At 36.2% G+C, this 144,179-nt stretch overlaps 10 protein-coding genes and 1 long non-coding RNA gene across 13 annotated transcripts; 6 read left to right on the top strand and 5 right to left on the bottom strand.

The window, feature by feature from the left end:
• Window positions 1-30,566: 30,566 nt before the first annotated feature.
• LOC132047726 (uncharacterized) lies at window positions 30,567-31,798 on the bottom strand. The gene is made up of 2 exons (XM_059438730.1): window positions 31,698-31,798; window positions 30,567-31,008 (listed from the first exon to the last, which is right to left on the bottom strand). Exons 1-2 carry the CDS (start codon window positions 31,796-31,798, stop codon window positions 30,567-30,569), a joined length of 543 nt encoding a protein of 180 aa, XP_059294713.1.
• A 12,593-nt stretch (window positions 31,799-44,391) lies between these two features.
• On the top strand, window positions 44,392-45,098 carry LOC132048170 (uncharacterized). Its single transcript, XR_009412923.1, has 2 exons — window positions 44,392-44,494; window positions 44,585-45,098. It is a non-coding gene; the product is annotated as an uncharacterized LOC132048170 (long non-coding RNA).
• Window positions 45,099-46,356: 1,258 nt separating this feature from the next.
• LOC132043977 (receptor kinase-like protein Xa21) lies at window positions 46,357-55,506 on the top strand. The gene is made up of 3 exons (XM_059434457.1): window positions 46,357-47,263; window positions 50,946-51,163; window positions 55,262-55,506. The coding sequence occupies exons 1-2, from the start codon at window positions 46,357-46,359 to the stop codon at window positions 51,119-51,121; spliced, it is 1,083 nt and encodes a 360-aa protein (XP_059290440.1). The 3' UTR covers window positions 51,122-51,163; window positions 55,262-55,506.
• Window positions 55,507-56,069: 563 nt separating this feature from the next.
• LOC132047727 (putative leucine-rich repeat receptor-like serine/threonine-protein kinase At2g24130) lies at window positions 56,070-56,631 on the top strand. The gene is made up of 2 exons (XM_059438731.1): window positions 56,070-56,346; window positions 56,519-56,631. Exons 1-2 carry the CDS (start codon window positions 56,070-56,072, stop codon window positions 56,629-56,631), a joined length of 390 nt encoding a protein of 129 aa, XP_059294714.1.
• Window positions 56,632-56,791: 160 nt separating this feature from the next.
• Window positions 56,792-63,129, top strand: LOC132048171 (probable LRR receptor-like serine/threonine-protein kinase At3g47570). Of its 2 annotated transcripts, none has more exons than XM_059439081.1 (2): window positions 56,792-57,205; window positions 62,156-63,129. In XM_059439081.1, exons 1-2 carry the CDS (start codon window positions 56,935-56,937, stop codon window positions 62,497-62,499), a joined length of 615 nt encoding a protein of 204 aa, XP_059295064.1. In that variant the 5' UTR covers window positions 56,792-56,934; the 3' UTR covers window positions 62,500-63,129. The 2 variants fall into 2 exon arrangements, with proteins under 2 accessions (XP_059295064.1, XP_059295065.1); XM_059439082.1 differs by lacking the exon at window positions 56,792-57,205 and adding an exon at window positions 61,390-61,834.
• A 1,096-nt stretch (window positions 63,130-64,225) lies between these two features.
• On the top strand, window positions 64,226-67,971 carry LOC132043985 (O-fucosyltransferase 8). Of its 2 annotated transcripts, none has more exons than XM_059434469.1 (10): window positions 64,226-64,825; window positions 64,981-65,067; window positions 65,183-65,276; window positions 65,425-65,507; window positions 65,638-65,726; window positions 66,218-66,338; window positions 66,426-66,569; window positions 66,719-67,059; window positions 67,150-67,390; window positions 67,479-67,971. In XM_059434469.1, exons 1-10 carry the CDS (start codon window positions 64,436-64,438, stop codon window positions 67,782-67,784), a joined length of 1,896 nt encoding a protein of 631 aa, XP_059290452.1. In that variant the 5' UTR covers window positions 64,226-64,435; the 3' UTR covers window positions 67,785-67,971. The 2 variants fall into 2 exon arrangements, with proteins under 2 accessions (XP_059290452.1, XP_059290458.1); XM_059434475.1 differs by having other exon boundaries at window positions 65,437-65,507.
• An 88-nt stretch (window positions 67,972-68,059) lies between these two features.
• LOC132043999 (nucleobase-ascorbate transporter 2) lies at window positions 68,060-72,302 on the bottom strand. The gene is made up of 14 exons (XM_059434481.1): window positions 72,133-72,302; window positions 71,918-72,015; window positions 71,148-71,324; window positions 70,667-70,767; window positions 70,491-70,566; window positions 70,308-70,367; window positions 69,887-70,071; window positions 69,672-69,768; window positions 69,492-69,578; window positions 69,245-69,303; window positions 69,073-69,164; window positions 68,907-68,984; window positions 68,648-68,808; window positions 68,060-68,554 (listed from the first exon to the last, which is right to left on the bottom strand). Exons 1-14 carry the CDS (start codon window positions 72,224-72,226, stop codon window positions 68,342-68,344), a joined length of 1,578 nt encoding a protein of 525 aa, XP_059290464.1. The 5' UTR covers window positions 72,227-72,302; the 3' UTR covers window positions 68,060-68,341.
• A 5,742-nt stretch (window positions 72,303-78,044) lies between these two features.
• LOC132044006 (uncharacterized) lies at window positions 78,045-86,324 on the bottom strand. Its single transcript, XM_059434485.1, has 8 exons — window positions 85,787-86,324; window positions 84,956-85,016; window positions 83,955-84,193; window positions 80,551-80,752; window positions 79,588-79,719; window positions 79,425-79,483; window positions 79,245-79,339; window positions 78,045-78,629 (listed from the first exon to the last, which is right to left on the bottom strand). The coding sequence occupies exons 1-8, from the start codon at window positions 86,177-86,179 to the stop codon at window positions 78,563-78,565; spliced, it is 1,248 nt and encodes a 415-aa protein (XP_059290468.1). The 5' UTR covers window positions 86,180-86,324; the 3' UTR covers window positions 78,045-78,562.
• A 7,915-nt stretch (window positions 86,325-94,239) lies between these two features.
• On the bottom strand, window positions 94,240-98,251 carry LOC132044019 (calmodulin-binding receptor kinase CaMRLK). The gene is made up of 2 exons (XM_059434494.1): window positions 96,628-98,251; window positions 94,240-95,158 (listed from the first exon to the last, which is right to left on the bottom strand). Exons 1-2 carry the CDS (start codon window positions 97,967-97,969, stop codon window positions 94,551-94,553), a joined length of 1,950 nt encoding a protein of 649 aa, XP_059290477.1. The 5' UTR covers window positions 97,970-98,251; the 3' UTR covers window positions 94,240-94,550.
• Window positions 98,252-128,175: 29,924 nt separating this feature from the next.
• Window positions 128,176-130,301, top strand: LOC132044030 (CBL-interacting serine/threonine-protein kinase 12-like). The gene has a single exon (XM_059434504.1). It carries the CDS (start codon window positions 128,647-128,649, stop codon window positions 130,075-130,077), a length of 1,431 nt encoding a protein of 476 aa, XP_059290487.1. The 5' UTR covers window positions 128,176-128,646; the 3' UTR covers window positions 130,078-130,301.
• Window positions 130,302-137,886: 7,585 nt separating this feature from the next.
• On the bottom strand, window positions 137,887-140,292 carry LOC132044035 (CBL-interacting serine/threonine-protein kinase 20). Its single transcript, XM_059434510.1, has 2 exons — window positions 139,383-140,292; window positions 137,887-139,148 (listed from the first exon to the last, which is right to left on the bottom strand). Exons 1-2 carry the CDS (start codon window positions 139,825-139,827, stop codon window positions 138,208-138,210), a joined length of 1,386 nt encoding a protein of 461 aa, XP_059290493.1. The 5' UTR covers window positions 139,828-140,292; the 3' UTR covers window positions 137,887-138,207.
• Window positions 140,293-144,179: the final 3,887 nt, after the last annotated feature.

The following is a 144,179-nucleotide window of genomic DNA, read 5'->3' on the forward strand; positions in this document are numbered from 1 at the left end:
CATGCCTTGGAATCATAGACTTCTAACTTTTGAAAACAAAGAAGTTATGGAAGCATTTATGAAATCGTAACATAGGAATCATGCCTTTGAAAGAAAGGGACGAGCCTTAACATACATGTTCAGCCTCCAATTATCTACACTTATTCATCCGAGCTCGCAAGTCTACATTTAAGAGGATTCACACAATCATTAGACTCATCGTAGTATATTTGTGCTAAGGTCTCAAGTCAAACTATTTTATATCCTGCTGAAAATCGGGCAGCATCTCCCCTGTTTATATGCCTAGCTCGAAATCTCCATTCAGCAACAAACAACAACAACAACAATACCAACATCAATAACATCATTTCCAACTCCAATGTGTACCATAAAATAGCCCACACGCAGTTTCCCAACTTCCATAACTAATCAACTTACTATACCATTATTTAACGACTTTATCTCCGTAATTAAGTCTTAAATAATACCAAAAGAGAAAGATTCATACCTTCTTTCTTCTTAATACCGCAATATCCTCAATATCCACGCTAAAATTCACCACAAAACAACACTGGAATCACAACCATGCGTTATCCGGGCCTAAACTACTACTCCGCTATGTGAAAATTGCTCACTTTTTGTTTTCCTCACTCTCTCTCTTCAATATCTGGAATTTTCTAGCAAAATCTGATGGAGAAAGGGGGTTATTACCCTTTATATAGGGGTCAAATTCGGGTCAGGTCACTGTAGCATTTTACTGTAGCAGGTCGGTTACTGTAGCCGTACTGTAGCACGCGTTTCTGCTCTGTCAGCCGAACTTGTAACGTCCATAATTCTCTACTCCGATGTCCTATCGATGAGCGATTTATTGCTTTAAAAACTAGACTCGACGAAATTCATTTTAGGCTTTTGTTTCACTTCAAAACACTTCATATGCTAAGATATTCGTCCCGCAAGTTGGACCAAAATTTTTACACAAAACATTACCCATCCTTTCTCCAAAGTCGTACTACTCCATTTCTTCCACTCATTTCCTTATAAAACCTTCCGGTATACCTTATATACATCCTTCACTCATGAAATATACTTAATAATGCTTGCTCTTTTATATTCCAAAGTGGTTTTACTTAACCCTAACTCAACGTACTTATGTTTCAAATTTGATAAGTGCCTCTTCGAAGATACGGGGTGTAACATAATGTTCCCTCAGTGGCATCCGTATGTTCCAGGTTGATTCTTACCCTTACATCTCCTCATTTATGCTTCATATACGTTCTTCTTTCCTTACATACTCAACACTTCTATTCGTAGTGACGTGACCTTGCCGGGGACGCTGCGTTTCATGCCCACAGGTCTAGATGTACAAATTGACAGACCTCTGCAGTAGGTTTCCCAGCTAAGCGGTTGGTTAGCGTGCTCCATTCTTTCAAATTTGCCCTTTGGAGTCGATATGCTAGTGTACATATATTTGGGGCATGAGGGGCCCTTTCCCAACCTTATGGATGTCATAGGACTCCTAGAGGCTTGTAGACATGTATCACGTGTATAGTAGTGTTGTGCGGCCTTGTCAGCCTACGTGTGGATGTACAATTTTCCATGGCGGCCTCATCGGCCCTTATATACATATCTTATGAATTTTTGACTGGTGTTGAGCCCTTTTTGTCATTCAGTTGTCATGTAACACCCTTGTCGGCCTATGTGTTGTGTAAGTTAGATTGATAGGTAAAGTATGTTGGTGTTCGGCAAGAGAGGTCAGGATGCCAGTCTCACCTCTCTGATTGGGGTGTGAAAAACTTGGTATCAGAACTAGGTTTTTCCTAGGGACATACAAGTCATGTCTAGCAGTGTCCAATTTATGGGTGTGTCATGCACCACACTTATAAACAGAAGGCTACGAGTCATTTAGGATTGTCACATTTCTTTCTCATTCTAGATCGTGCGATAGAAATGAGTCATAAGAATTCAATTCCTGATCTTCAATGTTTGTAATATAGCAGTACCTACGACTAGAAAGAAGACGGCTAGTAAGAAATTCGATATGGCTATAGGAGAACCAAGTTATAGGGATCGATTTTAATTAATACTTATAATAAGTAAATGTAAGGTCTCCATCAGATCCTGTGTGCACCAGATGTGTAAGTACGATGTTAGAATGTTAAAGCGTGCTCTTTTATCTCATCTGTGCAGGAAAAAGGTCACTAGGGCATCAGAAGTAAAGTATGAAATTCAAAAAGCAAAGAGGTAGGGTGAAGGAGGCACGAGGCACCAATTAGAGAAGATTGTAAGGTACGTGGAGTTCAGAGTGAGAAACACAAGCATTATGATCTCAGTTTCAATAGTAATAGAAGAATAGTTAGTAGCACTCATCCCAAGTTATGACCTATAGGCTTCAACAGACATAGCGTTAGAAAGAAGTGGGATTTCAGGATCTAGTTAGGGTTAGGGTAGCCCTTACTGTTGGACGTATTTCAGGATCGAACAACATTACTAAAGAGTATTATGAGCATGTCTATAGTCCTTCTTTAGACCATATGTACATGTGGCGTGCCTAGCAATTGTACAGTTAAGTACGACTTCTTAAGTGTTCAGAAGATTCAGGGGAGGTATTCGAATCTTTAAGCGAAGGATAAGTATTCACTTCCATCTAACTTCTATTTCCAGTAAAGAAGAAACATTAAACAACCAAAGGATAAGCCCGATTGAGGAGGGGAGAAACTAGAAGCGAAAGAACGTCTCGCTGGAGTTCTCCAAAATAAGATAAGGTGGTAAGGCTAGCATGAAATAGGAAGAATAAGTTTAGGATCAGGAATATATATGAGGAACGATTATATGTCATAAGCGAAGTAATGTAATGACCCATTCTGTCGTTACGGTGACTTTTGAAATATTCGTGACACCGACTCCCGAAGACATGCTTGAGCTTTCCCTTGCAACTTGGGGACCATCAACTTGATCGAGAAATTATATGAGTTGTGCAAAAAGAATGAGATCGGGGCCCACGAGCCTAGCTATGACCGCTTCAGCGGCATGCACATCGCCCCAGCGGTGCCGCAGTAGCGGCTTGTATGCCGTAAAAGCGGCTGGGCAGAGAATTCCATTCGACCACCCCAGCGCCACCTTTGATGCCGAAGCGGTACCGCCGAAGCGGTGACGAGACTGCCCCAGCAGTCCCGAGCATTGAATCCACCTATTTAAGTGACATTTCAGGAATTGGCTTCATTTCTCAAAACCCTAGAGGGTCCAGCCGTCTTTAGAGTCATTTTGGAGCAAAAAATGATACTTGGGAAAGATTATTCCCCTAACCTCTTCCATCTATTCCCCCAACATGGATTCTCATTAAGGATCTTTGTCTAGAATCACAAATGGGTAACTCAAATCTCTTGAATTCCAAAATGATAAACCCTTGTCCTTCTTGATATAAAAGTCCTTGGAATATTTTCCTATTCTCATCATCCTAACATGATTCCCAAACTAATCCTTCACCCATCCCATTAAAATGCTTATGGGTCTCTATTTTTTTTAATCTTGGAAATGGGTTTCTTGAAATAAGCCTAGAATGGCAATTTGACCAAACTAGTAACTTGAATATGGTCCGGAATGTCCTAAATGAAGGTTGATTGATCAACTAGCATTGTGATAGTGAATTTTTAGGTAGGATAAAATTCCATATCTACCTTAGCAATTTTGAAGTCCTTGGGAAGGGCCCTAATGGTGAATTCTACTCTTGGGTCTCATGGTTGTCTCCAAGCTTTTCATATGGTTTACGCGGTGGTGATTAATTGAGGCGTCATTGGATGTTCGTGGCACCCACTCGGCCTTGAGGTAGGTTATGGCTTCCTTTCGATAGACTCCGGTTAGTTTTCCGTATTGTTATGCAAAAGAAACGGATAATGCATGTATAGGAATTGGAGATATGGATGGAATCGTAGGATGGTACTGCTATGTGTGCCTTTTTTGTTTGGGCTTGTGGCCTGTAGACCCCTTAGGTAATATAGCCTTGTTGATTATCGGTGGATTTATGTCACTTGGGAGCAGTGGACGGATTCTAATTATACCTATCGATGAAATTATTGTGGTGAATCTAAGCGTTTGCATGGAATATAAAATGAATCATGGTAGTGAATGATATCCTAGTTAAATAGTGACGAGTGATTCGAGTGTAGAGTGAGAATCTTATCCTAAGCGAATATGTTGATTAGGGAAATGGTAATACTGTATGTTAAATGATTGACTTGATGTGTGTTGGGACTAGCCACCCCGTTATATGTGTTGGTTGTCTAATTGTGTTGGTTTGATGCCATGTGTAGTTGTTAGATAGAGAATGTCTCTTGTCGTCCTGATTTGGATAGGATTGACATACCCGTTGTTGGTTTTTGAGTTATTGATATCTGTTGGTATACCCACTGTAGTATTGTGATGTGATACGTTATCGGCGTACCCCGTTGAGGTACTTGTGATATTGAGCTTGCTTGTTGTTAATGATTGACATACGCATTGCACGCATTCTCTCATATTATCATGCATGGCCGATATCCGGTGATGATCCTATATCGTTGATTGAGCGAAACTGATATTTGATAAACTCTTTTACTTGAGTGATTATGAAAAAGGCCGATGTCCGAAGATCCATTTCAGAATCGTTGTTTATATGAAACAGATACTGGATAAACTCTTTTACTTGAGTGATTGTGAGGAGGCCAATGTCCAAGGTTCAATTTCGGAATCGTTGATTTATGAAACTGATATTTGACAACTCTTTTGAGTGATTGTGAGGAGGCCGATGTCCGATGGTTATATTCGGGCATCGTTTTGCATGGTCGTTTCCGATGTTATCCCGGATTTGATTGTAGTGCATGGGCTCCGCGAGTCCCCCAGAGTGGTGCCGGGGAGACTCCCCCTGTGAGCAATTAGCCAAGGTCCCGTCTGTCTGTTTGGTAAGGATCCAGGATGGGTGGCACTCAGACTTCGCGAGTCACACTGGGTTGTCTTTGCCGAGACGTCGATACTTCCGTCGGAGTACATGTGTACATCTCATTTGCATAGCATGGCATGGCATGGCATCACTTTCATACCATTATTGCATTGCATTACATTATGACTTGAGTGAGATGTCGTGATGACTGTATTGTGACGATTGTGTTGTTGATTCTATTGTGTTGATTTTTTTAGGATTAGATATACTTAGACTTATCATATGGGGTTTAGATGCTACGCATAGGTAATGATGAACAATTGGACTCGACTCTTGTGACTTATATTGCTGACTTGTGCCTGTTAAACAAACCTAAAACTAGTAGTGTATCGTGTTGAGCGAGGTTGGACATGAAGGAGTCGTAACAATGAGTTCGCTCCTAAGACACGGACGAGCGACCTGGGAATGATAAAGATGTTGAGAATTTGTTTATGTGTTTAGCCAACTTATGATTTATGATAGATTTGTTGTGACTTAAGTTAGATTGACGTTGTGATGTATTTCTTCGGGATATGTGACTTGACTTAGTGACTATCATCATTGATTCGTGAATTCTTTACCAATATGTGTTACTAACCATTGTCAGCCTATGATACCTACTCAGTACGTGTGGTTGTACTGATATTGCACTTGCTACACCCTTTTTGGGTGTAGATTGTTTCAGGTGATTGATTGAAGTATATACGGAAATTGTGCGGTGCTTATCTGGAAGGCCTCCTCCCATTTCATTCCGGGATTGGAGGCTGAGTCTTAGATTATGATGTCACTATGAAATGTACTTAGCCGCTCTTGTATTAGTCTAGACCAGGTCATGGGAAATTGTATCGAATCTGCAAAAAGGTATTGTCAAATTATGTAACATTCGAGTTTGTATTTATAAATGAAATTTCGCTGTTTTTTCTTAATTTCCAAATGCTCTTATTAGGACTGTTATGTGATTGAAGCGTTATATAAACAGGAGGGTTCGCCTACCAAGGTGGGAAGGTAGGTGCCCACACGATCCCAAAATGGGTCGTGACAAGTTGGTATCAAAGCCTAGGTTACCGGTCTACTAGGTACATGAGCAATGTCTAGTAGAGTCTCGTGGAATGGTACGTAGACTTCCGTACCCATCCACGGGAGGCTATAGGGCATCTAGAAAAAATTTCCTTCTTTCTTTCAAATCGTGCTACTTCGATCAGATTGGTATCTCGGTGAGCCCAATTGGTATCTAGGCAATTCCAATTGGTATCTACTCGCGTAAAGCAAGTTGTATTTGAAATCAGGTCTGATATGTGTTGAATTGGTCGAGTTAATATTCTAGTCGTGAACGATCCAATTTAGCATAATATGGCCGCTGTGTATTATGCCCCGCCGGTCGAAGATACCGTCGTAGCGTTACCGCAGCGCGACGGGCGATCCACCGCTGAGGCGGCTCCTTTCATTTTCTCCTCGACCGCTTCTGTTGCCAATTTACCGCCGAAGGGGGACCGCTGTAGCGGTCTGAGTGACTGCCGAAGCGATAACACCAGAATCAGAGACCTGGACTCTTCCCCGGTTTCCAATTGATTCCCCCCTGTTTCAGTCAATTAACAGACTGGATAAATAGCAGCAACAATCCAAACACCAGTTATGTCACAACAAGCACGACAAGCGCAATTATCATTCGAGTCACTACTACGAAAACGATTACCATTACCAAAACAAGGGAACTAAGCAGTCAACATCACAAAACAATTAACCAAACATGAGCCATAAACCAGGCTGGCCGAAAACCAAAAACAACATCATCCAAACAAGGGAAACAAAATAAACCAAAGAAAAAGGAAAGATTGTCTGAAACTGCAGAACCCAAACATGGGCAACTATATCATCACAAAAAGGGAAAGGGGGAGAGGGGTCTCTAATCATCCATCTTGCTCATGGCTTCATCATCATCGGAGAGCCGATCGCCTCTCCACCTCGCCCGCACCACCCGGCCCTCACCGGCATCTCCGAGGAAGGAATACCTGTCAGAGTCGTCCTCGTCGCCCACGGGAATCGGCACACCAGGGCGCATGGTGTCCTATATGGCCTTGCTTCCTCTCCAGTTATAGATGAACACTTTATCTCGGGATCTGTTCCTGGCAACCTCAGCATCAAAGTCCTCCCGCAGTTTTCTGTAGTCCGTGACCAAGGTGGAATAGACTATCTGCATGGAGGTAAGCAAATCTCCCATAGTCTTCTGGGTATTGAAATAACCCGTCATCTCATCCCTGGTAACAAAAGTGGTAGCATCCCCCGATGAACTGGAACCATTAGCTAGCATGGGCATCGCCAGCAACGTGGCCTCTATCTCATCAAAGAGCGTCTCTATGCGCTCAAAAGGACCCTGAAGGCGAGAGGCCCTAGTCCCAGTCCCCTGACCGCCCTCATCACTGGCCTCGTCATCAGCCCCAGCCCCATTGCCTCCCTCTTGGGCATCACTGACCTTCCTCCTCTTCCTACTCTCCATGATAACCACGGCAGTACCCCAACCCTTCACTAGAAGTGGGTGAAATAAATTATCACTAGGCACCCACTCATCCGTCGCATTTTTTCTTGGCACCTTAAACCTCTTGCAAAGCGAAGTGATCAAGGAGAGGAACATCAAGCTTGCACCCCCGACCCTCAGGAAGTCCGTCCACTCTGCAACCACCTGAGAGCCGACATTAATTGGTATGTCCGCAAAGACACAGGCAACAACCAAAGCATGAGGGAAAGTCACATCCCGGACATTCTTCGATGGTCACAGCCTCCGAGCGACAATATACAACCACCGCTATGCCTCCGCAGTAAAACAATCACTAGAGATCGCAACCCTACCATCAGCCCAAATGGCATACCTCATCTCACTCTCATGAACTAACACCGAAGCCAACCACCTCGAAACCTGCTCCGCCACCTTAGCTGCAAAATGCTCCTCCGGATGATTGTCAAGTTTGTACGGCCTATTGATGGCCTTGGGCCCCACTTTCACCCTAGTACCCTGGATAACAATTTCTGGGCTAGGAGAATCCCAGTCCACCATAGGCAATATAGCGTAAAACTCCCTCACCCAGTTTTGGTTGCAACGACTGGGGTCCTCGACCAAACGGTTCCACTTGATTCAATTTAATCGGGCAAGAAAGTCCGGTGCTCATTTTTTCACGTTGGTCATATCGAAGCCCTGCTCTAATAGTAAGGACATGGGTAGCTGCTGCAAGTGCAACTGGTAGCTATCGGGTGTTGGAAATTTCTTGTAGGTAGGAACCTCTTCCTCACCTTGAACTAGTTAAACTTCTTCTGGATTCTGTGCCATTTTACCTGCCAAGGATTTTGGATGAAGTTAGTTTCACATCATAGCAATTCTGTATCAGTCTAGAAGGGAACAACTTGAAACGAACGAAATCCCCCCCCCACACAATCGCGAATACGGTCTGCGAGAATTCTGCGATTGCAGCCGGTACGAATCGCTTCAACGGTCTTTCTTATTACGGTAAACGAAAGCGTGTACAATTTCCCACTAACCACTAAAGCGGTAGGACGATCGCTTCAGCGGTACAGCTACAGCGGTAATCCAACTGCCGAAGCGGTATCGTCGTCCCCAACAGACCCATCGCGAAATTTCAGTTCCCGACCCCAAATTTCGACCCAAACATCATTTTCCAGCATGGATCTAACCAAAAATCAAGGTGCATGAAGTCTAAGCCCATTAAGGGACTGTTCTAACAACAAACCAACATAGATTTTGGGATTATCCGAATAAAATCTTGAGTAAAATTTCTTTACTATGTTTGAGTTTTTAGGTCAAAATTTGTTCATCAACTACACAGTACTCGATGTTTAGACAATCCTAACGCTAATTTAGTTGTAAAATTCAGCCTATCAACACCCCGTGAACCCATCAACCAAAAACCCAAAAACCCTAACTTTGACAGTTAATAAACCCATTAATCAAGGCATAAGGACTTACAAATCATGCTTACTTATTCTAATACAAGTAGTGGGAGAAATTTCTTAGCTTGAGGGCTGAAAATTCGGGTATGATTGGAGATGATTGTGAATGACCTTGGAAACCCTCTTTTCCTTCCTCTTGGGGAAAAATTTGTTGAAGTTTAAGTTGGGATTAAGGTGTAGGTTGAATGTATGGGTATTTGAGAGGATTTTATGGGGTTGGAGGGGAGTTAAAAGGTTGTGTTGGATTTGGAGTTTGGGGAGTAGCCGTATGTGAAGGGAGGAGTATGTGTGGGAATGGGAAGAGATGGGAAGAGGTGGGAAGAGGGAGAGGCTTATATTTTTTTTTACGGTTTACGTAAGCGCTCCGGCGGGATTACGGCCAGAAGCGGTACGGCGAGCGGCGACCCTTACCCCGAAACGGTAAACAGTGGCAAGGTCCCACCAGCTTACTAACTATGACCCGCGATTAAGTCTCGCCCATGTATTTTCCCGTGGACCTAGGTGTAAAACTTATCCGAGCTTACCTAAGTCGTTGCCCTCGATACGCCTTTGCCGTTCGGGGACGAACAATTGTTTAATTGGTATCTGATGTAACGACCCATTCCGTCATTACGGTGACTTTCAAAATATTCGTAACACCGACTCCCGAAGACATGCTTGAGCCTTCCCTTGCAACTTGGGGACCGTCAACTTGATCAAGAAATTATATGAGTTGCACGTAAAGAATGAGATAGTGGCCCATGAGCCCAGCTATGACAGCTTCAGCGGCATGCACGTCGCCCCAGCGGTGCCGCAGTAGCGGCTTGTATGCCCCAAAAGCGGCTGGGCGGAGAATTCCATTCGATCGCCCTAGCGCCACCTTTGATGCCGAAGGTGTACCGCCGAAGTGGTGACGAGACTGCCCCAGCAGTCAAGAGCAGTGAATCCTCTTATTTAAGTGTTATTTCGAGAATTGGCTTCATTTCTCAATACCCTAGAGGGTCCAGCCGTCTTTAGAGTCATTTTGGAGCAAAAAATGATACTTCCTTGGGAAAGATTATCCCCCTAATCTCTTCCATCCATTCTACCAACATGGATTCTCATTAAGGATCTTTGTCTAAAATCACAAATGGGTAGCTCAAATCTCTTGAATTCTAAAATGATAAAACCTTGTCCTTCTTGATACAAAAGTCGTTGGAATATTTTCCTATGCTCATCATCCTAACATGATTCCCAAACTAATCCTTCACCCATCCCATTAAAATACTTATGGGTCTCTATTTTTTTTTTTATCTTGGAAATGGGTTTCTTGAAATAAGCCTAGAATGGCAATTTGACCAAACTAGTAACTTGAATATGGTCCGGAATGTCCTAAATGAAGCTTGATTGATCAACTAGCGTTGTGATAGTTAATTTTTTGGTAGGATAAAAATTCCATATCTACCTTAGCAATTTCGAAGTCCTTAGGAAGGGCCCTAATGGTGAATTCTACTCTTCGGTCTCATGGTTGTCTCCAAGCTTTTCATATGGTTTACGCGGTGGTGATTAATTGAGGTGTCATTGGATCTTCGTGGCACCCGCTCAGCCCTGAGGGGTAGACTCCGATTAGTTTTCGTATTGTTATGTAGATGAAACGGAGAATGCATGTATAGGAATTGGAGATATGGATGGAATCGTAGTATGGTACTGTTATGTGTGACTTGTTTGTTCGGGCTTGTGGCCTGTACACCCCTTAGGTATTGATATAGCCTTGTTGATTATCGGTGGATTTATGTGACTTGGGAGCAGTGGACGGAATTTAATTATACCTATCCATGAAATTATTGTGGTTATTTAAGCGTTGGGCAGGGAATATAAAATGAATCACGGTAGTGAATGATATCCTAGTTAAATGGTGATGAGTGATTCGAGTGTAGAGTGAGAATCCTATCCTAAGTGAATATCTTTGATTAGGGAAATGGTAATACTGTATGTTAAATTATTGATTTATGTGTGTTAGGACTAGCCACCCCGTTATATGTGTTTGGTTGTCTAATTGTGTTGGTTTGATGCCATGTGTAGTTGGTAGATAGCGAATGTCGCTTGTCATCCTGATTTGGATAGGATTGACATACCCGTTGTTGGTATTTGAGTTATTGATGTCTGTTGGTATACCCACTGTAGTATTGTGATGTGATACGTTGTCGGCGTACCCCGTCGAGGTACTTGTGATTTTGAGCTTGCTTGTTGTTAATGATTGACATAGACATTGCACGCATTCTCTCATATTATCATGCATGGCCGATATCTAGTGATGATCTAGTATTGTTGATTGAGCGAAACTTATATTTGATAAACTCTTTTACTCGAGTAATTATGAAAAAGGCCGATGTCCGAAGATCCATTTCAGAATCGTTGTTTATATGAAAGCGTCTTTTGGATAAACTCTTTTACTTGAGTGATTGTGAGGAGGCCGATGTCCGAGTTTCAATTTCGGAATCGTTGATTTACGAACCTGATATTTGACAACTCTTTTGAGTGATTGTGAGAAGGCCTATGTCGGATGGTTATATTCGGGCATCGTTTTGCATGGTCGTTTCCGATGTTATCCCGGATTTGATTGTAGTGCATGGGCTCCGCGAGTCCCCCAGAGTGGTGCCGGGGAGAATCCCGCGAGATTAGCCAAGGTCCCGTACCGTCCGTTTGGTAAGGATCCAGGATGGGTGGCACTCAGACTTCGCGAGTCCTTGTTGGGTTGTCTTTGTCGAGACGTCGATATTTATGTCGGGAGTACATGTGTTCATCTCATTTGCATAGCATAGCATGGCATGGCATCACATTCATACCATTATGGTATTGCATTGCATTATGACTTGAGTTAGATGTCGTGATAACTGTATTTTGACGAGTGTGTGGTTGATTCTATTGTGTTGATTGTTTTAGGATTAGATATACTTAGACTTATCATATGAGGTTTAGATGCTACGCATAGGTAATGATGAACAATTGGACTCAACTCTTGTGACTTATATTGTTGACTTGTGCCTGTTAAACAAACCTAAAACTAGTAGTGTATCGTGTTGAACGAGGTTCGACATGAAGGTGTCGTAACAATGAGTTTGCTCCTAAGACACGGACGAGCGACCTGGGAATGATAAAGATGTTGAGAATTTGTTTATATGTTTAGCCAACCTATGATTTATGATAGATTTGTTGTGACTTAAGTTAGATTGACATTGTGATCTATTGTTTCGGGATATGTGACTTGACTTAGTGATTATCATCATTGATTCGTGAATTCTTTACCAATATATGTTACTAGCCATTTTCGGCCTATGATACCTACTCAGTACGTGTGGTTGTACTGATATTGCACTTGCTACACCCTTTTTGGGTGTAGATTGTTTCAGGTGATTGATTGAAGTATATACGGAAATTGCGCGGTGCTTATCTGGCAGGCCTCCTCCCATTTTATTCCGGGATTAGAGGCTGAGTCTTAGACTATGATGTCACTATGAAATGTACTTAGCCACTCTTGTATTAGTCTAGACCAGGTCATGGAAAATTGTATCAAGTCTGTAAAAAGGTATTGTCAAATTATGTAACATTCAAGTTTGTATTTATAAATGAAATGCCGCTGTTTTTTCTTAATTTCCAAATGCTTTTGAAAGGACTGTTATGTGATTGAAACGTTGTTTAAACGAGAGGGTTCGCCTACCAAGGTGGGAAGGTAGGTGCCCACACTAGCCCAAAATGGGTCGTGACAAGTAAGGAGGTGCGACAAGATTCTTGATCAAATATAAGAAAAGGCAAGAAGAAGCAAGTGCTGAGATAATTAAAGGGTATAAGTCATAGGACTATGTCTTCATTATGAAAGGCAAAATGGACAGCCCAATAAAAGTTATCAGTAGATCGATTTAGCTCCCCGGCTTAGGAGATACTAGTAATTGTTAACTTAAACTGAATGTGAATTAGAACCTCAAGAGACTTCTGTAATATCGGGCATTGCAACATTTTCAAGTGAGCGATTAGGCAGCGAAAGGGTGAACGACAAAGAGAAACCTTGTGAGTCATTAAAAGGTGGTCACCCTAAGAAAAGCGTTATGAGTAGAAGTTAAAGTTCATCAAGATCGAGCATGCTAGTTGTGAATAAGTGGCACTCTATTCGTGTAGGTGATTTAGTTATCCCCAGGTAGAGAAGATTATAGTAAGGTGGTTGATAAGTTTTCAGAAGCATGAAGAGTTGGAAAATGGGAAAAGGTAACAATTTGATTTTATAGGAATGAAATCTTTAAGCGTGATATATTAACCATTTTTCTAGGGTGGGTGGGGGGAAGGGCAGAGGAGATAATAGGGTAAAGCATCGACGTAGAATCATGTTCTCGCTTAATGACAGGGAGGCAAGAAGGATTATGGCAAAGGGTTGGGAACGAATGAGACAGGTTTGATTGAAACTCTACAAATGTGTTGCAACTCTAAAATGATACGTAAGTACAAATGCTAGAAAGGAGATGGTAACAACTACCTGGCCCGAGGTGCCAACTAATAATAAGCATAGTCTGGCATTTAAGACTTAGAAATTTAGTATGAGGTAAGTGAAGACGGAAGGGTATAGCCATAAGAGGTATTCCGAATTAACATATGGAAGATAGTTCGATCCGAACAATCGGTAAAAGACTTGTGAAGGGCCTAGGTGTAGCGAGACAAGAAGTCACAGACGAGTCACTACATTATACAGAAATACATAAGGCATTCAGGTGTATGAAGTTTCAGTTTCAAAAAACACAATTGTGACCCTCAGAGAGTATTTCAAACTAAAGCAATAGCAGATAAAGTTCAGTATAAGAATTTTCAAAGTACAAAGGAGACCATTGAGCCTAGGATACGAGGCAAGTGTTTAAAAGTTATGTTTGAAGGTAACACTATTAGAATAAGGCTGGGGGTGGAAGTAATCAGGGGTGACTACGGGCAGTTGAAAAAATCTCCTAAGATTCCACAAGGATATATGACGCAATGAGTTCCTGATTTTTATTGTGAATAAGAGAGTCCTTTCTAAGTATAATTATAAGGGAATTTAACTATAATAAGAGGAAGGAAGTTTCCTTCCAGGTATAGTTATCTAAGTTGGGATTATGGAAAAGTTGTCTTGTAACGTCAATTCTTCAGTTTTTTCTAAGTGTCCAGTGAGGAGGTATGCTAATAACTCATCTATTATATCCATTGAAAGGAGAATTGGGGTTAAGAGTAATGTTAGGAATTAGGTATATAGCAATTTTTAGGTTATGTGGGAACTAAGATAAATTGACGCATCAGTGTTGCAAGTGTCAAACAGACGAAGAGAAGATATTGTTATGCTTTGAACCAGCGGAGAAAGCACAAAAAGAAATACCCGACCATTGATCTAGAATTAGCAGGGGTTGTATACGCGCGAGATATAGTGACACTACTTATATAGTGCTCATATAAACAACTTTATCGGTCATAAGAGTATTTTGTATAGCTGTAAGTAGAAGGAATGAAATTGTGAGACAGAGGAGAGGACTCGAGTTATTAACGGATTACGATATTAATATCCTATACCGTCCAAAAAAGGCTAATGTAAAAGTCGATGCCCTCAGTCTTAGGTCAACGAGCAGCCAAGCATACTCGAGATCTAGAAGAAAGAGTTAGCTCTAGAGTATATCAACTAGCACCGACTGCTTGACTCAAATGACGAAGGAGTTATCATTCAGAATACAGCAACATCATCTACAGTAATTGAAGTAAAGGAGTGGCAGTATGAAGATCCTATTCGTTTGCAACTTCAAGAGAAGGACCAACAAAATGAAGTAGTAGCCTTTGAGGTAGAAGGATATAGAGTCTCAAGGTAACGAAGCCCATTATGCGTTTCTAGTGTAGCGGGACTATGGCATCGAATTATGGTAGAGGTACATTACTCCCATTATTCTATTCATCCAGAGTCGACAAGATTTACCATGACATCAGGAAAATAAATCCTGTAGATAGTCTTCAGATGATTGTTTTTGGGTATACTTAAGATGAAATTTATGGCTGGTGTGATTGTTAAAGGGATATAGAGAATGTGTAGGTAGCATTCATATTATTATTATTGGGTTGTAGAACATCCCTTAAGATGAATTTTATCGACATAAACAAACATAGTCTTTCTCGAGGGTAAGACGAATGCCGGAGGACTAGAGTACAAGTTGGAAGATACCAAATGAGGAACCTAGAATAGTACGTGCAAGCGTCCTTATGTGTGAATATTGACAAGCCACAAAGTGAGGCTAAAGGGGTTATAGTTCTTTGCCTAAATGATCACATCTTAGAACAACTTTTCATCCACAGACAAACGGCTAAACAGAACGCAAGATTATGATGTTTGAGGGTATGTTATGGGTGTAAGTCTGCAAATAATAACAACTATATTCCAGTATCAGAATGGCTCCCTAGGAAGACTTGTACCAGCGGAAGTGTAAAATCCCCGCGGGGAGCAAGAACACCTAAGAGATAGAGTCTAAATGCCCCAGTTTGTTCCAAACCGGAGGTGATACCCAAGTTAAGGTAGTGTGACAAAGACATAATTACTTACAAACTGTAACGACCCGTTTGGTCATTTAGGCCTTTTGACCCTTTTACCTATGTTGACCCTTCCCCTAGCTGTCACGACCCAATTTGGCTAAGCCGTGCGGGTACTTACCTTTTCCACCTCGGTAAGCGAACCCTGAACCCAACAAAAATAAAGACATAAATAAATAAATCAATTAAGCGCAAGAGAATAATCACGTAAGTCTTACGATAATAATATAGAAGAAAGTGCGGAAATAAGAAATACTTCCAAGGTCTGGTCTAATCCATACAGGAGCATCCAAATGAAAATATATAAGTCTGGAATATAATAATACATCAAGTCTGGCTATGTCTCAGAATGGAAAAGTAAGACATAATAAGAGGAGTCTTCAATGCAGCAAACGTTTCATGCTCACCCTGTAAACTCGAAGCAGTCCTGATAGCGACTATCGCCCCACGGGAGATGGAAGAAGACCTAACCTAGAACTCTGCACTCATAAAAGAATGTAGCAAGTACAGGTCAAGAAAAAACCACAGTACTGGTAGGTATCATAGGCCGACTAAGTATAGCTAATATAATCCAGACAATAAAGCAAGATAGGCAGATAAATCAACGAGTATAAGTCAAACATAATCGAAATCAAGTACACGTCATTGCCTAAGTAAAGCATCTAATCCCAATTGTGTGAAGTCTCAATATGTCCAATCTGAAACCAATATCACAAGTAAAGCACCAGATCATCACAATATAAGCCATGACGCAATGTAATGCAATAATGTATGAATACAAATGCATTGCCATGCAATGCTGTGTATACATGTACTCCGGACGGAATACCTCCACGTCTCGGTAGCACAACCTAAGGTGACTCGCGAAGTCTAGGTGCTACTCGTCATATAAAACTCTATCCTCGTATCAACATCAACAAGTAAGGCACTATAATCTCACAGCCAAGATGGAACAACAGTTCCCAATATCTACTATCAACACGCGGCATCAAGCCAACACAATAGAACAAGAAAGTCACAACACAACGGGGGGCTAGCCCCAATCACACAATAGGGCCCAACCTAAGGCAATATCCAACCCAACTTCATACCCGAAGGTTTACATGCTGTCGCCTACAATATCATCTAAATATATGCTTCGCTACATGAAATCTCACCAAGGGTAAGCCATAACCTACCTGGATGGCCAAAGAGCAATACACTAATAATCACTTTTTAGCCTTGCCCTTCCGCTGAGCCACAAGATCAAGAAAGTCTAGGCATATTCGAAACCTAGATTAGAACTCATGAAGACTGATACCTATATTGTTGTCATTCAAATTAGGTCAAAACCAACCTTAGAATTTGGGAAAATGGGGCCTCCAAGGTCAAAACAAAAAATTCGGGGGTAAAATATCCAATTAAACATTAGGTGATCAAAACCCATCAATTAATTCCTACATTAACTCAAGGATTCATCCAAATTTGAAATTCAAGCAAAACTCCCAATTTTAGGTATAAACCGTAACTCTTACATTCAAGGATTCATCAACACTAATAAGGGAAGATATATGATTAACAACCTTAGATACAGCATACTCTAGCATAAATCCAATCAATTTCATCATTAATAAGCCTAGATAGAATATCCATTAAATCTACTTTTTATCTTCCATTACTAAGGAACTAACAAGGAAAGAGGGATTCAAGATGATTAAGAATAAGGAATTAGTAAGGAGATTAGCAGAACTTACCACCAAGAATCTTCTAGAATAGTTCCCAAGAGCTCAAATTTCGTAATGGTAATAAATGATAGACTAAGGGCTTTTAATACACACTTAATGAAAATAACAGGCCCGATATCACTACGGCGACCATCGGACCACCCATGGCGCCGCCCCCGACGTCCACGGATCGTCGGGACGGTCGGGACAAAACCGTCGCTTGCCGGCCATCCCCCGGCGGCACAGCGTAGTCACCGGGACCAGACGGTGCCGCCCCCGGCACACCGGTTACCGTAAATCCCAAATATTTTTCAAGTCTCAATCGAAATCCCGACCAACTCCCTAGGTCATCTGGTCGCAAACCACCTACGTACCCACATAAAAACACGCTACAAAAGCACTCGTGGCCTCGAAATTTCCGATGGAGGTCTAGTTGACTGAGTCAACCCTCGATACCTCATTTCCAACTTTCCAACCCAAGTCTCAAAATGCATCCGAGTGCATTGGGAACCGAACCAGATATACACACAGGTTCTGAACGACCATCTGGACCTCTCGGAATAAACGAATTTCCGAAAAAGGTCTGTTTACCCAAAAGTCAACTTTGAGTCAACTTTTTTTCGCTTAGAGCCAAAATTTGACAAAAGCTAGCCCGAATCAAGTCTAGACACCTCGGAAAGCGTGTCAACGGGTACCCTCAGGTCAAAAGTGAGCTAAGCAAGCTCAGAAAGGGGCGAAAGTGCTGGAAAGACTATAATGACCAAACGAATCGTTACACTAGCTTCGTTAGAGCGTTATTGACTTGTGGGGATAGGTGGAATGATTCCCGAGGTAGTCGGGGAAGTCTTAGTAAAAATTTGTGGAAACTAGAGGCTTAAAGTGAAAAACCTTTGACCAATAGTTGACTTTTTGATCAGCAAACCTTTTTGGGAATTTTGTTAATTCCATGATGTTTGGAGAGTCATTTATAATTTGGTAGGGTGATTGGTTCGATTCCCGACTCACTCGAGAGCATTTTGACCACTTTGTTGGAAATTTATTTTAGGGTTTTGGGGATTGAACGGGTCAAGATGACCTCTATTGGAAATTCTGATGGCACGGGTGAGTTTGTAGCGTATTTTTACATTGGAATGCATGTTTGGTTTGTCTCCGGGAGGTCTCAGATGAATGTCGAGTTTTGGGTTGAACTTGGTGAAAACCAAATTTTTGCTGATTCTAGTGTGCCACTTCTGTGATGGCTTGGCCATATTTGTGAGCTCGCCTCCACCCGGCTTGGTCCATAGATACGAAGGATCTTGTGTTGAACAGATGCGCACCTGCGGCGTCTTCTCCGCTGGCACAGAACTGCTTATGCGGATGTTGTTCTGCATCTGCAAATTTTTTACATGTTAAATGAGTTCGCATCTACGGACAACTCTCTGCGGATGCCAGGTCGTGTCTGCGGGATGGGGACCTGCAATTACAAGAATTGTTGTTCAGAACCTTATATTCCCAAGTTCAAACCATGTTGACACTAATAAAAACTATAATCGAACCTCTCTGCGGATGCCAGTTCGAACCTGCAATTACACTTTTCCTTTCAATATCAAGGTCATATTCTTTGGACACTTTACACATAAAGAAAAGATTAACTACTTAAGGAACAAAAATGAGTGGAAAGGGAGTTTAAAGTCACTTTTTGCTAAGATTCATGAGCTAGTATTCAAAACTGCCTTGTTTGGAGAAGTAGACATGTTAAACTTCCAGAGAAAACAACAACTGAAAATTAGGCATCCAAAGTACAAGAACAACCTAAAGGTAGGCAGACACAAAGAAAGATTTTGGATATAGCACAAATTCTGGAATGAATAAAAGCTACTAATCAACATGAGCAACAATTTTAAAAGCCCTAGAAATAAGATAAAGTGCCAAAGTAAATGTAGCACAGAAACTAGGAAAAATGAAAGATTGAGAGGAAGAGGATAATTCCTTTTAACTATTTAGCCAAATACATAAACAACATGTGTTCAAGAGATAATTTGGCCTCAACAAGGCCTTAGGGAGAAGACAATCAGTTTATTTGGAACATTTAATCAAGACAATAGAGTTATAAGCTAAACACAGATTTGGTGGGGGAAGTAAAGGAACAACAGTGAAAACAACTAATGGTTGAAGAAATAATTAATCTCAGGATCTCCACTAAACTATGTAGGTAGACAGCCTATTGATCAATTTAATAAAAAAGTTATTTCAGTAATTAAGCCATTCAGGCAAAGAAAGGGGAGTGCCTCAAACCATATCAACTCCAAAGGATCACACTTGATTAAACAGAGCTGCTTTTAGTGGAATATATCTCAACTAAGTCACATTCTGATTCTTAAGCTAACAAATGATTCTGAAAATACACAAGTTGTATTTCTAACTATAAATACAAGCATACATCAATAGTGGTCTATTCCCTTGAACTATCATGTAAACTATGTTCGTACTCACTTTAACAACACATGAGCAGTTAAATAGAGGGAGAAACATAAATGAAAACTCATCACATGGTTCAATGAAGGATGAGATCATGCAAGAAAACGGGGAAGATGATACACTTAAACTGAGACCACCATTCTCTTTTAAAAAAAAGTCCAATTGACACATAATTCTGCCAGAACTTACTGTGAGAGAAAATGAGAAAGCAGGATCTATTCTTATTCAATATAAAGTCATTACTTGACTGCACTTCACATTTCGAAGGCTAAAAGGTTCAAGCCTCTTTGAAAAAATATTTTCACCATAAACTAATAGACTCACTAGAATACTGGAGAGCCGGATTAACCAAATTGTGAAATTTAGCTAGATGTCGAAAAATACATAGACTTGCACATTTGATAGGAACTGTTTTGATAGCAAGGAGGAAAACATACTACGTTATACTCATAAGTCAACCAATGTGAAATAGCTTTTGGACTTTTAGAAATTAACACTAAAGATTTAAAGGGATTTTGAAACATATCATATTTTAGACATTTTGGAAAAAAAAAAAAAAAAAAAGACAAGTCTCAAAGGTTTCAGGTAACGAATCAAACTAGAAAGAGACGTTAACATTAAGCTATCTCATCCCCTAACAAGATTTTACTCATGCTATTCAGATAACAATTCAAAACTAGCAGCTATATTATCGATCTAACTACAGACCAACTTTAGAGAAATATACTTCTAACTGCTAAAAAGGGAACTTAAACTTACTCATGCTCTTTTTCAGAAATCTTTAATACTCAAGGTAATCACATTACTTCAAAGATAGAGGTATGTTTCAATGACAAGCAGGAATCTAAACACCAGTCCTTTAGATATTCGCTACATGAAACGAGAAGAGGAAACTTACTAGACTAATGACTTCATTCGTTTAATATTAAAACTGAAACATGATGATGAGAGTACTCATCAGAACATGCTTTGCACACAACATTGAAGAAAAAGAATCGCATAACTGACTGAACCAAAACAGCAACACATTAACGAATATTACACTGCAAATTAAATAACTAACATACTAACTTAAACTAAACTAAACTATTCACAGATTTTAAATATGCCAAAAAATAAACATAAATACAAAGAAGGAAAATTACCATTTGTTGATGCAGCGACAGGGCGACGGGAGTTGATGAGCCACCCTTCACCCGAATCGATTTTCGACGAACGGAAATGACTTCCAAAAATTAAAATATGAGCGAGAACTTCCTCGAGTCTCATGGCTTAGCCGGGTTTATGAGTGTTCTTGCTCTTGGGGTTGTGAAAAAACCACCGTTGGTGTAAAAACCAATTTTTGGATCTCTAAACCTCTGAAAATCTCTCTAAAAAATGAAGAGAAGGGTTTCTATTTATAGAACCCAAATGAAAATATGACCGTTCCAAAATTGAACATTCAAATCCCAGACTTACAAGAGAAGGTAAGCAAAATATGTTGTCAATTGAAAGGAAGAATTACAGTTACCATTGAAACCCAGCTGGTGGTGTACATTTTCAGAGGGTCGTAGGGTTCTGCCCGTTTTGTGGTTGTTCCTCTTTTTTTTTTTTTTTTTTTTTTTTTTTTTTTTTGACTGAAGTAAGGGAGAGGGGATTAAATGAAGGGGGATGGGCCGGGTCAGCCCCTTTTGGGCTGGACCCGGCCAAATTAAGAATAGGGCCCAAATTTTGCATATGTGCCCATATATACGTAGTGTATATCATCAGTGTATACATGCGTATATATGTGGTGTATATACGATATTTTAAGAAGCTTTTAAATATCACAAGTGTGAAAATAAAAGTATTTTCATTTGTCTCAAATTATTTTAATTAAACTATGCTATATTCCCCAAAACATAATTAAACTCTATTTTAACACTTAATTTATCCAAAATAAACTGCTTATTCAAATCCCTCGGTAGCGAGTCATATTTTTTCCTATTCGTATTTGTACTTGCCTTATTAAAAAGGAAAGTGTCCCGAGGAAGTACGGTTGTCAATCGTTCAGGAAAAAGGAAAAAATATACTTCTACGTGGATGGTGCTCTAAATGGACTTATTTTAGAGTCGCCACCTAATTTTTAGGAAATTAGAAAAATCAATTCGAAAAGGGTTCATTCAAAACGGTTAAATTTGAAAGAATCCTAATCTAACCAAAGTATGGGTAAGGGTTCTGGTGATCCCCCGGGGAAGGTGTTAGGCATCCCGGTATTAAGGATCCGTAAAATACAGTTGGCCTACGGGTTCTAATAGTATGCCTTTGTAGATATAAATTGTTTATGATAAAAATATTGTTTCCGCTTATATTTTCGCAACAAAAGATTTTAGCCATTCATGCGAAATATAGCATGTTTCAAGAAAACAAAAGTGGAAAAATTTGGCCCAAAATTGGGCGTTTAGGGTGTCGGACAAGAACACTTAAGCTAATACCCGAAGGCTCTTAACCTAAGTAGGACTCTACATAAGTCCACCCAAAATAGTTTTAAAAAAAAAATTAGTATGGAAAATAGTTTCAGGCATACTATTACAGTCCGTATTCTAATCGTATTTTTTTTTATATATATATTTCGCAATCCTTTAGTCCAATATCATTCCAAGGTCATTTTGTGTCCATTTTGTTCAAATTGTCCATAGATACAGTCCCAATTGTTTTTGTCTTGTAAGTCCATAAAATTTATCAAGTCATTTTTTTGTCCAAAATCATGATTTGCATTCAAAGAAGATCCATTTTTTATCCGTAAGGCAGTCTTAGTCTCCAAAAATCATTTACACGTTTAGCATTTATCGAAAATTAACTTTTTATAACTTAAAAACGGTTTTGGCAACTCTAGATTCCATGACCATTTTTTAAAGGTTCCAACAAACACATTTCATCAATTTTCTACGTAAATAATACAAGGTAAAAAGGGTTGGGCCTACCAAGCCCAACAGAAATAAATACAATTTTAAACTTATCCGCTCCAAATCTGCTCCAATTGCTCAGCCCGTCCATAATGAGGTTGACTCGATCTAAGTGAGTTGGTGGGCCTTGTAGGATCCACCAACGAATGGGGAGGTTTAGAAATAAAGGGTAGAAATACATTAATATCTAATCTTAAGGACATACATTAAATTTACAAGGCCAAAATTTAAATTACAACACAACTGGGCTAAGCCAATAACTAAATAAGCTGAGAAGGGACAGACATGCGAAAAGAGAAAAAAAAAAAACTGAACCCGTGTATGGGCCCAATTGGCCCAACTCTTGAAATCATGTGGGAAATTTTCTAAGTGTTGAACCATGATATACATAGTATACTAGGTGATATACTCACATATAGAGAGCAAAATCCCTTAAAGGGACATACCCCCCTATATACACTATATACTCCTCCCCCAAATACCACATTTAACTACTTATGAAATCCTTAATCTCCCCAGCAAATGCCAAAGTATTTTAAAAGTTTATACTACTCAAGATTCGACTAACAATTAAGGCAAATACACAGTCAAGGTCACAATTTCTAGAACAAATTCAAGTAGGAGCATCAAGAGGCTGTCCAACCAATACGAGAGGGGAGAAACAATCAATTTCAAACCAACATAAGTTACTCATGAACTAGTTCCAAAACACTAATGCAAAGAGTAATCTTTGAAGTCAAAACATGATCAATTAGACTAGAGTAGGACAATATCAATACAGTTTTTGACAGACTTTCTCTTCTCCATTTCTTTTTTAAAGAAAACTTGTAATCACAGGTCTTTACTAGTCTCACTTAGACAATAACCAAACCACAAGCAAAGTTTACAAGCTGAATTCAATTATCAACACATCTTTCAGGTATTCAGGGATACCAGGGGCTCAACAATGGTGCACACAAAGTCTCTAGGCACAGATCAGGCCAGGCTAAAACAAACCAAAGTGACTAGTTTTGCAAGGCATACACAGATTATGAAAAGAAAAAAAAAGCAATCTTAAATCTCAATCTGTTTCAACACCAGCTTGTAGAGCCAATGAAGGCCATTGTCAACTACACACATAATTTTAGAGCTTAGCCAAGTAAAAACACCTACACAAATTCCAAGTCATAACACAATCCCCAATCTTTAAGTCAAACAGGTTTGTTTCTTACAATTTTAGTCTTGTTTAGCAAATAGCAAATTCAGTTTTTCTCTAGAACAGCCAAATGGATTCAAGACAGTGCCAAGCTTCAAGATAGCACATAGCAACAATTTATCACTTCAGGGTCAAAAATAGGTTCCTTTTAATCTCTACATGACTTAGATGATTCAAAACAGGAATAAGTGTCAAATAAAAGGGAACTTCTAATCTTTTGTTATTTCAACTCTTACGACTTCAACTAGGCATACATAAGCATTTAAGAACTGATTAGGCTCTATTTTAACAAAACATCTTCCCATTTTAACTCCTATATTAACAATTTGTAATCTCAGAGTCCTACAAGTTATATTCTAAATCATTTTAGCACTATTGGAATACTCAGTCAAGCTTGATAGGTCATAAAATTCATTCAGTTCCTACTTTCAAAGACAGTAATGACACTTCAGCAATTTTCAGAATTTCAAATTACAAATTAGCTTTCAACATGACTTAAGGCCATCTTCACAAAGAACTGTAAATACATTAACCATAAACCAAGTTGTAAAGGACTTAGTACTAGTTTTATATCATATTTTTAGCAGTCTAGATAATAGAGGGATGACATGACATGATCTTCAAACCCAAAGTAAACTCAAAATAACCAATGTCAGAGGGTGCAGCTTTACCATAATCCCCCTTTAGGTCTCTATATCTTAGTTTAAACTCATTCAAAGGTCATAAAGGCTCAGCTAATTACAAAAATTTGCCTCAGCACACAAGCAGTCTTGTAGAAAACATTAAGAGGGGGCCTTAAACTATTATTCTCACTTCTTTACTTCAGGACTTAAACAGACAGATTCAATCCCAAATACAAAATCAAAATAGAGTCCAACTAAGATATAAAAGATAGTCAAGTCCTAACCAGCAAATCCACAAGAAGGAGGGAATATAAGACTATCCCTAGGAATGAACATGAGTCAAGTAGGGTCAAAGCAAATCACAAGTGATGGAGAACTCACATTGAAACAATTACAAGTCTCAAAGGAGCTCCATGCCACTGTCCTAGGTCACAAAGTGATATACTCAAGAGTATTACAGTCAACAGGATAGCATATGTAAGTTGCAGGATCAGCCATAAGAAAATAAAGAAGGGAAGTCATGAAACTATCACTATGCTCAGTTTCCAGAATCCTATTTTTTGAGGTTAAATTATAGTTTTTATTAGTGTCAACATGGTTTGGAAAGCAAGAAGGATATTTAGAACTTATCTAGCCAAGGCAAACTCACAGAATATATCAGCAATGATTCAAATGAAGGATTGATACACACACAAAACCTAAGAGACTCAAATCATTCTGGTGGACTAACTAGACAAGTCATAGACTTATCCAGTTCCTACTCTTAGACAAATTCTTCTATTTTTTAGAGCCTTTAATCCATATTTAACCATTCTAGTGTTCCTCAAACAAGTATACAAGATCATTTCCACCTCTCAGATGTCTAGTCAAATTAAAAGTGGCAAATGCATATCAAATAAGGCAAATAGTCATAAAGATAAGCAAGAAGTCCCTTTCTTATGATCTTAACATGTCACTTAAGTCAAGTAAAGGAGAATCAGGGATTGAGAAGTCATTCTTTCAGATTTGGAAAGAAAATAATCCCAAAGGAATGAAAACAAGTTCTAGCACACATAATACCAAACAAGCAAAAGTTCAAATGTCTTTCAAGTTCAAATATACATGAATAAAGGTATAAGCATCATATTCTGAGGTTTTAAAGTTATTTTCTCCACTTAAACAATCCTAGAAGATCATTGAAATTAACACACAAGGCAGATTCAGACAAAAACCAGAGGTGTACATGAACAAGTCATTTTTTCCAAAAGAGAATAAAGCCTTAAGTTTATTTTTTGAAGCCAGTTCTTATTTGATGATCACTTAACCATTTCAGAGATGTTCATATCACTTCAAGATACCATTTAGACTAGAACTTAACTACTAATTAATGAACACAAGAAACAGGCTTACTTTAAGACTCTAAGCAGTTTTTAGATGATAAACATATGGCAAACATCTATAAAACAAACCAGGTGATCCACACTTTATTAAAGACCATCCAACAACTAGAAGGTGAACTAAATAACCATAACAGGACCAAAGGTACGCAGGAACTATAGAAACAGCAACCAAATGGTCTCAAAAATGAAAAATACTCTTCCAGCCTTTTAAGACTAGCAAATGAGGCAGTAAACAAGATCCAAAGCAAACAACTAACTCATTTTAACCTAGTAAACCTTAATACTCAATAGTTAATTACTAAAAATCTTTTCTTTTCTTTTTGAACTTCATTATATCCACATTATATCATGACAAACCTTAAAGTTTTAATGAAACAGTAACTAAACAAGGCTTGTATCAAAATAGACTTAAAACCACATATGAATAGATACAGATACTAAGTTCCTCAAATGGAATCTTAAATTAGCTTTGAAATCACACATAGGAAGACAATACAATAAACAGGTTGAAATAGGAAATATAGAAAAGCTAGAATAGGATAATACCTTTTTATGGGGCAACCAAAAGATCAAAATAAGAGAGATTGGATCACAACTTCAGCACCAACACCCAAGGTTCTTTAAAGCAGCCTTTGTTTTGAATTTTCTTATATTGTGGTAGTATATTTTGACTAGTATATATATAAAAGTGTATATCAGTATTGTTCTCTTTTGATTATAGTGATATATTAGCAGGTTTTTCTTTTATATAGGCAGTATATCTAGGAGTATATAAGGGATGAAAGATATATATGATTCTCTACCATTTAGGATTTTATCTTTTTTCCCAAAAAAAAAGGGAACCCCTCTTTAATGGATCTCTTTCTATTTATAGGAGTAGCCAAATAGGTTTTTAGGGAAAAATCCTGGAAAAAAACCCATCCCAACAGATTCCCCCCCCCCCCCCCCCATTTTAACCTAATTCAAAAACACATTCAAATTGTCAATAATAACTCAGCAAATTCCTCAACAAGTTGTACTGATTGTACTACCACCAATCATAAAACAGCACATATCACAAAATATAACAAATTTATATCCTAAAATCCGAATAAAAATCAAATGAATCAACAAAATACTAGGATAGTACACTTAGTCACCAATAGGACAAAAAACCAGTACATCCAACGTATAAATTGTACATATAAGATAGAAATCCTAAAATAGTACCCGAATGGTACACAATCTTTTGGAAAATTACCCTAGGTCCTCTGTTTATAGTACGTGGTGCAAAAGTTGGCTAGGAACTCTTGGTTCCGCCTATGGCAACCACGTACTCAGAGAATCTGAGCAAAATCCCCATTAATCGACTTAATTCGAGCCCAACTAATCACAAAATTAAACCTGGAAATGATGATAAGACAAGACAAAGGGTAAAAACCCTCAAAAATCCGGTGAGAATCAGCCATGAAATGTTGCAGATTTTGACCGCTAAACAAACCCTAGGAATTGCCATTATCGCCTGAGAAGGATGAAGGGGAATCTAGGTGGGGAAAATGACATTGGGGGGGGGGGGGGGGGGGGAATTTTTATTTTAATAAACTTCCACCCCTATTTTTTTAAAAGCCCCCCCCCCCCCCGCTTTAGTTTTTAAAAGGTTTAATTCAACCCCCCCTCCATTTTAAATCAAAAAATAAAAACTAAGTACTAAAATCTGCATATAACATAAATGAAAATAGTTATTTAGGCCGATTAAAATTTAAAACTCGTAGATTTAAAATTTTAGCTTTGAAGCAAGCCTCATATTGCTATAGTTCCGGAGAATATTTAAGAATGTGAAAAATAAGCCGTAATTCATACGTCGTCTTAATTAACAATCTTTCCGAGCTAGACGGAGCGGGATACGTATTTTCCTTTCTGAATTATATTTACTCGTAATTTCTTGTAATTGTTAATTTTTTAGGAAAATAATAATTAAACGTCAATTTTTGCAATTTTCTCGGGATTTTTAAATTTTTTAAGGGCATCCTTACTCCGTCTTGGACTCGAGAAAATTTGAAAATTAAAATACGCGTTTTATGAGGTGAAAATTAGGTGTCAACAATTGCCCCTTCAGAGTTCAAGGATGGCAAGGCCATCCTTGAGCTATGAATTTGACAAACCTATTTTTTACCGAATAATTGAAATTACAGCCCTTCCTGCGCAATACTTTGAAAGTTTGGTCGGACCCCGATTTTGGGCTTCCTACATATCTCAGGCTAAATGAGAATTCAGGCCGTTTGTAGTTTTGACTCTATGAGGACATGAAATAAAGAGTTTTCTTTAAATTATCTCGAGGTGTCTCAAGGTAATTATAGGACTATGGCCGATCTTCGAAACTTGAGTAGCCTACATATCCCTGGCTTTGGGAATCAGGACAATTGTAGTTCGACTCGATAGTCCAAAAAGGAATATCCCTTTGTGTGGGAATCCCTTTGGCTATTTCGGGTTGAAAAATCCGAACCGGAGGCGGTTTTTGGAAAGGACTTATTAGTATTGATGCTTGAAGTGATCTCCAATCCCTAGTGTAGAAAGCTTGATTCTTGTACACGATTTTTGACCGGATGCCCAAGAAAAGTTTCACGTATGCTCCGTATGTTTTGAATCCGGCTTTTGCTTCCATCTTTGGTAGCTTCTAGCTCGTTTCCAAATGCCGAGTCCTGCATGTTAGTCTTTTGAAAATTTTGATTTTAATGTAGTCATACCTGAGTGTCACTTTGCCATTTTGTTGACATTAAAGTCATCCTCCAATATTATGTCCGTCTCTTCGCAAATGCTTGTCCTTCTTCTTTCTTTTCTCCGGTAAGTGTGTGTTTTCCGTGTATCTTTTGAAAAAAAATGATCTACTCTGGATAATAATCATGATACTTTGACCAGCTTTTTTTTCGTCATTTTCAGATGTTTTTATTGTTTAATGATAACTTCCGTTGGGATCTGGGTCGGGCTATACCGCATGTTTTCAAGTGCAGGGTCATTTTTATTTCTTATGACATCCGCCACCCCTAAAAATTTGGACTCACATCATTTTCACATACTACGGTGACTATCACAAATCTGGTGTCGACTGCATCGTTATCCTCATACGAAGCTTGCGGTATACCAGTTCGGGACTACATCACTTATAGTCAAAAATACCCAAATGTAGACTGCACATCAGAGTGCAATATCATATTCCTCTGATGATGACTACTAACCTCTATGTCCAGAATTATAAGATTTAGTCAGAATATTCAAGTTAACTACTGCATATTCAAGTGCAGAGCCTTTTCTCATGACTACCACTATCCCTAAACCATGATTATGTTAACTTGTAATAAACTGCAGTAATGACCGCAAATCTTGATGTAGGAATGACATTCGTATTTCAACGATTGTGGACATCAACCTCGAAATTATGCTACCTATTTTTTGCTATATCTATGGATGACGACTCAATCCCTTCGGCACGTAGTCATTTAATCCATAGCGTCATTTTAAGGAATGAAGCTTACCTCGGTGGCAAGACTGACACCTTCCTTTTATGACTCCGGGGAAGAATACCCGTCGGTCGACAGGGTTCACATCTTCTAAAAGGACTAGACTTGATTGTGAATACGGCATTTTGATACCGATATCAATGCGTCGTTTTAAATTTTTAGATTTTTATGACGTCCATTCAGTCAATGTATCAAGGCAAGCCATGCGACGTCTAGGCCGGGGTCTCAATACCTTGACACAATACTGTTTAGTGGAGACCGTATCGTGATTATATCTTTTAGTAGTCTTTAAAAAAAATTTGTTAAAAAATCTTCGTGCTCTGTAAATCGAACAAACATATCAGCGTAAAGCAAACTTTACTTAGGGAGGGCTTCGTTACCCTTTCGTATACTCTTTTGCGCCGCTATTCCTTGAAGCTTCTTCTTCACTTGGCTTGTTGTCGTTGCCCTGTTTTAAACATTCTAGAAAACGAGTTAGTGCAAAACATCCATGCTTGTTTGTTCCTGCATCCACAAAAAAAATTTCAGTTTCCTATATGGTCGACCGCTCTTCCTGTGCATGGACTTCTTCCGTTCACATTTTGGCAGGAAAAGATGCTCATTTTCCTTAAAATCATTTATTTTTCTAGCAGAGCTGAAAAGTTTTTGGGCGACGATTTTTAGAAAATATATGTATTTTGGTATGTTATATATGTTTCGAAAATGATATATTTTACACACGGCCTTTTAATGTCATGACATTAGTTACTCAAACAAGGCTCCCGTCTATTTTTTCCGCTACTTGTCAATTCTTGATTTTACCGTGCTTGAGGAATTTTTGAGGTCCTTCTCAAAAATTTTGCCCAGTGTAGAAGTTTTAATCAGTCCGTTCCTTTGAATTGATATATTTAAAGAATTTTTGAGGTCCTCTCAAAAATTCGCCTACTTTTGTAGGGTTACCTTTATCTTTCTCTTGCTAAAATATTTCTGAGGTTTCCTAAGGTTTATTGGGAATTTTGTTTGGAATGACCGAGCTCGGGAGAGCGCCTACGTATCCCATTTCGGGAATCAGGTCGAAACGTAGTTCGGGGTAAACATATTGAAATTTTTCTGGTGAGACCGAACTCGAAAGAGCGCCTACGTATCCCAAAATGAGAATCAGGTCATAACGTAGTTCAAAATACATAATTTTGGATTTTTGGTTAAAGAGACTGAGCTTGGAAAAGCACCTACGTATCCCCTCATAAGTATAGGGAATCAGGTCCTCGCGTAGTTCGTACATGGTTTTGGATTTGTTTTTTTCTAAGTTGCAAAGTTACAAGCAAAGGAAACGTAATTAAAGCAACATAAACCATAAAAACTCTGAATCTTTGCAGTCGTCTTCTTCTTCACACGTAGTATCTCTTGATGGAATCTGAATTTATTGCTCTTGACCACTCTTGACTATCCATTTCCGCAAGTACCACAACTCCTCCTGATAGTACCTTTCGCACCATATAGGGGCCTTGCCAGTTTGGTGCAAACTGTCCTTTGTATTCTTCTTGATTAGGGAATATTCGTTTGAGCACCAATTGCCCGATTTGAAAAACCCTAGTTCTCACATGCTTGTTAAAAGCTCGCGCCATTCTTTGTTGGTATAATTGACCATGACAAACAGCAATCATTCGCTTTTCATCTATCAAAGCGTGTTGCTGATACCTCTTGCGGATCCATTCTGCATCGTCCAACTCAGCTTCTTGTATTATTCGAAGTGAAGGGATTTCTACTTCGACTGGTATTACTTCTTCAGTGCCATACACCAACAGGTGTGGAGTGGCCTCAGTTGAAGTTCTAGCCGTAGTGCGATATCACAATAATGCATAAGGCAGTTGTTCATGCCAGTCTTTGTAGTTATCGATCATTTTTCTGTGGATCTTCTTGATGTTTTTATTGGTGGCTTCCATAGCTCCATTCATTTGTGGCCGATATGCAGTTAAATTTTGGTGAGTGATTCGAAACTGCGCACACATTTCTTTCATCAAGTGGTTATTGAGATTAGCTCCATTGTCTATTATGATTGATTCTGGGATACCAAATCGGCATATGATGTTGTTGCGCACAAAATCGGTGACTACTTTCTTTGTTACTGATGAATAAGATGCTGCTTCCACCTACTTGGTGAAGTAGTCTATAGCGACCAAAAAAATGAAGGGGTGTTGGTTTGACGCAGCTAGCTCAATTGGTCCTATGACATCCATGCCCCAAGCGGCGAATGGCCAAGGTTACGTCATAACATTCAGTTCTGTCAGAGGAACCTTTATCAAGTCTCCATGAATCTGATACTTGTGGCATTTCTAGACGAACTTGCTACAATCATTCTCCATGGTCATCCAGTAATACCCAGTTCTTAGATTCTTCTCTGCTAGCATGAACCCATTCATATGAGGCCGCAGGTTCCAGCATGTACTTCTTCAATCAATCTTGTAGCTTTGACAGAGTCAACACATCTAAGCAATCCCAAATCTGGAGTTCTTTTTTACAGGACATTCTTGTTGAGAAAGAAACCATTTGCCAACTTCCTGATAGTCTTCTTCTGATTTAAGGTGATTCCTTCAGGATATTCTCCTTTCTCCACGAACATTTAATGTCAACGTACCAAGGTTTTTCATCGATCCTCGCCTCACAAAAGCACGATGAGCTGTCGATCTCTCGATTTCAACTTTGACGGATTAATGTACCCTCTTGTCGAGGATCTTTGAATCATGGATGCTATTGTTACCAATGCATCAGCAAACTCATTCTGGGTTCTTGGTATATGCTTGAACTCGACTTCTTGGAACCGATCTGCCAATCTTTCTTTGAATTATGGATGCTTGGTCCATTCTTGAGATCAAATGAGTCATGTACGCAACCATCTAATGTCTCAACTTCTGAGACACCTAAGTCAGAGCACAACACGTTATCTGGATTCGCAGGGTGTGAACTTCTTACTGATGTAATAGATGGCTCTCTCTTTCTTGCCTGTTTCGTCATTTTGTGCCAACATGTATCCAAAAGCATTTTCTAATACTGACATGTACAACAGCAAAGGACTTCCTTGCCTCAGCGGGACCAAAACGGGTGGATTTGATAGGTATCTTTTAATTATGTCAAAGGCTTTCTGATAGTCTTCTGTCCATTTAGTTGGAGCATCTTTCTTGAGGAGTTTAAGGATTGGTTCTATGATTACTGTGGACTGGGCGATGAAGCGTCCAATGTAATTCAACCTTCCTAAGAAACCCATGACCTCTTTCTTCGTTCTTAGCGGTGGGAGTTCTTGAATTTCTTTGATCTTTGTGGGATCTAACTCAATAACACGATGACTGACTACGAATCCTAGTAATTTTCTAGCAGGCACTCCAAATGCGCATTTTGCAGGATTCAACTTCAAATCGTACTTGCGGAGTCTGTCAAAAATATCTTCTTAAATGTTCAAGGTGGTTCTCACCTACTCGGGATTTGATGACAATGTCATCCACATACACCTCAATCTCTCTATACATCATATCATGAAAGATGGCGGTCATCACCTTCATGTAAGTAGCGCCGACATTCTTGAGCCCAAAAGGCATTACCCGGTAATGATATACTCCCCACGGTGTGATGAACGTTGTCTTTTTAGCATCTTATTCATCTATCAATATCTGATGATAGCCCTCTTAACAATCCACAAAAGTCTGCACCTCATGCTTGGCGCAGTTATCAATGAGTATGTGAATGTTCGGGAGTGGGAAATTATCCTCTGGGCTAGCGCGGTTAAGATCACAGTAGTCCACACAAATCCTTATTTTCCCATCTTTCATTGGTACCGAGACTATGTTGGCTGACCATTTGGGTACGGTGTCACCTCAATAACTCTTGACTAAATCTGTTTTTCTACTACTTCTTTAATTCGGAAGTTGACATTAGGCTTAGGCTGCCTGATTTTCTATTTTACCAGGGCGAATCCTTCTATGATTGGCAACCTATGGGCAATAATGTTCGTACTCAAACCCGGCATATTGGCGTATGACTAAGCGAAAACATCTTCATATTCTTTCACAAAGAACTCCCATACCCTTCTTTCTCGGTTTCGTCAAATGCACACTTATTCTAGTTTCCGAACCAACTCTTCATTTCATAGATTAACCGCTATCTATTTCCTCTAGGTTTGGCGTTGTGCATTCTCGTATTCTCTTCAACATCTATCAACCCTTCTAGTTCAGTTATCTCTTCTTCTTGATCGTCGTTTTGTTCGTCGTCGTTATTACTTGTTTCATAACATGTCATGACATTGTTTGTGGCCTCCCTATTATTACTGCAAAATAAAATAACACGGTTATTAATCATGTAAAAGCAATTTTAATTGCGTATTTATATATAATTATATGTATATATTATAATTATATATATACTTATATAAGTGAAGTAAAACAATTTTGTCTTATTGTACACTCTGAGGCGTTTTCATTGAAATTTTAAAAGGAGCGGTACAAACTATGGTTCTAACTCGAAATGGAACATTGAGCCATTTTTGTAACGACCCTTCCGGCCGTTATGAATAATGTAGAGTCACCCCACCTACCTTCCAAAGGGTAGAACGAGTTAGTAAGAACTCAATTTTGTAAGCTTAAGAGGTGAAATTTGACTTGCTTGTGATTGTTGTTTATTGTATTGAGTCCGCCGGGGGTGACGTAGAAAATTAGAACTCCGTTGGGAATTTCGAGGCCATGGGTGGATTCGTATGGTGTTTTTATGTCTGTGTATATTTTTCGTTTGTGTTTGTGAGGCCTCGGATGAAATGTGAAATGAAAGGGGAAAAACTGGACAAAAAGTCGAGCTCACTACCCAAAAGACATCACTGTGGCGGTACCGCTATAGCGGTGGGCTAGCCGCTCCCAGCGGCCAGCCATTTCTCTTGGGGCCGCTGTGGCTGTCTATGGACCGCTACAGCGATACCGCTCTTGCGGTGAGCGGATTCTCTTTGGGTCCGCTATAGCATTCACTTGGCCGCTATAGTGGGACCACTACAACGGTGAAACGACGGCCGCCGCGGTCGACGGGGGGACAGAACCTGTGCTTTAAAGACTTAGTCTCTATTTTTATTCATAAAATCCAACACAGTTCCCCACAAGCACCTAAGGTGATTTTTTAAGCTAGGGTAAGAAAACTCTTGAGAGACAAGTTTCATTTATTCCTTACAACTATTCCTTATCATCTTCATGATTATCATCACTCTTGTGGGTCTTCAATGGTGGAATTGTAATAGAAACCCTAGAAATTGTTAAAGCTTCTAAACTTGATGGGTTGCAGTTATTATCACTTATCTATCATCTAAAGGCTTGGGTTAATTTCTTTTAATCATGAATTGAATTCTTAGAGCCATACACTAAGTGAATTGAGACCTAGGGTTCTATAAAAATGTTATCTTAACCATGAAAACTGCTTGTAGTGGGAATGTTATTATAATATCGGTATAATTTGATGATTCATGATTACTAAGGCCCTTGTTAGGTTGTTTTACACCTAGAAAATCATCCACCCATTGGAATGGGATAAAGGGAAGGGTAATGTTGCGTTGGTACTTGTGATTTGAGATATTGTGACTCATTGAGCCTCCTATTTCTAGACTTTGAGCGTTCTGAGGTTGTAAGGAAAGGAAAAGTTGTAGCAGAGTGACTTGCGTTGTTCCAGCTCTACGTTTGAGGTAGGTTACGATCTACTTGAATTAGACATTGGTTAGTTAATTGTATGTTTTGTGAATTCTTTAGGAGAAAGCATGTCTAGTTTTCATGCATGATATTGTGTGGTTGAATTCCTATGTGAATGTGATTGAGTGATTGTGCAGGCTTCGTGCCACTATTCCTGTGTGTTAAATCTGCAGTGGATGTGTTTATGATGAGAAGCTAATATAATCTTCTTGGTGATAGTGTGATATGAAATGGTGACTTAAGCATTGATAATGAGAAGCTAAGAAACACTGTCCTGTTAAGAGGTATGGAAAGGCACACATGTGACCTAGATTATGGGCTCGTGGTCCGAGGTTAGTTCCAAAAATGAGAGGAACATTGATATGGCCCGCGTCCGAGGTTCATTCCGGAGTGGAGGTTTATGGTCGGGTCCGCGGAGTGAATCCAGAACGAGTGGTACATGGACACCATGGTTCCCCTGCAGGTCATGACTACTGAGCTATGACATGAGTTAGCATGTATGTATAGTGATGTGGTTATTGTGATAAACTTATTTCCGTTGTGGTTTCCGTTGATTGTGATTCTTGATATCTTGGTGATTGATTGTGATTATCCTTGGTTGACTTATTGTGGTTTGTTGATATTCGATTCCGTTGGCTGGCTTGTTTATTCTATTGATTTTATGAGATATGCATGATACTAATCTTAGTCGGCCTATGATATCTACTGGTACATAGTGTTTGTAGTGATACTACCTTGCTGCATTCTTTTGAGTGCAGATTGTGATACAGAGGCTGCTACCCGCCCTCACATCTAGCGTTGAAGACGTTTGCTGATGGATTTACGGTGAGCTTCTATCCATGCTAGGCCGCCCGAAGATCCTCTTCTTATGATGTTTTTTATTATTCCGTACATTATGCATATTTATTACGTAGATTTCTTTCTTTAGACATGTTTTAGATTAGAGTCCCGGAACGATGACTTTCGGATTTTGCGGATTTTGTAATAGATTGACTTCCGCACTTATTTCAGTATTTTATGGCATGACTGATTTTGTTTATATGATGCTTGAATGAGTAATAACTGACTGACTTGATTAATATAAAATCGGACTGAATGAATAGATGAGCTGTGTGTTGGATCGCCCACTAGGAGTTAGTATAGGTGCCAGTCATGGCGGGTTGGGTCGTGGAAGAGTTGGTATCAGAGCTTAGGTTCGTCGATCTCGTCGTACCAGGACATGTCTAGTAGAGTCTTGCAGATCGGTATAGAGACGTCTGTACTTATCTTCGAGAGGCTACCGGGCACTAGAAAAACTCTCTTTTCTTTCTTTCTTTCGTGCTACTTGATTCCAATTGGTATCTGCTGATTCAAATTGGTATCTGATACGCTAAAATTACACTTATTAATAGTATAACGTGGACGTTGTCAAATATAATAACCCAACTAGGTTGGGGTCGAATCCCACAAGGAATATGGTGTGAAAAGGTTACTAAACTCATAGAATGCTTAATTTAGGTCTAATGTCTTAATTCGATGATTTTTGTAAAAGTTGGTTTTCTATGACTAATTGCTAACTAATTGCTTTGGGTTGTGATTTATGGCAAAAGAAACCAAGGTTGTGTCCCCGTTAGATAAGGTGTATGATCATGGTTATTGATCTTGATATACTTCTAATGGATCATTATATGAATGTACTTAACCTCTATATGAATCTTTACTATTTCCCAATAAATAAAGATTATCTCTTTTTATGATTTTCCCAAATATAAGAAAGTAACTATAAAGAACGGTTAATTAGGACAAGTAAATTCTTCTTATTCCTAAGTGAATTTATTAAACAAAGTTTAAAGCTTTGAGTCCTTGTTATTTATTCTTACCAACCTTAATTATTTTCCCAAATAAATCAAGGTTTATGGCTTTAATCAATGTTTGCAACAATTAATTATGAATGAAGAATGAAGAATAAATAAACTCTAATAATTCATTATGTGTATATTAATCACAAAACACCCATCTTTGGGTTCACAACCCTAGTAAGGGTATTTAGCTACTCATGACAAAGAACAAGAAATAAGAAATTGAAGAATTCATAATTGCTTACTTTGGAAGAAAAGAGGAATCGATAATACTTGAATTGATGTTTTAATCTCCAAAAACTAGAGAGTATTTAATGTTCTAAGCCAAAAGTAAAAATATAATAACTGATAATAATTAAACCCTACAATGACTATTTATAGGTTCTGAAAACGTAAAAGTTACAGCTTTTCACTTTGGTCCCCGTCGGTACAAAATAGGTCCGTAAATTGAAATACGGACCGTAAACCGCCTTTACGCCCAGGGTTTCCTTCAAGAGTTGTTTAACTGCAACCACCTGAAATACGGACCGTATTTTGATTTACGGTCCGTCTTCTGCATAGTTGTCTTTCTCTAAATGATTAAATACGCTTTGAAATACAGACCGTAAAATGGAATACGGTCCGTAAAAGTTGTTCGTATTTCACCATCTCCTTAGCATGCCTTTCTGATTTTGCTTATCCTTAATACGCCCATGGAATACGGCCCGTATTTGAGAATACAGTCCATATACTGAGTTTACGGCCAACTTCTGCACTTTAACTGTTTTCATTCCAAATCTGCTCAGTTACCTGAAAAGCACTAAAAACACATTAAATAGACACTAACTTGCTTAAAAACAAGTAAAACTTCTCGTAAAAAGGCCTTGGATGTGCCATAATTTCCAGCACATCAACACCCCCAACTTAAAGTCTTTGCTTGTCCTCAAGCAAGCCATACAACACAACGACTCAATCTAACACCTAGATATCACAGAGTAAGAATGTCTACATTGGTTTTGACTCTCAACTACCGGCACGCATGTTTTTCTTCCAAGAACCACCCCATTTTTCGATTTTAAACCATATACACAACCCGAGAACGCTATGACTAATAATGAAGCTTCAATGCGTGACATTACGTTATCGAACACATTATGATGCACACAAACGCTACTTTAGGCGGTCACTTTATTTTGCTCATTCTCATCTTTATGCCCTCACATAGACCAAAGAATGTCCCAACACACATATATACAACAAGAATGCGACGAAGACGAAAAAGCAGAGAAAAACACCCACTCTCACAAAGAAATTCATATCTACAGATGCAAATACCATAGGCTTGCCCTTATTTTCTATGTTTTCATCCTAGGCTCGTTCGGTTGTGACCACATTAGGACTAGTTTTGGCTTGTAATGTAGGCTTAGGGACGGGTAGGATACTTTTTGGATATTAGTGACTTACCCTCCTTGACCACTACAACATCTCTTCACCTTAATTCACCTCTTTTCTTTCCAACCCCTTTATTTTCTTTCAAGCTTTCAACTTCAATGTGGTTTTATTCCTAACCAACTTACAAATCTTTTTATGTTAAAATTTTCTAATTTTTTTCTTTTTAATTTTTTTAATTTTATATATATGCAATTACCACATCGAATCTCCACTGGCAAACTCCACCACCCCCAACTTATGTTTTTAACATCTACTCTACATTTAATTCACCCCCAACTTAGGCATTTTGCCTCATCTATCTAGTAGCATCAAGGAGGGAATGGGTGCAAAGATGGATTAATTGCACAAAGGGTAAGGTTTCATAATTGGCTAGCCAAAAAAAAGGTCAAAAAGCTCAAAAAGGGAAACTAGGGATATTTGCAATTTTTGGTAAGGCTTATTTAGGCAAAGTGACTATTCTCACAACCAAACTAACTTTCGGATTTCAAACAAGACCAACCGGGCAAGTTCTAGATAATACATGCATAAACAGAACCAAACTAACAACTCACACACACATTGGCATAAGGACAATTATTTTTACACTTGTGACCTCCTAAGTAGTCATTCATCACACACAATACCCTAATAATCATAATGTCATATAAAGAATCAATTATGTCAACCAATAACTATTCTAAGTATGCATTTTTCAAATTTTTGAGGGGTCCAAAATTTCCAACAAACCATAACAACATGCCATCAGTTACAGAGCAACACCAAATAAGTCAAAACTACTCTATTCAACCTAAGCAACAACCTAAACATGCCAGTTTCAACAAAAACCAGGCCCCTCAGGAAAAGAACTCTGGCAAAGAAAAGCCGAGAGGATTCCTAAACATATATTTACAATACAAAAATACCAACACTCCCACCCCTAACAGAAAATTCAAGCACTGTCCCCAGTGCCTCAATTATAAGAACAAGGGAAAGAGGTTGTGCACCGGACGCCTTGCGTCGTGCGTGTCTCATGGTGGCTGCCTCGTCGGGCGGTTTGCTCGGATTCGCACGATAGGCGTTGTGGCTCAGCTAAGGACTGAAGGATGGCTTGTTGCATCTCCCTTTCCTCTGTCTTCTTCAACCTCCTAGCTAACTCCTCGGGGTCCTCAGATGTCTCACGACCCTCTTGCCTGTATCTCGCACACGGGGCTCGGCATCTTTCGCCTCCTCCTTAGAATCCAGTAGATCCAACACCTTAAACGTACTAAGCAAAGTGACACGTGGTGCTGGAACTGGTGCGGCTACCGTACCTTGCGCTTTGAGCATCTCAAGCTCCTTCTTCAGCCTCTCTAACTCACTCCTCAACGAGACAGACTCCCCACCGGGTGTGGTCTGCTCTCGAGTCACCAACCTAGACTCAAAGCTATCCAGTTCAGCGTCTGGTACACTGCTTTTCCCAACTCGCAACGCGATCTCCTCTCGTCAGGTAGCCTCTGTAACCAACTGCTGCACTATTTTCACTACTTGTGGCTTGAACTGTTGCAAGATTTGCCCTACTTGCCTTTCAACCTTCACTGCCTTGAATGCAATCTGACTGTAATTAGAATGGCTGAAGTGCAAAGAATTTGAACTCCTCGGGATCTAAGAAAGTGCTCGGGCCGAGTGCCAGCTTGTGGCATCCTAAGCGGGAGAATCCCCGCGTGGCAGCCGTACCACGGGCTGACCTTGGCTAAGTCGAGGTCGGTAGGTCAGCCATCTCAGCTGCACCCTCTGTACTCATGAAAACCCTCTCTGAAACACTAGTAGTGGTAGCAACAAAGCCCGCAGCCGTACCATCAAAGCCTGGCTATATCGCACGGGGGCCCCAACAAAGACGTGCTTAGACTCAACTCTAACTGAGCATCGTCGTCATCACCGGACTGATCTTCCTCCTTGTATTTCTTTCCCGGAACCTTATTGTTCCTCTAATCTCCCACATGGACAGCCTTTTTTATGTTGTCACATTCCGGAAGCTGAAATATTCTCACCCTTCTACACAATTCCGTGATAAGACACGGAAATACCATGGTTTGCTTGGGCTTGTGTGCCCTCACATGCAGCTCCTCCGCAATGAGCTCTCCAATATTCATCGTGTCATACCCTATTTTAACCTAAGTCAAAATAGTTTACAACATCCGGGTAATTTCGGGGTTATTTAAAGTTAAGAGTCGCCACCTAATTATTTACGGTGAATTAGGGCACCTAAGTTAATTAAAGTTATTAATCTAGAGTTGATTTTATTAAAGTCTACGAAACCAAAATTCTGGGTACGGGTTCAACTAACCTAGAGGGAAGGTATTAGGCATCCTCTAAGTTCCACTAATAATGGTTAATCCGACCGGACTTATAGTTAATTTAGGCTAAGTGTAAATATAATATTGTAGAAAAAATAACTTTATAAGTGTTGTTAAAGTTATAAATATAATAATATTATTTAAAATAAGACTTGTAGAAAATATAATAGTTTGTATAAAAGAAGAACTTTTAACGACTATTTTAAAATATGACTTATAAAGGTTGTTAAAGTTTTGAAGAAAGAATATAATGATGATATTAAAAAAAATACTTGTAAATATTGTTAATGCTCAAATGGAAATACAATAACGTTGTTGAAAGCAGATTTGTAGTAGATATAGCAATTTGCATAAAAGAAAACTTTAAATACTATTGAAAGTGAATTTGAAGAAAAAAACGATGACTTGTATATAAATAATAGATTTTAACAAATGTGAACTTTAACTAAAATAGTATTAATAAGGTAGATGCAAACTAAATCTAGCTTTGCTTTTATGAGGATGTGTGTTTCTTTCTCTTTATTAAACTATGTTTGGTGCATAATTTGAGTAAACCTTAGGAATGTTTTACAAGGTATTCCTTAATTCCCATTTGCATGTTAATGGCGTTTAAAATTTCCAAGATGATAAGAAAAAGTATGACTCCTTTGATTCTAAAAATATGAATTTAAACTATCAATTATTCTAGAAGTAAATATTATGGATACTATAAATAACTTAAATATAAAAGAAGAAAATGAATCTTATGGGATTAATTGTTAATTTTCCTTAAATTAACTACCCTTTATACTAAAACTAAATCACTAGTTTCACTAGAATTCGTCTAAGTTAAGAAAACGAAGTAAGACAAAGTGTTAGCCATACAAAACAAATCAAAATACACAACAATAAGGTAAAAGAGAGGGAAAGAAAATTTAAATGGATCTGGCCCATTTTCCAGGCCCAACTACTACTGCTTATTTGTTCATGTCCTTTGGGCTAAGCCCGATAAATTCATATTCTTCTTTGCGGTTCATTTCTTGTTATTGGACTTGGCCCAGAATTTGTTTTTCCCTTTTTTCTTTGCTGTGAACAGAGGAGGGGTTGACACGGAGGAGATCATGTTGGGCTTTTGGCCCAACACCAAAATGCGGAGAAGACAAGTCCGAGGGACTCGTATACGATAGCCATGCATAAAAATGAAAGAAAAGGATTAGCAAGGGTTTAAGCATTTAAACCAAGGCATCAAATGTTTGAGTAAACAAAATAAAATACAGACCAAATACACGTGCATACAAAAAGAAACATATGAAATACTTTATGAAAATCTCGGGCCCAAATCAATCACAACTAAACAGATTCAAAGCCCAGATGGGTCATCTCATCAAAACTCTACTGGATAGGTCCACATACCGAAAACTCAACACAGAGAGGGAAGCCCAACAACACGATGAAGAGAAAACAGCCCAAACTCGAAAATAAATTCAGCAATAGACCAATATTTATAGAATCACATGAATGATATACACATATACCGAGATATACCGACCTGCCTACTATACTTGTATATATAGAGCTGAATATACCTTGTATATCTGGGTATATCCCTTTTTGTACTAAGCAGAAAGTCATACAAAAGAAGAGAACAACAAAGGTTAAATTACACTAAGACACTCATGGGCTTTATGCAGGAGGCAATGAAACTAGTAATATGCAGGACCATTATTCAATGATGTACATATCCTATTTCGACCTGAAACAGGGCATGTTTGAAGTACAACATGAGGCAATGAGGTTTTTAAACTAGGGATAAACTCAGAATATGAACATATTTTCAAACAAACATGCTAGCTTCATATTACATTTAACTCCATGTTTTGTACTCAGTTCAAACACATATATAGTCAAAGCAGGCACACCAGGTAATGAGGCAAGCATATAGAGACGTATGCAAAGTGTTTGACTAGTTTTATCACCAAAAGACTTCCTATGTCATCTCGAATCTCCACAGATCATTAATAAATACTGAAACTGAATCTGACATGCTTGAAATAGGGAGATTAAGCTAACACAAGTATGATGTAAAAACTGAGCTAAATTAGCATATAAACATAGTTAACTTAAACTAAACATCATGCTTGAGCTAATACAAATATGCTCATCCAGACTAAGCTAATTTACTAACAGATTAAGGTAAATCAAGTTGGATTAAACATGCTTAGCTTAAGCAGGCTTAATTAACTACTCAACTAAGCATGTTACTAATACATCTCCGTATGAGATACTCTTATGCCATACGTATGATTCATAGTCAGACTTTTAAAAGAAATAAGCTAAATTAAGCGCACTTCCAGAATACCAACGCGCAATTCGCAAACACATCAAGGCCTAAAGATATGACCTTTCTACTACATAAATGCAATGTTGTCGGAATATAAGGAAGAACGAGATCGGATATTACATCGTAACCAGTTTATTATCATAAGAAGAAAGGCAAACCAACAGTATTTATTCATACTAATAACCATATAAACTTAAAATTCTCCAAAATGTAGTATGCACAAAATAGATTTTTAAGATTTTTTGCAAATGTGATTTTAAAAGTAGAATAATCTTACTCGTAGGATTTTGATAAAATTCTAGGCATAATTCCATCTATGCCACAAACAGAATTATATATGGCATTCGTCGACGAGGAAAACAAAGACCATGACCATTTCTAATCAAAGGCAGAAGTATAGAAAATATTTATCGATATGATTTCTGATATTGAGAACACATGATTTCATTAACACGGACGACCACAAAAACAAGTTCAACCACAAAAAACAAGTTCAGACTTCATACTCTTAACAGCTGAAGAGAAATAAAATTAAGAGGAGAAAAAGGCTGACCTCTTGTGTGTACAGTGAACGGGGCCTTAAAGTCTTTTCAGATCTACCCTCGACGAACACGATTGAATCAAACAGAAATTAAGAGATAGTAAAAAACGCTCAAGTTTCTTTGGGGAATCGTAGAGACTATAATAGCCTAGATGATAAAATTTTCTTTCGGCTATGGACTTAAGGTCCTCTTATAGTAGACGAAAATTAGGGTTTTGTTCACTCATTTTTGGGCGGGATTTGAAGTTGGATTTCGAGTTGAATTTTGAAAACGAATCCAAAATGATCCGTTGAATCTGAAAACCTCTGCTTTGTGTCCACAGCTTTTTAGATAAAGAGGAAAAAAAATGTCTTCATGTGTTCTTGTGTTGAAAGACTTGTATGTAAATAGAAGCGACAAACCGCCATAGTTGAAAGGGGACGAATCTTTTGCTAGAAGCGGGGAAGACGACGAGCAAGGGAGAGAGAGGAAAGAGAAAGAAGAGAAAAAGGGGAGGCAGGTTTTTTTTTTTTGTTGCACGAAAAGAAGCGTCCGGGTCGACGCGGATAAATGAAGGACCGAACTTTGCTAAAATGGGAAGGAGAGAGAGTAGGGTAGAGAGAGAGGAGAGAGACGAGCGGAGGAAGAGAGGAGAGAAGGTAGCAATGCGGCTGAAGAATTTAAAGAGAAAGAGATTAGGGTAAAAAAAGTAATGGGCTGGCCGGGTCGGGTAAGGAAATTGTGGGCTGGATCGGTATTGACCCGAAAATAGGCTTCAAATGCTGGTCCGAAAATTGTGGCCTTTTTCTTCAACCTTAATTCTTTCTTGGGTTTATAATTTAACAACTAGTACCGTATATACTATATGAAGACAATTAATAATTAGTATGTACAACATAAAGATTCAACAAGTATAATTAATTTACGAGTGACAAATCCTAAAATGAAATAATGGAGTTGACCCATTTAAAAATTTGTGATGAAATAACATAAAGTCAATGTTGATAGAAAATAGTAAATGAAAGTAATTATGTCTAATTCTTTTGTGCACTTTTTGAATAGTAGCGAAAATAAAATATTTAGATTAGATGGTAAACTTTTTGATTTGAGAGAGAATATTTCTTCTCAGGTTGACTTAATCAACAACACCTGAAATAATGGAGTTGACACGCAAAAAAAGAAGTGGGTAAGTTTGGAAAAACATGCAAATCACTTTTAAATTTTTTCCATTTACTACATACTTTGAATTCCAGTTTTATGTCTAATTCTTTTGCAGCACTTTTGAAGAGTGTAATTGGTTGATGGGTCTGTTATTAGATGGTAAACTTTTTGATTTGAGAGAGAATATTTCTTCTCAGGTTGACTTAATCAACAGCACCTGAAATAATGGAGTTGACACGCAAAAAAAGAAGTGGGTAAGTTTGGAAAAACATGCAAATCACTTTTAAATTTTTTCCGTTTACTACATACTTTGAATTCCAGTTTTATGTCTAATTCTTTTGCAGCACTTTTGAAGAGTGTAATTGGCAAGTGGTGCTCGAATTGTGGAAAGATGAATTCCATTAGCCTTGTTGCAGAATTTATTCTAGAAGTTTAGCGAATTAATTCAGATGATGAGGAGAGAGTTTGACGTAGTTTCATGTTGAAATTACTTTAGCTTTTATTAGTTAGAATTTGTTTTATTTGAGATAGAACAACCAGTCATTTGATTTGATAGCGTATAACTTGGAAGGAGACTTCTGCTATGTCCTTTGAAATACAATCTAAAGATTATTATTTCGTATTTGTTACATTGTGTATAAAGGTTGATATTTATGATTGTTTAATATAAATATTTGTGTTATGATGAAAATTGAACAGTGAATTATTATTAATACTCCAGAATATTCGGTACCGATATTAATCTAAATGTCGAAAATTTTAAAAATAGCAAAGCGACATTTATCAAAGATTGTAAATAAATTTCGTAAATTTTTTTATTGACATTTAACAAAATGTCAAAAATAAGAATGCAACATTTAATAAAGGTTGTAAATAAATGTCGCGAATGTTTTACCAACATTAGTTTAAATGTCGGAGATTTTAAGTGATTTCAAAAATGTCGTAAATTTCTTACCGACATTTGCCTAAATGTCGGAAAATTCCCGACACTGAAATATACGACATTTGACACAAATGTAAATTAAATGTCGGGAAACGAATTTGTGACATTTAAGTAGTGTAATATGACATTTATATAATGTCGTCGTATCCTAACTTTCTTGTAGTGTAAATTGCTGCTGCATTCATTATTCATCCCTACTCTTTCAAATCTTTTACCACCCCGGCCCTGTCAACCAAAATTACTTACAAGGGTAGTTGGGGAGCTAGCTTGAAAATTCTAATCTTTTTCAATTATCATTCTTTATGGTAAGATATGCAAAGCTTATTAGTTATGTTCTCCGGTATGAGCTGTGTAAACACAAAGATGAATGGTGTCTTATTCTCATTAAAAAAAAAAAAAGTGTTCGCATATCGATGGATGTGTAAGATTCTCAGTATTGAATTCATTGTACTAAAATTATGATTTTAGATATAATATTTGTTGTGATTATATATATTTTGTGTCGAAAATTATGATTTCAGATGAACCCATAGCTGAAAGGCTACATCCGCCCCTAGCTGCAAGCATCAATGTGCTCTTCTTGATCAAACTTGGTTAATAATTCTTCATCTTGATTTTAAACATCGCTATGTGATTCTTCTGTTATTAACATTTTAATAATCAAAGTGATATTTTGTTTGTGGACCAACATAATATGCCGAAGACGGACAGTCAACGTCAAGCCACACTTCATAGGAAAATAAGAAAAAACGACTTTTTTGGGGTTGACTTTCAGAAGACTTGTAAAGTCTACAAGTCTTCTTCCTCTGGAAAATTTACAGCCCCTTATTCACGCATTGCTTTTCTCTCGTACCTTGCTTAGCAACCTTTTATCCCTATTTATAGCTGAACCCTTCAGTCCTTATTTTTATACTTACTACAAACATCAGTACTCAGTTGTATCCATGGAGAAAGCCAGCTCTTTTCTTCTTTCTTTTGTCTTGCAATTACTCTGCTTCTTAGTGGCATGCATTGCCACAAACATAAGCACTGATCAATCTGCTCTTCTTGCCTTCAAAGGCAGAGTTACTCTAAACTCTTCTCATCCCTTATCCCTAAATTGGTCTTCTCAAGTTTCCATATGTGATTGGATTGGAGTCACTTGCGGCTCTCGCCACCAAAGGGTAACTGTACTAAATGTATCCAACATGGACATTTATGGGTCCATTCCACCACAGTTAGGAAACCTCTCGTTTCTTGTTTCTCTCGATGTTAGCAGAAATTATTTACATGGAGACCTTCCTCAAGGTTTGTCTCGTTTACGTCGATTGAAGGTGATGAATCTCGGGTACAATAATTTCAGTGAAGAGATTCCAATGTGGTTTGGTTTTTGTTCTGAGCTTCAAATGTTAATTCTTGATAACAACGGTTTCTCGGGTGTACCCCCTGCTTCTATTTCTAACCTATCCAAGTTAGAAACTCTCAGTATTAAAAACAATCAACTTCGAGGCAGTATTCCCAAAGATATTGGCAACCTTCAGAGTCTAAAGGAGTTGTTTTTAGTCATTAACCACCTTACTGGTTCAATTCCAATTACCATTTTCAACATTTCCTCGTTGGAAATTTTAGCTCTCACATTAAATGAATTATCAGGGAGTCTCCCTGTAGATATATGCCGCCGTCTTCAAAGAATCAAGAGCATTTCAATAATTTCCAACCATTTGATTGGTCACATTCCAGCTGGTTTGTCTAATTGCACGGAATTGTATGACTTGTCAATGTCATACAATAACTTCGATGGGACCATTCCACCAGAAATTGTGAACTTGGAGAGGCTTGAAAGATTAAACCTTGGCGGAAACAACTTGCAAGGTACATACTTTTCTCATTCTGCCTTTAGCCTGCTTTGCGTTAGTATTCATAATCATGTGTTCTATATTCTATAAATAAAATTATTGATTTTAATTCAATAAATCGTGTTGCTCTGACCTCATAATAATATCACCAGACCTGCTCTATTTACAATACTACGTAGGCGATTGGACGTGTGCATGATGTTTTATTGGATGAATTTTCTAAAAACATTTTTGAGGAAAAAAGGAGAAATATGTTCAAAATAACCAATATGGGAGCACCAGCTTTTGCAATACAACAACTACGTCTCAGTCTCACAACGTCCCAAACTAGTTGAGATAAACTATATGACTCATCATTGACCATGTCAATCCATATAAAACTCATCTCACGTGGAGCAACTTTTTCTATAACTTTCTCTTTTAGATTCTATGGACTTGAACGAGGGATATAGGTGTGTTTGGTATGGAGGAAAATATTTTTCAGAAAATGTTTTTTAATTTTATCATGTCTAGTTTCTTAAAAATGACGAAAAAATGACTTCCCTAATGAAAGTAGGGAAAATAAGTCCCACAAATGTCACCCCCAAACCAAACCCACCCTCCAACCACCACCCTCGAACGCACCTCATCTTCACCCACCCCACCAGGGGCGGACGCATGATTTTGAGATAGTGGGTGCTGATTTCCTTTAACTAAAGGTAGTAACAAAACGTAAAAAAATAAAAAAATAAATTAAAAGGAAATTAAAAGCTAAACGAAAAAAGATAAAAAGAAAAGAAAGTATTTTTTAGTTACCAAAAAAAAAGTTTTTTTTTCAAAGAAAAGGAGAAGAAAAATCTTTATTTGTGTAAAAAAGGAAAACTCAGCAAGATTCAAGTAAGAAGAATAAAATCAGCAAACTAAAAGGAGAAGCCAATAGAGAGGGCACATCTGCATAGGAGGAAAAGAAGGAAAAACCAGTAAGAACAAATACCAAAAAAATGACATGATCTCGAAAAGGAATGCGTCCACGAGGAATCGAACTGCTGCGCTTTGTTCAGTTACATGCTTTAAAGTGTGGGTCTCAACCGAAGCACTGACTGGACCTTTTGTTAATGGGTGCTACTGAAATTTATATAGTCAATTCTAAGAAAATTCTATATAAAAAAAAATTAAAAAAAATAAAAAAGCTCAATTCGGGGTCAATGGGTGTTCGAGCACCAGAATTCTATACGTGGGTCTGCCCCTACCACCACCACCCCACACAACCCTAGTGTACATCTGAACAAGAAAAATAATACTATGAAACTTTATATGTCGACGTGAGAGATATTAACTGATTCTGGCTTAAAGACAATATACCAATTGTTGGTTTGGGAATATCAAGCTATCCAGCCACGATATTTCTGTAGCTGTTTTCTGGTAACTTGTAGATTGCTGCTGCACTCATGATTCATCTGTACTCTTTCAAATATTTGACCACCCCAGCCCTGTCGACCAAAATTACTTATAAGGGTAGTGGGGCAGCTAACTTGAAAATTCTGATCTTTTTCAATTTTCATTCTTTATTTATGTTAAGATATGCAAAGTTTACTAGCTATGTTCTTCGGTATGAGCTGTGTAAACACAAAAATGAAGGGTGTCTTATTCTCACAAAAAAAAAAAAAAAAAAAAGAAAGATGAAGGGTGTCCTGCTTTTGTAGTGGCAGAGAAGTTTGCATATCGGTGTATGTGTAAGATTCTCAGTATTGAATTCATTGTACTAAAATTTCGGATTTTGATATAATATTTGTTGTGATTATATATATTTGGTGTCGATAATTATGATTTCCAGATGAACCCCTAGCCGAAAGACTACATCCACCCCTAGCTACAAGTATCAGTGTGCTCTTGTTGATCAAACTAGATTAATAATTCATCTTGATTTTAAATATCGCTATGTGTTTCTTCTGTTAACATTTTAACAATCAAAGTAAAATTTATTTTGTGGACCAAGATGAGTATGCTATTGGATAACATGCGAGAATGTTATAGACTCCTAGGAAAATAAGAAAAAGAACGTATTATAGACTCCATGGCATCTAACGATTTTTTGGGTCAAACTTTTAGAATACTTAATAAAGTCAAGTCACTTGCCTCTGGAAATTTACAACCCCTTATCTACGGCACTGTTTGGCCCCAATACCCCTCTTTCCTTGATGACAGGGTACTCATTGCTTAGCAACCTTTTATACCTTTTTATAGCTGAATACTTTATTCCTTATTAATCTACACAAATTCCAATACTACTATACCAATCACTTGTACACATGGAGAGAGCATATTCTTTCTTTCTTTCAGCAGTAGTCTTGCAACTCTACTTCTTAGAGACATGCATTAGCAAAAACATAACCACAGATCAATCAGCTCTTCTGCCTGGCTTTACTCTAAACTCTTCTCATTGGTCTTCTCAAGCTTCAGCTTGCCATTGGATTGGAGTCACTTGCGGCTCTCGCCACCATAGGGTGAGAGCACTAAATATTTAGGACATGGGCATTCTTGAAACCATTCCACCACACTTGGGAAACCTCTCATTTCTTGTTTCTCTCAATGTGAGCAGAAATCATCTATATGGTGAGATTCCCAAAGATATTGGCAACCTTCAGATGGTGTAAATCAAACACTTACACAATCTGTAATATCGAAATTTTAGTCAAACCTCTCCATAATAGTATTGTTGGGTCCGAAATTTTTCAGTTGTTATAAAGAATGACTTTTATACACCTATAACAGCATTGACATTTAAATAATACTTCGTTGTAATAGGCAAAAAAGATGCATCAAATCTAATTTTCATTTTTAATTGTCAAATCCTAAGCTTAATCACACTTTGTATAATGAAGGAAAATCGATTAATGATGAAAATAAATATATTCATATGATTTTTTTGGTCATAAATAGTTTATTAAATGATTAAATATTTGGTCATAATCTCTACACTTATTATTGGTAATCATAGATATTCTATTTTTATAAAGATGATTAATTATATTACCAAAAGAATAAGATAGCTGTTATATGGGGGGTAACTTTACAAAGAGCGTACTGTTATAAAGTTGGTTGTTATTATAGGTGAAATGTTGTTATAGAGAAGTAAAATATAACAAAAAAATCGGTTCCAAAAAAACTTGGTTGTTATAGAGAGGTGGTGTCATATGGGGGTGTCGTTATAGAGAGGTTTGACTATGTATTAAAATATAAGTATTAAAAGACAAATTAATATAATTAATTAATTCTTTCTAAGCATATATTTTTATAAAATTTAAGAAAGAAGAAATACTGTTGTCACGCCTTTGATTGAAAGAGAGAACAAAAGATACATATTTCAATAAATCTATTTTCTTTTATAATCAAAGGCTAAACAAAGATTTTCAACAAACATATATATTCTCTTTTTAAAATTTAATAAAAATTAAATACATAAAAAATTGTGTGTATTCGAAACTGAATCATATTACAAACCGTTTAATGTAATTAACCGTAAAAATAAAAATATAACATTAATTTGGATCTTTTTGCTCTCTATGATGTGGCAGGTGTTATACCCAGAGAGATGGGGAATCTTCACAAATTAGAGAAACTAATTATGTATTCTAATAAGTTAAGCAGTTACATACAAGAAGACCTCTTCAATATCTCTACGCTAAGAGAGATGGATCTTTCTTTCAATAACCTTTTAGGTAGTCTTCCATCTGCTCCAGACTACTGCCTAACAAATCTACAGTTTTTGAACCTTGGTGCAAACAACATAGGTGGAGTCATACCTAGCTCAATTTCCAATTCCTCAAATCTAAAGGAATTATATCTTCACGAAAACAATTTGAGTGGCCAAATTCCAACTCGTTGGGGGATTTGAGACAGCTTGAATATTTGGCTTTGTCGGCCAATAATTTAACAGGTAATTCCTAAGCAAAATGTTCTTGTTTGATAATCCAGGCTAGTCTTGCATCATCTAGGGAAGTTGTTGATTATAGATTGCACCATTATCTATATATCAATGCACTGGTAAATTTGGGCAATCAAATAAACTTGTTAAGTCCATATATACTCTTTCTTAGCGGTTGCATAGAAGTTAGAGTTAAATGAAAGGTTAATTACACTAACACCCATGTAATATGACTCAGTTTCGGATATATTTAAAATCAAACACGTACACCATCTGTACTATCAAAATTTTACTCCCTATAAGTATATTAAAATATAAGTATTAAAAGACAAATTAATATAATCAATTAATTCTTTCTAAGCATTTATTTTTATAAAATTTAAGAAAGAAGTTAAATATTCTTGTTGAAAAATTGTACTCACGCCTTTGATTGAAAAACAGAACAAAAGATACATATTTCAATAAATTAGTTATGGGACACGTTGCACGTGTAACCCATAAATTGACATTAGAAAATTTGTATTTCAACACAATTATTTATTCACTACATATATATTTTATGAAATAAATTGAGTTATAAAATATAATTAAATCCAAATAATCATGTCGAATTAATTTGATATATTGCATTACAAACTTCACCAATACTTCAAAAATATAATAGAAATATAAAAAATACTAACATGCATGAAGAAATACAATATTATAAATGTATATTGTTTTTCTTACGTTTCAAAAAATTCTGATAGGAAAACAGAACCACAAGAAAGTATACCAAATATTGCTATCAAAGACTAATGCTTTTTAAAGCTATGTATTTTAGCTAAATAACAAAGTGCCAGAATAAAATATACATCATTATTACGGAGGGGCCGATGAAAAGAGAGAAAATGTTAAATTTTGTGTGATAACACCTCACCCTCCTGTGTCTAGCTACATCTCACTCCGTCTATCATTTACATTAAAAGCGTTATACCCCATTTACACCGGGTCAAAGCGGAGTACAACATATTGGTGATTCCTAATTGTTTAACTTAAGGAGTCGCCACCTAATTATTTTAATGGTGAATTAGGACACCTAATTATTAACTAAGATAAAGCTAAACTAAACTCCATTTTTTTAAGGTCTTACGAACCTAATAAATTCTAGGTAAGGGTTCTAAATATCCTAATGGGAAGGTGTTAAGCATCCATTAGAATCCATTAAATACGGTTACCGACCAAACTTAGGTTATTTTTAAAAATAGTCCCAAAATATAAGTATAGCATTTTATATATTTAAGAAAATAGCTTGTACATATGAGCATTAATAACGATACGGATGAAATTTGTAAGGATACTAATTAATAGTTGTGGAAAATGACTTTAGCTATAAGTTAAACTTTTGAAAAAAAAGTGAGCAGGATCAGTCCATGTCCTTGCAAGCGTTGAAAGTAATCCATAGCTAGGACCAATTTATTTTAACAATTTGATAAATACTAGGGGATCAAATAGGATAAGTAAGTCACTACACAAGTCAGCTAGTATTTTTGGAAAGTAGCTTTGTAAACAAAGTCTTCTTCTTCCTAAAAAAAAGTCTAAGACCTATTTGGATTATCTCTTTTTTAAAACAGAACGCTGACATCAGTAGGCAATGATTAACGTAAAACTTATCAAGTATTGCATTCACTTTTGAAAATAGTACTAACTGGGCAAGGAATATAAATGTACAACATCAATAATGTGACTTTAGCTGGTAAGGTATCGTTGAGAAGCTGATTCTTAAAGTTGATAAAAATCTTAAGTATATTAGCCTAAAATCAGTAAGACATCTAATGATGATTAAAGCACAAATTTTGAAATCTTTTAAAGTTTGGCGTCATAAAATAAGTAATGAAGTAGCTTACTAAGTTAGAGAAGCATTTAAGTGATTGAAAATAACCTTGTTATTAATCCTATGTTAGTCATGGGTCCTAACAGATAATGAATAATTAAAAGTTTCAAATCACACCAGCAAATATAACAGAGCAAATCAATGGCACATTCCGCTGAGTTTTCGACGGTTTTTATGCAACTAGCTGGGATATAAAGAATATGTAGCGGACAGCTTGCACTAAAATTCAGAATTTTGCCTCGCTCCTCCTTCGTTTCTCTGTTCGGATGCATTTAGGAGGGAGCGAGGGAAATAAATGGCGAGGAATGGAGAGGTAATGCAGACTCCTTTGCGAGGCACCATTGAGTTTCAAATGAAACTCTTCGGCTCCAATTTTCATGTAAACAAAGAAAAGTAACAAAGGAAGTAGTATAGCAGATTAACCATTCTTTAACAATATCTAAAGGGAAATAATAAGCAACCATGAAAGGAGTGTGCCAGTCTATGAAAATACGTTAACATTCAGTTACAACTGAGATATTATAAGCATGGTTTATATACCAAACATCATATACGTTATTATCCAAAGTGGACTGATATTATGAACACCCACTAGCATAAGGCAGTGGCTAAATCTTATAATATCACCAATTTTAGCATCTTTAGAAGTTCTACTCCTTTCAAGACACAATTATCTGAAACTAAAGATCATAATAGACTCAATGAATCACATAAACATTTCAGAGATATCTTCTTATCGTCATGGTTTTGTTAATAAAAAGCCTAGCGTGATCACACGCAACCAGTTAATAGAGAAGTAGCATTTTAGCGTAGAGACAGATTGCAATAATCTTTAGACATGCTAAGGTTCCATTTTTATGTCCAGAAATAAACCAACGATCTAATCTTCAGTAAACTCTTAAGGGTAAAACTAGTTGTTGTTCCACAGTTATACACAAACTATATGGAAAATTATCACATCGAGGCACCAAATGAACTAATAACTTGTAACGAAAACTGATTTCATGTAAACATCTAATCCTAAACGAAATCATTCCTTAAACTTATGGTGGCAAATGTGTAGGAAACCTTATTTCAGATCTGGAATACACACTTTAGCAAGAGAAAAAAAAAAAAGAACAGATAGTCATCCAATCCGATTATAACTTCACATCCTTAAGCCCCAACAAAACTGTGTTTTTTAGTTCTAAAGTTCACGGCGAAACAGAATTTAAAGAAAGGCTTTTCTTAAAATCGAAATGAAGTCGAAGACACACAAATAGGCATTCTAATCGTCACACATTCATTACTGAATTTAAATGAATTAAACAAGTTGACGGGACGACTACTGACTTGACCAAATGTATACGTCTTCATGTCTCTCTAGAGTAGAAGAGATCAAACAAACCTCACGGCCAGGATTCTTAGACACGGAATGTACAATCATTTTCGAAAACTATCCCAGCAAAACAAGATCAGCAAAGAGCACGTGAACGCGATTGATTTCTAATAAGATTTCTAACACATAACGTCTAAGCATGAGAAGTCCAATCCAAAAAACTTTACAAAACAAAACAAAGTGTTTTCATGTAGATGTTTGGTTGAACACCTAACAATCACATTTTAATACTATATCACTTGAAACAAATTCGCCGCAACACCCGATTTTTTTAAAATAGCACGGCGGCTAAAAATAATTTAACATGTGATTTTAACAAAAAACAATGAACATGGAATGGCGATTTAAATCAATGGTCATGTAAGGTGATGTTGTATACTTATTTTCTTAATACCGAAACACAAAAGTGATTAAACTGAAATTAACAGTACGCCCATGACAATAAAATGCATATTCAGCCAGATTTCTCGAAATCAAAAACAAAGGAAGAAAGGTGACTGACCTTTTTTGAGTGCAGCAAACAGGGGCGTAGATCTCGGGCCACACCATTTACCGCCTCAACTCAAGCCAAGACAAAATGCCTCTGTTTTGGTTTAGCAACGGACTGAAGCAAAAAGAAGCTAGATTTTCTTAAGAGAGAAATCTTTTGGAGGGTAGAGCTGTGAGTAAGCAGTGGCGGATCCAAAGAATCTCCTCTAAATGGACTCCGAATGCTATTATTTATAGTGACGAACTAGCATTAATTTGGATCTTTTTGTATTCGAAATTGAATCAAAATTGCAGACCATTTAATGTAATTAACCATAAAATTAAAAATATATCATTAATTTGGATCTTTTTGTTCTCCATGATGTGGCAGGTGTTATACCTAAAGAGATGGGGAATCTTTACAAATTGAAGAATCTAGTTATGGGTTCTAATAAATTAAGTGGTTCCATACCGGAAGAGATCTTCAATATCTCTACACTAAGAGTGATGTCACTTGAATTAAATAACCTTTCGGGTTGTCTTCCATCTGCTTCAGGCTACTGGCCAACAAACCTAGAGTATTTGAGTCTCGGTACAAACAACATTGGTGGAGTTATACCCAGCTCAATCTCCAATTCCTCAGATCTAAAGGAATTATATCTCAATGATAACAAATTGAGTGGCAAAATTCCTAACTCGTTGGGGGATTTGAGACAGCTTGAAGTTCTGGGTTTGTTCAATAATAACTTATGGTCTCCGCATCTGAGTATCTTAACTTCATTGGTCAACTGCAGATCTTTAACAGTTATAGCACTAGGGGGTAATCCTCTGAATGGTGTTCTTCCAGATTCCATTGGTAATCTCTCCACTTCTCTTGAATGGTTTTATTTATATCATTGTGAAATAGTATACCGTTAGGAATTGGGAATTTAAGTAACTTATTCACTTTGTCCCTATACGGCAATGAATTGACGGGATCAGTGCCAAGAACATTATGTAATTTACACAATCTTCAACGTTTAGGGCTTGGTGATAATAGGTTAAGTGGACCCTTGCCGGAGTGCCTTTGCAAATTGCCGGAGTTGGGCTTTGTTGGTTTGCCATCTAATCAAATTTTGGGTCAGATACCGTATTGCATCGGTAACATTACCTCTTTGAGAGAGATTTATCTAAATTCAAATAGGCTCACTAACATACCCATGAGTCTATGGAGCCTCACAGATCTTTTGGTGCTTAACTTGTCAAATAATTCTTTGATTGGTTCATTGCCTCCTGATTTCTGTAACTTGAATCACATATGGTTCATGGATCTGTCAAGGAATCACCTTTCAGGAAGTATTCCCACCAAAGTTGGAGACTTGCAGAGTCTTGTTTATCTTTCTTTGGCTTATAATGAGTTACAAGGATCTATTCCGGAGTCACTCGGGAAAATGATAAGTTTGGAATCAGTGGATCTATCCAATAACATTCTTTCAGGTATGATTCCAAAATCACTAGTCACTTCGATATCTGAAGGATTTCAATGTATCATATATATATTAGAAGGTGAAATCCCAAGTAAAGGACCTTTTCTTAATTTCACCCTCTCAATCCTTTATGGGAAATGGAGAGTTATGCGGCGATTTGCTTTTACCTTGTGCATGACTAGGTCATTTCATCACCAAGAAGCAAATTGCTACTGATTATACTTGTCCCATTGGGAGCTTCCCTGATGGCACTTGCCTCAATTGTTTTGTTTCTGTTAAGGAGACGTGGGAATAGAAATGTTCCAACTCAAGCCGAATCCTTACCTGCAAGAACAACACTGGCAAGGATTTCATACAAGTTGAAAGGGCGAGGCAAGTGGTTCGACCAATGCAACTTATAGGCCGTGGAGGTTATGGCTCGCTTTACAAGGGCATTTGCAAATGGGATGGTTTGGGCAATCAAAGTGTTTAATTTACGGATTGAAGGTGCATTCAAGAGTTTTGATTCTGAATGCGAAGTTTTACGCAACCTTCGCCATAGGAATCTTACCAAAGTTATTTGTACTAACTTGATTTTAAAGCTTTACTTTTGGAGTACATGCCCAATGGAAGCCTGGAGCAGTGGTTACATTCTGATGGTTACTTCTTGAATATGATCCAAAGATTAGACATAATGATCGATGTTGCATCTGCTTTGGAATATCTCCATCATGGTTATGCCACAGTCGTTGTACATAGTGACTTGAAGCCTAGCAACGTCTTGCTAGACGAAAGGCTGATTGGACATGTGAGTGACTTTTCGAGATTGGGAGAAGGGGAGTCTATTGCTCATACTAGAACACTTGCTACAATGGGCTACATTGCACCAGGTAAATTTCTTTTCGTCCTTTTTATAATTGCATATTAGTTTACTGGTTCTAATGTTATGTATCACATTAGAATTAGGTAAAAGCTTGAGTGGATAGCTTAATTTAAGAAAATATAACATACTGTCATACCCTATTTTAACCTAGGTCAAAATAGTTTACAACATCCGGGTGATCCCGGGGTTATTTAGAATCAAGGAGTCGCCACCTAATTATTTATGGTGAATTAGGGCACCTAAGGTAATTAAAGTAATTATCTAAAGTTAATTTATTTTTAAAGTCTTTAACACCAAAAGATCTAGGTAAGGGTTCAACTAACCTAGAGGGAAGGTATTAGGCATCCTCTAAGATCCATTAACAATGGTTAACCGACCGGACTTAAATTTAATTAGGCTAAGTGTTAATATAATATTCTAAATGTTTAGGGAAATAATTGTTAAATATTGCTAAAAATTTTAAAGGAAAACGTAATAATGTTATTAAGATAAGAAAAAAAAAAGTAATAATTTGTATAAAAGAGTTAGTTATAAATTGAAGAAACGTGGGATATGTAACGTTTAAATAAATATTTGACATAATTCGAGTGGCGAGGTATTAATTGTTTTTTGCATTTCTAGTAGCATAAACAAAATAGCTGATGAGAGTTTTTATTATTTTTATTAACTATTCTTCAAGAATATGCATAATTGATTCAAAACTTAGAAGAGAGTTGTTTATAAAATATATTTGATTTTATGTTTGCATATTAGTGATGTTTCGAAATCTCTCTAAGATAGTAATAAATAGGACATAACTCCTTTAATTCAAAATATGCCATTTAAAGATCAATTATTTTGAAAATAAATATTAAGATGCTATTAATAACTCTAATATAAAAGGAATGAAACTTATGGAATTAATTGTTAGTTCTTCCTACCCATTTACTAAAGACTAAAAAAATACTAATTCATCTAAGGTTCATCTAAATTAAGAAAATGAAATATAATAAAGAGTTAGTCATGCAATACAAATTAAATGCACAAAAATAAGATAGAAGGGCAAATAAGCTAAATCACCATTTAGGAACCATCCGTGAACAGACCAGCTTGGGCCTTCTTGTTTTTGAACTGTGTATGTTTGGTGTAAAAAATGCATTCTTCTTTTCATTTTTTTTTCTTTCAAAAAACAATGCTAGTATGTAGGAGGATTTTCTTGGGCTTTGGCCCAACGTCGGATGCGGAAAATGACGAGTCCCTCAGACTCGTGTGCGAGATGGTCATGCACAAAAAAAATGAAAAGAAAAGGAAGAGGATTAGTATCTACCTAAATATTCAATTTAAAACACATGTAATTTCATAATTAAGAAAGACTAAGTACGCAACCCAAGCGAGCATATAAACAAACGAATTAGGATGTTTTGCCTCAATTCGATAACCTGTGCAAGAAAATGCAAAGCCCAAATAAGTCATTTTGCAATAGCGAATCGTTGGGCCCAATAGAAGCTCGGATTTTATAAAGAAACAAAGAATTAAAGGGAGAGGGTAAAACTCGGGTAGGCATCCGAAGAATTGACATTAATGATTTACTTGAGTGGTATACCTCATATATACTGAATATACCCACTTCTATACACTTTATGAGTGTGCAGAAGTGAATACATCCTGTAAATCTGGGTATCCCACTTGATATATTATGAAGAAAATCAATCAATTAAGAGAAGAGCAACAAAGAAAAATCATGCTAAGGTACTCAACACTTAGAGATTTATGTGGACAGTAGCAAACAGAACCAGCAGCGAGTAGAACCAATCATGGTGTGCCTAAATCAGATAGCAGGGCAAGCAAATACATAGTATGCTTTCTTTCGGCTGAACAGTCACGATACACATTAGCTGGAAATAGGCATAAACAAGCAACAAAATAGCCAATCATGGGGGAGCTGACTGAGACTTTAGGCTATCAACCAACAACAAACTAGAAACAAAAGCATACTCGAACACTAAGGAAAAGAGACAAAGTAGAGCTTTGAAGATTTTGAACCGAAACTAGAAAATTAAACATTTATACACCCGCTTTGTCTGGTTACGAACTAAGAGAAAGGAGAAATAAAACAAAACAAAAATAAATAAAATTAAAAATAAATAAAAGAGATAAGGAGATAGGCATGTAAGCAGGGAAAGGCATAAAGAACTCTATCTAGTCAATATAAGCATGGACTTTGGCCTAGCATTTTAAACATGGCATACATATGGGGGGAAACGTTGTATCATGATTCAAAGAGTTCCAAATGAACATCATACTGGTTTAAGGTGCACAAACACGATATCACTTCCTCTTTCCAGTAGAAAGAAAACAAGATAGATGGTTTCAGGTTGTTATAATTGTCTTAAATGGCAAAACAATATAGCAGTGATATATTATAGCCTAGGCTGCCCAAAGGGGGCAACATCATTCTAATCCTTCAACAAGAACAGACATTCAAAACTCCAACAAATAACAAGTTTGGCCTCTCTTACGGTAGAAATAAAACCAAAACCGTATATCTTAACCACAATCTTCAAATACGTTTATCACAATAACAAACTAAATGTTCTTTCAATAGGTCTCAATCTAAGTCCATGTTACTATGTCATTAATAATATCATATTAGGCATAAATAACATTATAGGAGGTATTATAGGCTAATCTACTCATGGACAGGTAAAGTTTGAATACAGGTTACTATTAATCATGCTTGACTTTAAAAATAACATTTAAACGCAACTGAACATTCAACCAACAGGGCATACAAACCACTACATTAGCACATACTCTATTAACTAACAAGTAAAACCTAAATAGATATGCTAAACTACTACTAATAATAACAGAAACAGACTAATGACACAAACTTAAGCTAAGCACAAACGAAAGACAACAAATGATGAACTAAACAACACAAAATAACTTAAAGGAAGAAAGATTACCTTTCTTGGGTGCAGTGAACAGGGCGTCGGAGGTCTCGAATCTATGCTCGGACTCGAACGAACCCGAACTCGATTAAAGTAATTAAAGTTTTAAATCGGGGAATGAAAACAGAATAATATGTGGCTGTTTTTAGAATGAGGCTATATTTTCGATGATAATTTGCGATCCCCCCTCAACATTTCAAAGGCATATCTCAGATAAAAAAATAGAAATTTCAGGGTGGCTCCAAAAAATCCCCCTTCGGCTATGGACTTAGCGATGTACTTATAGGAGAAAGTTAGGGTTTCGATTTTTGAATTCCCGACTTTTGGCTCCAAACCAAAGGCTGAAAGAGCCGTTCAAAATCAAATTCCCCCTCGTGATTTTTCAGAGATCATTGAATGTTTGTTGGATTGTTGTGTTGACTGAAAATAATTAAAAAAAAAAAAAAAAAGAAATAAGAGTTGACCACGTTGTGCGCCTGATGTTGCGGAAGAAAAAGACGTAAATTATGCCAAAATGGAACAACAATTCTGACTATGGCTAAAGATGGGGAGATGGCTATCTGGAAATGGAGGAAAGGAGCTTGGTTTTCGTTTAAAATAGAAGAGGAGAGGGTGAGGCGCAGAGAATCATTGCACGAAATGGGAATAGTTCGTAATGGCGAAAGAGAGTTGTGTTTTTAGCCAAAAATGGTGGAGAGAGGGAGGAGAGGCGAGAGAGATGAAAGAGACGAAGGAGAGAGGGTGCGGCTGGTTGAGAAAAGGATTTAGGTTTTAGGAAAATTGAAAAGAGGGTATTTGTCCAATTGGGCCGGGTCGGGTAGGAATGGTTGACGGGCTGGACCGGGTAGAAACGGGAATGGGCTGGTCGGGTATTAGAATCATGTTAATTGGTCCGAAAATGGGCTCTTTTTTTCCTTCAATTTAATTCCTTTTAGGCTTCTAATTTAACAACTAGTACAATGAAAACAATTAATAATTAGTATGTAGAAAGTAAAGATTTAATAAAGTATAATTAATTTAACGAGTACAAAATCCGAAAATGAAACGATGACGAATCATTTAAAATTTGTGATAAAGTAATGAAAGTAATGTTGATAGAAAAATAGTGAAGATGAAAGTAATGATATTAAAAAGAAAAATAGTAGCGAAAATAAAATATTTAGATTTAATTAATTTAAAAGCCCAAGGAAATAAATTGGAATAAAGGAGGGACAAAATTGGGTGTCAACACATATCACAGATTAAGCATGAAAAAAGGTATTGAAAACATCAAAATATGACTATATCAAACTCTATACTCATGCATTTACGAAGATAAAGAAAAAGAAACTTGTAGTCATATCGTATCAATCTTTGTTTTTTTAATCAAAAGTTCTCCCAGAGGAGATTAAATAGATAAGCCAAAGGAATATAGAGGGGGGTTATGCACCTCTGCAAGACAAATATACAATAATGAGGAATTCATCCTTACACTCTAGCTTACAGAGAAAAGAAGAAAGGAAAAAAAGGATTGCTCCTCTCAATGAAACATACAAAAAGATATCTAAATTCTAGGATTTTTAGAGCAAGCAGAGAAGACTTAGCCAGGATAAAAAATAAAATTGCCTCTCCTCACTCGGATTCTAATGTTAGGCTTGCCTACTACATCATTTTTCAATGTGGATATAATCTTGAAAGGAAGATTTATAGCCTCGGTGAAGAAGGTAGTTATTTTGCATTGTTCAGCCAAGTTAGTGAGCATGTCAGCAGGAGTGTTACCTTACTCTTAAGGTATGTGTGAAAGTGAAATGGCCAAGTGAGCTCATAGATTGAATCTGTATAATATCATCTTTAATCTGCCAGAAGTCATCGTTTCAATTGATTGCCTTACTGTTGTTTCATTCCCATTATACATTCAGTTTTTAAAGTTTTTATCTATTCAAGGTAGATTCAACTATTTTTAGTATCTCGCAAATATATAGATATTATTTTCATTTCTTTATTTGGCTTGTCAAGAAATAATTACTCTTGTAACATTGGATCAGAGTATGGATCAGTGGGATTAGTTTCTAGAAGATGTGATGTGTACAGCTACAGCATTATGCTCATGGAAACTTTCACAAGGAGAAGGCCATATGATGAAATGTTTCACGAAAATTTGAGCATGAGGAGTTGGGTTTGTAATTCACTACCTGTCGCACCAGATGATATTATTGATGTCACCTTATGGGAACCTGAAGAGACTGATTTTGAGAAGAAGTTGCAATGTGTGTCCTCTATTTTGGAGTTGGCATTGAATTGCACAGTTGAATCTCCTAATGAGAGGCTGAACATGAAAGATGTCCTTGCAAATATCATGAAGATCAAACATGAATTCCTTCGCAAATGATGTGACAAGGTTTATGCAACGGTAAATATCCAATTTTTTTAAATCATTCTAATGTCGTATGGATAGAAATGATCCTTTTCCAGGAAGTCCTAAGAAAAAGGTAAAACGAGAAAGAAGAAAAGCACTGAAGTTTTGAAACTTACTATTGTGTTGGCTATTCTCATTATTACTTTTTGAGTACAAGGAAAACTTCATCAGCAAAGTAAAATAAATCAAGTAACTTATAAGGAGAAGGATCAACATTTTTGTCCGTGGAAATTGAGTTATGATGAATTGTTGAAAACTTTACCTTATGTAGATATTGGTTAAGTGAAAAACTCAAGTCTTCTTACTATTAGTATATTTTGCGTGTGACTCAAGTTTGATCCTGTTTAAAATTTTGTACAGGTACTTCATTGCCTTTTCGGCGTTAGCAAATTTAGTGACCCCAATTGAGATGACAACCAACATTTGGTCCAAGAATTGCACTTTCTTGTTTCTTATGTTTTTCTCTTATGCAAGTTCTGAGTGTATGTGTGTCAAATAACTTTAATATATAAGATGTGTACTAAAGTTGGCATGGAGAATGCCTTGTATAATACTGATGATCATTATTATGTAGATATCAGCTTCAAGAGTCGATGCAAAGCAATGTAATAATGCACTAAGGACTGAGGAAGATGGTTGTATATTTTTATATTACTTTCAAGTTGTTGAATTAAATTTTTAATGAACATATGAAGTCTTGAAGGCCTCAATATCTTACTTTAGAAAGTTCATGTCTTGTTGAGGTTCTTTAGGGCCACCATTCCACAAAAATAGATAAAGGTGGTGTGTGGGTCAACTTACACACACTTCAACTATGCTGCTGTGTTCTGCTACCTTCCACCAAAGACAATCTTGAGCTTACTTTCTCCTTCAATACTTCGGTAGATTGGAAAATATCACTTAGTTTTCTTGTCTTTGCGTGGATTTGAACAGTGATCTCTCTTGATTTTTATCCTAGATGGTTGGGCTACACCTTGAACCAAAAAAAAAAAGGACAAAGAAATTATTAAGTTATTAGGATGCTTTTCAGGTGTTCAACGACAAATGATCCAAATTAGTTTCATTAGAAAAAAATTAGGAAAACACTCTCGCATAACACCGTTTCTTTATGATGTTTACGCGTAAAAACACATTTTGTGCCCATCGATATAGGAAAATTATTGTAGTGGTACTGAACTTTGTCTTTCGATATGTTTAGAATATGTAGAAAAAAAAATGAGGTAGAAGAAAATTTAATAAAAATTTAAATAAGTTAAAAAGTATAGAACACTGGGACAACCCAACCGTTTGGTATTATAAGTTAGTTAAAAAGGCCCCACCAACGACCCTCTCGTATCAAAAGAGAACTAAAAAGGGTAGCTTTTTTCTTAGAGGAATGAAAAAAATGCACCATCAACAACTATCCCAGATGCATGCCATGTAAAGGATTTTGGTTACCTAGTTAATTCTTCCAAAATCCCTATTAAAGAACACAAAATCAAAAACGTAAAGATCAGACTTTCTCACAGTTTGGTGGGAAGTAGTTGTTGTAAATGGCAATTCTTTTTCTGTATTTTGTTCAAGGTCAGCTTTAACTATTATCCTGACATTCAACTGTTTTTTAATGCCTTAAATTTTACTCATATGTTATTTCTTGATGACCCAGTTTTGGTTTGGTTTTGTGTGTGTGTGTGTATGTCACAGTCACCAGTTTATTTAGCTTGACTTCCAATTTATGCATAGACGTTTCAGTTTGATCTAATTTTCTTATAACTTTCTCAACAAACTTCAATGGAAGACCAATTCTTGAAATGGGGTCTTCACAAAAGTAATATACTTGGGAAAATATATCCTAGCATTCAAAACATTGTGAAGAGAAAAAAGGAAAGATAGTGCAACTGATCTTTGTTACTTTCAATTTTGTGAGAAAATGGGAAAACAAGGGTCTCCTAGAGGTCGTCGAGTGGAGAACCAGGATTTAGATATATCATTTGGGGTCAAAGAACATGAATTTCGAAGTTTAGATATGCAACACGGAGGTTATCCTCCTGTAGGAAGAAGGTTATCAGGGGGAGAGTTCAAATGGGACAAGGTTTTTTTAGCGAAAGGGTTGAAAAATGACTCTGCAAAGTTCACTCCTTCTAAAGGAGTTTATGTTGGGAAGAGGCAAATGTGGTGGCTGCATAGACATATTAGGTCTATAGTTTTCACATTATTGTTGATGGGCTTTCTTTACCTTTTGGATTCTCTTCTGTTCTCGATTTTTGACCCCGTGATGCTTCGGAATAATTTTTCTTTACAAGGTTCAAGTAAGACCGAGGTATGACATTTGTGTGATCCCAAAAATCTCTTAGCACTCAGTTTATACCTGAACTGCCTAGTATACTGTATGGAACCAATAGACACGATTAAAAGAATTGTATGAACTCTGCGAAATGATTTATTTTAATTTGCTATCTAATGTTGTACCTGAAGGTGGATATGGTTCCCAGGGCAGTAAAAGAAGATCCGGTAAAGCTGTATGAAAGGCTTCTAAATCTAGCTGATTCTTCTCTTGCAGAGGTTGTAGTGATTGATACTCAACCTGATTAACTTCATTTGGAAATTGCTTTTAAAACCATAGTAACTGACGATGTTAACATCTATTTATTATTTTGCTTTCTTTAAATTGCTGTAGAGGGAGTTTAAGCAAGAGTCATCAAAGTTATGGGAGGAGCCATATCCTCAGGCATCATCTTGGAAGCCTTGTGCAGATAAAACTAGTCCACATGGTAATAGGCTATTTCTTTTCTCTTATGTGTAGTTTGCTCATGCATGTATTATGTTGTTTATTATATGCATCTTTAATCAGTTCAATTTCTCATATTTGAAAGTGTGATTCTCCCTTTGAATGTTGAATTGCGGTATAATTGTTTAAAGTTGTCAGGGCAGGGAAACCTAGAAACATCACTGGTTATATATTAATCAGCGCAAATGGAGGACTAAATCAACAAAGAGTTGCTGTAAGTCTATAAATTTGTTTTTTCCTTTTTACTCTTACCCAGTTGTACAGCTGAATCTACTTGATAGTACTGTTATGTTTGCGTATTCTTGAAGAGATCATGGAATGAAATTTTGTTATTGTGCCTGCAGCTCTGCAATGCCGTCGCTGTTGCATCTCTCCTAAATGCCACTTTGGTCATTCCCAAGTTTCTTTATAGCAATGTCTGGAAGGATCCTAGGTTCGATATTTTTGTCTGATTCTAATTATCTCTCTAGTTATTCTGATTCCACGAAAAGATGAGAAAATGTTTTACAACCTACAAAAGAATAAAGGTGGGGATAGCCAAACTTTATTTGAGCATATAGAGTTAGGTGGATGTACATCTCAAAGAGTTTCCAGAATTTTTTTTTGTTTTAGTTTCAACAACTGAATAATTGCAATATAAGCTCTATGAAATGCTTTGTTTCATGAAGAGAAAATTGTATAGCACTTGAACTCTTTTACCTTTTGGGGTCAATTGAACTTCAACTTCTGTACAGAAGATCCATCTCTTGGTTTGCCATAAACCTTTGGTTTGATAGATATAGACTCATCTTTATCAATTGCATTTCTTCTTCTTTGCATTGGCTATTTGCTACTAGTAACATAATCAGTAGCCAACATCCCTTCCCCTTCCACCACTTAGCTTAAGAACAATCTTCCACACCTTTTTTTTTTTTGTGAGTGCAGCCAGTTTGGGGATATATATCAAGAAGACTATTTCATGGATATGTTGAAGGATGAAGTTAATATCATAAAGGAACTCCCTCTTAATCTAAAACTACTAGATGTGGAAGCAGCTGGAAGTCTTGTACGTTTTCTTCTTCAGTTAGAAAGTTGGTATAATTAACTGCATTTAACTTGGAGGATAACATATGAAACCTTTCACCTTGCTTAGATAACTGATGCAGATCTTTCAAAGGAGGCTAAACCTGATGAATACATTAAAAATATACTTCCCCTCCTCTTACGCAATCGAGTTGTTCACTTTCTAGGATATGGAAATAGACTCGGCTTTGACCCGCTGCCTTATGAACTTCAGGTGAAGAGCATTCTTTAATTGTTCAATGGGCTATAGGGTAGATGTAAGTTTGGTGTGAGATCTCCAAGTTACTGTCTAGTTTGTGCTTCAAATGATGGTATGTTATTTTTTTATTCTTGTTTATAGTACAAATTTGTATTTTGTTGCAGAGACTAAGGTGCAAGTGCAACTTCCATGCTTTAAAATTTGTGCCAAAGATTCAACAAATAGGTTCTTTACTGGTTAGGCGGATTCGGAAATATGATTTTGCAAGGAGCACATTGGATAAGCAACTTCTTGGAAATTTAATCCCACATGTTCCCTTGGGGTCTAACCATCATGGAGCAGAAGGCCCTTCTTCCAAGTACCTTGCTTTGCATTTGAGGTTTGAGATTGATATGGTGGCCTACTCTATGTGTGAGTTTGGTGGTGGAGAAACTGAGAGAAGGGAACTGCAAACTTATCGAGAAGCCCATTTTCCTTTACTCCTTGAGCGTCTAAAGGAATCAAAGTATAGCTTCTGTGGTATATCAGTTCCACCATTTGGTTTGTCATAGTCTATGTGATAGTTCAACTGACCATATTTTTGTGATGTCTGCAGGCCTCTTTCTCCGGAGGAGCTAAGAATGACAGGGAGATGTCCATTGACACCAGAAGAAGCAGCATTGGTTCTCGCTGGCCTCGGTTTCAAACATGGAACATACATCTATCTTGCTGGATCTGACATATATGGAGGTCAATCAAGGATGCAAGCTTTAACTACCCTCTACCCAAACCTAGTGACCAAGGAAAATCTTCTCACGTCAAGTGAACTAGCACCGTTTAGAAACTTCTCTTCTCAAGTAAGTTGATTCTTATTTATAGGGATGGGCGCGCGCGCGCACACATTATTTGTGACTCTAACAACAAAAGCTATCACTTTTAATGCAGCTTGCAGCATTAGACTTCATAGCATGTGCAACATCTGATGTATTTGCCATAACGGACTCAGGAAGTCAGCTATCATCCCTCGTGTCAGGGTTCAGAACATATTATGGTGGTGGTCATGCTCCCACATTGAGGCCTAGCAAGAAGAGGCTTGCTGCAATTTTGTCAAGAAATAAAACCATAGGATGGCACAGTTTTGAGGGGAAGATAAGAAAGATGATTGATGAAGGTCAGAGACTGCATGTACGAGGTTTGGGACGTAGCATTTATCGACACCCCAGATGCAAAGAGTGCATGTGCAGGCACTAAGGGTGGTCATAGTTTTCTCTCTAACTACTCTAATTGATTGTCCAACATTGAATTGTTGTGTAAAAGAGTACATAACATTTGTCCACTTTTGTATCAAATCCCAGGGGAAAAAGTGCAGGAGTACAGGAGATTAGTCCATGCATACATACGAAATTTTTGCGAATAAAAAGCACCTTTGTCGTTGCAATTTCTTCTTCCTTCTTCTGCCATCATTAAAATTCTAGGGTGAAAAAGGAAGCGAGATAAGGTAATCAAGAAAAGAGCAGAGAAAGATATAATGAAACAAAACTTTCTTTTGAGATCTCTTCATTATGCCAAAATAGGCCTTGACATTTATGACTACAAATAAATGAATAAATATTCATGTCAACTTATGTCTACTTCCTAGGATTTCATCATAACTGCTTGCTTTTCTTCTATATAGAGTTCTTCATTTCCTTTCATCTCCTGTCCTTCGAGACAAAATACGGGTCAACCCTGAGCTAGGATGAGATCAAACTCTTCTCATATTTCACTTTCACCTCCTTCCTTTTACTCCAGATATATCGCTAGCACGATCATGAAGGTGGAAAGAAGCGGTTAAGATTAAAAGGAAGGGTGTAAAACTCTTCATTTCTGCTATCCCCCTTAAATGTCCTGAACTTCACCCACCAGGGCATTCCCCTATCTTTTGCACTGTCCTTGTACTCCAGTGTGTTATCCAGAAACACAGAAACCATCAAAGCCACAGTTGGTGAAGACAGAAAGATAGTGTTGAGAAAATCATTGAACTGCATATTCCCAAGAGAACCAGATATCAGTCATTAATGACTTCATAGAAAATTTACAAGGTCAGAAACTCTACTATAATATACTTGACTCACCCATCCAGCCTTAGTGTGAGCAGGGCCATGCAAAGCAGCAGTGGTGTATTCCCTGAAGTACTCGGGAATAGACAACCCGAGGAAGAGAGAAACGCCAACAATGAAGAGGTTTCTCATTGAGTTCATGTTTGTGAACTGCAGAAATGACAACCCCACAGAAGCTGGAAATAAAAGAAATGTATATCAGTAGGGGAACATAAAAAGAAAAAGATATATGCAGAATGAAGTTGCTAGGAGTGGAGTTACTAAGGATTCTCACCAACAAGGCCGAACAAGACACAATATACAGCAGCGAATATTGGGAAAGGTATTGATGCAAATAATGCTCCAAATTTGCCTACAAATGTTAAAAATAGTGGATTATTATGAGGAACCAAGTCGAGACTAGCTGAAAGATTCTTTCAGGTGTAGCAGGCTTCACTCACCTAACATTGAGAAGAAGATCATAAAGCCAGCTGAAATTTGGATCACTCTTCGGCTACCCACACGAGTACTTCCAAGAAGTCCAACATTCTCACTGTTACCATAAAAGATATGTTAAACCGAGAGAAAAAACACAGAACATAAAAGTAATATAGGACGAGTTGAGTTACTAACATAGAAACTGTACATCCAGTAACTGTCCCAAAAAGTCCACTAAACAGGATACCGATACCCTGCAATCAAAAGTTCAGCATCAGTCTGTAAATCCCCCTGAACTTCACATAAAATAGAGCTTTCCATGATTCAATATTTTTTGACACAGGACATCTATTTATAGGAATTTGACATAAAATAGATATTAAGGATTCATGCAATTTCTTTCAAGATAACATGTTTGTTACAAATTACTGCACAAACAAACCTGCCAGCCAATGCCACGGCTCAGAACATGAGCTGGGGGTGGTGTAGCACTTGCTAAGCGAGATGCTGCTTTATATGCTCCAGTTGACTGCAGGCAAAAAGAGTAAGACTTAGCTGTGTACAAAATGGCAGAAATATGACCAATCCATCAATTTTACTCAGAGCATAAAAGTAGTAAAACCTCAATCAAGGAGACAAGTGTTGCAGCCATCATTCCAAAAGCATGACCAGCATCAAAAGTAGGAGCACCCCACTGAAGTGGATATGGGATTTTTATCCTGAATACCAGAATGGGGAAGAGATTAATTCCTTCAACCTTTAAGCCTCTAAAATGTGTCATTTATATACATGCTACATTATTCATCTAAAAAGTAATAAGTAAAATTGGATAGCAACCATGGTGCAGTTGAAATGAGATTTGCTCTATCAGTGCGGCAGTGCTTTTGGGTAGCCTCTGGGTGATGTCTGTATGCACCACTAGCCGTTAGGAGGTGTGCATAAGCCCAAATAACCGTGATTGACATAATTAGAGCAAATCGTTCCATCACTGGCAGTTGCCTGAACTGGAAGTTTTTCAAATACTGTGCAAAAAATGAATGATCATCAGGCAACCATTTGAAGTGCCATTGCATTTACAAATATGAAAGAAAAGACAGGAAAAAAAAGGTTTGGAAATAGCACTCTCTTCTAATAATTCTCCTTTTTGTAAAAGAAGATTGCTGGCAAAAATATGAATATTAGCTCACATAAGAGAGAAGAAAACTATTAGATTTTGGACCAAACAATGCAGACGTAAAGCTCGAAGAAAGTGACATACCTGAGAGAGGATTACAAATAAAATGAACATAGGTACACCGATTTCCACACACTCCCCAGCCTGTTATAAAGTTGCACAAGCACAAAACAATAGTCAGTGTAAGCAAACAAAGCCACAACATGATGCATGATACAATTGAATATAACAAAAGCTTTGTTTTCGGTAATATATCCTTCAACCTACCAGCGGGAAACCCTTGTCAAAAAGACCAAAGCCGGCCAGAGCAATTACCGGAACCATTCCTACTGGGCTGAAAAATCTGTAAGCATTCAGCAAGTCAGTATGTTGAAACCATAAACATGAGAAATAGTACATTATGAGTGAACAAATAGTTCATCTTTGGGGATAATAATTTGCACCTGGAACAAATAGCCCAGAGTTGACTATAGCCCAAAATTATCTGAACACTTGATGCTACTATCAATGCTCCCTGAATTGCTCTCATCGTGCTTAGGAATCTCTAGAGTGAGGATAAAAAGCAAAAAGTAAGGAATAATGTAAGGTTTATCTGGAAGAATATTTATAATAAAACAAAAGTGGTCACTAAATTTGCACTCCTTGACAAAGTCATTCATAAAACTCCTGGTTCCTTAGGAGGTTAAGTATATTTGCTGGCTATCCAAGAAAATGTTAGTGCAAATACACAAGGATCACATATCTAGATTAAGGGTATTTGCGAGATAATTTTGCTGGAAATGGATGCATATTAAGTAATCATTCATAGACTACATCATTATTATCAGCAGCACGATACAGTTGTGATAAATCCGATCGATAAACTACATACATCATACTGAACACTTAATCAACAAAACCACCTACTATTCTCAGAGAACTTACTTCATGAGGATCGGTAATCCTTGTCAATGATGAATCATGGATTATGGATATTATCGGTACCGCAAAAGCCCATGACCCTCCAATTACAGTAGGTAAACGAGTTCCAAATAAAGTCTGTAGGAGTGTATTGATTCCTTCAATAAAAAGCAGGGTCTGCACCACCCTCACTTTGTCACCCTGATATTTAAGAATCAAAAATGCCATCAAACAAGAGAACATCCAAAATCAGAAAATACTAAAAACCACCATGATATATCTCCAGATCATTATAGCCAAAAGCCAATAGGAATTCTTAATTCATACTAACATACTCCCGCCGTTGACTTTTACCTGTCCACTATACTAAAAAAAAAAATTGACTTTTACTTGTCCACTTTATCATGTCAAGGGGAAAGAGAATTTTATTTTTCTTGTTTGCCCTTAATATTAACTACTCATTCTCCAAATCATTTCTCAAATCCATTGAAAGTATACATCATTAATATGAGTATTATAGTAAAATATGCATTCATTTATTATTTCTTAAGGAGTGTGGGCAAGTCAAAATGAGCAGAAAGAGAGTAGTTTTTACTGCAAGCTAAGTCCATTGAAATTCAAGTCTAAGTAATTTAATACCCATAAATGATTCAGTTGATTCTTTTAACTTGTAAAAATTATTTTTTTTTTTCATGAAGGACTTGTTAAATGATTTTCAACTTCCAATCAATGAAAAAACATGAACTTTGGCAGGAAAAAAAAAAAACATGAAAAAATCAGCAAAACTAGCTTACATCATTTCCACCCATCAAAGGAACAAGAAATGAAGGAATCATAACAGCAGTTCCCAATGCCAAGATGTAATGCTGAAATCCCAAAGCAATAGCTTCCCCTGTAAAACACATACAAACTCACTTCTCATGCAAAATACACAAATAAACCAAATAATAACAATAGAAATGATAAAAACAAGCTCATTTTATTCATAAAGATTGAAACTTTTTCATACCCCAAGAAGGATTAGAGTCAATACAATACTCCAAACCTTGAAGCTGGTCCATTGGAGGATGACTAATTTCTTCAGGTTTAGGTGGAGCTGCCATTGCTTAAACACTCTATTTTTTTTTTCCACTAAAAACTCAAATGAGTATCCAAAAAATGAAACAAGAATGATGTATACTATTTTTTTTTTCAACTCAATGAGTGAAACAAGAATGATGTATACACTCTATTTTTTTTTAGTAAATCAATGAGTATCCAAAAAATAACAAAGTTTAAAAAGTAAATCTGTAACAAACAAGTCAACAAAAAAAAAGCAACAAAAAAAAAGGTGATTGGAGAGAGAGAAAGAAAAAGATAGAGAGTGAAGTCAAGGTGATGTGATGTGTATATGTTTATATATATTGGGAGATTGAAAGAAAGATTTAGTAGCACTTGCCACCCACTCTTTGAAAGTTTTTTTTTTTTTTTTTATTTATTTATTTACTTTGATTAAGGTTTATATTTAGTGTTGTTTTGTCTTTGTGATTGTGAGAGTGTCCGTTAACTTTTTTGTTTATTTCCGGAAATGCCCTTTAAGGAACTTCCAAAGACACCTCATGTTACCGTTACTTTCTGTTGTTTGTGCTTGGCTGTACTTTTTTCTGCAACCACTCTTAATTTTTCATCTTTTTAACTCAAACTTCATTAATACCCCTTGAGACTTGTACTTTGTCTTAATTTTTTTATACGTTAAATGACAACTTAATTAGCTACTATCTTTACCATATTACCTAGTAACTATCTTTTGAGTAATTAATATACCTGTGTAAATATTATTTTATGGTCGATGCATAGGAACTTAAATTAAACTCCTTAGAAAATATTGTTACTGGAACACGTGATTTTTTTTTAAAAAGAAAAAAAAAATAGAGTTGACAGTAGACATATTTGGGGAGTTTTGAAAATTTTGACAAAAAAATTAAAATTTAAAATCAAAGAGATTTCTCTTTCAATTTAGATGAATTTGTTGCATAAGATAGAAAAGGAAATAGATGGTAGAAATTATAGTCACTTACGATTCAGGCAACAGCCAGGTACGAGGATGTCTTGTAATGTTTGACTTATTCGTGGACCGTGGTCAACTAACTCTTTTCTTGACTTGGATTGAGATGTCTAATGATTGGTGAAATAAGATTTTGGCTATGAACGAAAATGGCAATACTAAATTTTATTTGTAATTAGAGTTTCAAAAAATAATATAACGTCCCTCCTATCACTATTTCATGTGAAATGTATGTTAGATTCGAATAACTTTTTGCAGATAAATAGGAAGATTGGACTTTGTTTTCCATTTCTGGTTAGAGCAATTAATAAGGTGGGGATTGTTTCATCTTATGCGAAAACTGAGTTTGGAATTCTTTGAAATTGTTACAGTTAACTGTCTGTTTGATGTAGTTTTTGAATCCAAAAAAGAAAACATGCAATATCTTTTGGAAGTTTCATTTTTTGCAAGATTTATTAAAAGCTGAGTTTGAAAAGAAAACTTCAAAAGGACTTAGTTCTAAAGGTTGCAACTGAAATTGAAATAAATAAATATTATGTGTGTGTGTGAGAGAGAGAGAGAGAGAGTATTTGTCCAATCTAGTACACATTTTCAAATATGTGAACGCTCATGACCAAAAATATAATACTCCAAGTTAAGTAATAGTTAGAATTAGAGAAGTCAATACAAATCCATATATAGCTATTATTTAGGAAAAGAATTTTGCATTTCATGTGCAATATGGTCGTGAATAAACTATTGATGTAAACTACTGAGACAAAACACTCTTAAATGTTCTATATCTTTGTATTTAAGAAAGAAAAGAAAAAGGCAATACAAAGATTAAATAATTGGTGAAAATAGAATCTAAGAACATCATAAAGATTCTCTATTAGTTTATGCAGAAATAGAACAGTGTCTGAGTAAGACCAACGTGTGAAAGGGGCCTTTACAACTTATAAAATCTTCAACGTCTCTCTTTATGTACAAAGACAAAAAAAAAAGCATAGATATTCGAGCCTATTTACTACTCCTATTGGAAGATTATAATTCATTAATATTTTTGGGCTCAAAATTTCTCAACTTTTTCCCTACAAAAACAGCGAAAATTGGGGGATTTTCCTCTCTTCTGTCCTCTTCACAATAATAGTACTTGCTCCAAGTCCAACAAACATTCATAAAGATAGCCAGCTTGGTGGGGTTTGATTTTATAGAGACTAAAATGACTAAAACAAATAATCAGAAAATATTTTTAGTTCCTCCATCTAATCTAATTCTATCTGGTGATGTACGTATAATCAAAAGTCGAGTTTAAAAAATAAAATAAACATTGATGCACTAACTAAATATGTGTAGTACCAATAGTACTTGCGACCAACAATGTGATAGTAAGAATTTCACATGTCCTTTCATATTTCTCGCACATTCGCATAAAACATTCAACTTGTTTATATGGATAGATTGGAATAAGCAATGTTATTAAGGATAAAATGAGGTTGAAAAAGATAAATAGTTTCAAATATAGAAATGTGATTTTTTTTTTTATAAAACGAATTAAAAAAAAGTCTATTACATAAAATATGACAGTAGGGTAACTTAGGACAATATTTCGAAAGAGAGAGCTGATCAAATCATGCCTATCTCAGTGTCCAATTTATTTAGGAAGTGAAATTGATGCGTATGTTCTATTAATGTCTAAAACTTTGATTTGGGACAATTATTAAATACATAGAGGTCTTAGTTTTACCCCTCAAAAATAAACATGCATTTGACAAACAAGAACTCTAGGAAAATTATAATAAAATGAACTCTCTTGTAATCAGATAAACATGACTTTCACAAGTTTCTCGAGTGAGATGCAGAGTTCATGACGATTCTCAATCCTATAATAGGAGATGGAAGGGCAGAGGGATGAGTCCTCTAGTCAAGGATTGAATCTCCCAATCACTAATCAATATTTTTTTTTTCTCATGTATTTCTTCATTCATAGTTCATCTTTTGGGTTCTGCCTGGTCTAGGCTGATGGTGCTTGTCACACATATTTCGCTGAAAAGCATGGCTTGGATTGTCAATTTGTCTTGTCTTTGACAAGTGTCGAGGTAAGTCATTTAATAAAATGAGAGTCGAAAAATTGAAATAAGTATGGTATACAAAGCAATCATGACTAGAGCGAAGCAGTTGCCAAATTGTTTTTTTTTTTTTGGGATTCTTATGTGTATTCTGACAGCATGGAATTGTATTAAAAAATACTATTAAAAATGATAATAAAATAATTATTTGATTCGCCAAATAATAATAGTGTCACATGACATGAATAAGAGTAGTTGATGATAAGAGTATGAGATACTGTTATCCAAAATCAAACCATCTAATCTAGAAAATACACTCTAAATTGAAATACATATTGTATCATTTAACTATAGCTAGATAGAAATTCATATATAAAACACGCATCTTTCTTTCATTTGTCATACCCAATACAAATATAATCATTATTTGGCTTTTATGAATTTATGTAATCATTAAGGATTGGACTGCATGACCTACAAAAAGAATGTGGAGGGAAAGTTTAAAGAAGTTTTAAAGTGTGTGCGTGTGTGACATGGGAAACCATTAATTGCTCCACACTTTCCAAATTAAAAATGCAAAAGCTCTTTACATTGGGGCCTTAGGATGTGACCCCTAATTTTTGCTTTTAATGTGCAAGTTTACCTAACAAGATATACCTCAAAGAGAAGAAGAAAAGAAAAAGAACCAGCCTAAGTGAGGACGTGGATTAAAAATTTATAGAAATTATGCTTGAAAATTTAAATACATCTGATGAACTTAGTAAATAGAAACACAAGTATAGTTTACTTCCAAAATGATTTGTTTTGAGAAAGATAGAAGAGATAGAGAGATGCTTTATTTCTGAGATGTAGGTGCTCTAAATCTGATGTGAAGATGAGATTTTAAAATGAAACCATACTCATGCCTTATCAACTTGACATTTCTTATACTAGCATGTATCTTGAACTATACTACAAGGTCAATTCTTGAATAACATGATACACAATATAAATTTCACACAAACAAAAAGGACAAACCTAAGTTGAAGAAAAGAATGTCTCAAGGGATGCAACCCCATATAATTTAACAAAGTTTATTTATTAGGAATTACTTTCGTAGCATATCGATTATTATTCCCGTAACTTGTCAACTTTTAAATGTCAGATTAAACTTTGGACGAGGACGTTCAAGATTAAATTTCAGAAACTTTTAAAAGGTACAAAGATCGATCTACGGAGCGCTTTTGACAATCCAACCCAATTTTAAAATGCGTACATAAGATATGGATTACAGCAACTTACACAAATAACTGCATTTTAAAAGCTCTTAACGAATAATAGCTACTTTTTACTTATTTACGGTTTGTAGCAACATTTAGGCAATTCGGGTCTATTTGAGTGTATTTGAATACACTGTTCAGTTGTATCCAACCTTATCTGATGTCACGTGTCTTTTACTGTATTTGAATACATGCGACCTAAAGTTTTTTGAATACACGTGTATTCAAAATGACTGTATTCCGTGGCATTTAAATACACGATGGAGCGGTGTATTTTAGTGTATTTATATATTGAAATATCCTTTTGTTTTGGCTGTATTTAAATGTATTCGAGCTCTGATTAGCAAGGTGGCCATCGGCGTCGCAAAGTTGAATGTATTCGACTGTATTTGAATGTATTTACACTCAGAAATTCATTTAATTAATGAAGAATAATCATTTTGAATGTATTAGACTGTATTTGAATGTATTTACACTCAAAAATTCTTTTATTCGACTGTATTTGAATGTATTTACACTCAAATAAATGAAGAATACATTCAAATCCTTTTAAAAATACCTTTGTATTTACTCAATAAAAAAAATGCGTTGTATTCATACAGATCTGCAACAACTACACCGGAGATCATACAATTGCGACCTTGTTGAATAATGTACACATTAAGAAAATGAAGAATACACTAAAGGATACATTTATTTCATACATTCTTTATAAATACACTGAAAATTTGTGATTTGGTATAATCGGATGTGTATTTGGGCCGCTTCGCTAGAGAATATATGATGTTGAACTATGTAAACGATATTGTTTATAGAGTTATTTCTTTATTATTGATAAATCAAAAAATATTCAAATCAAAGGGGAATTTTGGAGCGGATCTAATTTCCGCCATTGAAATTACGAATTTTGGAGAAGACCTGATAACCGCGATTTCGGAGCAAATCTAATTTCACTGGTGGCAGTGAGTTGAAGAAGATGCAGAATCAGGTTAGTAGAGTGTAAACACATTCAAATACAGATTATGCATCTCTTCCAACTCATTGTCGCAGTGAAAAAGTTGTCAATGAAGCGGCAATTCGACGCCGGAAAATCTAGCTGTACAAACTCTACCAGAGATGGTTACTTGATGAAGAAGATGATGAAGCAAGTTACAGAGTCGTCGAAGAAAGGAGAAGAGGCGGAAGCGGAGGCGGTGTTGTTGGAGAGAGTTGTGTGGGAATGAAATAACTGATGGTAGTTTTTTTCGTCCTTCTATATGAATAGATAGTAATTAGCTATGATACATAATTAAATACATAGTATATCTATAATATGTAATTAGTTTAAAGTATAGTTATCATAGGTAAATACAGGTTAGCTGTACCACGTAAATTTTCCTTTTCCTTTTCCTTTTCTTTCCCCTCACAATATAAGACAAGCTAGGTTTATAAGTTCACATTACATAACATGACTAAGGTAGGGTCCTTTTGACGTTTAGGATTCCTTTTGAAAAGGAATTTGCTTTCGGTTGAATGACTATAAACAGAAAAACTCAATAATGAAATTTGACTTGATAAAGAAAACAAGGTATCCAACTTTTCAAAGAAAGTATATTGAAAATATTCGGCTCTTTTAGGACTCTAGTCAAAGAGTACACAGCAAAAGAAGACTTAATACTTTGCATCTATGACAAACAGGGCAAAAAGAAGACTAATACAATTTACTATCCCCAGTTTCATATTGAAAATTCTTCCAAGACTTTCATGGTAACACTCCTAACTTCAAAACCATGATCGACTTATAAAAATTGGGTATATCAAGGTATACAATTTACAGTAGATAGGAATCTTCCGTGTTGCCAGTAAATTGACTTCCTAAATGAGGCACCATAGCTATAACGAAGACACAGCTGCTTTGTCTGTGCCAATACTTGTGCAGGGCAAGATGTGTTGGAAAAGGTTACAAATACAGAAAGATCTAAAGCTCGTCTATACACGGTGATGATCATGATCCCGAGTTCAGAATCTCATTTAGAAGCATTACTTCCATGTCTATGCTTGGGTGCTGTGGCTGTAATAGTTTCAGGAGTCAACATGTCAAATTAATAGTCAAGATCTTCTATCTAACTTCTTGTCACTAGGTAGCTTCTCTTCTGCCTCCCGGCGTCTTTGTTGCCTGTGGAAAAGAAAATGAACCATCACAACACCATCACTAAATGAAACATCACTCCACCCGCTAAATGAAACGTCAGTATTACGAACATTAAGAGATACAACAGCTAGGCAGGAAAAGTGCCACAACCTACATAACGATAAGATTTCAGCAAAAGAAAAGAAGAGCATTCCAATATCTTTAAAGAAGTACTTCCCAAGAAACCAATACGCACTACTCTACAGATAAATAGGACGCTAAATATCCCTTTTCCAGTATTCTTGTATCTTGGTCAAAGCAGGTGCTCTACCTATTTAAACATTTGCAGACTTACAACAAGGTATTATCTTAGGAATTTATGGTGAAACGTTGCTCACAATTATGTAAAAGATGAAACAATATGGGACTTGAACATCATGTTGAATTTTAAATCCACCATGGCTCGACATCATTTATTTTTCAGAAAGTAAATACATGAGGCTCATTTTTATTAGAAAGCTAGGAAGTAGCTAGCCACCCTAAGGATCTAAAAGCTTTCTTATCCCGTAGGCGGCAGGGTGAAGGGGGATCGAATGATAGAAAGAAAATTCTAGAATAATACAGAAACACAGATAAAAATGGAGTTTGTAATGAACTTACGCAAATGCAGTGTAACCAGCACCAGCATTAGCCGCCGATAGAAGTGCTGCATGTGCACCAACAGCAGAAACAGGGTCTCTCCGATCACCGTCCACCTGAAAAGGTTACATTGAGGATTACAATACAAAAGGCATTGGCGACGATCAAATGCAATTTAATTGACACTATGCAGAAGAAAACCTTATCCCACTTTGACTTTTTGTTCTGTCTACCATCCCGGGCAGCAACAGGAGCCATCCCTGCAAAATTGCAGAGAGCAAATGAATAATGCAGGGCACTCTTATAAACAATAGCCAACTGAAACCCGTCAACAGAATTTTTGACTTGAAGAAAGGTATCCAACCTGGAATTGGTAAATTGATTTTTGGTGTAGGAACCATCGCTGCAGGTTGTGTTCCTCCCGACATGAAGTCAACTTTTGGACTCCTCTTCCGCTCTTGCTCCCTTCTCTCCATTTCACGCCTCGTATCAGCCTCTGTTTACAAAAAAGGTATTCCGGTCAAGATTTCTTTTGGACTCAAGACATACTTCAAAGACAAGAAATTATCCATAAAATCAAGGAAAATTATTTTAACACTAAAACAAACTAAATTACAATGCTTAACCGCAAAACAAATAGATATCCTTTACACTTGATCGACAACAATAAGTTGGAACGAAAAGGTATGATATTAGTCGAAAACCTTGTTACGAGCACTTTAAGATCCAGTAAGTAATCATTCTTTACATATTCCTCTATATTTAAATATCACCTTGAGAACAGTCAAAATAAACGATATTCCTGTAGCAATTAGGGTTATAGATTTTCAGTTTGGGGGTAGTATGGGATCTGTAATCTGGGAGAAAAATCACGTGTTTGATTGAACACACTTATAGTGTCTGCTTCTGGGTTAGGGGGAGGGGGGGCCATGCAGGAATCACGATGGAATTTTGAGTTTGATGCAAATGGCTAAATATCGTCTGCTACAAGAGTTTCTAACAGTTACCTGTCAGGGGCCTAAACTAACCGAATTTCACAGTTTTAGCATTTAAACCCCAAAAGAAATACCCACAAAAAGGTGTGATTGAAGTCAGAAAATGTCATAGTCCTATACTTGTTCCAAATTCACAGAATGGAGTAATATGTTAACAAAAATGTAGCGGTGGAAGCAGCAAAAACTGTTTAAGCATTCCATAACCACTGCCACTCAGGAGTAGATATGTTTTTTTAATAAGTAATCAAAGATTTTATAAATGCTTGAGACTCGGGAATAGATATGTCCAGCTGAAAGATAGAGAAAAATTGGAAAATTATATTGCTAGTAACCTATTTCGTCATAGAAGTCACTTTTGTCATATCCATGCGGATCAAATACGTCTTTACTGAAGCAAGATCCTATCTGGTCAATATCTTGATAAGTCACTGCATGCAGCAAGAAGTCTGGATTCCGATACTCCTTTCTGTTGCGTACTTCTGAATTAAAGCTTCTGCCAGTCTTCTTTAGATCAATGAATCTCATAATCCTTACCTGCAGAACGGATTGACAAGAAAAGAGTTAAGTAACAATTGAAAGCAAAGTAGCCAAATCAATTATCTATGCAACAGAGTCACTATAGAAGTTATAAGGGGTCATTTGTTGGGAGCACATAAATTGCAAGTTAAGCACCAGAATCTATCAGTTAAAGATAGAGCATCCAACATCAAGATAATCCAATAAAATCAACCATATATCACCGAAGACAGACAGCTCTTACAACCAATTGTAAGTTTCTGAAGAGATAAGAATCTAGAGACGAAATTACAGGAAATACAAACTTCATCAAGAAAGTGTGCAAGCTTGCCTACCCTTATAAGTTCACGTAGTCACAAATGATGCATGGTGTTAGACATTGTCATCCTTAATAGGTTATACCTTCTTACTGCTTATTATCCCAGCATATGGTGCACGAGAGAGGAAAGAGAGTGTCTCTTTAGAGAGTAACACTTAATTTCGTCATCGTTAAACCATCAGATGAGAATTGACCAGAGAAATTAAACAAGTCAATAGCATGTTAGACTGCCTCTTATCTGAAAAGCTAACTATATTTAAGAAGGCATCATCCCTCATCCCACTCGCATGAGTCTACCTTGACGCCTCTGCTAATACATGCATCGTTTCTTACCAAGTGCTGGTCTAAACTTTGACTCACCATATACTTGGAAAGGCAAAGCCACTGAAGTGTAATCTTCTCACAATATCCACCTATCCCCAACTAAGCAGAAACAAAATACTTATTGAACAAAGTGATCTATCCAAGAATGTGCAAATTAAATTAGAAGAAGGCACCAGATATTTCAATTTACACATCTCTTCTTCCCAATCCTTTAGTGTCTCCAGAAATTATGAATTTCCAATTAAGACAATGCACAACAAGGTTTATCAAAAAGACAATGTACCACAAGGAATATTGGTCAAGAAAGAAGCAAGCGTGCTGTTGAAAGACAAGCAAGCCTAGGAACACCTTAACAATTCTATGATACTAGAGCACGTATTAGGGTGTTCTAGATTCAATCTGGTTTTGCACTATTTGGATCTGGTCTTTTGGTTTTCGATTTTGGAAAAATGAAATCCACTCTAAACCAAAATAAGTTCAGTCTGGATCGGTGTTTCTCCTTTTAGTTCAGTTCTTTGAATAGAGGTTTGGTTTTTCGGATTTACAGTATTTTGTTTTAATAGATATGGGATTGAGCAAAATAGTATTTATATCAAAATTTGAACATAATGCATCAATGTATTGAATGAACATTCTAGTAATTACAAACTAGATTAGATCATAAACTTATCGAGAACATCATGTTTTCTGCGTAAAGAGATAATTTCATAAAACAACTTTCACAAAAACAAAAACCTTTTGACGGAAGAGAGATACTTAAAAATAGTTACCAAGCAAACTCATTTAACAAAACAAATCTTATAAGCCAAAAAGTTTTTTTAAAATTTTTCAATATGTAAAGGAATATAGAAAACAAAATCATCAGAATGCTTAATTTCACAACTCACATACTTCAAGACCAATCATTAGTATCCATTAGTTACAAAAAAGACGGAAAGAACCTAAAAAGCGTTCAGTTTAAAAATTCTCAATATGATAAAGGAATATAAAAAACAAAATCATCAAAATGCTTAATCTCAAAACTCACATACTTCCAAACCAATCATTAATATCCATTAGTTACAACAACAAAAAAAAGACAGAAAAACCCTAGAAAGCATTCAGGCCCAAGTAAAGCTGTGAAACCTTCACAACTCACATACTTCAAGACCAATCATTAGTATCCATTAGTTACAAAAAAGACGGAAAGAACCTAAAAAGCGTTCAGTTTAAAAATTCTCAATATGATAAAAGGAATATAGAAAACAAAATCATCAAAATGCTTAATCTCAAAACTCACATACTTCCAAACCAATCATTAGTATCCATTAGTTAAAACAACAAAAAAAAAGACAGAAAAAACCTAGAAAGCGTTCAGGCCCAAGTAAAGCTGTGAAACCTAACTTTCTAAGAATATAGGATAATCAAATGCTAAATAAAGATGGAAAACCATCTATTATATAAGTAATTAGGTTTCATCAAATTTTTCAATTTTTATCCCAAAATCCATATACCGAACCAAGAAAAAACCAAATTAAATTTTTCATCTGAAATCAAACTAAAAACCAAAGATTTTGGTTCAGATCGTTTTTTCGGTTTAATCTGAATAATGCACACCCATAGCATGCATCTCTTATTCCCCTGGACAACTCTGTAACCCAACTTTCAGTCCAAAATCACTGACTACTTAGGGGAATGTAAGCAGGAGTCTCAAGCAGTAATAAAGTGATTCAAGATTCCTATGATTAGGCATGTCCCTGAAAGTCATATGTAGCTTCGATAATCGAAGACCATTATGTTCTTAGATCAAGAACCAACTCATACAGATTTCAAAAATAGTTTCTTTTTAGTGTATAATAATGGCGAAGCAATTTCTGGCTGGCCAGTACAATAACGGTTTACTTTGTTACTGGCAGCAATGTTCCATTTAAGGCCAATAACTAAACGACACTAGATACATGTACTGTTTTTTTGTATAAGGAAAATACATGTACTGTTCAGGGTCTACCTGTCTTGCAAACTCCAGAACTTGCCAATGCAAAAAGCATAATAAACTTTCAAACTAAGCTTATTGTAGACCACTCCAGGTTTGTCAAGAAGTAGAAGAAAATCGGGACATATTTGGATAGACTATTTATGCATAGTGTGTGTGTATGCGTGTCTGAGTGAGAGGGAGAGAGAATGAGATATTCAGTCTGTGAGAGGAGAGAGAGAGAGAGAGAGAGAGAGATTTAGCAAGCACAGAATTTGTGGTATGAGATATTCAGTCCGTGAGAGGAGAGAGAGAGATTTAGCAAGCACAGAATTTGTTGTCAGCCAGTCCTCATGTAATTGTTCCTTCATCAACTACTTCAGAAAGGCGCTACATAGGATGCACATTTGCTTTAAAAGCCACAAAAAATAAAATGCAAGAGACATATAAGTTACTAATATCATCTAAACATCCACAAGAGAAACAAGTCTGCAGATGCACAGCGTCAACTTTAAAGGTCTATTAGAAAAAACTCAGTGTACCTCAGAATAGTCCATATACATTTAACATTTAATGACAAGCATATTTCTAGTATCTGTTTAAAAAATACTACTGGCACCACGTACTTGCAATTCATCTGAGCACTTTTCCTTTGGTGGAGGAGGAAGAAATTTCTCCAACAGATCTACTTCTTTTTGTTCATCTGCAGGAAGCATAACAGATTCTTCATCTTCTCCATGTCCTTCATTAACAGCAAAGTCCATCGTATCATCGATTGGATCAGTTGGTTCAGCTGACTGAGGAGGGGTTTGAGTGCTAGGTGTTCTAACCTGAAGAGCTGGTGAAGCCTTTTCTATAGATTCAACTGAAAAAGAAAGTAGTAAGACTTTTAAGTTTGAACTCCCAAATTAGTAAGGTAAGGGAAACAACAGAGCTGTCTTTTTAGTTTTGACTTTGATGATTGGAGTTACATTAGCCAATCCAGCTTCTTACGGGATATATACATCAACCTAATAAATACGAAGACATTTTATAGATAAATATCAAATATATGGATCAAAAAATAAAACTGTAAATGCCAACTTCTTACAAACTGACAAGCTAACCAGCTAAAAATGATTTCTTTTAACCAAAATGTATCTTTCTGGAGAAGCTTATAAAACACTCCCTTGTCCCAACTTATTCCGAATTATTTGACTGGACATCGGATTTAACAAAAAATAAGACTTTTGACAAGTCAAGTGGAAATTTCTTTTGTCCCAAAGAATCTTGCCAGACTTACTTTCTTTTAGTACCAAGTGGAGTCTATAACAAGTCATATCAATTCTTTTAAGAGTGTGTGAATAAGCGAAAATGGAAATTTAGATCTTAAAAAGTTTTTGTCAATAGAGAGGTGTCAATCCCTAGGAAAGATAGCCAAACAAATTGAGATGGAGGGAGTGAGATATAAATTGGTTGGATTACAATATTTGACTATCGAGAACACTTAAATTTAACCCCACATGAACAAAGTTAACCACACTAGGCAAAACCCTTAGTCCAATTCAACTAAGACGTCAAGAAAGGGCCATAACGATAAAACAGCACACGAGACAAAGCGGAATATTGAAAACCAAAGCATACATACCACTAACAGTTTGAAGTTCCTCTCCATACATGACTCTTCCACTTGCCATTATTTCTCCTTCCTACATTCAACCACCAAAAGCCAAAAAGAACTCTCAGCAAATCCTAAATCATAAGTTCATTATATGAATAACTCTCTAAGGGGTCGTTTGGTAGGGTGTATAAGAAAAGTACTGAATATAATGTATTAGTAATGCTGGGATTATTTCTTATCAAATGTTTAGTGTGGTGTATTGAAAAATAACATGCATTGCATAATTTCCAAAAAAAAGTATTTGTTTAAAAATATACCGTCCACATTCTTTAGCTTTAAGGAACTTCAAGGGCATGCAATCCAGTCTTTAACCATGCTTATGCATGTACTATTAATAGTCTTGGTATCGCTAATTCCATGGTTTGCTATGTATTAGTTATACATAGGATAATACCAAATAGGGTGTATAACAAATACTTGTATTAATTACACATAGGTTGAAAAAGTGTAGCACACAAGGGATTAGTAATACAAAAGCTAATACATGCATATTTTATCAAAATATGCCTCGAAGCTGACTAGACCAAGTGTTTGAACACAATCGCCCAAAAAATTCTGTCCACATGGCTGCTGAGTCATTAGTTTCAAGGTGTGTTTTGATAAATAGTTTGCGATAGTTCATGTAGCAAACGCAAACACCTCATAGTTCAGATAGGGAACTCGCAAAAACGTGTTACTTAAGGTGTGTTTTTTACCATTATCTCTGAGTTCATTAGATGAATAACATTCTAATAGTATCCAACTAAAAAAACAAAAAAAGCAAAATAGAATAATAAAGAGAGGATAAAAAAGAGTTACCTCAGGGTCAGGAGACATAGTAAGTTCATCATGAGCATAATCAACAATAGTAAGCTTAGCTCTTCTACTCACATTCAAATTCAACTCCATTGGAGAAGTAACGGACATTAACGGCGTCGTAGTGGTAGACCCAACCTTATTATTAGGTGTCAAATATTGCTGTTGTTGTTGAATTAGTGGTGAAGGAGTCGAACTCCGACCCGAATCAGACCCGACTATTCTGTTGTTATTATCATCTTGGAGGAACTCCTCGGTCTCCATTGAAACGGCCACGTTTTGGGATTCAGATTTGTATTCTTGCGCTTCTTCTTCGTGTTGTTCTTCCATTTCGTCATCTTCGTCGTCGCCATAGATGGACAGTAGAGCAATCGATTCCTTCTTCTGTGATGTCATTGCTACTATTAACTCAATTAGGGTTTTAATTTGATAGAATTGGGGATTTCCAAGTTTTGAAATATTAAGGGTTGAACACAAACGGGTCAAAATTACTTTTCCGACTTCAACTTTGTCTTAAAGAATTAAATTTCCCTCTAATGTGCTACGCCGACACGTGGATACAAAGCAAATAGAAAGGAGAATAGTTTTTGTTTTATCTTTAATTAAAATTTAATCACGCCTAAAATAAAAACGTTTTAATCAAAATTTCAAAATTATTAAATATTTAGCCCTTTTTATGCAGAAAAATGAAATAGGATAAAAGCACCTTAGTAAAGCAAAAAACTCCAAAGATAATTTGCACAAATAGAATATTTTGGTGCTACTATTTAAATTTTTACCTTGTTAAAAAATTGTGTAAAAAATAACCTTTCATCATAATCAAGAGCAAAATTCTAGCATAGTTGCCAGAAGATTAACCTTAGCAGTTACTTAAGATGATCATTAGGATCTTTGACCAAATCCTGGTGTTTTAATACATGCATGAAATGAGCTTTTTACTTAAGATGATCATTAGGATCTTTGACCAAATCCTGGTGTTTTAATAACATGAGGTAATAAACGGTTGCATTAACCCAAAAAAGTTATTAAATTTGAATTGGGTTTAGTGAAATGGACTAAAAAATTTTTGAAGGGTCTATTTTCTAGAGAAAAAAATTTTAAAGATACATTTTTTCGAAAAATATTTTCCGAAAATTATTTTTACGGATGGAAAAATATTTTTTAAGAAAACAATTTTGAGAAAAACATTTTTCGTGAAAAATATTTCTCATATGGAGTTTTGAATACAAGAAAAGTGTATATATTAAACAAATAAACTAATTCAGAATAAACCCATGAATTTTTCGCTTTAAAAATGGGAGTTTAAATCTGCAATATAAAAATCAATCAGATCGAACAATGCATCCCTACTTTTTGGCATAAAGATTATGCTAATTTTCTTTGTTTCAATTTAGTTATACTGGAGGTCCTATCATCGACTCTGCCATAGGATATTTCCAAAGCGTATGTCCATCAACTTGTTTTCTTTCTCCCTAGGTTTTCTTGTTAACTCTTCTGATGAGGATTTACCTTTTTTCTTGTCCATCAATCTTTTGGTGTTTAAAATTTTTACAGAAAATATAAGTGAACTTAAAAAAAACAATGTTGAGATATTGAAAGTGTGTCATAGAGCATCAACAAACAACAGATACAAATGAACTTTCTAGCAAGGGAAGTAACGAAAGAAAGTATTAACAAATTTTCACATAAGCAAAAGTGAGTGAAAGCAAATAAGCTGTATTGAATGTACAACTGTATCACTGTTTCCGTCTTAAGTTGTAAAATAGGTATCAAAATAAGAATCATTATAATTGCACCTCAATTCCGAACAAAATATAATTAGTTATATAAATTATCAATGTCCATGACTTCATGTACACATGTAAGTCCGTCTCATTCTAATATTATACCTATATATACATCTCAGTCGTGATGAGGTTGCACCAGGTATTCGCTCTTAGCCAATTGTTATTTGCATTGGTGATGGATGTACTAACGCAACACATTCAAGGGGAGGTGTCATGATGCATGTTTTCTCGGATAATATATAGCAGACGGATTAGCGATTTACTAATAATTGACGAGCCTTAAATTTACTACAGCGAGACGCGACAAATTTTATTTTTAATTTGGCGTTAACGTAAATATCAAGGTTGAAAATATATATATGTTTATTAACTATTAAAAGAAATCAATGTATTATTATTTAGCGACGGATTTTAAAATCCGTCCTATTCCGTCGTTAAATGTAAAAAACAAAAGATAGTCAAAATATTTCCAACAGTTGAGCGAAAATTGGTAACATAGAGAGAGAGAGGACATAGATCAAAATAATACTTAGGGAGTGCAATTTTTATCTAAAGGAAAGGTATGTTTTGATTTTGTATTAAGTGATGTGACTCATGAAGCGGACGCGGACAAAGGAAGTTTCAAGTACATGGAGTCAGTAATCTAAGGTAATGTTTGTGGAGATTGGTTAAAGGATGTCACAACATCGTATTCATGTATTTGGCGGGTTGATCAAATGGAGGCTGGCATACGGATGGGGTACGTGTGACCAGGCTTGGAAAAGAATGTCTTTGAAGACTTAAATGTAAGTTCTACGGTTTCCAACCGCTTAGGTCAATCCGGAGGAAATACTCTTCGTGGTTAGGTTAAGAGGCATATATGTTACATTGCCAAACAATCCCAAACATAAAATTGATGCGTGTTGACTAGTCGAAAGCAAAACCCAGGCGTATCCGGTGAAGAGATGAGAGAGTTACAGAGAGGATGCTGAGATGGATGTATTGGCATAATAGAAGAGATAAGATTGCTCCTACTGATTATTTCGGGCAACAATTAAGAGCTAGTAACGTCGATAAAATTGGGGAAACACCAAGAGTTGTGGTTGATGTGTTGCTATCTCCTCTCTCTCTGTCAAGAATCCTGACTATTGATTTTTTAAAATGATAAATAGCGCTTGTTGATGACAAAGAGCGCTACAACTAATCGCTACGGGTGATGTCGTCATGGCGCTGAAAATTCTGCATAGAGTAAGGCCAATTTTCTTTGGACGATCAGACGATGAACAAGGAAGCTCGTAGTAGCTAACAACTAAGAAATCTACTAATTTGCAAATTTGAAAATTCTCGTGGTCTCAAGAAGTTTGCTTCGAAAACACGGTGACTTTATTTATATATATATATATATATATATAAAATCCGGCTTTAATATATATATATATATATATAAAAAGAAGATAATGCGTCTAGAAATTGGACCGTGATTGCAAACAAAAAATTTGTTGGAAGCGTATTGTTTCCTCGGCTAGTCGAAGTAATTCGTTAAGTGGGGAAAAGGGTGCGACTAGGAATGTTCAGTTGTGCGTTGATCCTAATTTAATTCGACCAACTCAATATGTTTTGCTGGATCATTGTATGAAGAAAAATATTGATTATCAAGGGATTGAGTTCTTGAATTCTACGGAAAAACAAGGGGAAACGAGTGCTCCTAGGTGGGCAAATTTAGTTATATATATATATATATATATATATATATAACGTAGGAAGAGGAGCATATTACTTCACCTCGTAGGGTAAGTTAAGTCCTCAAGCTCCTTTCTCTCACTGCATTTGTGCCTTGAAGTAAGACAAATTCATCTATGGCAGTAACATGTACTTCTTCTAATTTAAGCGCTACAAAAGTAAGCTTGACTAATAAAGATATACTTCTTGACTAATAAAGATATCCTTCATGCTCTTGTTTCGCATGATATGGATACGTTGAATGCAATTGGTAATTCTAAGAAGAGCTTCGTCAGTACCACAAAGGATATGGGAGTATTGATAAAGAGCCATGAGCCAGACACTGTAGTTTTAGGACTTAATCCAACTACGACAGATGATATTGACTTAGGCGATGACTTGTGCGATGGGGATGATGAGGATGATATGCTGGACATATGCTTTGATAAGGTAGCCAAGGATGGGCTAGGAAACAAAGAAGGGGAAGCAACAAAAGTAAACAAAAGACACATAGAAGGCAGCATAGTTGGGATGGTAAGGTGACTGAGGAATTTTTTCCAAGACACCTACCGATGTTAGTGATGCGATTGATTCCTACAACGATCGATCGCTTGCTTCCACTACGGAAAGTGATTTCTTCACCAAGCAAAATCATCGTAAGTCAACAACTTTAACAAGATCCAATAAATTCAAGAAGTGATGAACTATCAAGTGTTATTGGACAAATTTGAAGAAGAAGACAAAAAGAAAATACTTCAGGTTACTTTAGATGGGCAAGTTATATTTTTAAGTTCATACATATATAAAATGAAGTTTGAATCTCATTGATTGCCGCTAAGTTTGCAACGGATTTTGATAACTCAACTTTATTCTTGATATACTTTTATATTTTTGCATTATTTAAGCATCCTCCTTTGTAATATCATCACGAGTGTATTATAAACTCGGGATTGATCGTGATCATCATAGAATATCTAGTTTTCTCTAGTTCTTATTTTCTTCATGCTTTTTAAGTAGTAGAGATTCGTTACCAAAGGTTATGTGGTTCTTAGGATTAGTAAAGGTAAGGTCTAGCCTCCTAATTTGCTTGTCTCTTTCTTCTCTTTGATGTTTGCTTTTATTATTGATAAAAAACTAATCCTAGGCAGGTGCCTAACAGGTTCGCTTAAAAAAAAAGAAAAGATAAGATTAGAAATGAAGATATTTAGGCCACGGTGGGAGTGACCCCCATGGAGGATAAGATACGGGAAATGAGGTTGAGATGGCTCGAACATGTGAAGAAGAGATGTGCAGATGCCCCGCTAAGGAGGTGTGAGAGGTTGGTTGTAGTGGGCTTGAGCAAGGGTAGAGTTAGGTATAAGAAGTAATGGGGTGAGGTGATTAGGTAGGACAAAATGACACGCAAAGATAGTTGGGATGACTCACCACCGATGGGACACGATCATCCGATGTAGAGTCAACAACTTTAACGTATATGAGGGTGTGGAGGTCGAGAGTTAGGGTAGAAAGTTAGTAGGTTGTCGGACGAGAGTTATCTTGTATACTCTTATTTTCGTATTCTTAGATTTTTATTAGTACCTGTTGTTTCTTTGGCCTCGAAGATTGTATTATCTTGATGTTTTTTGTGCTTGTTGCTACTACCTTCTTTTACATCTTTCTTTGAGTTGAGGATCAAAACAACCAGGTAGGGGTAAGGTTTACGAGCTTATCTTGTATACTCTTATTTATTCTTAGATTTTTATTAATTTTGTTTGCACGCTATCTTGATGTTTTTTGTCTCGCATACCTCACTTGTAGAATTACATTAAATTTGTTGTTGTTGTTGTAGTATATAAAAAATAAATAAGAAAATAAAAAACCACACGGCACGCATCGTTGCTTTGATTTTTCCGTTGCAGTTTCATGTAAACATCACCGTCTTTCTTTATCGTTGTTCATCACACACAAGTGACTGTTTTAACTTCTTTTCCACTTTGTTCTCTTGTTTGGTTTATGGACCATTCTATTCGCTCGTTGGATTACCTTTTCCCCTTATCTATTCCTATTTCTAGATCCAAACGTGTCCCAATTTTCTTTTTTGGAGAGCACAGGAAGCTCTTTTTTTATTTTCAAAGGTATAGTTGGATCTCACCAGCCCTCCCGAATACTTGGGAGTTAGGAGATCTTTTTCAATGTTGATTTCAATAGTTCCTCTAAGGATCAATTATATTTTTTATCCCCAGTTATTGGTAAATTCAGATTTTAGTCGCAATGATATTTGTTTAGCACATTAAACCTTCAATTAATTGAATCATGAACTTGTGATTCATTTTTTATTTTTTTTGTGAATATACACAAATTTATCATAATTATTTACTATTTCATCACTTAATTACTCATGTGTCATATAAATTTGTATTGTTGTTCCATATTTGACTGTAGTATAGTTCTATAAATTGTTAAATATAACATATTTCTACATGAAAAGACCAAAAACACTCATTTTAACTAATTGAATGTTAACTATGTTGAGTCATGTATATACATGGACCAAAGAAAATTTACCAATCACTTAGGGTTCAAAACTACTATTATCTTTTTCTCGACTATGGGCATTTTTTTTTTATTTCCCACCTGGTGTTCGGTATCAGCATTGGAGCTCGATTATATCCGGATTCGCTCCGCATAGGCCCTATTCGGGGGGAGGCGCTCCCTACCAAGAATTTTTTCATATCCTGGGCTCGAACCCTCGACTATGGCATTTAATAGTTCCTTGTATTATTTGGTTTCAACACCTAACTAATTGAGTTACAAATGTTGATAAAATTTGAAACGGTATTGATCTAGAACCAGCAAAACAAGAAAAAACAACTTATCAAATCACCGCTGCATCGTGGTAAGCCACTGCCTTGAAAGCGATTTCGGACCGACTACGGTGCAAATCGTTTAGCTCGTTCGCTCCCCAAAGTTCCACAACACTTCCAAACACTTGCACTAGTGGCTGGAGGTTTGGAGTTTGCATAAACTATTGCCCAGAAATCGGAAGAAAATGGTTACGTTGAAGTAGAAAAAGAGATGTGTTTTCGGTGGTTTTCAAAAGAAGTCTCCACCGAAATATATAGGTAGGCTAGGATCATAAACATCCCCTAACGTTCAGAAAATGAAGAGTCCACATTAAATATGAACGAAGCAAATGAGGTCATTGAATCTGAGCCATTTAATTCAAGGGAATGAATTAGGACATCTGGTAATGATGTATTTGGTGAGACCATTGAATCTGAGCACTTTAACCAAGGAATGACTCAAGACATTTTATATTGTAACCATTGCATTACCCATATAGGAATTCCAACAACAAACCCATGGATGCGTATGATGTATAATACAATTAATTTAACCTTATTAAGAGCAACTAAGATATATAGGTATGAATTAGAGTGATTTAATCACTCTCATTCCTCCACCTCCTACTATCTCCACTAATTATTAGTTAACCCTATCCCTCCCACCTTCTTCACGGTGCTAAATTTATTTCCCATAGTTTAGGTAGTACATTTCTACTGATCATATTGGCTTACTTTAAAGTTAACATTGTTGTCATGTAAAAAAAGAAAAGATAAAATTGTTCTCCGTTTTCTCCAATTTTAGTTGGGAAAACCAATGTATAAGATAAGGAGCAAAAGATGTTTCTGCCTTCTTCTTTAATTGATTACTTCTTTTTACAAGGGCATCGATGATGTTAAATCTAAGAAAAAATGAAAAGGTTAAGGGACCAAACCTTTGAAAGTGATGAGACAATTGAAAATGGAGCTTCCATACATGTTGATTTTGCTTTTTAAATACTTTTCCCTCATTATTTTCATCCCAAATAAACAGACCCTCCAAATCTTCATTGGAACATACAATAACCAATGGAAAGAAAATTTACTCCATTTCTTCCATCCCTCAATCATGATTTTAAATTCTATATTTTTAGTTATCGTTGAATATATGACTCATAGAGATTTTTATTTATCCCAATTCTTTCCCTCGACTGAAACAGTCCTAAGGGAAACCCAAAATGAAAAGCAAAAAGAGAATACACTCTTTATACGGCGTTTCATGTGATATTAGGCATTTTAGACAAATACGGGGGCACCAAGTTACCCGTAAAGTTTAAGTGTATAATATGAAAATTCGAGGAAATGGGAAGAAATTTGTGTATTGTCTCTTTTATTCACCTTCTTTTATTGTTAACGATTTCTTCACGGCCGTTATACGAATAACAAGAAGTAAACACATCTACTAAAGAAATTATAGAATAGTCAGTAATAGCAAAAGGAACAATATCTCTCTTGCTAGTATAATGCCTTCCATTGCGTACAAGTCAAAATTATGTGCTAGTTGATGGAGTGGAATTTTGGCCTACAAATTGACTACTAATATTTCAAATCCATGATTATGGAGTATTATTTTTAAAATTAAATGCACCCCATGCGGCCTTGGTGGCATACAAAGGGTGCAAGGTTATATATAATGAAAATAATAAAATAAAAGTCCTCATGGGAGACCTGCATTTGTTCAATAATTGACCCTGTCACTTTTAAAAAAGATTGTTCTAAACCACTTTATTAGATACTCATCACTCCCTTTTGTCCTTTTTAGCAAAAAATTAAAGACTGCTCCTATAAAAAAAATGGAACGGAATAAAGCAATAAATGGAAAAGGAAAAGAACAAACAAACAAGAAAAGCTTAAATTAAAGAGGAAAAAAAAAAAGAAGGGAATTGAAAAGAAAAGAAAACTGAAGGAGTTGATGATTCTACTGCCCATTAGAAGAGACAAGCAATAAGTGGGATTCCCTGGCTTCTCTGCTCCACTTCAAATACAAAGAAACACATAAAAATTCTGTCAAAACCAAGCCTTACCATAATATTTTGTTCAAACTCTTTTTTTTTTTTCCTTCTAAATTGATATACAAAATTACAAAAATAAAAAGGTAATTAAAAAAAAAAAAAAAAGAGGAGAATAAAGTGAGACAAGCAAGCAAAACATGTCCCTCTCACAACGCTTCGAAGGGCATCTTCCTGACAAAAAAACACGTGATCCGCACGTGAATTAATGCCATTGATGACGTGGAAACCTTAGTGGAGAGGTGGCTTGTACTGTTGACTTCTCATTGGTCAATCAAACACATGGGAGTACAATAATTCAATGCTGCCAGCCAGTCTTTCTCTTCGTGCCAACCACGCGCTGCAGTGAGAGTGGTTTTCTTAGAGATTGCGTATACCGAGTCGTAACGAGTTAACTCAGATGAGTTCCGAATTAGTGAGGATGTATGTCTTTTAGCAAACCCAATACTTGTTGCATTCTAGGCCGTTTGCTAGGATTCTCCGCCGTACACAAGTACCCGACTCGGAGGCACTCAACCATCTCACTCACCGAGTCACCACCGAGTCTTAGCCTCGAGTCAAGCGCATCGGCTCCGTGTCCATCCTTCACTAGCCTCCTCATCCATTTTATCGTGTCATCCGAACCTATTTTCCCTGTCAGTAGCTCCACCAATACGACTCCAAAATCGTACACATCCATCTCGTTGGACCCATCGGTTCGGTTCTGGCTCAATCCAAAATCGGCTATTCGAGGCTCAAAGTCATCGGCTAGTAAAATATTTGATAGTACCAAATGACCGTGAACCACCGTCTTTGACTGCGCGTGGTGGAGGTAGGCTAGTCCACGCGCTACGCCAACCGCAATGCGGTGGCGCGTGTGCCATTCCATTTTACCCGGTGATGTTATTTGGGACCCATTTTGTAGCTCCCACGTGTCAGTTGTCCAATCTTCCACGTTAGTGGCAGCAGTTGGAAGCTCGTGTAGCCATCGGTGGAGGTCACCATTGGCCATAAACTCGTACAACACTAACTTCTCTTTACCTGCGTCAAAGGGTAGTATTAAAATTAGCTATAAATATGATTTGATTGAAAGGATAAATCAATTGGGACACTTGTTCTTGTTCTTTTCAAATGGAGCATTTTTCTATGGTTCCTAGAAGAGTCCTCAAAATTATTATTGACGAGGACTTTGATGCTACAATCAATCAATGCATGTCATGCAATAATTTTCCAACTTCAAGCATTTTCAATTGAAAACCATTAATGCTTTAAAAAGGTGACATATTTTACCATTAAAAATATGTTCTTTTTTTTTTTTTTTTTTTTTCCAATTCGAGAAGGCCTCCAAGAAAAACTAATTTATGAATAGCATTTGTGCGACATTCTTCCAAAATCATAAATAAGGCTGAACAGTAGTAACTCCCAATCTGGTAGTAAGATTTTAAAGTTTCACTTTGGTCGTGTAAAAATGGCACAATTTACCAAGAGCATTATCATAAATGATGTTTACAGTTCAATAGTTTTCAAATCCCAATCTGGCATAAGATTTGAAAGTTTGACTTTGTTGTGGTAAAAATGGACACAATTTACAAGAGCATTGAAAAGCAGTTATAATTAACTTGAATTTGTACTCATAGTACTAACATCCAAAGTATTCACGCATTCCTATTTACTGCTCGTATGTAATCATAACTACTGCTTACGTTTCTATGGTTGCAAAGATTTCTGCCTCATTACTACTCTCTACTGGCTGTACTATTTCTGCTCCCATCCTCCACGTGAATACATTCAATATGGTCACCTCTAGATTTTTTCTCTTAAATATCATATCACAAAAAAAAAATAAGGGGGTACCATATTTGGAGAGTGCCACGTATACAGGGAGTGCACCCATTCATAGTGCAGAGTTGAAATATAAGGATAAACAAATCACTTAATTACGTAGTGTATGTATTTTTCCTTCACAAATTGGCTCATTACATCTAGGATACTGTTTTATGGAGTAATATTTAAATTTTACGATTGATTTTAAGATAAATGACGACTGGATGAAATTAAGGTTTGTTATGATTTTAAAGTGTTTACCCCCGAGACTCATCTATAGTTTGTCATTGAGTCTGGTATAAAATAGTATCAAAATTATTGTATACACTGACATTACTTAAATCAGAAACATGGAGAAGGTTTGATAGACTTGGAAAGTTGTGCTCAAGGAAATGGATCTTCTGGCTCAAGTCACACAACTTCTAAAAGATTTTAATTTTAAGTAGTGTGTCTTATAGTCTAGACTAGATTATATCTTTTTAATATAATATTGTTATAATGAATTATTCGTTTTGTTCGCTTCTTGAATATTAACCTCAATTACTAAAAGCTATGAGTACGCCACTAATCAGACACAATACAAAAATAAAATCAAATTTTATACTATTGAAGTTAATTTTTCTAATCTCTAATAACCAAACCTCTCTAATACTATAAAATTTGAAATGGTAGAAAAGAAATTGTACCTGCAATGCAGAAACCAGAGATAGGCAACAGATTAGGGTGCTTAAGCCTGGAGAGTTCTTCAAACAATGCAATAGCATCATCATGGCCTATTTCCCTAGCATGTTCCAATACTTTGATTGCCACGTGGAGGTCACCTGGAAGTACAGCTCTGTATACGGGCCCACACCTCCCTTCAGCTAACAATGACTCTTTCCCAAAGTGTGATGTTGCTGCTATGAGGTCCTTGAAAGTCAAGTTCATCAATGGTTTTTCAAACATTACTACTGGTGCTGAACTTGGTTCTTTTATATCAGCAACCCATAAATTTCCTGATTCTGTCTCAAATGAAAATGGTCCTGATTTGTCCATTCTGAATGGTATTTGAATTGGTTTTGATATTAGCCATTTGTTCTTCCTAGCAACTTGTTTTCTTTTCTTGTATAGGCACAAAATGATTGACCCTATAGCCAAGATTAGAAATGTAGAAGCAGATGAAATGGCTATGATTAGAACTTTCTTTCTTGATTTGGGCTTTTTTGTTTTGGTGTTTTGGTTCATTGGTTTGGTAGGTTTGTGTTTAATGTGGAATTGTGAGGAATTCTTGGTTTGAAAAAGGCCAGCATGAATAAAAGAAGAGTTACCAAATTTTGCTAACTGTTCTTTGGTTATTAGCCCAGTGAAGTTGTTCAATGAGATATTCAAGAAATTAAGACTAGAAAGAGGGGGGAAATCATTGGGAAACTTACCATTCATGTGGTTGATAGAAACATCTAAATGTTTCAGTGACTTGATATGTGAAATGGGTGGTAGATTGCCATAAATGTTACAGCTAGAAATGCTCAAAATTTCAAGCTTGGTTAGGTTGGTAAACCAAAAAGGCAAAATCTTGAGATCATTATGTGAAAGGTCAAGAGAAGTAAGATTAGGCACATAAAAAGCAGAGCCTAATTTGGTGAACCTGTTGAAAGAAAGATCAAGTCCTTGAATATTTGATGGCCTTGTTACCACAATTGTTCCTCCTAGCTTATTTTTTGACAGGTTGACTTGAACCAAAGATGAGATAGACCAAAATAAAGAATGAACAGGACCCTTCAAGGAATTATTTGAGAGATCTACAGTATGAAGATGAGACAAATTTCTTAAGTACTTCCATGAGACTCTGCCAGTGAGATTTCTTGAAGATAACTTTATCTCAGTTATTGGAGAAGAACAGTTTGAGCTTAACCAAGTGATGTTGAACCCATAAACAGAGTTGAAGGCCTTGGAAACAAGAGATAAATCTGTGTTGTTTTTGCAAGTGGATTCTGATTTTGAGAATGTGAATAGAGAAAGGAAGATGAAGAGTGTGAAGAAGATTTTCATTTTTGTGTGGAGATTGGGATTCTTTTTGTTTTTCAGTTGGAAGTAGTTTAAGCAAACGCCATAAAGACTTGATAAGAGTAGATGGAGAATGGGAATTTCAAGTGGAGGTAAATAAGTCCGACAGAATTTGGTTTTATATATGGAGAGAGAAATAAGAAATACTAGTAGGAAAGAGAGAGAGAGAGAGAGAGAGAGATGAACAAATATACCCGGACCCGTGAGAGGGTTTGTTGAACCTAAACTTCCTTTTGGGTTCAACCATGGAATTTACAAACATCCACTTGATTAAGCAAATTCTTAAAGGTCCTCTCTTTCTCTCTCTCCTCTAGTACTTTTTTTTTTTTTAGTAGTGTGATTGGTAGGAAGGGGAATACAGAAGGAGATTATAAGAGTAAGAAATTTGTAAAGAAATGGACTACACTTCCTTAAAAAAAAAATCTTAAACCTAACTCAACTCCAAAAACTAGTTTATGAGAGGATGTTTTTCTAAAGTTCATATAGAGAGTTCACTCATTCCTTAAACCACCGATATAATATTTTAACACCCACCTCACGCCCAGGGCTAGACATCTGGTGCGTGGAAACAATAATTGAGATGAGTCCTGATCTGATATCATTTAAAGAAATGGATTTTGGACCTAACTTAACTTCAAAAGCTAGCTTATGAGAAGAGGATTGTCCAAGTCCATATAAGGAGTCCACTCATCCCTTAAACCACTAATATGGGATATTTTAACAAAATTAAATCTGCACCAATAAGCTTAAATTTGAAGTAGTCTATCAACCGGGCTGCTAAGATTCTCCGTGTGATCGGAATTAGTTTGAAATTCCGGCATTAGTAAAATTTCAACCTTAATTACCCTATTAAAAATCAAATCTTGGCTATGAGATTATAGATCCCCCACGCACCCCGCAACAACCCCGCGCCCACGCCAAAAGCTGACGATGATCGCAGGTATCTATTGAATTTGATAGGCAAGCCGAAAGAAATTGCGTCTACAAAGATGCAAATCAAGTAAAATTGTCATGTCTATACTCTATAGTAAAACTAGTGCATTTTTATTTTGATATTTATATTTAATCAATGAATAATAAATTATTATTCTTTCACAAACGTATTTATCACTTAGTATGAATAAATGACATGCAGTTAAATCTTAACTTTCAGTTGTTAAAATTAAATTATTTAATTTAATATAAATTTTGAGTACAAGCAAATATATACAAATTTTATTTTTAAAAATGGGTTTTCCACATTTTAAAAAAATAATTAATTTTTCCAAAATTTTATAAAAATTCAGTTTTTTCACATTTTTTTTGACATATGAAAAAAACAGTTTTTCTTTTTTAAAAATGGGTTTTCCACAATTTAAAAAATAATTAATTTTTCCAAAAATAAAAAAGTGTTCTAAGAAAATGAAATCATGAAAATCAAGATTTTTTAAGACATTTTAAAAAAATAATCAAGTTTTCCATATTTAAAAAAAATCCATTTTTCCATATTTTAATAAAATTCATGTTTTTACTTTTGTTTAAAGAGCGCCCGGGGGGGGGGGGGGGGTTTAAAAAAATCAAGTTTTCAGATTTTTTTAAAAAAAGGTTTTTAAAAATCATCTTTTAAACAAAATTCTGTTTTTTAATTTAAAAAAATCCATGTTTTCAATTTTGTTTTTTAAAAAAAAAAAAAAAATCAAATGGGTTTTAAAAAAAAAAAAAACTGGTTTTAAAAACCTTTTTTTTTTAAAGAAAATTCAGTTTTTAAATTTTTTTTAATCCTGGTTTTCAGTTTTTTTTTTTTAAATCAAATTTTCAATTTTTTTTTTAAAAAGGGTTTTAAAAATCATTTTTTAAAAGAAATTCAGTTTTTTATTTTTTTAAAAAAAAATTGACACATAAGCTGAAAAAATTAAAAAATAAAAAGAAAATAAATAAATATACGTAAGCGAGGAGAGTGTATGCTACTCTCATATGAGAGTGGGCATCAGCGTTTAGGGGGTTAATTATACCGTTTTAAATAAGTTTAGGAGGGATAATAAGACTTAAAAAAAATGTAAAAGGTGTCGTAACAACTTCGAATATATTCAGCAGGGTATTATTGCTTTATGCCTGTATTTTAGCAAGTAACTATTTAGTAGTCGCACATGACCTAACAAATTTCAACTCCAATATTAAAACGCGTGTTCGGTGAAAACAGTGCCTTAGAAACCTACTAGTTTGACCTGTTTCTAATCCATGTCAATTCATTCTCTCGTCAGTCAGTTATACGTTTATTTTTTAGGCAAAAGAAAATAATCCAAATAAAATAATAAAGCAAACATGAACTTATTGGGTAGAATTTATTTTGTCATACGTCCTTCTGTACCAATTATTTGTCATTTTGTGGGCTAATCTTCTGCTTTCTGTTGACCAGAAGGCCAAAGTTACTCCATGCAAGAAGGGTAAGATTATAACTGACGATTGCAGTAAATTTCTCCGGAAGAGAATGTATTTATAGTGATTTCTTAATTTTACATACTGTATTATGAGTTATATAAAAATATTTATTTGGAAATCATATATTGTATTCTCTTCTAAGGATTCACATGGTTCGTTTTTCTCTTTGTCAAGGCAGGGATAGGATGTGAGAAAAAGTGGCGGACCTAGAATTTTTATTAAAGGGTGTCAAAATATAAAAAAATAAATATACGATCAAATTAAGGGGTTTAACACATAGTATATACACATTAAGGGGTTTAACACATACAAATTAAGGGGTTATTAAGGGGTTTAACACATAGTATATACACATAAAAAAGTTATTTTTTTGAATTTACACAATGTAATTTTTCGGCGAAGGGGTGTCGACACCCCTTGGGTGCATGTGGCTCCGCCATTGGTGAAAAATACTCCAAGTCACGGATCCAAAATTTAAATTTGATTGATTTTATATTTGGGTTATATACTGAATCCATTATACTAAAATTATGATTCAAAATCTAATACTTTTTAAATTTCGTGAGTCTTATATGTATATCTATACTTCATGCCTAAAATTTTGGGTTTAGTTAAAATGCATTGGTTGTATGCTCCTAGCTAGCTGTAGTACCAAGCAAATTAATTTAATTTTAAGTTTTACATTTAAAGTGGAATAACATATTACTTAATCTTATGTGAGAATTTTCTGTCATTTATCCGTCTAGTATAAATTCTAGGTGCGAGTAAATTTTTCCGGTGTTAATAATTAATAATTACTTAAGAATTTATATTCACTTCAACGCCACTCTCTTGTGTTACTTTAACAAAGATTAGTTAATGTTGATCATGTGATATCTGCTGAAGTTAATAATAATCAAATTAATCATCAGAGACGTGAGTACTTGAATCTACTACTTTTCAAAAATACATTATTCTTCTTTTATTCTGCAGCTCTATTTGACAAAGGAGGCAGCGAGATTATTTCTTGGAAGAGGATGTTAAATATATGGACAAAAGAATATTCAAGTAATACAAGTCAAGCATATACTGACAATAATCATGCCACAATTTTTTGAGAAAAGACCTTGACTCCATCAAACTCATGTTGTACCAAAAAACTCTAGTGGACAAGTAGTTGTAAATTACAAACCCCATGTTTACGTTCATACCCAAACCTCCAAAAAAGTTGAATTGAATATTACTAACAAATATATGATGGAGGTCGGTCTACCCGGGGAAAACTTTGGAAAAAATTAATATTTCATCCAGTCTCAAATATTAATCGTGTTTTAATAGTTGATGCTTTAGAAATAGCAAAAAGTACTACTTTCAATTTTTCAAATTTACTATGACCGCTCCAATCAATGGATTATGCTCCAAATTATATTTTACTTTCATGGAAACATAGGCGAATATACAAGCTAAGATACGCGTTAAGCCGAATCCAACAACTTTGACTCAAATCGTGTATATAAGTGTTAAAAATCTCCTTATTATACAAATTGTTTAAGTTTGAATCCAGTAACTCAAATGATTACTGAATTCAGTAGCATTCCAGACTTATAAACTTCAAATCCTAATTAATTTGACTCTAGGTGCATGTACGTACAAAGAAGTTTCATCATTATATCAAGTACAAGTTTCAGTAATATGCTTACAAGTTTATCATTGTTAATCTTGATAAGCTTGATGTGAATCAGTCCATGATGGCTTAATTTATAGAGTGGTAAACCGTATAACATAAAATGACAAAAGAAGTGACATTGATTTGAACAAAAGGAAGCAATTCGTCCACTTAACTTGAATTACAACGAGTAATTATTGATTATATTTCCACATTTTTGCCTTATTGTAAACTAGATAAGAATAAGCTGCTAGGGGTCGTTTGGTGTGAAGGACAAGCGAAAATAATCTCGGGATAAAATTTTAGTGCTTCCTTATCCCATATTTGGTTGGAATAAAAATCCGGAATAACTAATCTCGGGATTAGTTATCCCGGGATTGTAGCCTTATTTTATCCCACCTTGAGGGTGGAATAACTAATCCCGAAATAACTTATCCCGGGATTAATTATTTCCCAACCAAACGAGCCCCTCGTATATTATTAATTTCCGAGAGAATGATAATGAATAGCTAATGGCTTCACCTAACCCGTGTGAAGCCAAACCTAAACCTCCAAATGGAATGACAACTAAGATTTTTCGAATTATAATTAAAAAATACAAATATACCAAACCATCTAACTGAAAGTGGATTCCCCATTTGGAGTCACTGCAGATACTTTAACAAAATAAAATTAGAGTACTTTTAATAAATTCAAGAGCATTGTATGCCGCTAATTCTCTCATAGTTTGCGCTGTTGTACAAGTATGACCCCTTGGCTGCTTTCAGTAGTACCAATAGTCAGTTTATTCAAACTTTTCTTTTGCTTTTTGTATACAATTTCTTCCATTTTCTTTTTGTTAAAGTAAGAGATAGTCCAGTTTATAACTATATTACACTCCTAGAGCACAATGACGTTTCTAGTTTATATACCAACAGTTTATTCCAGAAATTCATTATCAAATTAAAGATTTCTATTATATTACATTGTAAAGATATTTTACATGATCAATGTAATTGAACTATTATAATATATTAGTTATTTTTTTATCTGCTTGCCAATTAATGTTATCATAGAGATTTATCTGTACTTACATTATAAGTGATCTAATGATGCAATTTTTTTTCGCACAATCTGTGTAAAACTCTTAAATTTATTCCATTTTACTAGTCGAGTTCTCAAAATGTACTTTTGCTTCATTTAAAGGGAAAACTCATGTGAAGCAGCATCACTATTCTCCAAACCTTTTTATTTCTCCCTCAATTGTTGACCAATTTGTCCTACCACTACCACTATTTGAGGAAATATAGAATGTGAAAATGAAAACATTATTTTCTCCTTTTCCATTTTCAATGAACCATCTTCCATAATCACTAAATATTATCCCACTTGGTTGATGAAATTTTATTTTCCTTTCTTTTTCTATTTCCTATTCGATGTTTGACTTGCTTTATTTATAGTTTCTCCTTTTTGACCTGCAATAATGTTGGGGTTGGTCTTTGGATTTGGGGAATTGCAGTTGAAAAGTTGAAGAAAGTTGGAGTTAGGTTTTCCATTTTGAGTTGAGAGGGGATTTATAAGCATCTGCTCCTCAATCCTATTTGTTTTGGTCAAATTAAGTAATCAATTCAGAGTGCATATTGAGCAACGTAATTAAGTTATTGGCAAAGCTTTCACATAGCTTTTTTAATAGTCAATATCACCATTCCCTAAGTGTACATGTTCCAACGTACAACAATTGTGCATATGCTAATTCCAACTAAAGAAACTTGAAAGAGAAAAACATTTTAGCCAATATTTTGTTTGGATTAGAAAGGAAGATATTATAAAGTGTTTGATAGAATACGTTTCTATCATAGGTATAATTTTTTCAAAATATCGGACGTCATTATAATGTGCTTAACTTTTTCAAGTGTTCTGTTTAAGCAATAATAAAATATCATCTTTTACTCATGACTTTCACTGCCAGCACTTGCTGTGAATTTTCTTTGATACATTGAAAAGAACTAGAAATATTTAAAATCGTCAATAACTGGCATGGCTTAATTCTGTTAGGAGAAGATACTCATCCTTGATTGCATGTTTTCAGATTAGCGAATCTCCTTCATGTTTGTGCCCATCATTTGCTAGAAAATCGGTACATTGCTTTGTCCTCCTTTCAGATATGTCTAATGGTTACCTACTTACCTTGTAGGCTTCCAACAAATATTTGTAATATCTTCAATAATATTTTCAGAAAGTGATATTGTATATCTTCATCATTGATTAACTTGACGAGGGATAGTCAATCTGTTTCCACATAAATGATTTTAAGGTTCCATAATATAGAACTGGAGTCATCTTGGTAATGCATATGCCAATTCACTTCCTCCCTTAATGAAATGAAACAGAGCGGGAACAAAGAATTCAAACTTGAAAAAGATTAGAAGTTTGAAAAACTTATATTAGAAGTTTCAGGTGATCCTTAATTTAAATGGAAAAATGAAAAAAAAGAAACGAGTATATTGTTGCTTGGGCCTAGGTATATGAATCTGCCCAGTATGAATTCTTGGGTTTGTTTGTCAAGCACCCAAATTTGCACGATTGTCCTTCAAACGCACTGGTCTTAAATTTTGTCCCTCAAATTGGTGGTCCTTAACTTTTGGCCTTTACTAAAAATCCCTTGGTTTCCGGTTCAAACCTCGCTTAGTAAAAAATTTAAAAGAAGAATCGCAAGGTAGAGTTTGGAATCGCAAAGCAGAGCTTTGCACCTTTTTTTTTAATTTTTTTTTTTTCACTTAGTTGGAATTTTACAAACCTTTGCCTTAAGGCCTAACTTCTGCAAGACTAGGCTAACTTTGCCCGAATAGGCCTAACTTTGCTACAAACTTCTGTCTTGCGAATTTTTTTTTGCTGAGCGAGGGTTCGAACCCAGAACCCATGAGTTTAGGCGAAAGACAAAGATTAAAAATTTCAAATTTGAGGAACAAAAATTAAAGACCGGTGCCTTTGAAGGACATTCCGCACAAAAGAATGATTATTCTGTGGGCTTATATGAACGGACTGCAAATAATCCTCTTGTTATTAGCCCATTTATAATTTTCTGTATAAATGGGTTCTAGTCTGGATGGGCTGCCTTGCAGATTACAAAAGTTTATTGGGCCACTAATCGGGGACGGTCTTTAATTTTTGACCCTCAAATTGGTGGTCTTTAATTTTCGTTCTTCGCTAAAACCCCTTGGTTCCTGGTTCAAACCCCCGCTCAATAAAAACATTTAAAAAAATTCGCAAGGTAGAGTTTGAATGCGCAAGGCAGAGTTTTGCTATCTTCAAGACAGAGTTTTAAGTAGCGTTTGCAGTCAAACTCTACCTGATCAGGCAGAGCTTGACTCAAACTCTGCCTAATCAAGTAGCGTTTGACTGCAAACTCTACTTAAGGCAGAGTTTTACCTTCAGGCATAAGGCAAACTCTACCTTGCGGCAGAGTTTTGCCTTCGGGTATAAGGCAGGTTTACATTAAGACAATTTTTTTTTATTCAGTTGGAATTTTATAAAACTCTACCTTAAGGCCTAACTTTTGCCCGAATAGGCCTAATTTTGCTACGAAACTTTGCTTTGCGATTTTTTTTTGTTGTTGTTGTTGATTGAACCCGGGTTCGAACCCCTAACCTCATGGTATTAGGCGAAGGACAAAAAATAAAGACCAGCAATTTGAGGGGCAAAAATTAAAGACCAGTGCTTTTGAAGGGCAATCCGCACAAAAATATTCATCTTAGGATCAACTGATTTACACAATTTTTTTTTTTTTAATGTTATCCTTTATTTCTAAGAAAATTATGCAAATATAGCGTTGAAGAACTTACCCTTCTGGACATTTTAGACCAGATCTTACGTTTGCTCATATACAACATTAGATTATGGTCTAACGTTTGCAATAACTTACAAAATTTTAAATTGTAGTCTAACATTTCTTATTAAATTTTCATTTTATTCAAAGGAAATTATCAGCCGTGATCCAAAATGTCCATAAATTACAAAAGATAAAAAGATTGATATTTTACTAAACAGTTGTAGAACATATTCTAATATGGAATAACTACATGATATAACAAACAATAGTGGGTATTGACATTTAGTAGCTATAGTTTAATTTAATTACTTCTCATAGCAAATATTTATGTGTTAATACCATTTAGTAACTATATATATATATATACACACACAAAAAATAGAATACTCATCCCACTATTCACTTCCAACCCATCTCTCCTATCTCTTTCCCCCCTCTTCTCCCCACTACCCCGCCGCCGGCCACCACACCCCACTCGGAGTCTCGGCGAAATGCCGTGACCTTTTCACCACCGTCACCGCCACCCCTTCCCCTTTTCCCGTTCTATCCGGCCATATCCTTTTTCCTTTCTTCTCCGCGCCAACAAGGGAAAAAAAAACTCAGATCTACACCGGAAAAGCACCAAATAGCGATGGATCTAAGCATTGTTAGAAGTAAAAATGAAAAAAAGCTCAGATCTATAAAGGATCTGAGCATTGTTGGAAGTAAAAACGATAAAAAATGTTGTTGTTGTATTACCGGAATTTTTTCCGGTCACCAAAAATTTTTCCGGTCGATCTAGAAAAAATGTAGATTTTCAACGTTTTTGTTGTATATTTATCGTGTATATAATATTTTTCGCTTGTATTTGTTGTATACATACCGAAAAATATGGCGTACTTGTTAATTTTTTGGTGTATCTATGTTGTATACAGTTTTTTCGCTTATATTTGTTATATACATACAAAAAAATATGGCATATTTGTTAATTTTTTGGTGTATTTTATATTACTGGTGTATATGTATTCGCTTTTTTTAATAGTTGTATTCATGAATACAACAAGTCAATTTATGAATACGGATAGTTATATTTACGAATACGATTGGAAAAAAATTGTTGTATTCCGAATACGGCTAAAAAAAAAAAAAAATTGAATACACATGTGGGAGCTGGACTGATTTGCTACAGAACGTAAATATTGAAACATTAGCTATGCAGCTTGATTAAACCCTAAATGTTTGCCATTTATGTAAAATGCCCTTCTAATATTAGTGTGGGCTTGCTTACAGATCGTCCATAACTCATAAGAAGCGTTAAAAATTGGAATACATAGGAAAGGGTCATTTGCAATTTTACCTTGTTTTGTCTTTGGTCTTTATCCCCTGCTAGGCATAAGTTTGATTTTAAACAGCAAGAATTGAAGACCAACCCATTTGAAGGACAAAAATTAAAGACCAATTCATTTGAAGGCATACGGTACAATTACTTAATAAGGAAACAATTTTAAGTTAAGCAACCTCGATCAGTAAAAAAAGGGCAATTTGCACGATTGTCCTTATTCGGGGGATCATTAATTTTTGCCCTTCGCCTAAAACACCCTGAGGTTCTGGGTTTGAACTTTGCTCAGTAAAAAAAAATAAAAAAAAATCGCAAGGCAGAATTTTGTAGCAACAATAGGCTTATTAGAGCCTAACTTTTGTAGAATTTCAAGAGTAAAGGAAAATCGCCTTGCAAACCTCTGCCTTGAGGCAAAAGTAGGCAAAGTCTTCGTTAGGTCAAATTCTGCCTTAAGTCAAACTTGTTTCGCAAAGTTGCCTTCCAAAATTTTTTTTTTTTTTTTTGACTGAGCAGTATCCAAATCCAAAATCTTGTGGTATTTTCTGCCAATTTTTTAAGTGAAGACAAAAATTAAAGACCAGCAACTTAAAATTACATGCCAGCGCCTTTGAAGGCCAATCCGTGCAAAAAAAACGAAGTAAATGCGCCACACCATAAACATTTTTGAGCCCAAGCAGTGAAGCAGATCATAATGGTGTAAGGTCCAAAGGAGAAGAAAAAGAGCCCGCATTATGTGGTTTTGAAATAAAAGTAACATCCAATTCTAGAAAGGGTAAAGTACGTGTTTGTATATATATTAAGTGGAAATATTTACAAAAGGTGACGATAGTTTTCTATTTACAAAACATAACATTACAAATCCTATACAAAACATGCTTTTTTTTTTAAATTTTTTATTTTTTTTAAAAATATTATTTTTGTTTATTTAAAAAATATTTTTTATTTTAATTTTTTTAAATTATTTGTTTTATATTTTTTGAAAATTATTTTTTCGCTCAAAAACTTATGTACGAAAGTTGTATGAAATGTGTATATCTCGCTCAAGGCTTAAAAATTTCGCTCAAAATTTAGTGTATGAAAACGGTATAAAAAAAAAGTATGAAAATATATATATCTCGTTTAAGGCTTAAAAAATCCGCTCAAAATTATGTGCATGAAACGGTATGAAATTTTTATCTCGCTCAAGGCTTAAAATTTCGCTCACATTTCGTGTATAAAGTTCATGTTAGATTTCTGTAAAATTAATACAACTACAATAACATTGTATATAACTTTGATAAAACATTCAAGACTTAAAATAATCGCTCAAATTTTTATGTATGAAATGTCTATATCTTGCTCAAGGCTTAAAAAGTTCGCTCCAATTTCGCGTATGAAATGTGGATATCTCGATCCAGGCTTAAACATTACACTCAAAATTTTATGTATGAGAATGGCATGAAATGTGTATATCTCGCTCAAGACTTAGAATTTCATTCACATTTTTCGTATGTAAAGTTCATATTAGGTTTCTAGAAATTAATACAACTACAACAACATTTGTAATAACTTTTATACAATATTCAAGGACTAAAGTTTTCGCTCACAATTGTGTATGAAAATTATATTAAAAATTTCGCTCACACATACACATTTCATACACAAAAATTTGAGGTAATTTTTTAAGCCTTTGAGAAAAAAAAAATTAAATTTTTTAAAAAATATAAAAAAGTTCAAAATATTTTTTAAAGAATAATTTTAATTTTTTTAAAAAAATAATTTTCTGAAAAAAAAAAATTTAAAAAAAAAAAGGAAAAATGTATGAAATTTCGTCATGTTTTGTAAAATATATTTATATTTGTAAATAAGGAAAACTATCTATATATTTTGTAATAAAGAGTCTTAAGTAGGTACCCTATGTCATTTTCCCTTCTAGAAATGTATACCTTTTTTCTTTTGTCTTCTATAATTTATTGAATCTCCAATGAAGAAAGTGCGCAATCGATTTATGGCGCATTTTCACCTTTAAATTGCCAATTCGAGTGGTGGGGTGATGGGCTGTTAGAGGGTCAAATTCTCACCACGGATGTTATTTTCCGAAGGAAAAAAAAAATCCAAAACATTTTAACTAACAAAAAATGAGGAAGTTGGAGCACAAAAAATGTTTTCCTCATACAAACATCTTAAAGTTTATGAATGACCACGGCAGGCCAAGATCAAGTTTGTGTTTCTACGTTTTCGCATAAACCGAAAAAATAGAGTTCCAATTCCAACCTTCTCTTATTTAATCGATTCTTTACTTACGTAGTTTATTGATGCTACTTTCATCTCTATGAAACAAGCCATATCAAGGACTCAAGATCTATTCATAAATATGGAAAAATAAAAATAAAAACTAAATTCAAAATATACCTTTTTTTTCTTCACAAAATTCAAAATTATATGTTGAACTTTTGTAATTGCAATCATAACCTAGACAAGATTCACGATCTATCCATAAATAATAAAAAGAATTCATAATTTAGCTCAAAATATATGTTGACATGTTGCAACTGCAATCATAACTAGATATTTTATCATGACTTTGACGTCCATTAAGAGAATGAAAAATCTGATGAAGACTAGAAAATGTAGCTTCCTTCTGGTTTCTCTTGAGAAACCTAAATTAGACACCTTTGATTAATTTCTAGAAAAATGTCATTATATTGGTGTTGGATAATATTTTAGTGGTCATTATTGAGATACATTGTATTAATCACGTGTTTAGATAATATTTATTTCAATTATTGGTTATGGTTAATGAAGAGTCTAAAATGAGAGAGTGTTAGGAATTATATTGCTATGCGTTATGCTATAATATTTATTTATTTGCAGGTGAATTTTGTATACGACACATAGAGAATATAGATAATTAAGCAAAATTTTGAAGGAATTTATTAATTAATAATAAATTAAATTGTTAGTAATTAATTGATATATTTGTATCTTAACATGAGAAGTTAAATAAAGTTTTAATGACTCCATTGTGTGTTATTACAAATTTATAGCAAAATAGTTCGTAATTTGTTATGATAAGAATAACTTAGCCAGAAGGAATTATAAGTCTTATCTATTATTTATGTAGTCCTTAGCTAATGTGTTTGAGTTATATTAGGTTCTTAAGAATCTGTTTCTTGATGGGAAAAAAAAAACTAATTCATCTTGGTAAAGTTTTATCAAAGAAAAACATGCATGGCCTATATGCGTGTGTATTTGTCCATCAGATAAATACACACTTTTTCTTAGAGAACTACTTGCATGCAAAAGTACTCGAGTCACACAACCAAAGAGCGAGGTGAAACTTATTTTCGTGAATGTTTACATACTTCAAGAGATATTCCATTAATTTTATATTTGCTTAAAATCTACGAATTTATTATCTATTTTACGTGCAAATTGATCCTGAATTACTTCCTGTTATGTAAATAATTTCCATCACTTGTTACTTTAACTTTAGATGGTGCGGATGGTATCAATTTGATTGACCGGTAATCTTTTCAATAAGGTCCTTTTGTCACGCTATTTTGGCCACAATGGCTCAAATGGGGCAAATTTATATGACTATTTAAGTCAAATTTAATAATTTATGCTTACTTAATGCCATTTCTATCTTTTCTTCTTAAAGTTTATCTTAATTTAAAATTGTACAATAGAGGTTATGGTGATTTTTACATAAGTGTAGCCAAATTTGAATCAAATTGGTTCTTCGTTTAAATTTAATGCCACACTTTTTTTTTTTTTTTTTTTTTTTTGGTACCATGTTCATGCATGCGAAATGTATAGTTTACTTTCTTATAATATTTGAACTCATTACTCTCTCGTTTCCCACTGAGTGCAAACGAAGTTTAAACACATATCACTACAAAAAAGGGTAATTTGCGGAGGTTGAAAGTTGCGCGTGGGGTTTTACCGCTAATTGCTACGAGGCTAAAACCCCATGAATTCGCAACTTTCAATCTCCGCAAATTACCCATTTTTTTGTAGTGATATGGATTTCGACTAGCCAAAAATAACGCGACAATTATATTTGGACTAGGAGTAGAGATGAGGAGGGATAATACAGCGAGTGGCAAATGTTGAATTTTCTTTATTTTATTTGCAAGGAAGGATTTATGATGAAGCAAGCATTAATTACTCAAAAGTCGTTTTTTTGTTAATTTTTTAATTCTCTTGTTAATTTATTCTTCAATTTTCTTCTTGGCAATGGCTAGGCCATGGTGTGGGAGGTGCCGGGGACCAGGGCGGAGTGAGGGCAACATGTGGACGGTAACATTAATTTAAATTATAATCTACATATTGACCAATTTTCATAAATCGTACGGACCAGCAGGTATATACATAAATAAATACATCCAACTTAAATTAAAGTTTCTCAAGATTATATTTTGAATTAATTTTAACTAATGTGTGGTTACTAATAACTAAACCTTGAACTATATTGAAGAGTTCATGAAAATTTTAAAATAGTGAGGATAGCTTCTCATTAGTTATATATGACTATGAAACATGTAAAGAAAATTATTCCAATTAAATATAGCAGATGTTAATAAATATACAAAAAGCTAAATTTGAATGCTCTGACCTAGTCTGGGAGGAATAAAATCCTGCTGTACATGAAAATCAATACCCTGATTATTTTCAGAATTGAAATTGTAATTTAGACATGATCATTTCCTTCAAAGCAATTTTACTAGGGTTTGTTTAGTTCCAAACATGCTTATCTTAGGACTAATGTATTATTCCATGATTATAACCCTACGATATTATTCCATATTTAATGTGGGAAAGCTAATATCAAGATTTTGGTATAATAGTTATATCGGTCTTTGCTAATTAATTAGTATCAATAACCAAAAATGAAATAAATGTACCTTCAAATTTTCTCTTGGGATTAGTATCCTAGTCTCGGTAATGAAACAAACCCTGATTGTAGTGTTAGATAAGAAGGAAAAAAAGAGACTAGAAGAGTTCGCCTCATGAAATACTGGAAATCATTTTAGATATTTTAATGACGCTTGTCCTTTAATGAATCCTAACAGTGAAAATTTAAATTAGTAGAACGAGTAAATTTCAAATATCGGATGTTCATCAAAACAAAAACATTTTTATTATGAACATAAATGTACTCTTGTTAACAAGTACAGTCCTTAAAAAGGAAAAAACGATTACGGAAACACCAACGAAACGTCTCTTGGCTATTATTACGCGGTCATTTTACAAGACAAACACAATTAGCTGTTTCTAATTACACAACGTCTAATAAATATGATTTGTTTTTTGGATAAATTAGTTGGAAACATTTGTCTATCTATTAGTATAATAATTCAATAAAGCAGTTGATGCTAATACCTAAGCATAACTTGATGGGTGACACCTATGCACGTAGGTGACCTACAAACCGACAATTGAGATCAAATGGGATTACGAAATGAACTTTAATGGTTTTGATTGTGAAAATTAATAAATTGATTCCAACCGACATGTTAAAGGAGTAATGTTCATTCTTGTCACGAAATCTTCAAAAAATAAAAAAAAAAAAAAATTATAACAATATGCACGCACCTTCAACTGTTACAAACTTTCTTTTGTTAAGTAGTTCCATAAACTGTAAAAATTGTCCAAACGGCTGGATCCTTAATAATTAGATTAATCTAGGTTACAATATTTCTTATCCTTAGTTTTGATCGACAAATCAGTTTAGTTTCATTTTTATGTTGCTTTTTTTTATTTTTACATTGAAACTTTCGCTATAGAATAACGCAAGAAAAAGAAGAAGAATGCAGTGAAACATTAGTATTTCCAATCCAATTCCTCTTCAAAAAAAAAAAAAAAAAAGAAGGGAAAATCCTACAAATTTTTGCAATCGTTGGAAATGTTGCAGGAATAAATAGTGTTATCAATGACTACGTATCTTTAAATTCCAAACCGACCATCATCTTCCCATGATGGAAATTGAGACAAATCCGACCGATCGAGGTGATACATCTACTTCAAAATGAGTATCCTTTTAGTATATGCTATCATAATTTTGTATTGTAGGTTGTGGTTGAGGAAACTGGGAAATCCAATGATCCGACATAATTTCAGGAAAGAAACGAAGCGGCAAATATTTTGGCTAAGGAAGGATGTAACAAGACACCCCAATATCAACTAGTAGTAATTTTGCCAACTCCATCATGGTGCTGCCAAGAATAATATATGGACATTATAGTGCTAAAAAAGTCTCTTCTTTGATCTGTAATAATTTAGCTAAACTTGACAATGTTTGTATTATCAACTCTGTTGTAATGACTACTTAAATGCTATATAATTAAATATCCTCTTCTATCCAAAAAAAAAAAATCCCAAACCGACCATTAAGTTGACTTGCTGCTCTATCCATAAATTCATAAGAAATGTGCAACATAAATGTTGACTTATCTAATTCACTAATTGTGATGGTTTCCTAAATATTTTATCAAGACATTGAAGTTCATGAAGGGAAAGTGAAATCTAAATTCTAAACTCTTAAAAAGAAATCATCCACGTTCTTTTTTCTTACAAATGATTAAATTATATATTTGAATTCAATTATGTATAAAAAAGATAATCTCCTTCCAATTCTTTACGATAATAACTCTTCCTCTCTTAGCATAAAAACTCTGGGCATTTGACCAGTGATAGAGTAAACGTAATAACAATTTAGTCCTGTAAATTCCTAAGCTTATTCCTTTTCTTCTTTTTTCACTATATGTGCTTTACCTTTTACTCTTTTGTTTTATGTTTGATTCTAATTAATTTTACTCACACAATAAATAAAGAAGTGTTTTATCAATTTGTTGGAAAATACATAGTGCTGATTAAATAATTTTTTTTTGAGTATTCGGTATGCTGATTTGACTCCATGTTCCGTAACGTTGTTGTAATTTTTCATTTTTGTTTTATATTTTTAATGCCAATGACATGCAAAAGAATATTTTGAACTTGTTGGAAACCGTGTATATTTGTGTATGTCTGAGCTGTTGAATATGCACAATTGCTATTTTAACTCTTTTAATGATGTTATGCTTATGTTAAAATTTCTTTTCCTTGCGTCAAATGATCTCCAGCTTTTCGGGCTTATTCCAGCCATTGAAGCTCAAAATAGCAACCACCACTAAAGGTACCCAATTTGCAAATAGCAATCTCCACTAAAGTCTAAAGGTACCCAATTTGCACTTGGTTTGCTGCTAAAGGATAAGATAATTTTTTTATTTCATGATCTTTTGTAAATCTCACTACTAAAAAATTAGTACTATTTTCCCACTCAATTTTTTCACCAAAAATTGCTCAGTGACTATTTCCATCGAATGTCAGTGGGAAAAATGTAAATAGTAGTGTTATCTTATGAAAAAATTAGGAAGTTTCTCAGCATTTCTCCATGTGTTTTCCCATTGAACTGGTTCAGTGAGAATGAGGTGGAAAAATCATGTTTTATAACACAAATTTCTCACTGATGTCGGTAGGGAAAACCTCTATTTCCTTTTTTGGTAAACAAGAAATATTTTTATTGCTCTTCCAACAAGTAACAAAACCTCTATTACTAGTAGTGTCTAAAATAAATGACCGGAAAAAAGGAAACTAATTTTTCATTAGGCCTTATTATTCCTCCTAAGAAAAAGATAAAAATAACCAGATATGGCCAAATCTTTATGCAGGCGTAGAAGGGATTTTACTTATTACATAAGCAAACTTGTAGTAGTTTTGTTAGTAGGAGAAAAAGAAGCAATGTGTGATTGATTAGCACTAAGTAGGCTTTATTTTCAAGATGATAACTACTAATTATTAAGATTGGAGCAAAAGAAAAGCGTACATCTTGATGAGAATATCTTGCTTTTCCTTGAAATATTTATGTTTTCATGCAAGTTAAAACAAAAAAGTGAAAGAGATCTCTAGAACGAAAGAGGAACAAAAAGTTAGCTAACATATTTGACCTAAATAAAGTAGAGATAAGATGTCAAATTTCATGAAAGAAAGCAATGTGACAAGAATTCAAGAAAAGATGCCATCTTTGTAGTCTAAAGTGATATTTAAGTCTACATATCTGGCTTAGGTTACATATTTTTGAGAGTACTAACCGTATAAGAAATCGATAAATTTGATAAAAAATGTAAGTAAGTCGAACAGTACCAATGATTCTAACTTAATAAAACCCACTCTTTACCTCATAAAATGAAACAAAGCAATAGTAGTGATTTAATTTTAGATATGTGTAAAATTAAATGTATCTCTCTCTCTCTCTCTCTATACACAAACCATAGTTTACTAGATTTTCTCATTTTCTCTCAATTTCAACAAAGTTGACACTGGCTACTAAGAATAGCTCGATTCAGTATTAGACAGCAAATAAATAGGAAAAAGAAGAGATACACATATAGTCTTCACAATAACAACGTTTGTATACGGTAAAAATCGGGTCAATGTGTGACTGGTGAGACTGGAGCCGAGGATAAGTGCAAATGAGCATGAGCATGTTCGATCTTTTCTTCACACCGGGGTATCGTACCGGATGTAATTGATCCGAGACAAGAAATGCGTGTCCGTTGGTCCGGATACGCTGAGCCAAAATCAACGTGTCCGTTGGTCCGGTTAACCGGTTGCGAGGTTGCCACGCGTCAGGAAACTGTTCTGCCATTTGTACTGACAATCATACGAGTGTCAGACCGTACGGTCCTACCTTATCTTTTTTAGGGTTTCTTTATTCATACAGGCTTTTGTATTGTACTCATGGCCCATAAGGCATACCTATAGATAGAGGACATTCTTCCCCTTTTTGGGGTTAGCTTTTTCCATATCTCAACATTGTAATAGTCAATTATATAAAAGGTCTCTCTCAAAGATATTGGTCCGGATTTTGTGGTGTTCTTCCTTAGCTTTGCTTATCCTTTCAATATATTACTAAATATTCGTTTGGCATAAATCATCAATCATAGTACACATTCACACAGCACAAACGCGTATATATATGACTACAAAACAAATCCATAGACATTTCATACCAACCAAATAGATTAAAGTTCATCCACATATCCTATACCTCACTTACAAATTTAATTGTTACTGAAATTCGGGGTAAACAGTTTGGCGCCCACCGTGGGGCTAGGGTAATAGTGGTTTTTTAATCTTTGCTTCTTCCTTCTTTCACCCGTTGATTGAAGAATCTGCTAATTTCCACAAAAAACGGACAAAATGGCAAGCAGTGGACATTTCGGTCATGTGAACAACAACAAGATTGTGGCTGAACACGAGAACAACAGTAGGTTACGAAACCTACTGCCGGATCAATCGACCCAAACTGCGGTGACTCGAGAGAAGGCCTCGGCCGGCGGAATGCGTGAATTAGGAGAATGCGCCTTTTCGACCACCGATCCGCCGAATACTCATAACTCGATTACTTTGTCCCGGGCTCAAGGCCGGAAAACACCTTATACTCCGGATGAGATTAACTTACGTTTAATATTTGAAATGTTACAGGAACAAGGGACCGCCATAGCCGAACAGGGGATTGCAATAGCTCAGCTGCACAGTAAAAATGACAAAGCAGCTCCGGTAAGGTAAAAAAGGGTCAACGAACCAAGGAGGGATGAAAAATGGATAGTCGAGAGTAATGGATCCGGAGCAGGATCGTCCACCGAAGTTCTGAAGATGCTCGAGACCTTTTCAAAATGGGTAAATTCAATGGAGAAGAGGGTGGAAACGTATAACTCTTGGGTGGATCAGATTCCGGGAGCTCCACCGATTCTGAAAGAGATGGATTCAAAGAGGTACATTCAAAGGCCTTTCCCTGCTAGTGCGGCTCCGAAGTTAATCCCAAAAAGGTTCAAGATGCCGGATATCCTGAAATACGATGGGACAACGGACCCGCAAGAACACGTGACTTTGTACACATCTGTGCCATAAAAGGCAATGATGTCGAAGAGGATGAAATAGAGTCCGTGTTGTTGAAAAAATTTGGGAAAACACTATCGAAAGGAGCGTTGACCTGGTATGACCATCTGTCCGAGTATTCCATCACTTTCTTCGAAATGCTTGCAGATTCGTTCATCAAAGCCCATGCTGGAGCTAAAAAGGTACAAGCCCGGAAGACGGATATCTTCAGAATAGCCTAAAAGGACGATGAGTTGTTACGAGAATTTGTGAACCGCTTCCAAAGGGAACGGATGGTGCTCCCTCCGGTTCCGAAAGAATGGGCTGCACAAGCTTTCACCAAAGGGCTTAACACTCGGAGCTCGACTGCTTCATTCAAACTGAAGGAAAACTTGTTGGAGTATGAGGCTATAACCTGGGCAGATGTTCATAACAGGTACGAATCAAAGATTCGGGTAGAGGATGACCAGCTCGAACTTTCTCCGGGACCTATAAATATGAGCAAAAACTCTGAGAGGTCGAGGAAAAATTATGAGCCGAAGATGCGACTAGCGAGGGAAAGATACCGACCATACTCTCATTCGAAAAAATCGAGCTTCAGGTCGGAAAAATCGAGGGTCGGCCCCAGTCATTTCTCGAGTAGGGGCGATAAACGGGTCGAATGCCCGACAAACAGTCAAGGCCTATCATTTAGAAGTGATACCGGGAGTTCGGCTAGCAACAAAGACAAACCGAGGATATCGGAATACAACTTCAACGTCAACACCTCGGACCTCGTCTCAGCTATCGGCCATATCGCGGAGGCTAGATGGCCAAAGCCATTAAGGTCGGACCCGGGTCAACGGGACCCAAACGTAGTGTGTGAGTATCATGAGACCCATGGGCACGGGCGAAGACTGTCGTCAATTAAAGCAGGAGGTGGCTCGTTTATTGAAGAATGGCCACCTTCGAAATTCTGACCGAACGAGCCAAAAAACCACTACAAAGAAAGGGAGAGTCACAAACGGCGAGTACTGTTGGAACCTGAACATGTAATAAATATGATAATTAGGGGAACAGATGCTCCACGAGGGCCGGTGATGAAAAGAACAAAGGTCTTAATTGTACGAGAGAAGCGCATCCAGGACTATGTACCTGAGGGTTCCATCTCCTTTAGTAATGAGGATGCAGAAGGCATCATTTAACCGTACAATGATGCGCTGGTAATTTCTATCTTCATTTTTAAATCACAAGTTAAACGTATTTTGATTGACCCAGGTAGTTCGGCCAACATCATCCAGTGGAGAGTGGTAGAACAGCTGAGGCTACTCGACCAGATTGTACCTGTAGCCCAAGTACTCAGCGGGTTCAATATGGCAAGTGAAACCACGAAGGGTGAAATTTCTTTGCCGGTCAACATTGACGGTACCATACAGCAGACGGTATTCTACGTCATCGAGGGAGATATGAAGTATAATGCTTTGCTCGGAAGACCGTGGATTCACAGCATGAGAGCGATACCATCGATGCTACACCAGTTGCTGAAGTTCCCGACTCCGGAGGGGATAAAAAATATCCGAGGCGAACAGCCCGCAGCAAGGAAAATGTTCGCGGTCGAGGAAGCACCTCTTCTTATAAAAAAGCCGGATCAAAGAGATGATGAATTAATCGAAGGCAAGGACACCAAATAGCAATTAAAGAATACAGGTTTGAAAGCGGAGCAGAAGGGATCGGACCCGGCTGGTAAAGAGGACGATTTCGACGTGCCTAGATCGTTTGTATTACCGGATGACTAGGATGCAACCAAATCTACTTTGGAGGAGCTGGAACAAGTCATCTTGTTCATACATCTACCGAATAGAAAGGTATACTTGGGCACGGGGTTAACCTCGGAGCTCAGGAACAAGTCAATTAAATTTCTTCAAGCTAATGCCGATTGTTTTGCATGGTCCTGTATAGACATGACAGGTGTACCACCAGAAGTCACGACTCATAAGCTCAGCCTTGATAGGAAATTCCCCGGTGAAGCGAGAAAAAAGAGACGATGGCCGAGGAAAACATGCTTTCGTAAAAGATGAGATAACAAAGCTTTTAAAAATAGGCTCTATCCGGGAGGTAAAATACCCAGACTGGCTAGCTAATGTAGTGGTGGTGCCAAAGAAAGGTAATAAATTTAGAATGTGTGTTGATTATAAGGATCTGAACAAAGTGTGCCCGAAGGATACGTTTTCGATGCCTCATATCGATCGAATGATCGATTCAATGGTTGGACATGAGATGTTAAGTTTTCTCGATGCTTACTCTGGGTACAATCAGATCCGGATGCATCCGGAGGACCAAGAGAAACCTCTTTTATTACCCCATACGGGACTTACAGTTATAATGTCATGCCATTCGGGTTAAAAAATGCCGGAGCAACTTACCAATACCTAGTTAATGGAATGTTCGAAAAATAAATAGGGAAAACAATGGAAGTTTATATTGATGACATGCTAGGTAAGTCCCTGGAAACAGAGCACCATTTAAAACATTTGCAGGATACCTTTGATGTACTTCGCAAATACAACATAAAGCTTAACCCGGAGAAATGTGCCTTTAGTGTCCGAGTAGGCAAATTTATGAGCTTCATGGTGTCGAACTGGGAATTGAAATTAACCCGGAGAAGATCAAAGCCATTGAGGATATTGAGGTAGTGAACAACGTCAAGGCCGTGCAGAGGCTCACCGAAAGGATAGCAACACCGAAAGGTAGTAACTACTTACCCGTTAAAAAATGTCATGCATAAATCGGAGTTATCAGGTAGATTGACCAAATGGGCCGTAGAGTTAGCGGATATGATATCGAGTATAAGCCTAGAACAACTATTAAATCTCAAATCTTAGCCGATTTTGTGGCAGACTTTACCCCTGTCATGATTCCCGAGGTCGAGAAAGAGCTTTTGCTAACCTCGAAAAAGGCTTTGGGTATCTGGTCTCTACACACAGACGGGGCTTCGAACCTGAAAGGTTACGGGTTGGACATTGTTCTTAAGACCCCCGCCGGTGATGCCATTAGACAATCGATTAGAACTATAAAATTAACTAACAATGAAGCCGAGTATGAGGCTATGATTGCAGGTTTAAAATTGGCACGGAGTCTTGGAGCCGAAATAATCGAAGCAAAATGCGACTCTCTCTTGCTCTTGAACCAGGTGAATTGCGTCTTCGAGGTCAAGGATGAGCATATGCAAATATACTTGGAGAAAACTCAGGTGATACTATGCCAGTTTAAAGAATGGGCTACGCTACATGTACCCAGGGAGCAGAATAACGAAGCCGATGCATTGGCTAATTTGGGCTCTTCTGTCGAAGCAAAGGAAATCAACCTCGATACCGTAGTGCAATTGATGAATTCGGCGGTAGAAAACGGGTAGGCTGAGATAAACACAATGGGTATAACTTGGGATTGGCGCAACAGATACATCGACTATTTACAAGATGAGAAGCTTCCGAGCGACCCAAAAGAATCACGATCACTCTGGACTTAAGCAGCTCGGTTCTGCTTAATAGACGGCCAATTGTATCGACAGTCTTTCTTTGGACCTCTGGCCAAGTGTTTGGGTCCCGGAGAAACAGATTATGTGATGAGAGAGGTCCACGAGGGTACCTGCGATAATCACTCCGGTACGGAAGCCTTGGTTCAAAAAATTATTAGAGCCAGTTATTATTGGAACTGGATGGAGGATGATGCAAAGAATTTTATCCGGAAATGCGACGGGTGTCAAAAGTATGCCTTGATGATTCATCAACCCAGGGAGTTGCTGCATCCGGTGATATCACCTTGGCCGTTCATGAAGTGGGGAATGGACATTGTCAGTCCTCTGCCATGGGCACCATGTAAGGCTCGTTTCATTCTGTTTATGACTGACTATTTCTCAAAATGGGTTGAACCGCAGGCCTTCGAAAAGATTAGATAGAAGGAGGTTATTGACTTCATATGGCACCATATTATCTATTGTTTCGGCATCCCGGCCGAAATAACCTGTGATAACGGCCCTCAGTTCGTTAGCAACAAGGTCAATAATTTTCTCGAAGGGTTGAAGATCAAGAAGATAGTATTGACTCCGTATCACCCGAGTGAACAAAATAATAATTCAAAATCTAAAGAAAAGACTTGAAACATTGAAACATAAATGGAGGGAAGTGCTACCAGAGGTATTATGGGGTTACAAAACTACGTCAAAATCGAGCACGGGAGAAACACCTTTGTCGTTGTTCTACGGGGCCGAAGCTCTGATTCCCGTAGAAGTTGGCGAACCGAGCCTCCGGTTCAAATACGTCACCAGCGGGGCAAACGAGGAGGCTATAGCCATAAAACTTGACCTGGCGGACGAACTACGCGAAAATGCATTAGTCCGTTTAGCGGCTCAAAAGCAACGGATGGAGAGGTACTACAAACGAAGGGTCAATCTTCGACATTTCACAACAGGGGACTTGGTACTTCGAAAAATTACTTTAAATACCAAGAACCCTGATGATGGGAAGTTGGGTCCAAATTGGGAAGGCCCGTACAAGATAACCAGAGTAACTGGCAAAGGGTCGTACTAACTGGAATCCATGGATGGGCGACGGCTACGCAATAACTGGAATGTGGCTCATTTGAAGAAATACTATTGCTAAGGTATGGGCCGGTGACCTTTGTGATCAATTTTATTAACCTATCCTTTTTTGCAGAAGTGGCACCGAAATAAGCCCCGAGGGAATGGAGTTAGGTCTGAAAACACGTGTTGCACTTTTTTCCTTAGTACGGTTTTGTCCCGAAGTGGGTTTTCTGACAAGGTTTTCAACGAGGCAATAAGTACAACGTGTTACTTTACGAAAACAAGGCAAAGTACCCGGAAACGGAAGGTCTGCCCCTCGAGTGGGGACTTAATAGTGCTTATCCGATTATGCTGCTGGGATAAACACTAGGGGACTATCATACCCACATCAAGGCCTATCCCGAAAAGGGAGAATGAGTTCAACTCACCAAAGCAGATGAAGAAAAACTATTAAGTGCTATCCCGGAAAGGTCTTCGAAATTTTATGCCTCTTATTTTGTGTAAACCCGAACCTTCTGTGTTAAGTTTCAATGTAAGGACCAAACGACCAAAACAAATCGTGTCCAGCTAGTATTTTCTACGGCAAAAACAGAAGGATACAGATGAAATCCTCATATTATGTAAGTACAAACACTGGCTATATAAAAAGCATTATGAAAGTGTACGTCTCAGACACGTCTTTGTATTAAATACCCTATACCTGGAATTATTATCAAAATTTGGCAAAGGCAGCAAGGTCGAAATAAACCGAGCCCAAAATCTCTTAACACCCTCGAGTGGGGACTGCCGTCTCAAAACTTGACAAAGGCAGGGATTCAGGTATCCGAACCTAATCTATTATAAGTAAATGGTCGGAAAAGGTTCAAACAATTTAAAAATCTCAACCCAAAATGCCCAACGTGATTCAGAGACGTCTGAATTCACGAAGCATAAATAAGCCCCTCGGGCAAACCATTCGATAAAATCCTCGGTCAAAAACCTACCGAACGAAGTAAAAGCCTTATAGGACAAACGTTTAAGGCAAATGTCATAACATACATTTGGATAAAAGAATGAAGGAAACAACAGCCAAAAGGGAAATATGCATTTCATATATAAACTAAGGCTTTACACTTAGACTTTTTACACAAGTCAAAAATAAAAACAAAATGAAGGCTCGTACAAACCCTAATCTACCCGGTATGGTTGGAACCGGAGTTCTCGAAAACCGTTTGCTCGGAGTCTTCAGAATCAGCATCAAGGGCTTTCTTGGCCCTCTCCTCGACTTCTTTGGCTTTGAGTATCCGGGCCTGGAGGTCCCCTAACCCTTTTTCAACCTGTTCGAGGGTAACCCTCCGGGATTTTCACTGCTCATACTCGATCAGAATCGTAGAACGAGCCTCGGCAGTCTCCATGTCTTTAAGAGACTCTTCTAGATCGGCCTCGGCTTTTTTTAATTTAGCTTCTAGCTCGGATCTCACTTCAAAAAGAGCTATTCGAATTTGATTAGCCGATTCAAACTCAGCCTGAAGCAAATCATTGGCCTCAGTAGCCTCTTCGAGCTTGCTCTTGAGTTCATCACTGATTCGAGCTTGAGTCTCAGCTTTCTCCTCTACCACCCTCAGTTTCTACTTGTCATTGGCACTCTCGGATTCAAGCTGCTGATGCCTTTCTGCCTTCCTCACGGTATCAGCCTTGACCGAGTCAAGTTCACTCCGAAGTTGGGAGATAGTGGCCTCGAGTTCACCAAGCCTCGTAATAAAATTGACATTTTCTCAGTTAAAATAGACATTATCTGCCTCAAGGAGCCGGTTCTTTTCAATCATATCGTCCAACTCGGCTTTTAAGCGAAGATTTTCGGCCTTTGCCGCTTCGAGCTTGGATTGAAGGTTGGGAAGAACAGCTGTCCGACTCAGCTGATCTTCTTTCTCCTGCATGAGGAGTTGGAACTTCTCCGTTTCTCGGCCCTTGGCATCTAGCTAGCCCTTTAAGTCATCAACCTCGTGTTGGGCACGAACAAAGCCCTTATTAACAAGCACAACACTCTGCAGAAGAAGAAGAAAATCGAGTTAAGAAATAAAATAAACAAGAGTTGAAAATCGCACATGAATATTATGGATAGACAAGCATAAAGTTTACCCGGTTGCTTGCATGCATGCCTTCGTTTATAAGACGCTGCCAAGGAACCCCGGCTATTTTCTTCTTATCCAAATTCGAAATAAGAGGCCTTAGATAGCTTGCAACCCTCACAGGGCGGGATAAAAAATTACAATCCTCGGGGATGGTGACCACGACCGATCTCATCCTTCTCGGTTCTACATTGGGGGCCGGGAAAATACCTATAAGGGTGTCCCTCGCACCCCTTTCAGTGGACCGACTAGCCGCCTCGTGGCCCGAGGAATAGGAAGATGGCCAAACCCGGTGGCTTTGCAGGAAGGATATCCGAGAACATGTCATCCAGGTTATTGAACCTCGATGCAGGAGCAGGAGAAACCGGAACGGCTCCAGCAGCCTAGGTAGATGCGGGTGCCTCGGATGTAGTAGCTTGGTCGCTACCGGGCAGTGGGCTGGTAACCATTATAGCCTCGTTGTCCAGGGCTGATTCAGCTCTTTGATCAGCCTCGGTGTCCGAAGATAGGCCAGATTTTCTAGGCCTCTTCACCGTGGTGCCGCTTCGGGCGAAGCATCACCTGAAATGTCGATAAATTCAATGGAACTTAGACGAATCGAAAAAAGAACATCTTCTTCCCCACCTGTGTTCGGGGCTGGAATGACAGTTCCTTCCTCAGCTGTAGACCAGGGCGGAATGGTAGTTTCTTCCTCCGGAACAGAGGCGATGAAGGGGCCCGTACCAACTCTTCGAATAATAATATTGGGTTTGGATTCATCCTTCAGGTTCGAACATCGCTTCTCGGCCTCTTCTTTTGTTTCTGCCCTTTGGTCGAGGGCTTTTTCTACCTCTTTCAGGCTGCAGCAATGAGTCGGAATGATCCTGCCATATCAAATTCAGAAGCCAGTATGGCAGGCTTGGCCGTTGGTTCGGGTCGTGGCTCCACAGAGCCTTTGGGCAAGCCTGAATATCAAAGGAGTTAGAGAAAGAAAAAGCAAAATGGGAGGATGCAATAAGTACCGAATCAAGGGGAAGATTACCATGATTTTGGGCAACCCACCGGCCACGGGACAGGTCCGCCCATGTCCGTTCACTGTGAATGGTTGGCTAATGATTGCCTCGATCCACTCGGAGAGGTTCCGGACAGCTGAAGGTATCCATGCCTCGTTTATAAAAATAAAATAAAATTCACGTATGCTTGTAAGAGAGCAAATTTGGACAAAGTATAGAGGAAAGACAACTATAGAGAGAAGACAACTGAGAAACTTAAGGCTATTATTCCACTTTTCCGGAAATGGCATATAATCAGCCGGAATAATGTCTGCGGTCCTTAACCGGACATAACGTTCCAACCATCCTCGATCTCTATCCTCGTCGAGTTTGGAAAGAATCGGGTTCTAACCTCGTTTGGTGACTTTTATCATGTCTCCTCGGAAGATCTGGGGGCTATACAATCGGATGAAGTGTGCCAACGTGAATTCCTTGTTGGCATTATTAGACAATAGGCAGAGGCAGGCCATGATCCTCCAGATGATTGGCCCGATTTGAGCTAAGCACACATTGTACGTCCGGCACATCTCGAGAATAATCAGATCAATTGGAGGATCGAGTTTGAGCGTGAACGGGTACGTGTAAACGTAAAAGAACCCTTCTTTGTAGTCGGTAATGGACCGTCGGGTCTGAGGGCGAACACTTGCACCGGATGCTTATCCCATCCTCAATCGGCCCGGACCCGAAGGAGGAGATCCTCTGTAATTGACGAAGGATACTGCCTCACGTCGAAACCCCTATCCGCGATTTGTACCGGCTTCTCAACATCAAATTCATGGTTGTAATTGGGTCTGGACGGTTTTATGTCCAGGGCAGTCGGTTCCACAAAGGTTTTACCTTTGGGTTTTGAAACAGGCTCGGCGCCCGAAGAAGAAACCGAGGGAACGTCCTGGGAAGCAAAATCGGTGTTGGCTGACATTTTAAATATGAAAGAGTGGGTATAAAGATTCGAAGATTTGAAGAGGCAGATGAAAGTTTCAAGACAAGAACAAAACAATGAAAAAGGAATATTTGAAGGATTGGAGACTTAATTTGAACCTTGTTGCAAAAAACCTTGAAGATTCAGAGCAAATGAAGAAGTTAACAAAGAGGCTTATGATCAAAGAGGTAAAAAGTAAAAAGTAGAGAGTGAGAAGTGAAAATGTAAAGTGAAAAATGAGCAACTTTGGGCCATATGTAGACGGTCCACTATCGCGGTTACAGAGAACGACCAATCGAGAGGCAACACGTGTCCTAGAATTAATGGGACGTGACTTGAAGCAACGTAGGTTAAGGCAGTTCCCCAGGCCGACCACTTGGGACGAGACACGTGGCCGAAGTCAGAAGGACGTGACATAACGGTTCCCGCCAAATTTGAAGATAAGAACGAGCTTGTGGAATTACCGATTTTGGGACTTATCCACTTCTCGTTGCTCCGGTAAAACTACGATCCGGAAAGTGTGGGGAGTATTTATATACGGTAAAAAATCGGATCAATGTGTCACCTGTGAGATCGGAGTCGAGGATAAGTCCAAATGAGCACGAGCATGTTCGATCTTTTCTTCACACCGGGGTATCGTACCGGATGTAATTGACCCGAGACAAGAAAAGCGTGTCCGTTGGTTCGGATACGCCGAGCCAAAATCAACGTGTTCGTTGGTCCGGTTAACCAGTTGCGAGGTTGCCACGCGTCAGGAAATCGTTCTGCGATTTGTACTGACGATCGTACTGGTGTCAGACCGTACAGTCCTACCTTATCTTTTTTAGGGTTTCTTTATTTATAAGGGCTTTTGTATTGTACTCATGGCCCATAAGGCATACCTATAAATAGAGGACATTCTTTCCCTTTTTGGGGTTAGCTTTTTTCAGATTTTAACATTGTAATAGTCAAATATAGAGAAGCTCTCTCTCAAAGATATTGGTTCGGATTTTGTGGTGTTCTTCCTTAGCTTTGCTTATCCTTTCAATATATTACTAAATATTCATTTGGCATAAATCATCAATCATAGTACACATTCACACAGCACAAACACGTATAGATATGACTACAAAACAAATCCATAGACATTTCATATCAACCAAATAGAGTAAAGTTCATTCACATATGCTATATCTCACTTACAAATTTAATTGTTATCGAAATTCAGGTAAACAACGTTAATCATGAAGGGTAGAATTTTCTCTGCGCAAAATAGAATTGATCATGTTTATATAAAGTTGAACATCTTAAATAGATGATTGGACAATATTATTTGAAGTTGAAGTTTAGAGAGAGTATTCATACTATGGATATAAATTTTACTTAAGTAAAGAGTTAAACATTGTAATAAAATCATTACCAGGAAATAATTTTCAAACAAATCTTGTTCAGTATCTACAAAAATAATGGCCAAACCAATAATTGCAATACTAAATTCAGTATTTATAAATATTGAAATATTATTCATAGCACAACAAATACCTCAAGAATTCACCAAACTCTCGTGATCATACATTACCTTGTGGGTGTAAAAGCCTTCAATAATACGAATAAAACTCCTTTCAATAAAGAAGAAAAGAAAAGGAAAGGGAAAAAGAACTATTTTTGGGACCCAAAAATATAGAATATTCCAATATCCCATCGCGAAATTTCCTTCAAAGAAGCCCACACCATATATCTTCAAACCAATAAACTCCATCCACGTACAAGAAAAATCACATGAACATCACGTGAGTCAAGCATCATTTATTTATTTTGACTTAAAAACGTAAAGAAAAAGAGAAGTCTTTTATCATTTTCATCGTCCCAATTTAAGGTGCCGTTTAGCTATAAATATAAAAAATAAATTCATTTTTTTTGAAATTTTTGAAATTAAAGTTGGAATTGGAGTTCTGTTTGGTCATAATTTTTGAAATTATAGTTTTTGGTGAAATGTATTGTAAAAAAGTGAATTTTTTTTGAAAAATAAGTTTTTCTTATTTTTGGTAGAATATTTATGGCCAAACGCCTAAAAGTAAAAAAAGTGAAAAAAATTTTCGAAAAAAAGTGAATAATTTTTATGGCCAAACGGCTACTAAATATCTTATTTTTCTATTTAAATTATACTAAAAAGATATTTTTCTTTATATTTAATAATTAACAATTCAACATCAATTTTGTAATACACATTTAGGAGCACAAAATTTAAAAATCTCTATATATTTTTTAAATTACATACCTAATCAAACTAAAACACTTAAATTTGGACGGCGGGAGTATTAATCTTATTTTCCTTTACAAACACATAAACCTTTTCTCAATTGACAATGAACTTGACGATATTTCCAGCTGGTTGATTCTCCACAACGTTAAATAATCCTTATACGCACCTCCAATTAACCCTACACCACCCACCTTCGCAACCCTAACCCCACAACATATATAGATACAGTTGTATACCTACAGCTCCCATACACCTTCCTTTTACACATACCTAAAAATAGCTGAAAACACACAAATAACAACAACATCAACATCTCCAACTACACGACAACCCACCACTTCAATGGCAAATTTCTCCTCATAAAGCCCACTTTCAACTAACCTTATTGATATTTTAGCCTTCCCTTTTCCCTTTTTTCGCAAATCTTGAAACGACCCTTTCAATACTTTAGCCCTTTTTTCGCAAATCTTGAAACTACCCATCTGATATTTTGCAATTTGGAAGTACACCTTTGATTTTATTTGGTCATTTTTGGAGAAAAATTTGAACTTTACCCTTTTCTTGCAAATCTTGAAACTACCCTTTTTTTTGGGCAAATTTCAAACTACCCATCTCATATTTTGGCCCTTTGAATCAACCCATCTGATTATATTTTTTTCTTTTTTGGGAAAAATTTGAACTTTACATATTTTGGTTAGATTTTAAAGAATCCATGGCCGGCACAGCTACAGCCGGCGATACAAGCACTAGCAGTAATTTAGCTCCGGCTAGAAGTGTAAGCAAAAAGGAAAATCAGGGACTTTTATTGGGTAGATATGTAATTGGGAAATTACTTGGTCATGGTACTTTTGCTAAGGTGTACCAGGCTAGGAATGTTAAGTCAAATGATAGTGTTGCAATTAAGGTTATTGATAAAGAGAAGATCTTGAAAGTTGGTCTTATTGATCATATAAAACGTGAGATCTCTATTCTTAAAAGAGTTAGGCATCCAAACATTGTTGAATTGCATGAAGTTATGGCTACGAAAGCCAAGATTTACTTTGTTATGGAGTATGTTAAAGGTGGTGAGCTCTTTAATAAGGTTGCCAAAGGCAGGCTTAAAGAAGAAGTTGCTAGAAAATATTTCCAGCAGTTAATCTCTGCTGTCGCGTTTTGTCATGCCCGTGGTGTTTACCATAGGGATTTAAAACCGGAAAATATTCTATTAGATGAAGATGGCAATGTCAAAGTTTCTGATTTTGGCCTTAGTGCTATTTCAGAACAGATTAAGCAAGATGGGCTTTTTCATACTTTCTGTGGTACCCCGGCTTATGTGGCGCCGGAGGTGTTAGCTAGAAAGGGTTATGATGCAGCTAAAGTTGATATTTGGTCATGTGGGGTGATACTTTTTGTGTTAATGGCAGGGTATTTACCATTTCATGATCAGAATATTATGGCTATGTATAAGAAGATATATAAGGGTGAATTTAGATGTCCTAGATGGTTTTCGCCTGAATTAACTCGGTTTTTAAAGCACCTCCTTCATATAAATCCTGAAAAAAGGATCACTATTCAGGAGATTATGAACAATAAGTGGTTCAAGAAGGGTTTTAAACATGTAAAATTTTACATTGAGGATGATAAGATGTGTAGTATAAATGATGATGAATACGGCGGGGTTGATTATTCGTCTGATATATCAGAGTCTGAATCTGAGATGGAGATAAAGAGGAGGTCGGCTAGTTTGCCTAGGCCAGCTAGCTTGAATGCATTTGATATCATTTCGTTTTCCCGGGGCTTTGATTTGTCCGGTTTGTTTGAGGAGGGAGGAGACGGGTCGAGGTTTGTATCGGGGGCTCCCGTGCCCAAGATCATAAGCAAGTTGGAGGAAATTGCTAAAGTTGTGAGCTTTGCAGTAAGGAAGAAGGATTGTAAAGTGAGTATGGAGGGGTCTAAGGAGGGTGCAAAGGGACCGTTGACAGTTGCAGCTGAGATATTTGAGTTGACGCCATCATTGAGAGTTGTTGAGGTGAAGAAGAAAGGAGGTGATAGCGTGGAGTACGAGGAGTTTTACAACAGGGAATTGAAGCCAGGGTTACAGAATTTAACTCATGAAGTCGTCCATCCTGTTGATTCATCACATTTGCCATCAGATACTGAATAGAGAGATAGAGAGAAGGGAAAAGGGTAAGCTCTTTTCTCTTTCTTTTTAATATCTTTAGGTGCATTTGTATAGGTAGCACTCTGTATTCATTACACTTGCATCTTTTATTAGCTAACGTTCCAAGGTTGTCATATCTTGTAATTTCTATTCTTGTTGTGGATGTTATATAAAGTTATCTAAAAAATGGAACACATCAGTTGTATCAAAATTGGCTCGTTTCTCAATTTCCTTTTATTTTCTGTTACTAGTAATATTCTGACACTAACTATAGAACTTGGCATGCTATTCCTACGAGCAAATCAATGGCTGCAGTAATCTCTAGCTTGTGGAAGTGCTACGTTTTAGATTGAGTTTCTCAATCTTATAAGGCCAGCTTTGCTGTCCCATTGGTTGTGGATGGCATATGCTTCAGTGCTCTTGTTTCGTGCAACTTTCTCTAGTTAGTATGGATAAGAAGCAGGTGTAGCAATCACTATCAGGTAGTTGCCAATGGTGCACTGCATGAAGCATTTATGAATAACAACAACATACCCAGTATAGTTCCGCAAGTGGTTTCTGGGATGGGTGGGGTGAACGTAGACCAGACCCCTACTTTTGTGTAGCATTTATAAATAAAGAACAATTTTATGCCAATACATTTGCAGAGTGATTGTGGCAATATTTGATTATCTACTCGAACGAAGGGGAGCCTGGAGCAACGCTGAAGTTATCTCCGGGTGACCCATAGGTCATAGGTTTGAGCCACGTAATCAGTATTTGATGCTTGTAGTCAAGTTAGACTGCCTACATCACACCCCTCTTGGGGTTCCTCCGACCCTGCGTGAACGCGGGGTGCTTCCTGCACCGTTATGCCCGTTTTTGATTAACGACTCAAAAGTTGTTCCATCGTTCCCCCAGCGCATATGGATTTCACACTATAATGAGAAAATAAAGCGAACGAAGGTCCTTCGAAATTCATTAATAATTCCTGGCATATTATAAGGGTTCAAGTGTTTATCAACCACTTTGGTTTTTGGTTTATTTTGTTTAGGTTGTCGTTGCTGGGTTGGTCTTTTAGAAATGGGAATCATTCATGGTCTGTAATCTGCTTCTCTTAAGAGTATTGCCAAGTTGATGAAGGCCAATAGAACCTTGATGATTGGAATTTGGATCAAGGCTCTTATAGACTCTCTGGTAGATGTTATCTGCGAAGCTTAATCCGGAAAACCTTATTGGATGATTGCTTGTCATTAACTGTTCATTTAAGATGTTATTTTCCCTGCAGTTTTCTTGGTCAATGTGGAGTTTCCCTTTCTGTTCATTATACTTGCATCAGTAGATCTTCTCCAATGAAGGAGGAAAAAAAGGGTCCTGTTTTTTGATAGCTACAAAAGAGCCAGGCAATCAAATGCTTGATTTAACCTTTGATAGGTGTAGGTATGTCTGAGCACAGGGAAGGACTAAGGTAATAACATTTGAGTGAGGTAACCCTTCCTTTCGCCACCATAACTTTCTATTGGAGGATAAGACTATTCTTTTGCCTCTAGCCAAAACTTCATCTGTTGAGCTTTTACTGAAAGGGGTTCTGGAATAATTAGATTTTCTTTCAAATTAGGTTGTCCAGATAGGTTTTATTGGTGTGAACTTTTTAGGACACTCTATATGAAGATGGCTGTTGTAGATTTACAAAATCTAGCTCTCGGTTCTCCCTTGGTTGGTGTCGTGTTCAAATAATTTTCCTCGAGCTTTTCCGCACCTTACTGTCTTAGAGTATTGCCCCTTTTTGTAAGACCTGAAGCACAAGTGTTGCTTCTTTTGATAGTTAGCACTGCTTTTTGCTTTTCCAATAGATGGAAACTGCTTTATGCTTAACGATGTTTGTACAGAATGCCTAAATGTATAGTCAAAATTCAAGGGTACAGGGAGAACAAGACCACATATTACATGGAACAAAGTAATTACCAATAACGTGGATAACTTGTGCTCTGATGCTAAGAGTGGCTCTAGCTAGAATTAAACCGGGTCCGGAAAGAACCAAAAAGTCTCATGTAAAATCGTAGGTGGAAAATGGGTTTGGGTAAAGGTTGCTCCCCAGGAGTAATTAGTTTCCATTAAGGGCAAACACTTAGTACACTGACACAGGTGCAGATAGATTCAATAGATAGAAATTGCTTGCTTTTTAGTGTAATGGGGAGTTAGGTATTCAGAGAGAACCATATTCTGCAATTATGCTTTTAGTAGCTCCGTCCCAAAAAGATTGTCCTCTTTTGATTTGGCATAAAGTTTAAGAAAAGGAAGATTTTTGAAATGTCCAAAAAATGTGTTTAGATATTTGTGGTATCAGAATCATTTCATAAAGTTAAATTTTTCTAAATATAGAAAGGTAACAATATTTTTGGGACAGACTAAAAAGGAAAGGAGGACAATCTTTTTGGGACAGAGAGAGTATAAACTTTGTGTGGTGCAAAAATTTAATTGAGAAAGGGGTCTTTTGGAAGTTATTCATGTGCTGGAAACTGAATACACACATAGGCGTATGCTTTCAATTTCACTGGCATGTTCTAACTTTTTGAAGCACCTTCTGGATGCTGTAGTAATAAAATTTCATTTTACTTTATTTTACTTTAACAGAAAAAAGTGAGTTGTGATTGTCTCTTGTTAGTGATAGTCCTCTTGTTTCACCCAGTAGGGGGTCATCTTTTGCTGACGATGCAATATCCTGGATCTAAGGACATATCTTTGTCACTTGTTATGTTTACTTGTTAGTTGTTACATATATTGTGTTCTGTTATGCTGTATCATAGTGGTGTTTCGGTCCTCATTATGTTAAAAAATGAGTATCCTGATGGTTGGTTTTAAAAATAGTGAAGGACTACTACTTTCTGGTTCTTTCCGTTTTTATATATCTTCTCTCGGTAAAGTCAATTGGACATTGTTGACCAACTTTCTCATATAAAAGAATGAAACATTGTTTTCTTAATATGGCCAGGTCATTCATCACTATGATGCTGGTATAATTAATTAAATATTTATTAGTGGTTGATACTGAAAGACGTCATTGCTCAAATTTGTTTTTTTGCAACTGGTTGCCTGAATTTGGCCGCTTATGAATTTTTTATATAATCTAGTTATAGGCCAAAAGCTGATATCACATCTGTTAATGTACTTTGAAAAAGCACTTAAAGTGTTGATGATGCAATCAACTCATCTGGTACCTTCTGCTTCTTATGGTCTACTGTCGGTCTTTTGCCTTAGCAAAGCACATTGGTTCTTATGTGCCGTTTGGAGATGGTTTGAAACCCCAAATCATGCCTTTTTGGATGATTTGGGATTTCATCCCATGGTTTCAAATCATGCCTTTTTGGATAATTTGTGATTTCATTCCATGGTTTGAATGAAATCGCATGTCCAAACGCTGATTTGAAACCATGGTTTCAAATCGTGGTTTCAAATCGCATGTCCAAACGCCTACTTAGTATTGGTGTGATACTTGCATATATGATCATAGCTGAATATGCAGTGCCACAAAAATGACAAAAGAAGGGTAAAATGAAAAGGAGCAAGAAGTGGTAAAAAATACAACTTTCTGTTGTCTGGAGATATTGGAAGTATATATGAAGTATTAAACTACTATTATCTCCTAAAAACCCTGAAAGCCCTTTTAACTATTTAAGGTGCAGCTTAGATCTATTTATTTTCTAGCAGAAATAATTGATGCTCTTTTTTTTTTTTTTTTTTTTTTTTTTTTAAATCTCTCTTTATGTTCTTTAGCGTCTTCACTTATTGCTAGGTCTGTGTGATTGCACTGGCCAGCAGGTTCTAATGATTTGTTATCATATATCATATCATGGGATGCCAAACAAAACTAGACTGTCATTTCATACTCTAATTTATCAGAAAATGCAGTTCAATAATAATTTTCTGTTTGTTCAATGTCTGGTAGGTAACCGTGGAAGCTGCTTCCACTAGAACGGAGAATTCCTGCCAAAAGGCAGAAACACATGCTAATAAGCCATTGGTTGGCCTAGCACATTGTCATGAGTTGATTTTCGGTATCAAGATTTCACCAGTTCAATTCCTACCAGTGAAAAACATGGTTCGTAGTCTAATTGTATATTAGTAGTCTATGGAACTGGTAATTGTAATAAGAAAAAGGCCTTCTGGTTCGTTCTACATATTGTAGTTAGTTGATGTCATACTTATGCAGAGAAATAAAAAAGAGTGAATTTTGAAAATGCCATAAGGAATAATCAAAATCGGGTATTAAATTATAAAAAGAAGTTTGTAATAACGTTTCTGGACCATACAAAAAAAAGAATATTTCTGGACCACTGTGTAGTGATTGATTGAAAGCTTTGTTTAGTGTTGCGAGACGGCAGTTTAGCTACTAGTCCTTGCTGTTGCTATCAAACTTTTGTTCCCTTGCCAAATTTCTGCAAAAAAGTTAGATGAAAGGATCTATTTCTGGTCAATATTTTATTTACGTGGGGCTATTGGTATCTAATTTTGTTTTATGCGAATCTAATGGAGCACCGTAGAACTCTCTAATTTATTATTGTAAACTAGGGAGAGAAAAGAAAGTTGTTTGACATTTGTTTCTCTTTAAATCAAATCAAATATGAGGTTTACAGAAAAAAATGATATCCGTAAGGTGGTTCCGTTGATTGAGTATGGCATAGAGGTCTCAGGTTCGAATTCTTCCGTCTACGATATCGCTTATTTGCGCTTTTCGGTCGGAGCTTTATCGCACGGCCTGCATGTAGAGTTATCTCTCTTGTATGGTTCGTGGGGTTTACCTTTTGGGTGCGGCTGCGGTTTTCTTCTTGTCCAAAAAAAAAAAAAATGATTTGCTCTTGGATCTCTTTTTACTGATCTTGAACCAAACAACCCCGAGTATTTTGTTATATGCTAGACAGCTAGGTGGTTTATTTGGTTTGTACAATAAGGAAATTCAATCTCATAAAAATTCAAAACTAGGTACATCAATTGGTTTTCACTATAAAAATCCTGTATTTTAAATTACAATCTCCATAAAATAATGCATCATTTGTTTTAAGCTTTAAATGTCACATAAATTATGTGAAGTTCAATATTGGAATCAAAAGCTGTATTACTAATATCAATATAAAGTTTTGTTGGAATTTATTCATTATCTTATACGAAAGATTATAGAATAAAACTACATTTATTAACAATATATAAATAATATAAGATCTAGAGACAAATGATCTTATTTGATGCATCGTATAATAAAATATTCCTATACTATAATTTGCACATAATTTGCATGTGAATCAAACAACTATCTTAGGAGTACGAGACAAACATTTTAGTTGTGGTTAGTTCTATGTTATGTACTACCGTTGATTTTTACAAATAATTGATTTGTTTTTTCACCTTAAGTATTTTGTAAAGGTGCGTCATCTTTTTGGAACATTTGTAAAAGGAGATCTTCGTGACGAATAACAAAAATATCTCCACCCGAATCTGTGCAAATCGTATCTCATACTATCAGATCATTAGTGTGTTGATTGATTTTTTGTTTTGCCTCCTGTAATGGCCCAAAAACAATTCTCAAATATGGTACTCTTCCACTAATTATTACTATAAATTTAACACTCCTAGTATTATATGCTGTGCTAATTTGATTTTGAAGGGGTATTTGTTTTGAATTTTCCTTCTAGAAGCATTCTTCTTTTGCACTCTCGTTCCCCTGTTAGTAATGGTTGGTGATCTCTCATATTAGACACCTATTTATTTACTTTTGCTTTTCACACTCGTCTAAATTTTCGCCGTGTAAGATCCATAAAAGACTGAAACGCTCCGCACCCGTAAATGTTCATTGGTTCTTTATCCCAAAATTTATGTTGCACGGCCATTTTGTTTTAGAGAATCCAAATGGATTGAGCTCGAATCCATGTATGGTTTATATTTATTGGTCCAGAAGGGTTGAAATTGCATATATTCTCAAAAGAATTACTCTTTTTTCACTTATATTTATAGATCGAGTAAAAATATGAGTAATGAGTATAGTTGAACCCGTTCTCTGTTTCTACTCTCCAGTTAGAGTAGAAATGAACTTGCATGTCGTTCATTTTGAGTAGGAGGGGCAGTAGGCAATGGCGGAGCTACAATACAAGTCATAGGTCGGCATAACTCAATAATTTTAATTCAAACTTTATATTTATGTTAAGAAATTCACTTAATTTATATGTATAAATTATTTATTTCATACCCAGTAAATTGTCATGTCCTAGAATTGTAACTTAAATTTAAAATCCTAAATCCGCCTCGAACGGTAGTTGAATATGTTTTGATGATGAGAATACGATGGGCACGATCCGGGATCTAAGGACTGAGGTTTGTCAATTCCTATGTTTACTTCTTGGCTTCTTGCATATGCTGCATACTGTTACGCTGTGTAAATTAACGGACTTCTGGCCCTTATTCTGTTAAAAGATTTCTCTGGTTTTTAAATTAGTGGAGTATTTCTTTCATTGGTGCACAAATTAAACTTTGTTGACCAGCTTTTCTGATGCCATTCATCACTATGCTGGTATAATTTTTAATAAATGTTAGTGGTGGTTGTTTACTGAAAGGGCACAATTTCTGAACTTTTATTTGGAAAGTGATTGCTGAATTTGGCTGCTTCTGGAATTTACACGTCTGTTTATTTACTTTGAACAAGTCCTCTCGTTAATGATGCAATCTACTTATTTGTCACCTTCTTCTGATGGCCCTTGAATATTAGTAAGTCTTTGTGCTGTCTCAGCTTTGTTTTAGATAAGCACATTATTAGCTTCCTAGTAATAGACAATGGGCAATTCGCAGGAATGAACTTATTTTGGGGTGGTCTTTAATTTTTGTCCCTCAAATTGGTGGTCTTTAATTTTTGTCCTTCGTCTAATATCATGAGGTTTGGGGTTCGAATCCCGGCTCAGTTAAAAAATAAAATAAAATTGCAAGACAGAGTTTTATAGCAAACTTAGGCCTATTTAAGTAAAAGTTGGGTCGCATGTAATTTGCGCTTCAGAGTAGTTTCAAACTCTACCTTAAGTAGAGTTTTGGCCCTTGGCGAAACTCTGCTTTGCGAATCCAAGCTCTACCTGGCGAATTTTTTTTAAATTCTTGACTGAAGCGGGGGTTCAAACCCAGAATCTAGGAGTTTTAGGCGAAGGGAAAAATTTAAAGACCAACAATTTGAGGGGCAAAAATTAAAGACCAGTGCATTTGAAGGGACCTCCGCACAAAAAAATGATAGACAATACTTGCAAATGTTGGAGCCCAATTTAGCTATTCCCGTGGCCCAATATGCTCCAGTCCAGACCAAAAACAAAGATGGGAAACTTACGTAAAATGTACCGTCGGCCGAATCATGATTACTGGCAATAGCCCAAATATACAAAACCAATACACTGATTTGTATATTATATGTATATTGTACGTATATTATATGTAAATTATATGTATAGTAAATGTATATTGAAGCATCAATATACAAAATCTACACTTTTGCTACTATTTTGTAAACTAGATCACCCAAAGGTATTAGACAGTAATCCACCCTGAGAAGACCCGGAACTAGGAAGACTTCATTCTATCTATTTTACAACTATAACCTCTTCTTTGTAAATTAATATAGCCTTTGTTTAGATTGTAGTACACGCACACATAGCTCTTGAATATTCGACAGTCAGAGAACTCATTTCACTTGTATGTGTTATTCATTCAAGGCGAAAGACATAGATGACCCCTTTAAGCTGTTCGCAACTATCAGATATACACCTTAAAATGATTAGATAATACCACAACAACCAAATAGACATCTCATTTCTCTCAAAATATTTATAAATCAATTGGTAAAAATACAGAGGAAAATTTAATACGAAGGATAACTTGCTTCATCATCATCATCATTTTTTCTCTTGCATTCAATTCAGATCTGTAAGCCCTATTAGATCTGTACAATGTACAAGATACTCTAATGAAGCAGCTGCCTTCCAACTTTAAAAACATCTAAATCAATCAAAAACAAGAAAATACAAGATAGTACAAGATATGCAAGCCAATTACCCCTTTCTCCCTCTCCCCTCCCAAAAAAAGGAAAAAAAAAAAGATTTTTTTTCTTTCATTTAACAAACAAAAAGATGATCAATTTCTTTCTTGATTTTCAACTTGCTGTGGCTGCTCACAACCTTGCCATGTCCAAACAATATCTTTAAGTGAAGTCTTCAATCCCTGATCAAAGAATTTCTTGTATTCCATTGTGTCACCTGATTTTTTACTCACTTCCACAACATGAAATGAAGGTGTAATTTCGAAAATCTCTGCATCAATTGCTAGCTGCCCTTTTCTCCCTTCTTTAATACTCTGCATTGTCACTGTCCCATCTTTTTTCAGCACATTAAAGCTCTCATTTGAAGCCATTTCCTCTAATTTCGACACAATAATAGAAGCTGGCTTTTTGGCTGTGAATCTTGCCTCTGATCTTCTATCTCTCTCCTTCTCGAATAATCCAGATAGATCGAAACCAGGAGAAAGAGAAATGATATCAAATGCATTTAAGCAAGTAGGCTTCATTGTTATTGTTGAATCTTGATCTTTTTTTGCATTGGAAGGTCCCTCTCCATCTGAATTATTGTCCTCAATATCGAAAACACTACGAGGCGATTCATGTTGATCTTTCCCTGGATTCGGGGTCTTATCGATTTGTTTGAATCCTTTTTTGAACCAATAATTCTCCATGAGCTTAATTAAAGTAATTCTTGAGTTTGGATTTGGATCAAGAATCCTTGAGAGTAGCTTTCTTACCTCTGGATGGAACCATTGTGGACACTTGAATTCCCCTTTGCTTATTTTCTTGTACATTTCCATAAGGTTTTGGTCATGGAATGGCAAATAACCTGCTAATAATACGAATAAAACGACACCACATGACCAAATGTCTGCCTTTTCACCATCATAACCTCTCTTGTTGATCACCTCTGGAGCTACATAGGCTGGTGTTCCACATGTTGTGTGGAGGAGACCATCTTGCCTTTTGGAATCAAACAATGCACTAAGCCCGAAATCGGAAACTTTCAAGTTTCCAGCTGTTGAAACCATAATCAAGTAAATAAATTAAACTGCATTTTGATGAGAATATAATTAAGTAAATAAAAATGTGTGTGGAGGATATAATTAAGTAAATAAAACGCCATGTGCTCAAAACATAATTATGTAAATAAAAGCACGGGTTAACGACATAACTAATAGATAAAAATGCAACCTTTCTAACAGTTTAAGCTTTTAGACGAAATGGTTAAGCAATATTTGATGTTAATTACCTTCGTCAAGGAGGAGATTTTCGGGCTTGAGATCACGGTGATAGACGTCACGGCTATGGCAGAAATCGACTGCAGCGATTAATTGTTGGAAGTATTTTCTTGCAGCATCTTCTTTAAGCCTGCCTTTAGCAACCTTGTTGAAAAGTTCACCACCTCTAACATATTCCATGGCAAAATAGATTTTTGTTTTGCTAGCCATAACCTCATAAAGCTGGACAACATTTGGGTGTTTGATTAGCCTCATGACTGAGATTTCACGTTTGATTTGATCAATTAGGCCAACCTTCATCACCTTCTCTTTGTCAATCACCTTTATAGCAACGCTTTGACCAGTTTTGAGATTTCTTGCATGGTAGACTTTGGCAAATGTCCCTTGGCCAAGCAATTTCCCAATCTCATACCTTTGCATCAATATATTGCCTTTCTTCTCGTTCTTGGTAGTCATCCTGAGAAGATATTGGCAATATAATTGAGAGGATTTTCTGATTATTGTTGTGGAATGATCGCCATTGTGCCTAACAAGATTTCCTCGTGCTCAATGAGGATTTATATAGCCAATTCCAATCTATTTGGAACAGAGGCGTAGTTATTGTTGTTGTATGGATTAAGGAATCCTTTTTGTTTTCTTGAAAATTTTGGAACATTGAAGTATAAAGGGATATGGAGGAGACAAGGGAAAAGGAGGCCAAAAACCTTGCCTTTTTTATGGCAGGGTTAGGGGAAATGCCTATTGGGGAAAGTCTCAATAGTATGGAGAAAATTTATGGCAAATAAATGCAGTAATCACATTCTGTTTGATGCATAGGTCACTTTGGGAAAATTGGTGAAAGTTAGTTAAGATATGACCATATCCTAAGATGCACGATTCAATTTTCACCTCTCATTTTCCTTTTTCTTCTCCCATGCATCAACTACCCATCATGTATGAACAGACAAATTAAGTAGCTTTAGGACGAGGTCCACATGCACTACTTATAATGGAAGGGACTCAATGTTAAGTTGATCGAACACATTAAGTAATCTTCTTCAAAATTGTCGTCCATGTTATCTTTACAATCAGTATATTTATATGGATTAATTTAATTTTAGAAAATTCTTAACCATCCACGTGAAAATATTTTTGATGTGATTAATTATCAGTTTTCCCATTTCATAAAAAAGGAAACCTTTAATATAAGGTCTAGCTAGTTTGACCAGTTAAAACTTAATTCCAGCTATTGAAATATTATAAGATGAAGTATTTCTGGGTATGTATTAAACGGAAGAGACTAAAATATGGATTGATTCTAACTTGTAAGACTTACTTTATTATAAACATTGACAAAATAAACAAATTTTATACTATTAATGTATTTTAACATGTTATTTACTATAACTTTAAATGACTAATTAGAATTATATCAAACAATTACCTGTTGCTTTATATTATCTTAATCATGTGGTGGCGTGAAAAATGCATACTATTAATTAGTTTAACAATTAAACTCTTTATTGTAAGTTGACATAGGTACTCGTTACATTTTGCCCAAAGATTTTAGTGTAACTCGTTTCCTTATTGATTTGTCATATGGGTGATTGTTTAGGAACCATATTGGATGAATCGCATCTAAGTTAAGAGATAGCTTTATAAAAATTAAGAATTAAGTTATTTTAAAAGAGGAAAATATTTTGTGAATCACATTTCATGCCAGGTCGAACGGTATCTGCTAAGAAATTAGTGGTGGAGAGAAACTGGAGAAACAAGTTGATAGCCATTATTGTAGTGATGCTAGCAGAAAGAAATACAAGCTATCCACATGCATGCATCTATAGCTAACGTATGAAACGTAACAATAACCATGAATTCTAATAATTCGGTTCCTATTTTCACGACATGTGCTTCTTGCAAGTATTTTTTTTTTTCTTCTGACAGGTCCAAATTTCAGAATATTATGTCTTGAGAATTGAGATATGTCATATGAGAGGTGGACAACTAGTTTTAGCTATTGCTATAAAAATGTGAAATTGATTCTTTGGTGATTTGTTCAACATTCCTTCTCATTTTATGTAATTTTTAAATTGGCCAAACCCATCGACAAACACCTGTGGTCGTCCACTTCTTTCACTTGAGCACCTAAAATGGCCCTTGTTCCATTTAGACACTTCACGTGGGCCATTCCTATTCCACTTAGACACTTTTTGCACCGTTATCTAAAAAACCAACACCGCCGTCTCCTACGTGGATTAAGTGGCCAATTAAATTGTGCCAGCTCATTTAAATTGTGCCAACTCAATTAAATTGTGCCAACTCATTTTAATTGTAAATTCACTAATTTGTAAATTCGTGGAGTTTTGACCATTAAAAATGGGGACTTTTAGGATGGTTGGATGTGCAATGAGGTACGCCCTTGGTGCCACGGTTTTCTTGATAACTGCAAAAGTGTCTAAGTGGAATAGGAATGACCCACCTGAAGTGTTTAAATGGAACAAGGGTCACTTTAGGTGCTCAAGTGAAAGAAGTGGACGACCACAGGTGTCTGTCGATGGATTTGGCCTTTAAAATTAATTCCGTGCCTCAACGCATAAAACACATGAATAAACCTTAATATTTCAAACAAAAGAAACTGAAGCACATGTGTATAGGGTGTGTTTCGCATGGAAAAAAACATTTCCTGAAAATTGTTTTTCAATTTTTTCATATTTGATTGGGAAAAATATTTTCTCTAAAAAAATAAATTCCTTAACAATTATGAGCAAAATTACTTCGTTGATAGTAGAGAAAACTAGTGTTATACATGTCATTTCCCATTAACTAATTGTCTTCTTCCCACTCTCAAGTCCCAACACCCCACCCCTTTACCTCTAACCCCAACTCGACTTCCAATCAGAGGGGAATCCAGAATTTCAAGAGAATGAGTTCACCTTGAATTTTTTTTTTTGAAAAAAAGACGCAAAAGTCAAAGATTTAGTACGGTTCAATCCCACAAACTTAAGGGATTAAACCCAACACTTAACCAGTGCTTCACTCAGTCTAGTTTAACCATGTGTTCCTTCAGTTAATATTAGATATATTTTAAGGATTATATACATAATATATCGAGTTTAATCGAATGACCATGTGTTCACGTGACTCATTTTTAATGGGTAGATTCGCCCCTGCTTCCAATAGAATTCAAAGATACAGAAAGGGTAACTCAGACACAATCTTATCCTAGGTGCAAAAACTTTAAAAGACAAAAAATGAATCAGAGGCAGTACTATCACTTTCTTGCAATTCGGGATTATTTTAAATTTTTTTTAAACCAAAAAGTGTCAAAATAATCCCGGACTACTGACAAAATACTCCTAAAAGACTAAAAAAAAGTAATCACTTTCTTGCAATTCCCCAAATTTTTTAAACCAAAAGTGTCATTAAAGCGCACTAAATTAGTGCGCTAAAAAAAAAGACTGAAAACCTTTTGCGCTAATTTACAAGCACTTTATTGCGCAATAAATTAGTGCGCATTTTTTTTTTTGGTATAATTTTAAAGTTCTCAAATTCACATTTTTTTTCATACTTTGACAAAAAATTAGTCATGTTTCAAAACTCCAAAATATCAATATTTTAAATAGAACTTGATATGTTTTTTTGCGGACAACAATGTCGGCTCATTACATGATGTATACCTAAACGTTTGGATCGTCGTTTTAGGGGTTGTAAAGTGCCTCGAAGTAAGTTTTGTTTGTTTGAATCTTGTTATAAGTTTTGTTTGTTTGAATCTTGTTATCTTTAGGTTTAAGCAATATGTAGACACTCTTTATGTTTTATAGTGTTCACTAATGCTATTAATCTTGTTTTCTCAAATTGAATTTCCAACATTGAAATTGACATTCAAAACTTCATTACCACGGGATATCCGAAAAATCAATATTTTATATAGAAACTGATATCTTTTTCTGCGAACAATAATATAGGCTTAAACGTTTGGTTTGTCATTTTAGGGGTTGTAAAGTGCCCCGAAGTAAGTTTTGTTTGGTGACTTGTTATCGTTAGGTTTAAGTGTTTTATTTTATTAAGTTTTAACTTGTTTTTTTTAGTCAAGGATTTTATTTTAACGAGTAGAGGGAGAAAAACTAGTTGTAAATTGATGAAACTTTAACCGGTCATAACTTTGCGCTCGGTTGTCCGTTTTACGCGATTTTTTATTTTTATTTTGGGTATTTTTCCGAGATCTAGCGGGCAAAGCCAGGCCGATTTTCCAACAAACGCCCATTATCTCATTCAATTTGAAATTTCCCCCAAATTGGTGCACAATTTTCATTCTTCCCTGGTAAAAATCTGATGATAAAAAGTAGATTCCAAGATGGAAATCCCGTGGTGATGATGTTTTGAATGTCAATTTCGATGTTGGAAATTCAATTTGAGAAAACAAGATATACAACATTAGTGAACACTATAAAACATAAAAAGTGTCTACATATTGCGTAAGTGCTTACTTGGCTTGGTGGTCTAGCTATTTGACTACTTTTTTACATCAACCACTAGGGATCGAACCTTGGTAGAGGGACATGATAAGGGATATTATTTTGTTATTGTATTTTTGAATTATTTGGAACCTCTCGTATTTGATGAATTATTTTTGAATATAATATTTTTATTTCTATATTCGAAATAAAGTAATGCCTTGACTAAATAATAATACACTTAAATCAAAACTTTATAAAATAAAATACTTAAACCTAAAGATAACAAGATTCAAACAAACAAAACTTACCTAAGACTTTACAACCCTAAAACGATGATCCAAAACGTTTATAAAGATCTTGATAATGAGCCGA

This window comes from Lycium ferocissimum, chromosome 2 (genome assembly GCF_029784015.1).
Source record: "Lycium ferocissimum isolate CSIRO_LF1 chromosome 2, AGI_CSIRO_Lferr_CH_V1, whole genome shotgun sequence".
In the NCBI taxonomy this organism is placed as follows: domain Eukaryota; kingdom Viridiplantae; phylum Streptophyta; class Magnoliopsida; order Solanales; family Solanaceae; genus Lycium; species Lycium ferocissimum.

Coding starts and splice junctions, on each gene's coding strand:
- LOC132047726 (XM_059438730.1), bottom strand. CDS start 31,798: ATGTTCGTGGAGAAAGGAGAATATCCTGAAGGAATCACCTTAAATCAG. Junction 31,009..31,697: donor TTTCTCAACAAGAATGTCCT/GTAAAAAAGAAC, acceptor CACTACGGCTAG/AACTTCAACTGAGGCCACTC.
- LOC132043977 (XM_059434457.1), top strand. CDS start 46,357: ATGGAGAAAGCCAGCTCTTTTCTTCTTTCTTTTGTCTTGCAATTACTC. Junction 47,264..50,945: donor TGGCGGAAACAACTTGCAAG/GTACATACTTTT, acceptor ATAACCTTTTAG/GTAGTCTTCCATCTGCTCCA.
- LOC132047727 (XM_059438731.1), top strand. CDS start 56,070: ATGAGTCTATGGAGCCTCACAGATCTTTTGGTGCTTAACTTGTCAAAT. Junction 56,347..56,518: donor ATCCAATAACATTCTTTCAG/GTATGATTCCAA, acceptor GTGCATGACTAG/GTCATTTCATCACCAAGAAG.
- LOC132048171 (XM_059439081.1), top strand. CDS start 56,935: ATGCCCAATGGAAGCCTGGAGCAGTGGTTACATTCTGATGGTTACTTC. Junction 57,206..62,155: donor AATGGGCTACATTGCACCAG/GTAAATTTCTTT, acceptor ACATTGGATCAG/AGTATGGATCAGTGGGATTA.
- LOC132043985 (XM_059434469.1), top strand. CDS start 64,436: ATGGGAAAACAAGGGTCTCCTAGAGGTCGTCGAGTGGAGAACCAGGAT. Junction 64,826..64,980: donor AAGGTTCAAGTAAGACCGAG/GTATGACATTTG, acceptor TTGTACCTGAAG/GTGGATATGGTTCCCAGGGC. Junction 65,508..65,637: donor TAAATCAACAAAGAGTTGCT/GTAAGTCTATAA, acceptor TTGTGCCTGCAG/CTCTGCAATGCCGTCGCTGT.
- LOC132043999 (XM_059434481.1), bottom strand. CDS start 72,226: ATGGCAGCTCCACCTAAACCTGAAGAAATTAGTCATCCTCCAATGGAC. Junction 69,769..69,886: donor CTCATTTCAACTGCACCATG/GTTGCTATCCAA, acceptor TCTGGTATTCAG/GATAAAAATCCCATATCCAC. Junction 69,579..69,671: donor CACTTGTCTCCTTGATTGAG/GTTTTACTACTT, acceptor TTTTGCCTGCAG/TCAACTGGAGCATATAAAGC.
- LOC132044006 (XM_059434485.1), bottom strand. CDS start 86,179: ATGACATCACAGAAGAAGGAATCGATTGCTCTACTGTCCATCTATGGC. Junction 84,194..84,955: donor GGAACTTCAAACTGTTAGTG/GTATGTATGCTT, acceptor TTTCTTTTTCAG/TTGAATCTATAGAAAAGGCT. Junction 78,630..79,244: donor GCTGGTTACACTGCATTTGC/GTAAGTTCATTA, acceptor TCTTTTCCACAG/GCAACAAAGACGCCGGGAGG.
- LOC132044019 (XM_059434494.1), bottom strand. CDS start 97,969: ATGAAAATCTTCTTCACACTCTTCATCTTCCTTTCTCTATTCACATTC. Junction 95,159..96,627: donor CTCTGGTTTCTGCATTGCAG/GTACAATTTCTT, acceptor CCTTTGACGCAG/GTAAAGAGAAGTTAGTGTTG.
- LOC132044030 (XM_059434504.1), top strand. CDS start 128,647: ATGGCCGGCACAGCTACAGCCGGCGATACAAGCACTAGCAGTAATTTA.
- LOC132044035 (XM_059434510.1), bottom strand. CDS start 139,827: ATGACTACCAAGAACGAGAAGAAAGGCAATATATTGATGCAAAGGTAT. Junction 139,149..139,382: donor AAATCTCCTCCTTGACGAAG/GTAATTAACATC, acceptor TGGTTTCAACAG/CTGGAAACTTGAAAGTTTCC.